Below are 127128 nucleotides of genomic sequence, written 5' to 3' on the forward strand. Positions count from 1 at the left end.
CCTCATGGAGTCTGTTTCTGACCGTTTGAGCAGACACATGCACATTTGTGGCCTGCTGGAGGTAATTTTGCAGGGCCCTGGCAGTGCTCCTCCTGCTCCTCCTTGCATAAAGGCGGAGGTAGCGGTCCTGCTGCTGGGTTGTTGCCCTCCTACAGCCTCCTCCACGTCTCCTGGTGTACTGGCCTGTCTCCTGGTAGCGCCTTCATGCTCTGGACACTACGCTGACAGACACAGCAAACCTTCTTGCCACAGATCGCATTGATGTGCCATGCTGGATGAGCTGCACTACCTGAGCCACTTGTGTGGGTTGTAGACTCCGTCTCATGCTACCACTAGAGTGAAAGCACCGCCAGCATCCAAAAGTGACCAAAACATCAGCCAGGAAGCATAGGAACTGAGAAGTGGTCTGTGGTCACCACCTGCTGAACCACTCCTTTATTGGGGGTGTCTTGCTTATTGCCTATCATTTCCACCTGTTGTCTATTCCATTTGCACAACAGCATGTGAAATTTATTGTCAATCAGTGTTGCTTCCTAAGTGGACAGTTTGATTTCACAGAAGTGTGATTGACTTGGAGTTACATTGTGTTGTTTAAGTGTTCCCTTTATTTTTTTGAGCAGTGTATATATATCATACATTGCCATAACTGTTCCTGCATACTGCTGTGTAAACTCATTTCGGTCACCAGAGCAAATGAACTTTGTCTTGAATACAAGCCATTGATAGAGCAAGATAGCGCCGACAGACATGACAACTCTACTTCTAAGCAACTTTGCAGTACTAGCCGACTAGTGATGGCACCTTAGAGGTTGCTGCCCTATGTACATAGACATGGAATCACTGGTCAGTTTAATAATGAACCACTAGTCAATAATGTTTACATACTGCTTTGCTCAGTTCACATGTATATACTGTATTCTACTGTATTTTAGTCAATGCCACTCTGACATTGCATCAATCTACACACAATACCCCATAATGACAAAGCGAAAACAGAAATTCCTTATTTAAATAAGTATTCAGACCCTTTGCTATGAGACTTGAAATTGAGCTCAGGTGCATCATGTTTCCATTGATCATCCTTAAGATGTTTCTACAACGTGATTGGAGTCCATTTGTGGTCAATTCAATTGATTGAAGATGATTTGGAAAGGCACACACCTGTCTATATAAGGTCCCAAAAGTTGACAGTGCACCTCCTCATGGAGGTGACCAAGAACCCAATGGTCACTCTGACAGAGCTTCAGAGTTCTTCTTTGGAGATGGGAGAACCTTCCAGAAGGACAACCATCTCTGCAGCACTCCACCATTCAGGCCTTTCTGGTAAAGTGGCCAGACGGAAGCCACTCCTCAGTAAAAGGCACATGATAGCCCACTTGGAGTTTGCCAAAAAGGCACCTACTCTCAGACCATGAGAAACACAATTCTCTGGTCTGATGAAACCAAGATTGAACTCTTGGCCTGAATGCCAAGCGTCATGTCTGGAGGAGACCTGGCACCATCCCTAAGGTGAAGCATGGTGGTGGCAGCATCATGCTGTGGAGATGTTTTTAAGCAGCAGGGACTGGGAGACTAGTCAGGGTCAAGGGAAAGATGAACAGAGCAAAGTACAGAGAGATCCTTGATGAAACCTGCTCCAGAGCACTCAGACTTGAACCCGATCGAACATCTCTGGAGAGACCTGAAAATAGCTGTGCAACGAGGCTCCCCATACAGCCTGACAGAGCTTGAGAGGATCTGCAGAGAAGAATGGGAGAAGCTCCGCAAATACAGATGTACCAAGCTTGTAGCGTCATACCCAAGAAGACTCGAGGTTGTAATCGCTGCCAAAGGTGCTTCAACAAAGTACTGAGTAAAGGGTCTGTATACTTATGTAAATGTAATATTTCACTTTTTTATTTAATTAATAAATGTGTAACAAATTCAGAAAATCTGTGTTTGTTTTATCATTATGGGGTATTGTGTGTTGATTGATGAGAAGGGGAAAAAAAACAATTGAATCCATTTTAGAATAAGGCTGTAGCGTAACAATGTGGAAAAAAGTCAAGGAGTCTTAATACGTTCCAAATGCACTATTTCTTAATTCCATTCTTTTAATTTTAGATGTGTGTGTATTGTTAGATATTACTGCACTGTTGGAGCTAGAAACACAAGCATTTCGCTACACCCGCAATAACATCTTCTAAATATGTGTATGTGACCAATACATTTTGATTTGTCTACTTATTTGCTACATTGACAGAGTAATGTACTGTTTTATTGAAACATGTTTACTTGCCAACAAATGAAAGTTGAAATGATACACCAACTCCCTGCATCATTTGTTTTAGCATTAAGATTGTAGGTAGTTACTTCTAAATACATTTAATGAATATCACAAATTGATCCAGAAGTTGAAGTCAACACTTTGTTGGTTTCTAATGCAGCTGGAACCATTTAGTCACTTGTTAGTACACTTGTAAAAAAAAAATATAAAACACCATTATGTACAGTTAGCAATATCTATGCCACGATGCAGTTGTCAGTATACTAGGCTTATTATATCAGTGTTTCCCAACCCTGGTCCTTGGGTACCCCCAACATTACACAGTTTCGTTGTAGCCCATGGCAAACACACCTCATGAATAGTTGAATCAGGTGTGCTTGTCCAGGGTTAAAATACAAATGTGTACTGTTGGGGGTACTCGAGGACCAGGGTTACAATACAAATGTGTACTGTTGGGGGTACTCGAGGACCAGGGTTACAATACAAGCGTGTACTGTTGGGGGTACTAGAGGACCAGGGTTACAATACAAATGTGTACTGTTGGGGGTACTCGAGGACCAGGGTTACAATACAAATGTGTACTGTTGGGGGTACTCGAGGACCAAGGTTACAATACAAATGTACTGTTGGGGGTGCTCGAGGACCAGGGTTACAATACATGTGTACTGTTGGGGGTGCTCGAGGACCAGGGTTACAATACAAGCGTGTACTGTTGTGGGTGCTTGAGGACCAGGGTTACAATACAAGCGTGTACTGTTGTGGGTGCTGGAGGACCAGTGTTGGGAAACACTGTTCCATATTACATTACATCATCAGTCTAACAATGTATGAGGTGTTGGCAAAATGTTCTTCGGCTGGTGAACCTCATCTTGTGTTGGGCAATGGCAGCTGGTCTGGCAGAACTTCATGAGTTCCATGACCTTGGACTCATAGACACTTTGTCTCGTGCCACCCCCGTGCAGTCTCTTCCCGAGTCAGCTGATGTTGATCTTGAACTTGTTCCCTGCTGAAAGTTCAATCCAATGGGTCTAAATAATCTACTACTGAAACTGGTGTCAAGGTCATCAGCAGCAGTAGTCAGTGACTAGCCAACATTTTACTACTTTGTCCCCATCAATACACACTAAAACAAGGTACTATATACATCCATCCCCCTTGTGTCAATAGAGTCATGCATACTAACCTTCACACACAATACCTACCCAACAGACACCAGTCAGTCACCCACACAATCCCATCCTTACCAATAACTCTGCTTTTCTCCAATTTAGACTTGAAGCTTTGCATAAACAATCAATTAAGCGTCAATACAGAGAGAACTACAGTAGAAGTTGTAGCCTACTTATAAACACACCATCTATGACATCAAGACATGGACCATGTTGATGCCAAGCTCCAGTATATTTATTTGCTCATCATGGAAAGACTTAGCAAAGGTGACTTACAAGTCAGCTACACTACACGCATAATAATCAGCATTGTGTCAATGTGACGTTCTACCTGCTACACCAGAAACCAACCAAAATCTATTTTTTTCCATTCACAAGATAGAATGAACGCACGCGTCAGCCATCGAGAACTGAACCTCGATTTTTGAGCTTGGACGCTGCTGTAGACAGGTTGTTTTTTTTTAGCAACAAATCCAATGCGTGTGCTATGGGGCAAAACAGACAGGGTTGTCTTATATTGTTTACATGTTGTCAACAATCTTTCGTCTCCAATGTTTATTGAAAAAAAAAATACATTTGCGCAATGAGCACTTATTGTCTCTCAAATACATTGTTACAATTGTTGGTTAGCTGGCCAGCAAATTTTTGCCATTTTAGCATAGACGTGACATCAGTCAAAACACCTGAAAACAAGACATGGTATCGAGAACAAGATAAAACTAGCTGAAACGAGCCACCTACGGATTCCCCACATGGTAGATTATTGTCTTTGTTGCTAGCTATCTGGCCATCCAGAATCACAACATTTAAGCGAGCGCATCATTTGTGTGATGTTGACAGCTAACCTATCAATTGGATGTGACGCAACGTGGGCAGTATAGCAGCTTTCATTCATTTCAAAGGAAGCGTTCCCTCAATGGCTGATGGCAATGCCGAACGTCTGGTGGCTGGAGTGTAGTTGGGCCGTAACACGAGTTCCTGGTGCTAAGGTTGCTGCTGCAGATCTTGATTGGATCGGACTGTAAATAGATCACATAGGCCAGTCACGTTAGCCTCTGCAGTAGTTAGTTAGCTAGCTAGCAAATGATTAGATATGGTCCGGTAGGCTTTAGCTAACATAGCTAACGTAATCTTGCAACGTTACAAATCACATTGCCAGAAAGCAGCTGGCTAATTACATTGATCTGCCTTGGAATGTCTAGCCAGAGTATTATGAAAGCTAGCAAGCTAGATTTTGCTTTAGATAAACAAATGTAGTTCGCTAGTTAGCTAAATTACCTCTGCTCGACACCTTTAGTGAGGTAATCAATTCAACTTTACCCCAGCAGTCTGTGCATGCTTGTAGTTTGCATATCCAAGGTACTGAGCACCAATTCATGACTAAACTTGACAGTTGTTGTCGACACAAAAATAAATAGTGCTTCGCAAGCTGATGTACTATGAACGAGTGGTTGGTTCAGTGAGTACCGTTAGCTACCTGTTGACACCCATTCTCAACTGGGTCCGCCTCGACAGGGGCGGTACTAATTGCTATAAATTCTGGATATTGTGGTTAGCTCACAACCAGGAAATGTTAATGGTGCGTTTCTACCGGGGAGATGCATGTAGTTAGGAAATACTCGTATTTGCATGTAGTTAGGAAATACTCGATTTTTATGACACATATTATAGGCCTATGTTAATAACATATTAATGGACATACACAGTGAAAGAGCAGCTGTGGTATGTCCCTTTACTGTGATAGTCTTATGTAAAGAAAGTGTTTGGAGTCGTTATTTCATGTTAAAGAACCAATGTAATATCTTGATTAACAGGTTTTTAGATTGAATTGCTTGTAACACAATTGAAGCAATTTGGATAGGTAATTCCTAAGTAAAAATCAACTTGGTACAACATGAAGAAAAAAGAGGTTGTGTGTATATATACAGTACCAGTCAAAAGTTTGGACACACCTACTCATTCAAGGGTTTTTCTTTATTTTTACTATTTTCTACATTGTAGAATAACAGGGAAGACATCAAAAAAATGAAACAACACATACAGAATCATGTAGTAACCAAAAAAGTGTTAAACAAACACATTTTCTGGAATTTTCCAAGCTGTTTAAAGGCACAGTCAACTTAGTGTATGTAAACTTCTGACCCACTGGAATTGTGATACAGTGAAATAATCTGTAAACAATTGTTGGATAAATTACTTGTATCATGCACAAAAGTAGATGTCCTAACCGACTTGCCAAAACTATAGTTTGTTAACGAGAAATGTGTGGAGTGGTTGAAAAATGAGTTTTAATGACTCCAACCTAAGTGTATGTAAACTTCGACTTCAACTGTATGTATAATGTAGCATGTTTCTATTGAAACTATAACAACAGGTAACAATCTTTTCTTGTGTTTTTCAGCGATACCGAATGAGCATCTATATTTCTAGATTGTGATTATAAAACACATGTTATTACTCTATGTGCAGACTTTGAGACACTGACACGGGAGCTGTTCAAGCTTCAGTTTGAGGAGTCAGGGGTCGGAGGTCAAGGCTCAAGGTTCGTGTCAGATGACCTCTCCAGTCTCCTAGAGTCACCCACCAACACGGTAGGAGATATTAATACTGTACACTTTAGCCTCAAGGTTTTTCTTCTGTAAAGATGTCAAAGCTAATGTATTGTAGTTGGTTAAGTGCACATCAGACTGCGAAATTTGAAATGGGTATGATGATTTGCAGATCTGTCTTATGCTAAGGTGGCGATGGGCAACTCTAGTCCTCGGGGCCTGATTGGTGATACACTTTTGCCCCAGGCCCCAGCAAACACACCTGACTCCAATAATCAACTAATCATGGTCTTTAGTTTAGAATGCAATTAGTTTAATCAGCTGTGTTTGCTATATGGCTGGGGGAAAAGTGTGACACCAATCAGGCCCCCGAGAACTGGAGTTGCCCATCCCTGTGCTAACACAGAGTGTTTCTCTATTGTTGCATTACTATAGTAAACATCCATGTGTAAAGTGTAGTAGTGGTTATGGATGTTGACCTGTTGATGCTCTGCTTGAAGGTGATTAATGTGTGTAGTAGTATGATTGTACAATATATGTTTGCAGTAAAGTCTTCAGTAACTGATATATTAGGGGTTTTCAAATCTCTCTTCTGGGACACCCATCTGTTCCATGTATTTGAACTGTTCCAGTGCTAGCACACCTGATTCAACTTGTCAACTACTGTAATTATCAAGCCCATGTTAGGTGCATCAGGTGAGCTAGTCCAGGACTACAACAAAATTGTGAAATATCTAGGGGTCACCGAGGATAGGTTTGAAAACCACTGGCCTATATGCATGTGTTCCTATGTTGTAGTGTGTGTGAGAGTGTAATACAGGCTGTAACTAAATCATGTACTAACATGTTATTTTAATGATGTTGTGTTCCTGTGTTGATGCTATACATGATGGTAATGCTTGTTTTATGTAAAACCTTTGACAAGGTGATAGTTCCATGTTCTGTTGCTGTGATTGTGTGAAGTAGAGCCTTTATCCATGTCCCTCTGTCTTCCTGTCTCTCCGTATCAGCCTTCTCTGTCTAATAATGTCCCTGTGGTCCTGTATCTGTCAGCCTTCACTGTCTGACTCTGATGACCTGGAGGAGATGGAGAGACTGAGGAAAGACCACATCGAGGCTCTGAGAGAGATCAAGAAACTACAGGTATCACAGGAGTTAGAGAAATCAAACATTAGTAGGTCAGAACACAGGAACTTTTGTGTGTAGACTTTAGAGAATATATATAGACATGTTCTTGCTGTGTCTCTACATTCTCCAGGAGCAGTTGGCAGAGTCAGAGAGACTTCACCTGCAGATGGAGGAAGAGCTGAACAGGGTCAAACAGGTGATTTTATTTATTTTTTTGAAATTTTTTTTGTATAGTTTATCTGGCCTTACACATACATCTGAAGCTCACTTACTGGAAGTTAGCTGGTTTTGTTGAGCTTTTTTGGGGGGTGTGTAGTTTGCCCATTCACCAGAGGGCGCTCTGCACAAGCATGCACACTTACATGCATGTGTTTTGTTCTGTAGGGTTCTTTGTCTTATGAAGACGCAGAGAACAAACCAAACACTTGAGGCCACAGTAGGCTGCTGAGGGGAGGACGGCTCATAATAATGGCAGAAACCGAGCAAATGGAATGTCATCAAACACCTGCAGACCATGTATTTGATACCATTCCACTGATTCCGCTCCAGTCATTACCATGAGCCCGTTCTCCCCAATTAAGGTGCCACCAACCTCCTGTGCTTGAGTCCAACTGAAGTTTTGTTAACGACCGGTCGTGAAGACGTAACATAAGACTAGCATGCAATCTTTTAAATATATCTATCTAGATTACAGTTTATATTCAGCAAGCGATGGAGTTTTCTTGGTCTTAGACTGTGGACTTCATACATTAATACAAGATTGTCCAGGTTTGTCTTGTGGATGACCATGTCTGAAATCTGCCTTGCCTACGACATAATGTGTACTGTACTAATCTTACTACATACTTTTTAGTAAAAATGCAGTAAGCACCAAATATAAACTAAGCTCATCCATACTAAGAATGCATCATGTTTTTTTTTATTTAACTAGGCAAGACCGTTAAGAACAATTCTTATTTACAATGACGGCCTATCCCGGCCAAACCCTAACCCGATGATGCTGGGCCAATTGTGTGCAACCCTATGGGACTCCGATCACGACTGGTTGTGATACAGCCTGGAATCGAACCAAGGTCTGTAGTGACGCCTCTAGCACTGAGATGCACTGTGCCACTCGGGAGCCCCTAATGTGTAATTGCGTTAATTCCTGCCATTTCTTCGTTTTTGTACAGCACGTCCCCTTATCAGCTGTTGTCAAACGCACGTGGGTAGAGAGACAATTCTCTTCCTCAACCGTGTGCGGAGAATTCTAGTAGATGAAAAGCCAAAATTAGTATGACATCCTGGCATTTACTACATTTTGACATTTCACATGCTATAACACTTTCTATTTTAGCATACCCAAAAACCCTGCTATTTATGGTAGAATGCAACAAGGGGTATTCGGACACGGCCGATAAACTGATAACCCATGAGCATCACATACTGCATACACCCAACCACATGAGCGTCACATACTGAAACAAACAAACCCCTCATTATGAACTCCTTAATTCGCTACGGGACCCTAGAGCAGTCACACACTGAAACTTCCCCTCCATGCATGTTGTCCTCATTCCTAAGCATCTTTTCTCTCTGAGTGTGTTGAGAGCATGGGGTTTAAGCACGTATTGTTGTAGCACCGCGGCAGTACTCGCTGTGTGTCGGAGGGAGAAACAGACAGCACAGTGTAGGTTTACTGTATGATGTGAGACTACAGGGAACATGGAGGTGGGTGCACCCTAAATAGATCCTCCCTGTATTGTGAGTCATTTACACAGCACACCTCTTCTTCTCTCTGGTTACATCCCAAATGGCACTCTATTCCCTATATAGTGCACTACTTTTGACCAGGCCCATAGTAGTGCACTTAGGGGATAGTGTGTCATTTGGGACTCATCCTCTGATGCATAAAGCACACAGATCAATTTCCGAATGTAATATATCCCAACAGGCACTGGGATAGTAACATATTTATTCGGTTTCTCCATATCCCTCTATCTTCCTCCTGTACATCAACTTCGTCACGACACTGATTGCATATTATGTAGTCACTACCTGGCTATCAGATTAAGTTCTATACCAGGGCTGCCCATTCCTGGTCCTGGAGGGCTGAAACATTTCAGTTTTTTGTTTGTACCTGGTAGTTAATTGCACTCAACTGGTGTCCCAGATCTGAATTAGTCCCTGATTTAAAAGGAGAGGATGGAAACCAGAAGTGTTTTGGCCCTCCGGGACCAGGTTTGGGCAGCCCTACTCTACACAGTAACACACGCGCATGCAGACAAATGCACGAACACACAGGCACACACACAAACACAGTGGGGTCATACTTGCGAACGTTAGAAACAGTTTAAATTTAAACTCAGCCAATTAACATTGTTGATTTACTTGCACGTGATAGAACACTATTGTAGCTGGTCCCATCAGATAACTTGGCACACATTAGTCCTATGCTAAAATCACCAGATGACACTGATTATTTCCTGGAACAAGTTCTGCATTAGCCAATTACAAATGTTGACGTAGATGGACGTGAACAAACACTTTTTCATAAGAGCACTCTTAACCAAGTCAACCACTCTCGTTATCATCCTACAGATTGCAGTAACAGTGTTAGTTATTTTAAAGTTTATTGTGAGTCCACACTAGAGGAAAGTTTCTTTTATATCATTTATCGTTCTACAGTACACCTGTCAATCAACTGATCAACACATTCGACTGCACACTGTAGGCCTACTAATGCTTTCTGGGCGTGTTTATTGTCAGTGACAACTGCAAATAATACTTCAATTTACGTACAATAAAAAATTATCTTAACTCGTATTTAATTGTAGCAAATCAACAGCAAATGCCGTTTAGCCTGCACATCTTTTACAGCATGTAATTGCTTGCCTCGTTGCTCAAGTGTTTTGCCTTGACTGTGTAAGGCTTGGAAATAAAGATGGGCCAAACAACTTGTCTCTTCGATTATTCATATTTAATCCTACTGCTAGCTCCATATAGACCATGACAACCTGGGAATATTTATGAACCCCAATAACCTTTACCCAGGTCAAGTATTCCATAGAGTAGCCTCGACTTCCAGGCCAGTGGGGTGAAAGCCTGGTAGAGGCTAACCATAGTGACTACGCCCTCTCCTGACGAGGAGACATTAGTATATCACTTTCTACAATTGTAACCTACATCTTGTAGTTTACCTGACATTTTATATAATGACAAAAGTAAACTGGCATGTTCTATTCACCATCCCAATCACATGCAGATGCTTTCACCGGAGAAGCTTTTCCCCAAATAGTCTATTACAAGCACAGTAATGGCCTATGCGAAACCATATTTCTGAAACAACCTTGATCACTCACTTCACAAGGCTTGGCAGAGTGGCACACTTTAGACTTAGGCTACCATTCAAATGTAGCCTCGCATATTAGGTCTACACTAATTGTGATAGTGTGTTTAATGTGGGCCTTGAATTCTAAATAAATCACAGACAGTGTCAGCAGAAAAGCACCCACACACCATAACACCTCCTCCTTCATGCTTTATGGTGGGAAATACACGTGCGGAGATCATCCGTTCACCCACACCACGTCTCACAAAGACACGGCGGTTGGAACCAAAAATCTCCAATTTAGACTCCAGACCAAAGGACAAATTTCCACCGGTCTAATGTCCATTGCTTGTGTTTCTTGGCCCAAGCAAGTCTCTTCTTATTATTGGTGTCCTTTAGTAGTGGTTTCTTTGCAGCGGTTCCATGAAGGCCTGATTCACACAATCTCTTCTGAACAGTTGATGTTGAGATGTGTCTGTTACTTGAACTTTGTGAAGCATTTATTTGGGCCGCAATTTCGGAGGCTGGTAACTCTAATGAACGTATCCTCTGCAGCAGAGGTAACTCTGGGTCTTCCATTCCTGTGGCGGTCCTCATGACAGCCAGTTTCATCATAGCGCTTGATGGTTTTTGCGACTGCACTTGAAGAAACGTTCAAAGTTCTTAAAATGTTCCTTATTGACTGACCTTCATGTCTTAAAGTAATGATGGACTGTCGTTTCTCTTTGCTTATTTGAGTTGTTCTTGCCATAATATGGACTTGGCCTTTTACCAAAGAGGGCTTTCTTCTGTATACCTCCCCTACCTTGTCACAACACAACTGATTGGCTCAAACGCATTAAGAAGGAAAGAAATTCCACAAATTAACTTTTAAGAAGGCACACCTGTTAATTGAAATGCATTCCAGGTGACTACCTCATGAAGCTGGTTGAGAGAATTCCAAGAGTGTTCAAAGCTGTCATCAAGGCAAAGTGTGGCTATTTGAACAATTTCAAATGTAAAATACATTTTGATTTGTTTAACGCTTTTGGTTACTACATGATTCATATGTGTTTTTTGATTGTTTTGATGTCTTCACTATTATTCTACAATGTAAAAATATAGAAAAACCCTTGAATGAGTTTATATAAGGAAATCTGTCAATTGAATATAATTAATTAGGCCCTAATCTATGGATTTCACATAACTGGGCAGGGATGCAACCATGGGTGGTCCTTGGAGGGCATAGGCCCACCCACTGGGGAGCCAGGCCCAGCCAATCAGAATGAAGAAGCAGGATGTGGAGGTCCTGGGCAGGTGTGGTTACACGTGATCTGCGGTTGTGAGGCTGGTTGGACGTACTGACACATTTTCTAAAACAACATTGGAGGCAGCTTATGGTAGAGAAATGAACATTCAATTCTGGACTCGGTAGAGGCAAAGGTCGAGAGCCATGCGTCCTCCGAAACACGACCCTGCCAAGCCGCACTGCTTCTTGACACACTGCTCGCTTAACCCAGAAACCAGCCGCACCAATGTGTTGGAGGAAACACCGTACAACTGCCTACGGAAGTCAGCGTGCATGCTCTCAGCATGCCACAAGGAGTCGCTAGAGCGCAATGGGACAAGGACATCCCGGCTGGCCAAACCCTCCCCTAACCCGGACGACGTTGGGCCAATTGTGCGGCACCTCATGGATCTCCTGGTCGCGACACAGCCTGGGATCAAATATTATAAATGTTTTTAAAACCTTTTTAACAATTTCGATGACCGTTGCTAAGTGCACAATATAAGAAATAGGGTGCCATTTGGGATGCTTCCTTTAAGTGCTCTGTATAGTGCTCCCTGCAGACTCAGCAGCTTCAGGCTCAGAGGGTAGCAGCATTACAGAACTAAATCCCTGCTGTCATCCCAGCCAGCACACAGAAAACATTACACAAGCGGATAAAGAAAATACATCATTTACTAGTAAAATAACTGAATTATGTATTGAATAGATCCAGGGACATGTCCTGCTGTTGCTATTTTGTGAAGGTTTACAACGCCATCTGATAAACCCATGTTTGATCAGTTTGCATGGGGTTTGGTTCGATTTTTTTATTAAGGCTCTTTTGTAGAGCTGAGGGTGAAAGGTGAGACACAGACTAACAGTATATAAAGATACAATATTGAGGGCATACTCAGTGTTTAGAGTTACAGCTTGTATGTTGCTCTGCCCTATCGTGCCCTTCCTGTGTACTGATGCTGTTGGTCATTGCTAACTCGGGCAACTCATTCACATGACTGTGAGATGTATCCCAGCTTAAGTGATCTTATCCCTCGCTCTCTAGCTCTCTCTCTCGCGCTCTCTCCTTCTGTTCTCTGAACGTCGGTTCTGAGAATATATAGAATTCCCAGTATTCCAGTCACAGGAACAGATGGTCTGTGTGTGTGTGTGTGTGTGTGTGTGTGTGTGTGGGGCAACTGAATGAGTGTGTGTGTGTGGGGCAAGTGAATGAATGTGTGTATGTGCCCATTTACTGGTGTGTGGTGTGTGTGTGTGTGCACATGTGTTCCATATAGGGAACACCAGGGGAGATCTAGGTCACAGAGAGTTAGGTGTTTATTTTTAGCCAACAGCAGGGATCAGCATTGACCACACACACACACAGAGAAATAGTTTGCGGAAGAAAACACCACATTTTTTAAATAAATCCATCTGAGACTTTTTAACTGGACGGCTATATTGAGGTTTTCCACATACCTACAGATTGATTATAGAACATTGGCTAGAGGGTTTGAACTTTGAAATAACTGACAGACTAATGCATGTTATGCCACTAGGCTTACGAAACATTGTTTTTTAAGTCTTCAGAGGCGTCGCCATCCCACGTTTTTTGTTAAAACCATAAACTGCAACTCAATATTACGCTACAGCTTGTATAGATTGGCCACAACACACGTGAGCCTTCTGTGTCAGTTATCTACCGTATTATCATAGTATCAGGTACGGCTAGGAGTTCTTTCAGGTCAAGTGGTCAGGAAAAACTACTGGGAATTTTCTATGTAGAGCATTACATAATCTTATGTAATTATGTAGGCTAGTCTGTCAGGTTGTCTCTCTCTCCAGGGTAGTCCCATCATCTATCATGTGTCACTAGCGTGTTGACTCTACTCTAGCGTGTTAACACCACTCTAGTGTGTTGACTCTGCTCTAGCATGTTGACTGCTCTAGCGTGTTGACTCTGATCTAGCGTGTTAACACCACTCTAGCATGTTGACTCTGCTCTAGCGTGTTAACACCGCTCTAGCGTGTTGACTCTGCCCAAGCGTGTTGACTGCTCTAGCGTATTGACTGCTCTAGCGTATTGACTGCTCTAGCGTGGTGACTCTGCTCTAGCGTGTTGACTCTGCTCTAGCGTGTTGACTCTACTCTAGCGTGTTGACTCTACTCTAGCGTGTTGACTCTACTCTAGCGTGTTGACTGCTCTAGCGTGTTGACTCTACTCTAGCGTGTTAACACCACTCTAGCGCGTTGACTCGGGTGCTCTACGGGCCGCCTGCGTGTGACTCTACTCTATCGTGTTGACTCTGCTCTAGCGTGTTGACTCTACTCTAGCATGTTGACTGTTCTAGCGTGTTGACTCTGCTCTAGCGTGTGATGAGTGAGGGAGACCTGCAGTGGTGTAAAGTACATAAGTAAAAATACTTTGGAGAACTACTTAAGTAGTTTTTCGGGATATCTGTCCGTTACTTTACTATTTATATTTTTCATAATTTTTACTTTTACTCCACTACATTCCTAAAGAAAATAAGGTACTTTTTACTCCATACATCAGGGATAACACCCAAAAGTGTGGGAGTGTGCCTGCCTGTCCGTTAAAAAAAAAGAAGACAATTGTGGCACCTGGTTTGCTTATTAATATAAGGATTTTGATGTATAGCGTTTACTTTTTACTTTTACTCAAGTATCAACACTTTTCCACCACTGTATTTAAGTACATTTTAAACCAGATACTTTTAGACTTTTACTCAAGTAGTATTTTATTGGGTGACATTCACTTTTACTTGAGTCATTTTCTATTAAGGTATCTTTACTTTTACTAAAGTATGACAATCAGTACTTTTTCCACCACTGGAGACCTGTTTGTGTGTGTCAGTGTCACACACCTCAGAACACTGTTATCCTCTAACAGAGAATTACAAAAGAAAGCTAAAATGCCTCTGAAATAAGCCAAAATAATTGAAGAAACAAATTAAAGCAAAGCACCGTTTCAAAAAAAAATTATAATGTAGCATCCTTTTCATTAATTCAAGCAGTAAAATGTTCCAAAACAAGTTCAAAGTGCACTGAACTTTTACCTACATCATATTCCTGTGCCTGTTTGACTCTCCTGTCCTCTCCTCGTCACTCTCCCTGGTAGGAGATAAAGTCTGGGACGGATGAGAGCCGTGCTTTGCGGAGCCGGATCCACCTGGCTGTAGCAGCCCAGAAGCAGGCCAGGGGGATGGAGATGGATTATGAGGAGGTGATTCATCTCCTGGAGGCTGAGATAGCCGAGCTCAAGGCCCAGAGGAACGAACAGCAGCAGCCCGGCCAGGCTAAGGTAACAGACTGGTTCTCAAATCATACCCTATAATCCCTATTTCACTACTTATGACCAGCCACTATTCCCCACTTTTGACCAGTGGCATAAAGTACTTAAGTATCTGTACTTTACCATTTATATTTTGCCAACTTTTACTTCACTACATTCCTAAAGAAAATGTACCTTTTACTCCCTACATTTTTCTTGACACCCAAAAGTACTTGTTACATTTTGAATGCTTAGCAGGACAGGAAAATGGTCAAATTCACACACTTATCAAGTGAATATGTGGTCATCCCTACTGCCTCTGATCTGATGGACTCACGAAACACAAATGCATAATTTGTAAATTATGTCTGAGTAAGTTTTTAAAACAAGAAATGCTTTGTTTAATATAAGGAATTTGAAATTATTTATACTTTTACTTTTGATACTTAAGTATATTTTATCAATTACATTTACTTTTGATACTTAAGTATTTTTACAACCAAATACTTTTAGACTTTACTCAAATAGTATTTTACTGGGTAACTTTTACTTGAGTAACTTTCTATCAAGGTATCTATACTTTTACTCAAGTATGACAATTGGGTACTTTTTCCACCACTGCTTTTGACCAGAGCAACTATTTCCCTATGTAGTACACTTCTTTAGACCAGAGCTACTATAGCCTACACACTTCTTAACATAACTATTTTCACCCATAGTGCACTACTTTGGACCAGAGACTACTTTTGAGAAGCAGAATTGCCATTAAACCTGTCAACCGCCATTCTCAGATTTGAGACCCCCTTCTCTCTTTCCTCTTTCTCTGTTGAGCATAAAACCCATGCCCAGACTGAGGTAACAGACTACACTACATTCCCCTGTTGGAATAAATAACAGTCTACTCCTCAAACGCATGTATTATCTTGGTGTAAGGTATCAACCACAGGGAGCTCTGCTAGATCTGAGGGGCCTTACTACCCTGTTCTCTTTATCTGTCTCTCTGTATCTGTCTCTCTGTATCTGTCTCTCTGTATCTGTCTCTCTGTATCTGTCTCTCTGTATCCGTCTCTCTGTATCCGTCTCTCTGTATCTGTATCCGTCTCTCTGTATCCGTCTCTCTGTATCCGTCTCTCTGTATCCGTCTCTAAGTCTCTGTTTCTCTCTCACACTCTCTCTTCCCCTGTCTTCAAAGGAAGTAGTTCCTTCCTCTCCCTTCCTTCCATTTATCTGTATTTCCTTCTGTCCATCCTGTCATCCAGTGTGTCGAGCCCACCCAAACCCTGCTGGACCCTGCTCCTGGTTCCTTCCTTTCCTCCCTGTGTCAGTCCGTTCCAGGTTCCTCCCTCTCCCCTGTGCTGAGAAAAGTCTGCTCCTGATTTCCCCCCTCTTCCTGTCCGAGTCTGCAGGATTTACTGCTTCACTGTGTGAGTAAAATAAGTGTATCATTCTTCATCATTCTTAACTTCTCTCCCTGCTTTCCCTCTCCCTCCTGTCACTCCTCACACTTCCATACTGCGTGAGTCCGCACCAGATCCCCAATCCTCTCGTCTGTGATCCCGTTCCAGGTTTTCTCCATCCTGTTTGGGAGATCTGTACCTGGACCACAATTATATCACCAATTACGCTTTTGGCATGTAGCCTACATAGTACTCTGAGTCAATGGGAAAAGTGTGTGATAATTTATAAATAAATGAAACGTATCACACTTTTGGCAGTCACAGAAAAGTCAATAGAAACTTCTGCTATAGTTTTAAAATAATTGAACTTTCATCAATGAATGACACTTTATTGAAAATATGTAACTTTATTGAAAATTAGGGCTGTTAATCCCAGGATTTGCTGTGAATAATCAAGATGAATCACAACTTCAGATTTAGCTCAAATTGAGCTGTAATTTAAGATTTGTTATACAAAAGCATTGCAAGAATATTGACGCCTTGATGCTGTCCAAAATAACGGTTTGAAAAATCTGGTTAATTGATAATCACACTTTCTTTAACCTCAATGTCAACTTGTTTTGACATCGCATTGTTGTTTTTAGCTGCATAGATTACGTATTTTGGACATTTTCAGTGTATTTTGAACGCTTTCAGACAATGCGATTAATCACAAAAAATATATTTTTTATTATAAATACAGCCAATCTTTCAATTTATGAATGAAAACCCATCCAGATGCAGGCCATACAGTAGAACCCATGCTGATGACCTAGTGTGATATCCTTCCTGATAGGATGAGGTGGAGGAGCTGAAGAAGAGAGTGGCCGTTCTGGAGTGTCAACTACGTAAGAACGAGGGGGCCAAAAAGGGCTTTGAGGTGTCCATGGGAAAACTGCTCAACTTCGTGGAGGTACTGTATGTGTGTGTACTGTGATTACTGAATGTCAACACTAACTCTCTCTCGAAGACCATTACTTCATATCTAGTTTACAGTGTGTGAAGGGAAACAGATTTGAGAAGGAGAAACAGATTTGAATTCATATCATTCACGTCCTCAGAAAGAAAATACAGAAATATAAAGACAAACTGAAATTAGCATTTACATCTCTGAATAATGACAAGTTTATAAATAGCAGACCTGGGTTCAAATACGTGCTTTGTATTTGTATTTTAAAATACTTATTTTCTGGTGTATTTGAGTATTTTAAAATATTGTAGCTGAATCAACTGCTTCTATTTGAAGTATTTTTTTCAAATTATTTCCTATAAATAAAAATTTCAAATACTTATTTTCAAAAACATAGCAAATACCATTTGAACCAAACTGACCTGGCTTTAAATGCATGGGAGTATTTTAATATTTGTATTTGAAAACACTTGTCTGTCGAATGGAGTATTTTCAAATACATGCCAATACTTTCCAATTGTATTTCAAAATATTAAAATCCAAATATTTACTTTGAAAAGTACGTGAAAGTAATTGAAATACCTTAATAGTATTTGAACCCATGTCTGATAAAGTGTTGTAGTGTTCAGAAAAGTGGTCTCATCAAATGGTGCCCTATTCTCTACAAATAAGAATTTGTTCTTAACTGACTTGCCTAGTTAAATAAAGGTAAAATAAAAAATATAGTGCACCCCTTTTTACCAGAGCCCTATGTATATGTCCTGGTCAAAAGTAGTGTACCATAGGAAATGGAGTGGCATTTGAGACGCATATATCAACTCAAATAATACGTATATTTACATTCCTTCCCATTTAGAATGTCCAAGACTTCCTCATTGAAAACCAAGGTCCCATGAAGAGCTGTAGGTAAGAATGTGTATTGTGCACGTTTCTAATGAATAGAGAGTGAATCATGTCTGCTTCTTCTGCTTCTTTCTTCAAAAGTGGGCTATCTTTCAGATAATCTTATTCATTCACAGTGTATACACCCTTACGAAAAAAACACATGATTTCACATGTGGAAAATCACATGATTTCACATGACATTTCCACATGTTTTGTTCATGTGAAATCATTTGAAACCATATGTTTTTTGGAACACTTCACATGTGATGATGTGGATTTTCACTTGTGAAACAATGTTTTTTTGCATTCGGCGGGGGAGAGTGAACTATTGATGGTTAATTCACCTTTGATGGAGCTGTGTCGTAGTGTGGCAGATCACCTGGGGGTGGATTGGCCATCTTCTCCCCCACAGCGGCGTTCCGGCAGGTTTGGGGGAAGGTATTTACCTCCTGTCCTTGCAGTGGTAAAGCATCACTTACCCGTTTAAAGATTTTGCCGATGAGCTAAAGGCGACCTGGGATTCCCCTCATTCAGCCAGACTGGTGCTATCAGGTTATGGTGAGTTCATGAATGTAGAGGGTATGGAGGAGGCGGGCTCGTTTGCACAATGCCAATAGATGGACAGCTAGCGAGTTACTTAGCTCCAGAGGCTAACAAGGGGGCTAATCCTAGCACTGTGCTTCCAAATAAACAGTGCCGGTTCTCGGCGGATCAGCTGGACAAAGTGTACCAGGCAGAGGGTGTGACGGCCCGGTCATTGAACGTGGTCACAATGCTGCAGATGTATCATATCGTTTTGCTACAGGAGCTGAATAAGACCATGGAGGCGGGGAAGCCGGCTCCAGAGCTTCTCGATGAAAGCCATGCTACGGCTTATTTTGTGCTGTGTCTGTCCCGCTGTTCTATCCTGGCTGTGTGGGAAGGTATGGAGGCTCAAACTGGATAAAAGACACCAAACCAACCAAATCACCTCCATAGTTACTAAGCCACTGACAGATTTCTGGATTGGGCTGCGCTCAGAGTATCCTGCCTTGGAAAATCGTGCTGTTAAGACACTGATGCACTTTGCAGCCACATACCTATGTGAGAGTGGATTCTCAGCCCTCACTAGCATGAAAACTAAATACAGGCACAGACTGTGTGTGGAAAATTATTTAAGACAGACTCTCTCCAATACAACCCAACATTGCAGAGTTATGTGCATCCTTTCAAGTACACTCTTCTCATTAACCTGTGGTGAGGTATTCACAATTTGTGATGAACAAATTAGGTTTTATATGTAAGATGGTTAAAAAATGAAAAAAATGTGATTATTATTTGTGCCCTGGTCCTATAAGAGCTCTTTGTCACTTCCCACGAGCCGGGGTGTGACGACAACTCACACTCATTCTTATGTTTAATAAATGTATCGTATAATGTGTGTGTGGCAGGCTTACAATGATGGCAAAAAACAACATTTGAGAGTGCGCTGACCCTGGTGCTAGAGGGGGTACACATGTGGAGGTTGAATGTTTGAAGGGGTAGGGGACTATAAAAAGTTTGGAAACCACTGGATTAGATGATACTATTTACAACCTGCAGCCAAGATCATAAACGAACGAGTGAACCTGGGAGAACGCAACAAACATACCGATCCTGTGGATATTGACATGGGTGTTAACTAGCTAGCAATAGCTAGCTATAGCTAGCTGCTTATCAAAGGTAGATAAGTGGTTTATTTGACCCAAGAAATCGACCAAACTATTTCTCAATATTACTGTAGCTGGCTAATTCATTTGATCATGCTTTGTAAAACACCTGGTTTTATGCTGTTGTAGTCGACACATGTCGCCATGTCACTTATAGTAGAACCTGATAAACAACATTTTAGTCGTTTAGCAGACACTCTTATCCAGAGTGCATACATTTTCCTACTTTTTGGTACTGGTCCCCCGTGGGAATCCAACCCACAACCCTGGTGTTGTAAGCGCCATGCTCTACCAACTGAGCCACACAGGACCCTAACAGTGGGAAACATTATTTATTTTTTTATCCCTACCATATCCACTATGAAAAGGTTCTAGCTACTGTATCGCTCTGTCCTTCGACGCAACATGCTGAGGAGTATTTCTCTATAATAAAGAGACTGATTGGGAGGAGGAGACTAGAGCAGACCCAGAAGTTCTGACTGAACGGACGCACATTTGATCGCCTCAGGACGGCCATTTACTTTGTACTGTTATAATTCATGCTATGAATTCCTGTGATTTCATTTGGACTATTTACCCTCATAGCAAACAGCTGGCAACACAATCCAAGCAATGTTCACACGGCCTGTTCACCCACGGAGGCAGAGCTGCCGCTGCTGACAGTCACTTAGGGGCAGAGTAGTAAGTAACAGCTTGTTTTGAACAATATATTTTTACCACACTTTTATGAGCATTTCAAACATAAACCATTAATTATATAGTTTTTGTTGACCAATCACAAGTGAGGTGCCGCCCTTAACGCTGTAATGGCCATGTTTAATATACTTAAACGCTAATATAACCCTATTAAAGTTGACATTAAATGTTTTAAAATGTTCTCCAATTTAGATTATTTTAAATATACTAAAGTATATATATTATGGACATAATTCTATATACTTAAATATATTCAAGTATGATATAAGTATATTTAAATATATTTACTTTCCACTTGGGTATTGAGCTGCAGTCTGTGCAGTTTTTAGCAAACAACGTGGGGTGATGATTAGTTCTGGCCCTCTGAAGACCTAGACAACGTCCTGTTTTGTAAGTCTGACTACGTAACATAGTCTGCGTCAGTGAGTAACATGCATTAGTCTGTCAGTTTGAAACCCTTTTTACAAAGACCCCCTGTGCTACCCCCTACCCAGTGTTCTATTGTCAATCTGTAGGTCACTGGAAAACCTCAATATAGCTGTCCAGTCAGTCTCACATGGATTTGTGACATAACAATGCTGTCTCATACCCATTTGCATGATATTATATATATATTTTTTTTATGTCCCTCCATTTTGTATGATACGTTACAAATGGTCCAGTGGTTGTACGGTATCATACATATTAGCAGTCGTAGAGTATCATACATCTTTTTGTGTTATCATTTGTAGTAAACATTTGCTTAGCAATTGTGGCTAACTTTAGGTAGGCTAGGGGTAAAGGATTCGAAGACGTTCCTTGACCAACCGTTCCCTGACCAACCTCCCAACTTTCGTTTTTATCTTAAAGATCCAGTGCAGTCAAAAATGAGATTTTCCTGTTTTATATATATATATATTTCCACACTGAGGTTGGAATTATACTGTGAAAATGAGGATAAAATAAATTTCTGCCTGTTTTGGTGGGAAGGAGTAAATTAGTTAATAGACCAATAAGAAAGATAATTCCAAACCTCTCTGCCAACAACAGCCAGTTTACCCCTCCCTACTCAGACTATTTTAGTCATTTAACAGACTCTCTTATCTTACAGGAGCAGTTAGAGTTAAATGCCTTGCCCAATAGATTTTTCACCTAGTCAGCTCGGTGATTCAAAAATGGCTGCATTGGACTTTTAAGTAACCTTCTGTCTTAGGTAACCTTAAGTAACCTTCTGTCTTAGGTAACCTTAAGTAACCTTCTGTCTTTGTTAGTTAAACAACACTTTTGACAATACGTTTTCTTCCTAGAACTGCAGGTGTTCCTGGCCGTTTGTAGGGCAGTAGTTGTAACAGATGAAATGTAGGTTGACATGTTGTTGTTTACACCTCGGTAATGGTAGACAAAGATAATTATATCCATTTCTCATTGTCATAATATAGTTACTTCATCAGTCACTGTCAGACAATAATTACTTTCTCTTTCTCTAATATTGATATCCCCCATTAACTGTGGCAATAACCATTTTTACAGCAACATAATTTCCATCAATTTAGGTGGCAAGGTCGGCAATATTGCGATATTTTCTAGAAACACTATTTGAATTGAATTCAGACTATGGTATTTTTTTGGGGGGGGTATTTTATTAGGATCCCCATTAGCTGTTGCAAAAGCAGCAGCTTCTCTTCCACACAAAACATGAAACATGACATAATACAGAACATTAATAGACAAGAACAGCTCAAGAACAGAACTACATCAATTTAAAAAAGGCACACCTAGCCTACACATCAATACATACACATAAAATATCTAGGTCAAATAAGGAGAGTAGATGCACCCACAATACAACTATGCTAGTTTTGTTTGGTCTCCACAACGCTCACAGTTGTAACCAACTGCTTAACTTGAGACAAGGCTATACTCTCAGTTATGAAGTATTAGCTATGACGTGTCATGACCTGCCATCATGCCACCATATTCCCAACCAACTGTAGTACAGCCCATGTCATCTACTCTTTACAATAACATCCGTAAGAAAGAGTACAGTATTTTTCTGCATCACTTCTGACTTCATCCTATCTAGCCTATCCATATCCTTATATCCTTAAAAAGATTATCATTATTTTGTCAGACATAAATAGACAATTCCAGGTGAAAGCCAATATCCATAGAGTTTTCTCTTGCTCGATTAATGAATACAGCCATGGTAAAAACAGTGTAAAAGTGCTGTAAGCTTGAAAGGTTAACTCTATACCTGTCTGTTTCTCTGCAGCTCTGGTGACATGAAGCCCGGCGCTTCCTCTCAACTCCTGGGAGCCCGCGTGGGGAAGAAGTCCCAGTGGACGACAGCTACGCTAGCTGCAGAGGCTAAAGAACTCACACGGACTGTTAGAGCCATCCTCGAGGTGGGCTGTAAGTGATCTATCATCTTGACTCGTCGTGTTACGAGTCGACTTGCTGCATGCCTGCATATCGTCTCTATCCCTGGCCTAGCATGCAAATCCAATCAGCTCAACCGACACTGAATCACCACCGTAGTTTTGATACCAACCTAAACTAACTGGATAAAAGACACCAAACCAACCAAATCACCTCCATAGTTGCTATGCCAACCAAAACCAACTGCATAACTGACATCAAACCACCTAGTTGCTAAGCCAAGTAAAACCAACCAGATAACCAAAACCAATCAGCTCATCATACACCAAGCCAACCTCCATAGTTACCAAGCCAACCAAAGCCAACTGGAAAACAGACACCAAACCAACTCTGTAGTTACTATACACATAATCTCAATAGTTGTTTTTTTAGTGGAGCAGCCTGTAAGAAAATGAAGGACATCCTTGAACTGGAGTATCAGACAGCAGAATAAAAGACAATACAGCAGCTAAGCAACCTCGAGATGTTCCAGCCTCTGTGTCCAGTGGAGTTGAAGAACCAGGGACTGAGTGTTAAGCAACCTCGAGATGTTCTAGCCTCTGTGTCCAGTGGAGATGAATGAACCAGGGACTGAGTGTTAAGCAACCTCGAGATGTTCTAGCCTCTGTGTCCAGTGGAGATGAATGAACCAGGGACTGAGTGTTAAGCAACCTCGAGATGTTCTAGCCTCTGTGTCCAGTGGAGATGAATGAACCAGGGACTGAGTGTTAAGCAACCTCGAGATGTTCCAGCCTCTGTGTCCAGTGGAGATGTTTTCCGTCCATATTTACTCAAGTTTTCTCTGTAGTCATCGTCTAGTGGACGGACAGACTGATCTTTCATGCAACATGAAATGCAATGCAATGTTCTACTTCCTATAGATATGTTTTGAATGATTTTTTTCCCCCCAGAATTGTACAAGTGTATCTAGAAATGTACTATAAGACCTTAGTCAATACAAAACATCATCATACGTACACCTGTGATCAAGTCAGTAGCTAACCATCAGTGTTGGGGAGTAAATCAAATAAAGGTTTATTGGTCACGTACACAGTTTAGCAGGTGTAATAGCTGTGCAGCGAAATGCTTATGTTGCTAGCTCCTAGCAATGCAGTCAAATGTCAAGCAATTACAATGTCAAGAAAAATACAAAAAAGAATGGCGGGACGAATCCAATTAACAACCCAAATAGCAATGTAGCAGTATCAAAATGTAATCTATACATACACCGGGGGAATTTACACCAGATCAACTAAGAATGTACAGCAGTAGACACAATAATGAACTATGTCAAGAATCCAGTATATAAATAAATATGTGATGCGCATAATCAGTGTAACTAAAATACAATGTGCAGTTGTAGAAATATTAGAATAAGCTATGTTGAGGATACAGTATTTAAATACACAGTGTGAAACGGGAAGTGACCAGTGGTTGGTTCAATGTCTCTATAACATGATACAGCAGCGTTGGCTGTGCGTGTGTGTGTCGATGGGATTGAGGTCCTTGATGATCTTCTTAGACTTCCTTTGACACCGGGTGTGGTAAATGTCCTGGAGTTCAGGCAGCGTGGCCCCTGTGATGCGTTGGGCTGTCCGCACCGCCCTCTGGAGAGCTATGCGGTTGAGGGCGGAGCAGTTGCCATACCAGGCAGTGATGCAGCCCGACAGAATGCTCTCAATGGTGCAGTTTGTGAGGGTCTTAGGTGCTCAGTGATGTGCACCACGAGGAACTTGAAGCTTTTGACCTTTTCCATTGCGGTTTTGACCCGATCCATTGCGGCCCCGTCAATGAGGATGGCGGCATCCTCCCTCTTCTGTCTACTGTAGTCCAAGATAAGCTTATTTGTTTTGTTGACATTGAGAGAGAGGTTATTTTCCTGGCACCACTCCACCAGGGCTCTCACCTCCTCCCTGTAGGATGTCTCGTTGTTGTTGGTAATCAGGCCTACCACTGTTGTGTCATCCGTAAACTTGATGATTGAGTTGGAGTTGTGTGTGAACAGGGAGTACAGGAGGGGGCTGAGCACACATCCATGGGGGGCCCCCGTGTTGAGGATCAGTGTGGCGGAGGTGTTGTTGCCTACCCTCACCACCTGGGGTCGGCCCGTCAGGAATTCTAGGAACCAGTTGCACAGGGAGGAGTTCAGACCCAAGGGCCTGAGCTTAGCGCACTATGGTATTAAAAGCTGAGCTGTAGTCGATGAATAGTATTCTCACATAGATGTTCCTCTTGGGTGTCAGGTATGGTGGAGGTAATGGCCCTTGACTAGCCTTTCAAAGCACTTCATAATGACAGGAGTGATTGCTATGGGGCGATAGTCATTTAGTGCAGTGGTTTATTTATTATTAAAAACATTTTTTTTTTAAAACATCAGCTTTAATATTGCAGATAGATTGTGGCTTCTGTCAATGTAATTGTCTGCAATCCCCCATATCTATATATTTTTATGTTATTATTTTCCCCTAACTCTAGCACCCCTCTCGTAATTGGAGTAAACTAATGGAAAATAATACTTACACATATTACATACATTTCACTGACAGTATATTTTACATTAGTTATCTTTTGTTGGTTTTTAGTCCCAGCCTTGAGCTACTCTCAACCACTCCCATCTATCTCTGAAGACCATCCAGTTTAGATTTCTAGCTGCCATATATTTTTCTACTGTGCTGAACCTAAAATTATCTTTTATTTTACCTCTTTTTCGTGATATCCAATTGGTAGTTACAGTCTTGTCCCATCGCTTCAACAGACTCGGGAAAGGCCAAGGTCGAGAGCCATGCGTCCTACGAAACACGACCCTGCCAAGCCGCACTGCTTCTTGACAAACTGGCCGCTTAACCCAGAAGCCAGCCGCAGCAATGTATCGGAGGGAACAGCGTACAACTGGTGACCGAAGTCACTGTGCATGCACCCGGCCCGCCACAGGAGTCTAGTGTGCGATGGGACTAGGACATCATGGCCGGCCAAACCCTCCCCTAACCCAGACGACGCTAGGCCAATTGTGCGCCACCTCATTGGTCTCCCGGTTGCAGCCGGCTGCGACACAGCCTGGGATCGAGCCCGGGTCTGTAGTGATGCCTTAGACCGCTGCGCCACTCGGGAGGTGCTGAACCTTTCTATTCTCATAGTTTCTACAGATTGTAAATGAAAGATAAACACCTTTGCTGAGTATTATTATATTATTGATCGAATGACTATGACTTCAAATCACCCAGCAGTGCTATTTGCAGAGTTAGCTCCTAGTAAATGTTTCAGTTTTTCAGCCATTCCTGGACCTGCAACCAAAAACAAGATACATATGGGTAGTACCAAAACAAGTGATCTAATGATTGTCTCTTCACAGCAAAATCTGTAGCTCTGGGATGGTTGTATACATACAGTTGAAGTCGGAAGTTTACATACACTTAGGTTGGAGTCATTAAAACTCATTTTTCAACCACTCCACAAATTTCTTGTTAACAAACTATAGTTTGTCGGTTAGGACATCTACTTTGTGCATGACACAAGTAATTTTTCCAACAATTGTTTACAGACAGAATATTTCACTTATAATTCACTGTATCACAATTCCAGTGGGTCAGAAGTTTACATACACTAAGTTGACTGTGCCTTTAAACAGCTTGTAAAATTCCAGAAAATGATATCATGGCTTTAGAAGCTTCTGATAGGCTAATTGGCATCATTTGGGTCAATTAGAGGTATGCCTGTGGATGTAATTCAAGGCTTACTTTCAAACTCAGTGCCTCTTTTCTCATCATGGGAAAATCAAAATAAATCAGCCAAGACCACAGAAAGAAATTAGAGACCTCCACAAGTCTTGTTCATCCTTGGGAGCAATTTCCAAATGCCTGAAGGTACCACGTTCATCTGTACAAACAATAGTATGCAAGTATAAACACCATGGGACCACACAGCCGTCATACCGCTCAGGAAGGAGACGCGTTCTGTCTCCTAGAGATGAATGTACTTTGGTGCGAAACGTGCAAATCAATCCCAAAACAACAGCAAAGGACCTTGTGAAGATGCTGGAGGAAACGGGTACAAAAGTATCTATATCCACAGTAAAACAAGTCCTATATTGACATAACCTGAAAGGCCGCTCAGCAAGGAAGAAGCCACTGCTCCAAAACCGCCATAAAAAAGCCAAACTACGGTTTGCAACTGCACATGGGGACAAAGATCGTACTTTTTGGAGAAATGTCCTCTGGTCTGATGAAACAAAAATAGAACTGTTTGGCCATAATGACCATCGTTATGTTTGGAGGAAACAGGGGGATGCTTGCAAGCCGAAGAACACCATACCAACCGTGAAGCACGGGGGTGGCAGCGTCATGTTGTATGGGTGCTTTACAGCAGGAGGGACTGGTGCACTTCACAAAATAGATGGCATCATGAGGGAGGAAAATTATGTGGATAACATCTCAAGACATCAGTCAGGAAGTTAAAGCTTGGTCGCAAATGGGTCTTCCAAATGGACAATGATCCCAAGCATACTTCCAAAATTGTGGGAAAATGGCTTAAGGACAACAAAGACAAGGTATTGGAGTCGCCATCACAAAGCCCTGACCTCAATCCTATAGAAAATTTGTTGGTAGACCTGAAAAGCGTGTGCGAGCAAGGAGGCCTACAAACCTGACTCCGTTACACCAGCTCTGTCAGGAGGAATGGGCCACAATTCACCCAACTTATTGTGGGAATCTTTTGACCCAAGTTAAACAATTTAATAGGCGTTGCTACCAAATACTAATTGAGTGTATGTATTCTTCTGACCCACTGGGAATGTGATGAAAGAAATAAAAGCTGAAATAAATCATTCTCTCTACTAATATTCTGACATTTCACATTCTTAAAATAAAGTGGTGATCCTAACTGAACTAATACACAGAATTTTTACTAGGATTAAATGTCAGGATTTGTGAAAAACTGAGTTTAAATGTATTTGGCTAAGGTGTATGTAAACTTCGACTTCAACTGTACTTAAATCAATCGCTCTCTATCTGAGTCTGTTTCCCCACATTTTTCAAGATGGCCACCATTGTTCCTGTTCCCAAGAAAACTAAGCTAACTGAACTAAATGACTCTTGCCACGTAGCACTCACTTCTGTCATCATGAGGTGCTTTGAGAGACTAGTCAAGGATCATATCACCTCCACCCTACCTGTCACCCTAGGCCCACTTCAATTTGCTTACCGCCCCATTAGGTCCACAGACGATGCAATCGCCTGCACAATGTACTATCCCATCTGGACAATAGGTATGAATACCTATGTAAGAATGCTGTTCATTGACTACAGCTCAGCATTCAACACCATAGTACCCTCCAAACTTATCATTAAACTTGTGACCCTGGGTCTCGACCCTGCCCTGTGCAACTGGTTCCTGCACTACCTGACGGGCCGCCCCCAGGTGGTGAAGGTAGGAACAACACCTCCACTTCGCTGATCCTCAACACAGAGGCCCCACAAGGGTGCTTGCTCAACCCCTTCCTGTACTCCCTGTTCACCAATGACTTCGTGGCCACGCACGCTTCCAACTCAATCATCAAGTTTGCAGATGGCACAACAGTAGTAAGCCTGATTACCATCAAATGACGAGACAGCCTACAGGGAGGAGGTGAGGGCCCTGGGAGAGTGGTGGCAGGAAAATAACCTCTCACTCAATGTCAACAAAATAGCAAATAGCAAATGGAACACGCCCCTAACCACATCGAGGTCGACGGGAAGCTCAGTGGAGGAAGTGGAAATCTTCAAGTTCCTCGGCGTGTACATCAAGGACATCAACCACCCGAGCCACGGCCTGTTCACTCCGCTATCATCCAGAAGGCGAGGTAAGTTCAGGTGCATCAAAGCTGGGGCCGAGAGACTGAAAAACAGCTTCTATCCCGAGGCCATCAGACTGTTAAATAGCCATCACTAGCCGGCTTCCATCCGGTTATGCAACCCTGCCCTATATACATAGACTTGGAATCACTGGCCACTTTTATAATGGAACACTAGTCCCTTTAATAAGGTTTAAATAATGTTTACCTACTGCTTTACTCATCTCATATGTATATACTGTATTATATTCCAATGTATTTTAGTCAATACCACTCTGACATTGCTCAATCTAATATTTATACATTTCTTAATTCCATTATTTTACTTTTAGATTTGTGTGTATTGTTGTGAATTGTTTTTAAATACTACTGCACTGTTGGAGCTAGGAATGCAAGCATTTCACTACACCCGCAATAACATCTGCTAAATATGTGAATGTGATCAATAAAATGTGATTTGTATTGGGACATCAAAACCACAGGGAAGGAAGAACTATGCCAACAAGATGATTGAGATGAAAACGGATTAGATATTGACATCATCACTAAGAAGATTATTTAGGAAGTACAATATACAGTAACTGCATCAGGAACCATATAGGAGTCAACTGTTTCCATTTGTTTCATTCAGTTCTATTCCAGCGCCATGTGTTGTTGTCAGGTTATGAGCAGGGAGAAGCAGAGCCATGCAGTATATTAAAACCTGTTGGGGCTCGGGGGCAGTATTGAGACATTTTGAAAAAAATATGTGCCCATTTTTAACTGCCTCCTACACCAACTCAGAAGCTAGGATATGCATATTATTAACACATTCGGATAGAAAACACTCTGAATTTTCTAAAACAGTTTGAATGGTGTCTGTAAGTATAACAAAACTCATATTGCAGGCAAAAACCTGTGAAAAATAGATTTTAAAAAAAAGGTACTATTTAGTGTCATTGTTTTATAGATACCATAGTGAGAAAGGATTCATTTCGCAACACCTACGGCTTCCACTAGATGTCAACGATCTTTATAAAGTTGTTTGAAGCGTCTATGATAAACAGAGCAAATTAGAATCCAAGGAAGTTGACATGTCATCACTTCATTTTTTTGCGCCTGCGCATAAATCTGAGAAGCGCGAGTTTGTCTTCATTGTTTATCTAGACATAGGATAGGTTGTGTGAAAATATTACTGATGTTTAACGTTAAAAATGGACCAAAAGATTAATGCTAAACAACATTTGACATGTTTGAACGGACGTAAATAGATTATTTACTAGGTTTTTTTTAGCTTTTCGGCGTGATTTTACACTCCCCCCACCACGTTTTGTGGGAGCATAATGAACGCTAAGTACTTGGTGTTATTTGGACATAAATTATGAACTTTGTCAAAAGAAACCACATTTGTTCCGGACCTGGGATGCCTTCCGGACCTGGGATGCCTGCCTTCTGATGGAGATAATCAAAGGTAAGGGGATATTTACAATGTTATTATCGATTTTAGATGATGCTAACTGTATAGCATAGCCTGTTGTTCTTAGCATAGCACCCCGTTTATTGCAAAATGTGATTTCCCAGTAAAGTTATTTTGAGATCTGGCCATTCGGTAGCAATTACGAGATGATAATATATTATTCTTTGAATGACAATATTATAATTTACCAATGTTTTCGAATAGTAATTTTGTTATGTTCACCGGAAGCATTTCAGAGAAGAAAAAAATCGGAATTTCACGCTACTGTAAAATGCTGTTTTTGGATATAAATATGAACTTGATGGAACAAAAAATGCATGTATTGTATAACATAATGTCCTAGGAGTGTCATCTGATGGAGATTGACAAAAGTTAGTGCATAATTCTAGCTGGTTTCTGCTTTTGGTGACGCCTGACCTTGAATTGAAAATGGATGTTTGTACTTTTGTGGCTATGTACTGTCCTAACATAATCTAACTTTATGCTTTTGCCGTAAAGCCTCTTTGAAAATCGAACAATGGGGTTAGATTAAGGAGATGTTTATCATTTAAATTGTGTAAAATAGTTGATTGTTTGAGAAAGTGAAATTATTAGATTTTTGATGTTTTGAATTTCCAGCCTTGTTAGCAATCCCGACTCGGGGTTCATTGCTAACCTGTAGCCACAACAGGTTAAGAGATTTTGGCCAGGTTTTAGAATGGACGTCATGTTAGCACCTTTATTCTCAAAATGTTGGCAATGTAACTATATGAGACCGCCTCTGACCAATGCTAACTAGCGTTAGCTCAATGACTGGAAGTCTATGGGTATCTGCTAGCATGCTTTTCTATGCTTGCAGATACCAATAGACTTCCAGTGTCAATACAGGCATCCTGTTTGCAACAAGGCACTTGACCCCTCTTGAACTTTCCCAGTCAGAGGTGAAGCAGCCAATCAGTTAGGTGATCTAACTCTCACCCATAGAGATAGAGGACTCTAGTGCCCCAAAGCTTGTTTAAGCATGGGCAGCACCATTGAGGACGTTCACCATTTTGAAGTAGTCAACTGAGTGGGACTTCCTATGGGTTAAGGAAGGATCACGTACTTCCATCCAGGTCATCAGGAGGGATCAGCCAATGAATTATACTCGTGTGCAGACAATCCATAATTTCAGGTGGCGGTAAATTGCCACCTTGGCTTTTTACCTGTTCAAACAACACACTGCACCCTTTTCAGGTTGTTTACCAACTCATAGAAGTAGTAGAATAAGAAAATGGAGATGGGGTCATGCTTTCACAGACGCCATAATGAGACAGATATAATATTGTTCCTTTAACAATCTCTATGCTCTCACCTGAGGCTAATGAGTCAAGGTGAATCTGGGGTGTGTAAACTCAGACTGTCATCTGAACAAAACACAGCATGCTACCCAAGCCGGTGTTTCATCACTTTAGCTTTGGATGTGTCTCTCTAGTGAGTCCCAAATGGCACCCTAATCCCTATATAGTGCACGACATAATGAATAGGGTGCCCATTGGGACGTAGTCTTTCTCTTTCAGTTTTCATTTCTGGTAATCACAGGTGAATTTCAGATTAAACAATTACAAATGTACTGTTCTTGATTTAAATGAGTCAGTGAACTAGAAAATGTATGGTAGGAATAGAGGCTGCCAGACTGTTACGTTACACTTCTACCATTTTTAATTCCTTTTATCATCTCAGTCTGCCTTCTGAGGGTGTTAGTTAATAATATTAAGTGATTATGTGAAAGGAAATATAGTCCTGTGAAAGTTATGTGAAAGGAAGTTCTTTCTGGTGTTTGATCATTTTTAAGAGGACATTGGCATAATCGGAAAATCTATTGTGTTCATTTTGTGTTATGTAAGCATGTGTGTGTGTTGTATAGGGGTAGGTAAGTAGGTCAATAACTAGGTCAATCTAATATTGGGTGACCCAAAGTGTTAGTTAGGGTTCAAAAAAATGTATGAGAGATTTTAATAACCACATTGTGGACCACTCAAATAGAGTTTTATGACACTAAAAGCAGTCATAGACAAACATGGTACAGTACTTGATTTGGAGTCATCTATAATGCATTACAACATCTATTATTTATTGGTATCAGTTATTATACATTATGTCATCTAGAGGTGTAGGGTCTTCATTAGATCACCCTGTTGAAGGAGAGGGGGGGGGGGGGTGCAAATAGCCTGGGTAGCCTTTTGATTAGCTGTTCAGGAGTCTTACAGCTTGGGGGTAGAAGCTGTTTAGAAGCCTCTTGGACCTAGACTTGGCGCTCCGGTACCGGTTGCCGTACCTATGACTAGGGTGGTTGGAGTCTTTGATGATTTTTAGGGCCTTCCTCTGACACCGCCTTGTATAGAGGACCTGGATGGCAGGAAGCTTGGCCCCGGTGATGTACTGGGTCGTATGCACTACCCTCTGTAGTGCCTTGCGGTCGGAGGCCAAGCAGTTGGCATACCAGGCAGTGATGCAACCCGTCAGGATGCTCTCGATGGTTCAGCTGAAAAATCTTTTGAGGATCTCCTGAGGGGGAATAGGTTTTGTTGTGCTCTCTTCATGACTGTCTTGTTGTGCTTGACCATGTTAGTTTGTTGTTGATGTGGACACCAAGGAATTTGAAGCTCTCAACCTGCTCCACTACAGCCCCGTCGATGAGAATGGGGGCGTGCTCAGTCCTCTTTTTCCTGTAGTCCACAATCAACTCCTTTGTCTTGATCACGTTCAGGGAGAGGTTTGTTGTCCTGGCACCACACGGTCAGGTCTCTGACCTCCTCCCTATAGGCTGTCTCATCGTTCTCGGTGATCTGGCCTACCACTGTTGTCATCAGCAAACTTAATGATGGTGTTGGAGTTGTGCCTGGCCGTGCAGTCATGAGTGAACAGGAAGTACAGGAGGGGACTGAGCACGCACCCCTGAGGGGCCCCTGTGCTGAGGATCAGCATGGTGGATGTGTTGTTACCTACCCTTACCACCTTGGGATGGCCCGTCAGGAAGTCCAGGATCCAGTTGCAGAGGGAGTTGTTTAGTCCCAGGGTCCTTAGCTTAGTGATGAGCTTTGAGGTCATATTAAAAAAATATATTTAAAAGAAATCCTCATCTATCTACAGACAATACCCCATAATGACAAAGCGAAAATAGGTTTTTACACATTTTTGCAAATGTATTATCTTATTTGCATAATGATTTCATTGGAGTCCACCTGAGGAAAATTCAATTGATTGGAATTGATTTGGAAAGGCTCACACCTGTCTATATAAGGTCCCACAGTTGACAGTGCATGTCAGAGCAAAAACCAAGCCATGCGGTCGAAGGAATTGTCTGTAGAGCTCCGAGACAGGATTGTGTCAAGGCACAGATCTGTGGAAGGGTACCAAAAAGGGCCTTAGTCAGGCCTTTATGGTAGAGTGGCCAGACGGAAGCTACTCCTCAGTAAAAGGCACATGACAGCCCGCTTGGAGTTGCCAAAAGGCATGAGAAACAAGATTCTCTGGTCTGATGAAACCAAGATTGAACTCTTTGGCCTGAATGTCAAGCGTCACATCTGGAGGAAACCTGGCATCAACCCTAAGGTGAAGCATGATGGTGGCAGCAGCATCATGTTGTGGGGATGTTTTTCAGCGGCAGGGACTGGGAGACTAGTCAGGATTGAGGGAAAGATGAACGGCGCAAAGTACAAAGAGATCCTTGATGAAAACCTGCTCAGAGCACTCAGGACCTCAGACTGGGGCAAAGGTTCACCTTCCAACAGGACAATGACCCTTAGCACACAGCCAAGACAACAAAGCAGTGGCTTCGGGACAAGTCTCTGAATGTCCTTGAGTGGCCCAGCCAGAGCCCCAACTTGAACCCGATCGAACATCTCTGGAGAGACCTGAAAATTGCTGTGCAGAGACGGTCCCCATCCAACCTGACAGAGCTTCAGTGGATCTGCAGAGAAGAATGGGAGAAATACAGGTGTGCCAAGCTTGTAGCATCATACCCAAAAAGACTTAAGTCTGTAATCACTGCCAAAGGTGCTTCAACAAAGTACTAAGTAAAGGGTCTGAATACTTATGTAAATGTGATATTTCAGTTTTTTAACACATTTCTAAAAACCTGTGTTTGCTTTGTCATTATGGTGTATTTTGTGTAGATTGAGGGAAACAAACAATTTAATGCATTTTAGAATAAGGCTGTAATGTAACAAAATGTGGAAAAAGTCAATGGGTCTGAATACTTTCTGAATGCACTGTATACTGAAACATCTCCATTGAAGGATAAGGTGGCAGGCTTTCATATAATGTTTACCTGATAAAATGTTGCCCAATTTATTATTTCCATCTAGAACGTGAAATGTTTTACTTTGGCTGAACAGTTGATGAAAATGAACATCCCTGTTGTGGTTGTGTAAGCCATGGTAAAGCAAGACATGACCTTCTGTTTCAATGGATCTATCGTTACAAAAACAACAGACGTTTATCTAAGGGTGTGTGTGTGTGTGTTTGCACCTTTGGACAATCTCCTCCTTTCCCCAGATCCAAATCTTAGTAATTTTCCCTGGGGTCAGTGTTGCTGGTTACAGTATGTACTGCTGAGAGAAAACCATCTTACCTTAGGTTTCAACCAGATGGTCTTTCTGAGACACACACACACACACACACACACACACTCTTTGGGTCGCCTGATATTGGATTGACCTACTTACCTAGCCCTTCTCAACACATGCACACACACTCAACCTAATCACACAGTGTTGTTTGCGCAAAGGTTGTAATTTAATGGAGTTGACCTGAGCCCCTTACTACGAAGCAGGTTTGAGGAGTTAGCAAGCTAACTTTGGTGAACTCTGAGTTCAACTCGGGATAGCTGGTCATACGAAAGTGGCTCACATTTTAGCCAGGTAAATTTCTATGGCAACGAATCCTTCAGAACTTACCTGCTCTGGGGCAATCTAACTGACGGCTAACTCCACTTACCCTGATTGATAGTACTGAGCCGCGAGTTGAGGACCAATGGAATCAGATTGCCCTCCCTCTCGCAAACATTTTATTAATCAAATGTATTTGTTATTTGGCTAAAAGTAGTAATATTAAAATACCTATCACATTACCCACTTAGTAATGACAGGATGCATTTGAAAGTTCACGCACAGTAAAACTTTTGTTTGACTTTATCAAATTATTTTATCGATAGGTTTGAAGGAAAAAAGTGCTTGTACATTAATAAACACACCAAAGCAAGAAAATAAAGAGTGCATTTCTTAAAGTCTATTTCACACAATAACCTACTGAATTTGCAAGAGAACTTTTATTTTATTTAGATTTTGGCACAAATTAAAATGTGGTACAGACTTGCTTGCCCATGGATTGATTTTTTTCAGCATTTTCCTAATGAAGAGTTCTGCGTTGGAATAGCCACATGCTCTCGCTGTTCCAAGCCTGCTGGAGTTAGCTGCAGGTGGATGAGCAATATCCACCGTCGTAGTACGGATGAAGCCTTTCAAAACTATCAAAATTAACAAAAATCCTCCCGATTAAAAAGTTAATTTGCATTATTCTGATCATGACTGATTATATACATCCTGGCAATCACAAATCTCAAATCACATGAAACAAGCCTTTCTGATCACTCCACAGGCTAAAGCATTTATCAAGATATTGACCAATTTCATTTCACATTGGACTTTTTGAAGATTACAATATATTTCATACAATACCTTTTGGTATTAAAACATGTTTATGTGCTAAAATGATTTGAATGACTGAAGTTGCTAATGTAGGTACTGTATATTTGCCTTGTACTGTATGCTATATTGATGAAAGGTTAGGCTGTACAGTATGTTGAAAGTATATCACAAAGTTGTACATGATGCAAATAAACTACAATAACTAATCCCTCTAAATGGGTTGTCGATCCTGTCAGTCCTTGACTTCTACCATCTGTTATTAATGATATAATGTGATAGATTTCAGATGCAAGAAGTACCTAGGGCTAGGGTTAGATTTGGAATGGAGGATACTCCTTTACATGGTCATGTAGCATCCCAGACGATACAGGTTAGTTCTGTCCAATCCTGTGCTGGTTACTTAGTAGCGTAGTAGTCATGAGTTTTGGCACGCCAGCCACTGTCAAATTTGTTATTCAAGTAACTTTGTTGACTAATCATGTATACGTTTATTGGATATCACCAGCCAATAATAAGTCTACTGTGCGCTGCAGTGTTACCCCAATCTCTTGTGTGATCCTGATGAGTCTTTGCATGCCAACCACAACCATTTCCTGTCTCCCTGTAGCCAAACACATATGTATGTACATGGGTCCATGCCAAAAAAAAGGCTCCTCCATCTATCAGTCTTATGCAAATGTTTACACACGAGGCTTACCCCTAATACTAACCCCACAGGGCTCTACGCTGACCTTTTTTTACAAGGAGCACGTGTGCACCTATGTAGAACAAATTTAGGAGCACAATAAAAAGTATTTGAGATAAAAAGCAGTTTTATTTGTAGTAATGGTGCAAGCATGACAGTCATGAATCTGCACTCAGTGTATTCTCCATGGCACTCAGGGACTAAGGAACAGTGAAGTAATCATTGCAACAATTATCATCTAAGCTGTGGGTGAGTTGTCACTTGGCAGCTTTTGCTCTTTTGTCCCAGAGTGATGTTGATGGATGGGGCACCACTCCTCCAAACACAGAGGTAAAATGCAAGGGCAGGGACCCGAACTCCACAGGAGCTTTAACACACAGAGGAGCTGTCGTCTAGAGGTAGTCATCTATCTTCTCTGTCTTTTGCTCTGTCCCTCTGTGTTTGTATATATTTCTGTGTATTTCCCTCTCCATCTCTTCCTGTCTCTATCCCTAGGTCTTTTTCTTTCAGTTCTCTGCCTCTTTTTCTCTCTCAAGTGCTCAGGTGTTGTCCTTCTATTTGAATAACTTTGTGTCCATCCTAACACCGACATCTTTATCATTAAACACTTGAAGATTAACTTTACACACTCCCATGTTAGATCCTGCTGCACCCCTTTAATATGGTCCATGCCGCGCCTCCTTAATAGAGTCAGAATTAAATATTGACACTAATAACAACAAAACACAAGGCTGGCTTTATGTGTTACACCTACTGTGTCACTTCTACTCCCCCCTCCCTCAGCTGAAATATTGTAATCACCTTTTGGCATTGTTTTTCTTGGCAACCCAACAAGAAAGTAGAGAGAGAGAGAGAGAGTGTGTGTGTGTGTACAAGAAGCATGCTGACTATGTGTCAGGCAGCATGCTGTGTGTGTGTCTGTGTGTGTATACAAGTGTATTAGCAACATGCTGACTGAAAAGTGTCCTGCAGCCTGGGCAGAGCGTGACCGAGGAGGGGAGCGGATGCTCACATTTTCATCAGACTCATTCTGTGATGCCAAGTGTGTGTATGTGTGTTCTAACTTTGTAAGTATGGCAGCTGTTCATATTCTTCTGGAGCAGCACATTAGTCAGGACCATTATGGGCCATGCCACCTGTGGAGGCCACAGTGACACCAGGGTGACTGAGGAGAGGAGCTATCCAGGGCTGGAGCAGAGTGAGAGGGAAGGCAATTAGGCCTAGCTGATTCCCCTCACAGGAGAGGCAGTTGGAAGGGGAAGGAGTGATGAGGAGCAGAGGGACTGGGGATTGGTAAGGGCCTGGGGGAGCCAGCAGGGTTATTAGCTGTAATATTCGATAAAGCATTCAATGAGTGACGTACTGACGGCCACTACACACAAACATGCGCTCACACACACACACACACACACACACACACACACACACACACACACACACACACACACACACATACACTTCACAATGATCTCCTTAACCTGAACCTAGCACAATGATCCTCTATTGATCAGTTCACATCCCCCCTCTTTCTCCTCTCCCTCTCTCCCTTATTTTCTCGATGAATCTCTCTGACATTCTGAGGGGTTTGTTGTAAGCAGCTTTAATGCTTTATTTGATGCTTTATTTCTCAGAAACAGTCAAATTAATTCAGTCCACTGCCCCAGGATGTTAGGGGCAAAGGCCCCTGACAAAGCTAGTATTCAGCACTCCCTGCTTCATGTGGCCAGACTCCTCTCACTACTCTTTCCGAGGCCAGAGCTTGTGCTCTGTCTCTGGGCACGAGGGACTCACTCACTCTCCTGGTTCTCTATGTTAGCACCAGCTGCAGATACAGAAATAAAAGCCAGAAAGCCAAGTTCAATCAGTTCAAATCAAATCAAATTTTATTAGTCACGTACACATGGTTAGCAGATGTTATTGCGAGTGTAGCAAAATGCATATGCTTCTAGAACCGACAGTGCAGCAGTATCTAACAGGTAATATCTAACAAATTCCACAACAAAATCTACGTAATACACACAATCTAGTAAAGGAATGGGATAAGAATATATAAATATAAAATATATGGATGAGCAGTGACAGAGCGGCTAAGATGCAATAAATAGTAAAGAATAGATAGTGAAGGATACAGTATACATTATATACAGTTGAAGTCGGAAGTTTACATACACCTTAGCCAAATACATCTAGTCCTTCCTGCAGCAAAGCACCCCCACAACATGATGCTGCCATCCCAACCGTGAAGCACGGTGTGGTGTTCTTCGGCTTGCGAGCGTCCCCTTTTTCCTCCAAACATAACGATGGTCATTATGGCCAAACAGTTCTATTTTTGTTTCATCAGACCAGAGGACATTTCTCCAAAAAGTACGATCTTTGTCCCCATGTGCAGTTGCAAACCGTAGTCTGCCTTTTTTATGACGGTTTTGGAGCAGTGGCTTCTTCCTTGCTGAGCGGCCTTTCAGGTTATGTCGATATGCGGGTTGTGTGCGGTGCAGTTGCCGTACCAGGCAATGATACAGCCTGACAGGATGCTCTCAATTGTGCACCTGTAAAAGTTAGTGAGGGTTTTCGGTGACAAGCCACATTTGTTCAGCCTCCTGAGGTTGAAGAGGTGCTGTTGCGCCTTCTTCACCACACTGTCTGTGTGCGTGGACCATTTGAGTTTGTCAGTGATTGTACACAGAGGAACTTAAAACTTTCCACCTTCTCCACAGCTGTCCCGTCGATGTGGATAGGGGTGCGCTGTTTCCTGAAGTCCACGATCATCTCTTTTTTTTTTGCTGACATTGAGTGAGAGTGTGACGATCATCGTCGAAAGGAGTAGACCAAAGCGCAGCGTGGTAAGTGCTCATGATATTTCTTTATTTAACTCAGAACACTAAAACGAAACAACAAACAACGGAAACGTCACGTTCTGCAGGCTAACTGTGCTGTACAAAAACAAGATCCCACACTGAAGGAGGGAAAAAGTGCTGCCTAAATATGATTCCCAATCAGAGACAACGATAGACAGCTGCCTCTGATTAGGAACCATACTTCGCCAATCAAAGAAAAAGACAACATAGAAATATAACACACAGACTGCCCACCCCACACCCTGACCTAACAAAATAGAGAAATAAAACGTCTCTCTCAGGTCAGGGCGTGACAGAGAGGTTATTTTCCTGACACCACACTCCGAGGTCCCTCACCTCCTCCCTGTAGGCTGTCTCGTCGTTGTTGGTAATCAAGCCTACCACTGTTGTGTCGTCTGCAAACGTGATGATTGTGTTGGAGGCGTGCATGGCCATGCAGTCGTGGGTGAACAAGGAGTACAGGAGGGGGCTGAGAACGCACCGTTGTGGGGCCCCGGTGTTGAGGATCAGCTGAGTGGAGATGTTTTTTCCTACCTTCACCACCTGGGGGCAGCCCGTCAAGAAGTCCAGGACCCAGTTGCACAGGGCAGGGTCGAGGCCCAGGGTCTCAAGCTTAATGATGAGTTTGGAGGGTACTATGGCGTTGAACGCTGAGCTGTAGTCAAGGAACAGCATTCTTACTCAGGTATTGCTCTTGTCCAGATGGGATAGGGCAGTATACAGTGTGATGGCGATTGCATTGTCTTTGGACCTATTGGGGGGGGTAAGCAAATGGATGTGTTTCTACGGTGACAGGTAGGGTGGAGGTGATATGATCCTTGACTAGTCTCTCAAAGCACTTCATGATGACAGAAGTGAGTGCTACGGGGCAATAGTAATTTAGTTCAGTTACCTTAGCTTTCATGGGAACAGGAACAATGGTGGCCATCTTGAAGCATGTGGGGACAGCAGACTGGGATAGGGATTGAATATGTCCCTAAACACACCAGACAGCTGGTCTGCGCATGCTCTGAGGACGCGGCTAGGGATGCTGTCTGGGCCGGCAGCCTTGCGAGGGTTAACACGTTTAAATGTTTTACTCACATCAGAGAATGAGAGCCCACAGTCTTTGGTAGCGGGCTGCGTCGGTGGCACTGTATTGTTCTCAAAGTGTGCAAAGAAGTTGTTTAATTTGTCTGGGAGCAAGACGTCGATGTCCGCAACGGGGCTTGTTTTCTTTTTGTAATCCGTGATAGTCTGTAGACCCTGCCACATATGTCTTGTGTTTGAGCTGTTGAATTGCGACTCCACTTTGTCTCTACACTGACACTTTGCTTGTTTGATTGCCTTACGGAGGGAATAACTACACTGTTTGTATTTGGTCATATTTTAGTCGCCGTTCCCATGATTAAATGCGGTGGGACGTGCATTCAGCTTTGCGCAAATGCTGCCATCAATCCACGGTTTCTGGTTAGCGACGGTTTTAATAGTCATAGTGGGTACCACATCTCCTATACACTTCCTTATAAACTCGCTCACCGTGTCAGCGTATACGTCAATGTTATTATCTGAGGCTACCCAGAACATATCCCAGTCCATGTGATCGAATCAATCTTTAAGCGTGGAATCCGATTGGTTGGATAGACCTAAGCACGGGCGCATCCTGTTTTTACTTTCTGCCTATAGGAGGGGAGCAACAAGATTGAATCATGGTCGGATTTGCCAAAAGGAGGGCTGGGGAGGGCCTTGTATGCATCGTGGAAGTTAGAGTAGCGATGATTGAGCGTGTTACTCGCTCGTGTACAGCAATCGATATGCTAATAGAATTTAGGTAGCCTTGTTCTCAAATTAGCTTTGTTAAAATCCCCAGCTACAATAAATGCAGCCTCAGGATATATGGTTTCCAGTTTGCATAAAGTACAGTGAAGTTCCTTGATGGCCGCCTTGGTATCCTCTTACGGGAGGATATACACGGCTGTGATGATAACCGAGGAGAGTTCTCTTGGGAGACAATTACGGTCGGCATTTGATTTTAAGGAATTCTTGGTCAGGTGAACAAAAGGACTTGAGTTCCTGTATGTTGTTACAATTACACCATGAGTCATTAATCATGAAACATACACCCACGTCCTTCTTCTTACCGAAGAGATGTGTATTCCTGTTGGTGCAATGCACTGAAAATCCCGTTGCCTCTATGGACTCCGACAGCATGTCCCCAGCTAGCCATGTTTCCGTGAAACAGAGTATGTTACAATCCCGGTTATCTCTTTGGAAAGCAACTCTTGCCTAGATTTCGTCGACTTTGTTAACTAGGGACTGGACATTAGCAAGAAATATACTCGGGAGCGGTGGGTGGTGTGCGCGCATCCGAAGCCTCATTAGAAGACCGCTCCGGACACCCTCTCCTCCGGCAGCGTTGCTTTAAAACTGTGAAGGACCTCGGCGTTACTCTGGAGCCTGATCTCTCTTTTGACGAACATATCAAGACTGTTTCAAGGACAGCTTTTTTCCATCTACGTAACATTGCAAAAATCTGAAACTTTCTGACCAAAAATGATGCAGAAAAATTAATCCATGCCTTTGTCACTTCTAGGTTAAACTTCAGTTAGTGCCAAACACGGCTTCTAGAATCTTGATTAGAACCAAAAATGTGATCATATTACTCCAGTGCTAGCCTCTCTACACTGGCTTCCTGTTAAAGCAAGGGCTGATTTCAAGGTTTTACTGCTAACCTACAAAGCATTACATGGGCTTGCTCCTACCTATCTTTCCGATTTGGTCCTGCCGTACATACCTACATGTACACTATGGTCACAAGACGCAGGCCTCCTAACTGTCCCTAGAATTTCTAAGCAAACAGCTGGAGGCAGGGCTTTCTCCTATAGAGCTCAATTTTTATGGAATGGTCTGCCTACCCATGTGAGAGACGCAGACTCGGGCTCAACCTTTAAGTCTTTACTGAAGACTCATCTCTTCAGTAGGTCCTATGATTGAGTGTAGTCTGGCCCAGGAGTGTGAAGGTGAACGGAAAGGCACTGGAGCAACGAACCGCCCTTGCTGTCTCTGCCTGGCCAGTTCCCCTCTCTCCACTGGGATTCTCTCCCTCTAACCCTATTACAGGGGCTGAGTCACTGGCTTACTGGTGCTCTTCCATGCCGTCCCTAGGAGGGGTGTGTCACTTGAGTGGGTTGAGTCACTGATGTGATCTTCCTGTCTGGGTTGGCGCCCCCCCTTGGGTTGTGCCGTGGCGGAGATCTTTGCGGGCTATACTCTGCCTTGTCTCAGGATGTGGGGGCTGTGCTTTGGCTAAGTGGGTGGGGTTATATCCTGCCTGTTTGCCCCTGTCTGGGGTATCATCGGATGGGGCCACAGTGTCTCCCGACCCCTTCTGTCTCAGCCTCCAGTATTTATGCTGCAGTAGTTTATGTGTTGGGGGGCTAGGGTCAGTCTGTTATATCTGGAGTATTTCTCCTGTCTTATCTGGTGTCCTGTGTGAATTTAAGTATGCTCTCTCTAATTCTGTCTTTCTTTCTCTCGGAGGAGGACATGAGCCCTAGGACCATGCCTCAGGACTACCTGGCCTAAATACTCCTTGCAGTCCCCAGTCCACCTGGCCGTGCTGCTGCTCCAGTTTCAACTGTTCTGCCTGCGGCTATGGAACCCTGACTTGTTCACCAGACGTGCTACCTGTCCCAGACCTGCTGTTTTCAATTCTCTAGAGACAGCAGGAGCAAAGCGGAGCGGAGAAACTCCAAATCCAACTGACATTTACTCCTGAGGTGCTGACCTGTTGCACCCTCAACAACCACTGTGATTATTATTATTTGATCCTGCTGGTCATCTATGAACATTTGAATATCTTGGCCATGTTCTTTATAATCTCCACCCGGCACAGCCAGAAGAGGACTGGCCACCCCTCATAGCCTAGTTCCTCTCTAGGTTTCTTCCTAGGTTCTGGCCTTTCTAGGGAGTTTTTCCTAGCCATCGTGCTGTTACATTGCTTGCTGTTTGGGGTTTTAGGCTGGGTTTCTGTACAGCACTTTGAGATATCAGCTGATGTAAGAAGGGCTTTATAAATGAATTTGATTTGATTTTGGGTCAGCCTTTGGAATAAGTTCAAATGCCATGGGAGGTGCAGACAAAGGATCCGCTTTGGAAACGTCGTATTCCTGGTCGTAGTGCTGGTTGTGCTGGTAAATCAATTGTGTCTATTCCACGTTGATTTAACGTATATAAACGCAACATGTAAAGTGTTGGTCCCATGTTTCATGAGCTGAAATAAAAGATCCCAGAAATGTTCCATCTGCACAAAAAAAAGTATTTCTCTGAGATTTTGTGCACAAATTTGTTTACATCCCTGTTAGTGAGCATTTATCCTTTGCCAAGATAATCCATCCACCTGACAGGTGTGATATAATAAGAAGCTGACTAAACAGCATGATCATCACACAGGTGCACCTTGTGCTGGGGACAATAAAGGCCACTCTAAAGGCCACTCTAAAAAGTTCAGTTTGTCACACAACACAATGCCACAGATGTCTCAAGTTTTGAGGGAGAGTGCAATTGGCATGCTGACTGCAGGAATGTCCACCAGAGCTGTTGCCAAAGAATTTAATGTTCATTTCTCTACCATAAGCCGCCTTTAACGTTTTAGAGAATTTGGCAGTACGTCCAACCGGCCTCACAACTGCAGACCACGTGTATGGCGTCATGTGGGCAAACAGTTTGCTGAGTGCCTCATGATTGCAGTGGAGTTATGGTACGTGCAGGTATAAGCTACGGACAACGAACACAATTGCATTTTATCGATGGCAATTTGAATGCACAAAAATACCGCAACGAGATCCTGAGGCCCATTGTGAGGCCCATTTTTTTTAAGGTATCTGTGACCAACAGATGCATATCTGTATTCCCAGTCATGTGAAATCCATAGATTAGGGCCTAATGAATTTATTTCAATTGACTGATTTCCTTATATAAACTGTAACTCAGTAAAATCAATGAAATTGTTGCACGTTGCGTTTATATTTTTGTTCAGTATAAATGACGTGGAAGCAACGTTGATTCAACCAGTGTGCGCCCAGTGGGATGTTTCTTTGTTACGAGGGTGCGTCGTTGCCGTGTACAGTATGTGCATTGTGTGATTGTGATGCGTATACTACAGTGACACTTCCTGTTTACAGCAAAAGTTACAGGATTATATTCGGTGAGAGGCGACTGTAACCATAGAATCAAAACCAATATATTTGGACACGGCTCCAAAGATGAATTGGATTTCTCACAATCCAGTCATAATTTCAGGTGTTGAACGTTGAGTGAGACACTGAATTCCAAGTGAGAATGTCAGAACCATCAATTGATTAAACATTGCAAATGGTACATCCAACATGGCCACCAGTGTCCCCACAAAAAAAAAAATGCGTAGTTAAAATCAACCCAATTTGGGTTATTTGGTAACCCAGTACTGGGTAAATATGAGTTATTTTGACCAAACCAGTTGGGTTGTGTGAATAACCTAACTTGGTCGGGATTACCGAAACATGGGTTAATTAAACCTTCAGTTGGTTGTTTTTTACTTTTCAGGAGGCGTGGCTTATTGGAGGTGTGGCTTTCAGATAGATCTTATTGGCCACCCATGAAAGTAAATGTCATTCCTGTTCATCATCTTAAAGGGGTACTCTGATATTGTGTAATACCCTTTTTGTGGACCAAGTATTCCTGAAATGTCAGCCTGTTCAGGTGGGATGGAACTTTTGGCCCACATCATGATGTGATCTGATTATCATTGACCAGTGACTGTTCATCTGGGCAAGGGGGTGGGCTGTAGACCATATCTTCAAATTTATTTCGCAACACCCACACAATCAAACTGAGCATTTCAGTCTGGCTCACGGAAATAGATTATGAAAAATATATTTTAGGGTTATTTTCATTAGACGTCCCAAACAGTAATTTTGATTCCCATGTAAATTAGCCTTTTGAATGAATAAAATATCACTCATAATGTTTTTGCATGATTGAAATGCTCACATTTTTTTCATAAGAATTTTTCTCTCATGTCTAACTACCAGGAAGTTTGAAAAGGCAGGCTGAGTGGGAGGGGAGATTATATTAATGAGTTTGCCTTGACTGACAGCTCTTTGAAACACCTATGTCAAGAAACTTGGATGCAGTGGGCAGTGTTGCAATAACATAATCGCAAGCAAATTTGGTGATACACAAAGCAACTCAAATAATATCGAAGTCAAGGTTTTTTGTCTCCCATTTGACATGTCTCTTCTGATGTAGTTCACAGCAACACTGATGGATGTGTTGACATGACAACTGTGTCAGAGTTTTGAGCGACCCCCCCCCTTTTGTTCCATGCTGGCTGAAGACCTACCTAGCCAGTAACTAGCAGAAACCAGACACAGATTAAAGGGGAGACATACACTGAGTGTACAAAACATTAGGATCACCTGCTCTTTCCATGACAAATCAAGGATAGGATTTGCATAGGCTTTTAACCTCTTAAATCTAAAGACCCCATATTTGATTTTATTTTATTCAATTCCATCTGGTATTAGAACGGTAGCCCCTATCTGCAAAAGCAGGGTGTCTGTGGAAAGCTGTATCTTGGCTATTGATTGGTGCCTTCAACTCTTTCGTGTGACTTACTACCTTATATGGTCATACGAATGTATAAGGGCAGGCCGAGCCGATGACCTCATTTCAAGATGGCTGCTACCAACATTCCGGTTAGCGTTTTGAAGCATAAACAAAATAAACACGGAATACGTTGATATACACCGAAAGCCGGGACTCCCTGGATCATAAGGATATCTTATTTGTCTGCCTGTGACATACCGTTATTGATCACCAGCCCCGAGAGTCAAAATGTTTATTTTACACGTTTTCACCAAGCAGAACATCTTACAAGGTAAGCTTTGATTTATTTTGTGTTTGAGCTATAGCTACATGGAGGATATCAAATTAATCCTTAAGTAGGAACAAATCTAGCCTATTGACAATGTTGATGACAATCTGATGATGTATGACTTAATAACAACATCGAATGTCCACCGAGTGACTATATCTTTGCGCATCAAATATGATGTTGCCTGTTTACACGCTGTAGGCATCCATTACACAGGGGATTGGCTACTATGGCACCTTGACAGTCTTGTAACAAATGAGATAAGCTTTCCAGGGATATGCAGTTGACCTGGGTGGGACAATGCAAGGCCTAGAAACGTTTATGCGTAATGCGAACTATTGCAACCTGGCTCAGAGACTTGGAAACATCCTGTGACCACACCTGACACCACTTACTAAAACATCTGCCCATTTCTAGTTGTTAGGTCTATCAATCACATTCTTTTCTGATATTGTTCACATGTTGTGAAAGCCATCTGATTTTTTTCCAGCTCTCGTCATCAATAATTCCCTTATAGCTTGTCAATGAAAGATGACTTTCAAAATAAAAATAAAAAAAATAGTTATATTGTGTGTTCTTGTGAATTCTGAACTATGTAACTCCTATCTATCTTCTGATCATTTCCTCACAATCTCCCAGATGTCTTCTTTCCAAATATAGCAATGTTTTGCATGTCAGAATCATGTAATTACACATGAATAGCAGTTACTTTTGGGCATGTCTATTTAGGTGGAAATCTAAATTTTTCCATTACATTTAAGGGGTTAAGGTACTCATACACATCTGTAAACCTAGTTGAAGCTACAAAAAAAAAAAAAATGTTAAAAGTTAACATGAGATTACTATACAACAGAACAGATTAACAAAAATGACATTTACTCTCATGGGTGCTAGAGATTATTCCCAGCGGGTCAGATCAGAAGACTGGCGACGTAGTTTAGTAGGGGCATGGCATTCAGATAGATATTTTTAGCCGCCTATGAGAGTAAATGTCATTCCTGTTAATGTATTCTTTAGTTATCACATGGTATGTTTGAACATAGACATTTTGTAGTTTAAATGGAGCTTAGGCTTTTAGGGAACTCATACACTTCTCTATGTAAATCCCATTGTTGGGATACAAAAAGGTGATATACCTTATTATATGTAATAAATTATCTTAATATCATCAAATAATATTAAAAATATATATATATTTGCAGTATGTAAAATTAACATGATGAACAGAAATAACATTTACTCTCATGGGTGGCCAATAAGATCTAGCTGAAAGTCACGCCTGTAATAAGTCACCTAATTATTACTTTCAAAAATACCCAGCTGCTATGTCAACCCGGCATGAGATTAAAAAATGCCCAACAAATGTTCAAATTAACCCGTGTTTGGGGAATCACAACAACCCAACATGTTGGGTGATTCACACAATCCAACTGGCTGGGTCAAAATAACGCTACATTGTTCTGTCCACTATTTAACCAGTGCTGGGTTACCAAATGACCCAAATTGGACTGCAGTATCACAGGGAATAATATTACCCATTCTAGGAAAATGGTTTTCCTAGAAATGTACATCTAGTTACAGACTGTTACAGATGCACTGGAACAGAAACCACACCTGCACAGCAAGTTTCACTAAACTCTGACGAAGTTTGATGAACTGAAACTTTGCAAGTTAGCGGTGTGAAGGATTTTCATCTTCTGAAAAAAACAACAAGCTTAGAAATCCCCCAAAAGACCTTGATCACCATCATTGACTAGCTTTGACAAAGAACATACTGTATTTATAATAGGGGCGCAACTTTGGTTTTAGAAGTGGGGGGATTATTATTTATTTATTTATTTTTATCCAGTCGGACAAACACTCCAAACAGCCTACCCGACCGCTCGGAGGCGTCCGCATGGTCCTAAAGCACCCTGTAGCCTTCTTTTGTATCACATTCCAATGATAAATGCAATTTCAGAATGTCCCCAGTAAAGTTGCGCCCCTGATTTATAAACGTTCTCTCTCTCTCTCTCTCTCTTTCTAGGTATACTGTATGGATGGGAAAAGGCTTACACAGCAGGAGTCAAATACTTCATCAAGTAAGTCAATACAACTACAGGGATCATTTTCTAAACGCTCTAGGCTCATGTTCCTATTAACCCTCAAGCTACCGACGGGTCATTTTGACCCCAGAGGCATATTTCTGATCGTAGCCCAAAGATACTTTATTCAGTTTTTCCCATTTTTCATGATTTTGTCAATCAACTTGTTCTTAACAAATCTAAATAATTGTTTAGTGTTTCTGTATCAATATGTTATATAATATATCATATTTTAAAAAATTCAAGACCTTTGGGGTCATTTTGACCAAAAAAAAAAAACTCTGCCTATAGTACTTTGATAAATAAGACCTTTATTTGAATCTAGGTTTCTCTGGAGACATAATTACAAGTTATCCATACCACAATAGGGTGCAGGGGGACCTGTCTCAGTTATTTTGACCAAATAGGCAGATTATCTGCAGAGATATAGCTCCCCATGTGCTTGCCTAAGATTTTACATTCAATACCACGTATTGTATGACTGTGTTCGAAATTACTTTCGCTCAGATAGGCTCTGAATCTATAAAGAGGGCTGTATTGGTGTGTATTCTCAAAAAAGTAGTTATTCTAGGGCAAATCTAAAAAACTCTTAGTTTGAAAACAGGTTTCTCTGGAGTCACAATATCAAGTTGTACAGTACATATCATCAGACGGTGGCGGGGGACCTGTATTAATGATTTTGACCAGATAGACAGATCATCTGCAGAGATGGAGCACCTTATGTATTCACCTATGGTTATAACTGGGTCCAGAGAATAAAGGTGATTCTGATGATCATGTACAAAATGCAAAATAACCTTGCATTCTATTTCTTCATATTTTTGTTTGAAAGAATATGCAAATTAATGGTAATTTTGATAAAATAACAGTGTTTTGGTAATTTTTTTATTTACTTAAAATGAATCATGTTTAAGGATGTTTTGATAAGACATATATATTTTGCTATGATTGTTGCTTTTTCCAATAGTTCCTTATTGGGTCAAAATGACCCCAGTTGGTAATCAATGTATGTCAATTATGTTGGTAGCTTGAGGGTTAACAACAAAGAAACATACATCATCAAAGAATCCATTGAACCCCAGCTACAGAATCAATCAATGCCTATCAATGTTGTGACAAGGTTTCACAAAGTCACACCCCTTTTGTATTCCATTAATGGGAACTTCTATTATTACAGACAGAAGCATTCAACTGCTGCCGTAGAGCGGCAACTCCAGTAAACCATATAATATACTCACCCAAACATAGATCTGCTTTAATCTCAGTCTTACGCACACTCTTAGCCCTGCTGGCTGTGCATGAAAACATGCAGGGAATTGCGGTATGTGTCGTAATGTGCTTGATGACTAAATGAAAGACTAGGGAGTAATGTGGGTATCACAGGTAGTGACATGCCCTGGAGATTGGGTCGTTTCCTTAGTACACTATTGAACAGGGAAGTAGGGGTGCTGAGGGTACTGCAGCACCCCTTGAAAAATCAGAAGAAAAAAAACGATCCTTTTTTGGGGGTGGTTAAAAAATTTATTATTCACAAAAGTAGTCCTGTATTATATCTGTCTGCAGCGCCAGCGCGGGCAACACGATTACTTTACGCCGTTATGGGTAACACTGGATGCCAGTCTGTTTCCGCTTTAGTCTACTTGTTGTTGTCTTGCCTAACAGGGATATACAGTTGCTTTGTTGATTACAGGAACTGTCAGGTGCCCAGGCTTGTGAGCACCATTATTATGTCTAACCAACATTATTAATTAACATTGTCCAATGACACCTGTGTATTTTTACCATTGTTCAAGGACACCTGTGTATTTTTACCATTGTTCAATGACACCTATGCATTCTGTAATTCTGAATGTGTCCTTCTGTCTGTCCATGTCAAACAACCCGTACCTACAGTATCTAACCCACAACATTACACAGCCCACATGAGCAGTGCACACTGACACCCACTAAACTGATGTTATTTAGGGTTAGAAGGTTGTAGACGTTAAGCAGGTTGATCCCTTCAATAGAACAGGGCTCAGGGGTGATGACCTGAGAGTGATGTGTTGCTTAGTGCACTATTTTTGCCTTGTGCCAGTTATGTGGCGCAGACAACATCGTGGACCCATCCAATGACCTGCAGCCTGGCTATGAGGATGCCTGAGAGAAAAGGGGGGGGGGGGGGGCAGCCAAGGGACAGACAGCACAGCCACCCCCAACCCCAACCCCAACCCCAGCAAGATCAAGACTTAGATCTGGGACAGATTCAATATGGTATAACATTACAGAATCTTTATATAGACGTGTATTGCAATGCATAGACTAGATATCATGTGTGTCTTGGAGTTGGAGAATAGACAGGCCTGGCAGGCATCCCTGTACATTATATTTACATCTCAACGTTCTGTAGTTGCTCCTCCCCATGAGAAGAAAAGAACACACCTGAAGGGAATCCTACGAAGCAAGCTATATCTACTCCGGGTTGTTAACCAGCTTCAGTTAGCTTCACGTTACAGCTCAGGCTTCATCCGTACTACCACGGTGGATACAAGCATTTCGCTACACCCGCAATAACATCTGCTAAATATGTGTATGTGACCAATAAAATGTGATTTGATATTGCTCGTCCGCCTGCCGCTAGCTCTAGCAGGCTTGTAACTGCACATGCATGTCACACATGGCTAGTTGAATGCAGAACTCTTCATTGAGACAATGCTGAAACATCAATCCATGAACGAGTCAGTGCCACATTTGAATTTCTGCCGAAATCAAAATGAAAGAAAAGTTAGTGTGAAAATTCCGCAGGCTATGTTGGGAAATAGGCTTTTAAAAGTGCTGTCTTTATTTTATTATTTATCTTTAATGCCGACTCGGGTGTGCTTTTCAATGCACAACCACAAGCCCCTTTTCCCCTCTCCTATCAATAAAATCATTTTATTAGCTAAGTCATACAAAACTGTTACTGCGTGTGAAGTTTAAAATGCATTATGCCATTACTAAAAGTGTAATGTGATATATTTGAACATTACAATTTTTTTACACACATAAATATTTGATTAATAAAATATGTAATCAGTCATCTTCCTCAAATGAAGGGGATGATGTTGCAATCTTTGCAAGAGGGAGGGAATCTGATTTCATTGGTTCTCAACTCGCGGCTCAGTCATTTCATGCAGGGTAAGTGGAGTTAGCTGTGAGTTCTGAAGGATTCCTTGCCTTAGAAATTTACCTGGCTAAAAGGTGAACCACTTTTGTATGAACGGTTATCGCGAGTCGAACTCAGAGTTGACCAAAGTTACCTCGCTAACTCCTCAAATCTGTTTCGTAGTATACCCCTCAGGCAGCTGTGAAACACCTGTCATTCAGCCTGTCCTCCTGTACAAATGGAGACTCTGAAGAACCATAGAGGTGGATACAGAGACAACTAGCTGGAACCCTTTAGGTGCCCCAACAAACACCTTGTGTCCTTAAAATCATATAACTAGCTATTCATAGTGTTTCATTAAATGGCATTACATTAGCTGTTCTGGTGAATATGCGGTTGGAAACGTAATTTTTTTTACAGCGAAACTAGCCGTAAGTGAATTATGTTCAAATGAATTGCACAAGGCTAGCTTCCCGGTTCAATGGATTTGAATGATGACTTTTTATTATCTCACTCTGTGTTTTTTTATGGGGTTACTGGAATTGCCTCTCCTCCTTCCTCTCTATTATTTATGTTCTTCTTTCCTATTAACTCTTTTAGGAACAATGACTCTCTCTTCATCTCTTCATCTCTCCACCTCCACCATCCATCTTTTCAAAGAACTCAACAATGTCACAACCCTTTTTCATCCTTTGAAACCAGGTTCAGAATTAGTATTTTTGTTTTCCAAAGCAGAAAATGTTGGTCGGTGAAGTGACTTTATCTTTGCTGTCGTCTGGATATTTTCTTTTTCTTTCTGTTTGCTCCTTGAGCTGCACCTTTAAATGCCATTCCGAGAGGTCCACATTCCGAACTCAGAATTGTCTTCTGAGTCACAATAGACCAGAGTTTACTGTTGAAAGCTCAGCCTAACTCATGTTTTAATAAGAATTAAGGAACGAAAGCATATAATAGCAAGGGTAGTTATCAAACATCATCATATTTGCTGTTGTTAGTTAACCTGTTCTTTAACCAGTACTCACTAATTGAGCCCAGCATTGCTATCTTTATCCAGTTGCTCAAAATACTGCAATACCATGTCCATTCAGAGTCCTGTATTGCTTCCAACTCATTATGCAATCAATAAAACAGTATTTTAAAGATCTTTAAGGCTGTGTTTACACTGGCAGCCTAATTCTGATCTTTTGCCACTAATTGGTCTTTTGACCAATCAGATCAGATCTTTTGCCAATAATTAGGCAAAATATCATCATTGGGCTGCCTGTGTAAATGCAGCCTAATTTTTAGTTTTTATTTAACTTCGGCAAGTCAGTTAAGAACAAATTCTTATTTACATTGACGGCCTACCCCAGCCAAACCTTAACGATGCTGGGCCAATTGTGCGCCGCCCTATGGGACTCCCAATCACGGCTGGTTGTGATACAGCCTGGAATCAAACCAGGTTCTGTAGTGACGCCTCTAGCACTGAGATGCTGTGCCTTAAACCGCTGCGCCACTTGGGAGCCCCAAGTGTGTTGTGTTCATGTCTAACCAATCATTTCCAGTGTTCTGCATATCATTACTTGTCATTCTATGTGCTACCTGTGGCCTAAACATCTCTAACTTCATAGTAGATACAGATCTTTCCAATGATCATCCACATTTAACTGGGACTAAGGCAATTGTTGTTTGTTTGTTTTCTAGGTGAGTTTTGTAATTGAAGTTAATAAAATAAAACGAAGAATTACTCCTCGTCGCGGCTCTATGCAACACAGAACTTTGAATGAGTGAGAAAGAGAGAGAACGTGTGTGTGGGTGTGTGTGTGTGTGTGTGTGTGTGTGTGTGTGTGTGTGTGTGTGTGTGTGTGTGTGTGTGTGTGTGTGTGTGTGTGTGGTCTTGTTCTTTTATCCTTGTGGGGACCTAAAATCCCCCAAAGTCCCCACAAGGATAGTAAAAGAAGGGAAATTATCCCTTTCCCACGAGGACAAAGGCTATTTTAAACTTAGGGTTAGGGTTAGAATTAGGGTTAGGGCTAGAATTAGGGTAGGTGGTTAAGGTTTAGGGTTACGGGTTAAGATTATGTTTAGGGAAAATAGGAAATAAATGTTAGGTTCCCACGAGGATAGAAAAAACAAGTGTGTGTGTGTATAAGTGTGTGCTACTTGTGATCAGTCTTCCGACAGCGTCATAATTCTACAGTGAGAGTGTTCGGGCTACTGACTGACGACTGACTGACTGACGACTGACTGCTTTAGTTGGGAGGAGACACATCTGGTCTTGCTTTACTAGAGATTCCACTAAAACCCAGAGTCAGAGTTGCCTACCAAATGTCAACCTACGGGGCCTGGTCAGAATGTCACCTTACGGGGCCTGGTCAGAATGTCACCTTACCGGGCCTGGTCAGAATGTCACCTTACCGGGCCTGGTCAGAATGTCACCCTACGGGGCCTGGTCAGAATGTCACCCTACGGGGCCTGGTCAGAATGTCACCCTACGGGGCCTGGTCAGAATGTCACCTTACGGGGCCTGGTCAGAATGTCACCTTACGAGGCCTGGTCAGAATGTCACCCTACGGGGCCTGGTCAGAATGTCACCCTCCAGGGCCTGGTCAGAATGTCACCCTACGGGGCCTGGGCAGAAGTAGTGGACTATAAAGGAACCTGAGTGCCATTTGGGACACATTTCAAGCCAGAGTGCTGCTGTTTAAGCCTTTTGTTATATTACTGGCACAACATTTTCATTCTCTTGACAAAGTTGCTGTTATTAAAAAATGAAACATAAATAGCAGTGAATGAAGGCAGAGATCAATTCATTTCCTCAGAGACAGAGAAGGTAGGTAAAAATAACTTTAAAACTAAATTAATCTCGGCATCTCAGAACCAAATGTAGTTTGAGAGCTGGCCTTAAGCCAGCTATGTTTTATTGTCAAATAAAGAAGCCAAATCTGTGTCGAACCACAATCGGTGTTTTCAGTTAATTTCATTGCACAACAAAGGGTTATCAGATAGCCTAGAGCAGGGCTATTGAACTCTGACAAGGTCCGGAGACTGATGGTTTTCTGTTCTACCTGGTAATTAATTGCACCCATCTGGTGTCCCAGATCTAAATCAGTCCCTGATTAGCGGGGAACAATGACAAAATGCAGTGGGACTGGCGTCGATTCCAGAGATGAGTTTGAGGGGCCTAAAGTGTGTGTGTGCTGGGCAAAGCAGGATCAAGATCTTGGAGTACATAACAAACTGGCTGATTTAGGTCATTCTGTTTTATCATGCTAATCTTATTTTCAATCTGTTATTGGTACAGGCACAATATAGTGAAAACAAGACCGTTTTGACCTTAAGGATATATAGGACATTCCTAATAGATTGCACTTCTTGATTGATTAAAACAAAGTCATGTGAAAGGGCTCTCTCTCTGTCTGAAATTATTTCTAGTCTGCTTAAAAATTACATCTGACCAACTCTCTGAATTTGAGTGAGTGAGTGAGTGAGTGTGCTCAGGGGAATATTGTACTTGCAGTGAATCGCCCACTCACTGTTTCAAGTGTTCAGGGCAATGCAAAGATCTTTGTGAGGGGAAGGTGCTACAAAATGACCCCCCCACCCACACAATTTTTAAAAATTCAATTCCTTATAATATTTCAACTGCATCTGTAGTGAATACTTTTTTGGAACAGGCGATAGGCCTATAACGAACACTTGTCACACATTTTAAGCAAGAGTAGTGACAATGACTCGTTACAGAGAAATTTGATTGACATCACTGGCAAGATCTCAAGCACTGGTTGAACCCTATCTTTGCATGTGCCTGCAAGTGTTCCATTAGAGGACCATAGCTTGCACAATAAGAAAATGTGTAGTTGCTATGAACTGAAAATAAATACAGTATATATCAGGATTTGAAAAATATCTGCAGGTCAATTTGTTTTACTTTTAGCCTTATTTTAACTCTGTGTATATACTGTACAGTACCAGTCAAACATTTGGACACACCTACTCATTCAAGGGTTTTTCTTTATTTTTACTATTTTCTACATTATAGAATAATAGTGAAGACATTAAAACTATGAAATAACACACATGGAATCATGTAGTAACCAAAATAGATTTTAGATTCTTCAAAGTAGCCACCCTTTGCCTTGATGACAGCTTTTCACACACTTGGCATTCTCTCAACCAGCTTCATGAGGAATGTTTTTCCAACAGTCTTGAAGGAGTTCCCACATATACTGAGCACTTGTTGGCTGCTTTTCCTTCACTCTGCGGTCCAACTCATCCCAAACCATCTCAATTGGGTTGAGATCAGGTGATTGTGGAGGCCAGGTCATTTGATGCTGCACTTCATCACTCTCCTTCTTGGTCAAATAGCCCTTACACAGCCTGGAGGTGTGCTGGGTCACTGTCCTTTTGTAAAACAAATTATATTGCCACTAAGTGCAAACTGAAACACCGCCCCTCTGTCTTACTATATATACACTGAGTGTGCAAAACTCTTTCCATGACATAGACTGACCAGAAGAGAATCCAGGTGAAAGCTATGATCCCTTATTAATGTCACCTGTTAAATCCACTTCAATCAGTGTAGATGAAGGGGAGGAGACAGGTTAAAGAAGGATTTTTAAGGCTTGAGACAATTGAGACATGGATTGTGTATGTGTGCCATTCAGAGGGTGAATGTGCAAGATAAAAGATTTAAGTGCCTTTGAACGGGGTATGATTGTAGGTGCCAGGCGCACCGGCTTGAGTGTGTCAATAACTGCAAAGCTGCTGGGTTTTTCACGCTCAACAGTTTCCCGTGTGTATGAAGAATGGTCCACCACCCAAAGGACATCCAGCCAACTTGACACAACTGTGGGAAGCATTGGAATCAGCATGGGCCAGTATCTCTGTGGAACGCTTTCGACATCTTGTAGAGTCCATACCCCGACGAATTGAGGCTGTTCTGAGGGCAAAAGGGGTGCAACTCAATATTAGGAAGGTGTTCCTAATGTTTTGTACCCTCAGTGTACAGTATGTAGCCTATGTATCTGAAGCTGCCTGGCCAAAAGAAGTATGACATGCCATCATCTTTTTGGCCAGATAGCATGAGATACATGGGCTACACATACATGTCCTCTGCCTCAGCAACTATGGTATTATCAGTAGCACCTGTCTTTTTACAAAATAAATGTGTATTGTATTACCAGATTCATACATGGAAAAACAGATAGTCCAACATTTTATGAAAAGGAAGTATGTTTGGAAGTGTCTGTCCAATATCTAAGAGATATAAGAAAGCTCAGGAATTATTTATATTTTTTAATTATCGTGGAATTGCCTGTATACCTTTTTTTACCTGGAAATTCTCTATTCACTAACATTCATTTTCCGGGTTACCTTCAGAAGAGTCCCGTGACACGGAGAACACCATCGTGTTCTTGAGAGTCTCATATTTCCATTAAGGGGTCTTCATGAGAAGACCGATTTTTCAGGATGTCTCCTGGTCTGACAAATAACAAGGCCGACATTGGCAGCTGCGGTGGATTTAGAGTCATGCAAAAAATGTAGATCCATGCAAACAAACTGACATCTCTAGCTTAAAAGGGCAATCAGCAGTTGCTACATAAATTGTTGTTAATGATATGTACCCATTGATTCTTGAAGAATATAACTTATAAATGCCTTATGAGCTTAGTTCTCTCGTACCCCACAGTACCCAAAATATAAGCTTGTTTTACTCCAATGTTTGAAAACAAAGTCAATGTAAACAAACACTATATAGCCTCAACATGGTTAAAACTATAATGTTGATATCATGGATGGTTAGTCCTTGCATCCATAGCTTTGTCTATGAATTTCAGTGGTTATGTTTCTTCAGCCCCATCCCTCAGCTTTTTACTGAGCCAGGAGCGGGAAGCCCGCTTTGTTATTGTTTCTACTGCTGATTGCTGCTTTAAACGGACAGATTTTGATGGGGATCTTTGTAGTTATTTATTTATTATGCTTCGAGCGGAGCATGGGCCTCATGCAGAATTTTTTTATTTATTATTTGCATTATGTTCAGGACTGAGACAATTGCCTCTTCTGCCTAAGTGTAATTCCACCAGGAATAAGGATTGCTGTGATGCAGTAGGGTGTATTCATGGCTGGCAAGGGAAGCAAGATTTCCCACAAAAATGGGCCAATAAAAAGTAATTTATCTATCGTCTCTCCGTGTTTTATAATGTTCCTTCAATTCACAAGAGTCTGAATGTATTTCACTTGAGAAAGCATCCAAGCAAGCAAAACAGTGCCCGTAGCATTGATTGCAAGCGAAGCTTGCCAGCATTTGGCCTCCCTTGATAAAAAAGTATAAAATAATAGCCAATCAGACTTGAGCTGAACTTAGTGAGCTCAACTGTGAATGGTCCTGGCGCACCAAAAAAAAAGTATCATGGGAAGCCAGTTTGGATTTGGCTTCACTCCAATCATATCACATCATATCAAGAGCAATACGGATTTGACAGAAACAACTTGAATTGTTGCATCTCCTCTGGTGGATAGCTAGCTAGCTAAAATTGGCTCTTTCCTAAATTCCCATGGATGGAGATAGGGATTCAGAATTGTTGTTTTACTTCATTCTCCGTACTGGCCAATGATTATAACGCTGATTCTGATCTAACCATACATTCATACATTGTGCCCCTGGCCTGAGAGGATGGAAGTTCAATATGTAGCTAGATGTAGAAGGCTAATGTTAACTAGCCAACATTGCCCATGAAAGGAAGTTAGGCTAGCGAGCAAGATTTTTAGCCAGGTAGCCTAGGACAACAAAACATAAAAGCATGTAGTGTACAACAGATTCATAGATCGTTTTGTCAACATGGAAGAGAGGCGGATGTCATTTCTCTACAAGTAGGGTGTCAACATTTTTTTCTACTTGCACGAACACACACACAGACAGAAAAATCAGTACCATGAACAGCCACATCATATTTAGCTTACGTTGATTGGACTACATTGTTTTTTAAAATATATTTTAGTTGTCACTGTATTAGACTAGGCATAGGTGATTTGATGATGTTGAAATGGTGCTGGAATAATGGAAGCAGCTCCTGTTTTCTTTGCAATATCTGGTAACTCTCCGTGGTTCTAAATCAATAGGTGTTTAGTAGTCTGAAAATGTAGGAAACATTAACTTGCTTGACCATGATGTAGGTCATGTAACTGTTTGTTACATGCAATATGTTTTGTGGACTTCATGGGACAGTTGCTCTCCCCTTTTGTTTTGAAACAAAGGTGTGGTTGAATTCATTCTGACACTGTGTCTTCTAATTTTCTCAGCAATCCTTATTCAGTACTAGGCATATGAATTACCAGGTTATAGAGCAAACAAGCAATTATCACAAAACAGTTTGTAATATGGCTTTTTTCTGGCTTGGTTTCCTCAGTAATTTTACCCATGCACCACTACTGCTGTGATGTGATCAGTTGATCTGGTGTGGTTGAGGATTCTGGCAGCGGAAGGCAGCACTCAGGTTGAGGATCCTGCAGTTGTTCATTTGTAGGCCTAAACGACTTATTTCAAGGAGTACGGGCCCTTTTTTCTTCCCCAGTACAGAGTGAGATTGAGTTGTTTTTCTCCCCGGGCAAAGGCACATGAGGGGTTCAATGTGAGAACTGGCTAGGGAGGGGGTGAGCAGCGAGCGCAGGATATCTCGCTCTGCTATTGGACAAAAGTAGGTCAACCGCGCCCACGCACGTGACCAGTCATTCCACCCTGTTCTAGGGTGAACAGGGTTTGTTCCGTGCGTTCAAAGCGTGACCGACGAAAAAAGCGCTCTATAAAAAAAATTGCGCTCTCACAGTTCCTTGTTTGAAACATGAAAAAAGCGCTTTTAAATAGTCTCAATATGCATTTGTTATTGTATGTATGTGGGAACAAATGATAGCCTAATTTAAAGTGAATCTGTCATGTGTTTCACATATGAGGATGCGTTTCTCATAGAGAACAAGGGATTCAAAACTGATGGCACCTTGCACCTATTATGAAACAAGGGCCAATTTATGTCTACATAATGTTATAACAGTTTTTTTTTTTTGATTTTCTACACACAAACTCGGATATTATGCCAATAGGCCTATTACTCTCTGTGCGCATTCAGGTGATGAATAGCCCTGCGATGTCTGCTTCTTTGAACCCTGTTAAACATTGAGATAAATGATAGGCCATAGGGCATACGACTAGGTCTATTATAATATACTGTAGTAGCCTACATAGGTAACTTTCACGACAGACCGAATAAAGACCGGAATGAACTTCTGAGTGGCGTTTAATCACTTTTAGATACTGGCCTCATTCATTGTAATGATGAATTGGTCGGGAAACACACACACACACACACACACACACACGCGAGAAAAGAGGGGCGGTATCTCTCAGGGTTTGACGTCACACACCTCGGTTCTCACATATGGTATGAATGGAATGGGTGAACGCTATCTGTCTTCTGCTGCAGACGACAGCCGATATTGGAATAGCCGGTGGCACTGGAACCAGCTTTGCACGCAATCTGCCCACTGAGTTAATTTTTCTCTCCGGTTAGGCTAATTGAACAGGTTAAGTCGACCTATTCTTGTGATTTAGATTGATTTGTTTTGTTTAATATTTTGTATTAGCCTATCTGCATAATAATACCCCAGGAACAGGTTTAGTGCATTTTTTTTTACAGCTAAAGGAAGAAGTGATGGATAAAATAATGTCCAGACACCTCACGGTGAATCCAAGTTTTCTACCTGCGTCGAATCACTGCGTACTGAAGTCTCTGTTGGAGAACCCCATGAAACTACCCTTCCTCAAACATGAACACCAAAATGAAGGTAAGAAATAAGTATTTTTTATTATTATATTATTTTCCAAGTCTATAGAACAACTTATCTTAAATTGAAATTATTCTAATTTGTATAGAAATATACTTTTCTTTTAAATTCCATTGTTTATTTATGTATTATTGTGTTGTTTATTTATAGGATAAGCTACTTGTATCTACACTGTAACAGAACACTGTAAATTATACGGTAATTTGGGGTATTATCAACAGTAAAATGCTCAAACTTTTTACTGCAGCATACTGTAAATGATGGTTCATTGTGAGAACATTTTGTGGCCTGGGCAAAGAATTGCTGTATTTCGAATGGTACTGTAATTCCACCACACAGAATACAGAACAGTATTTTTGGAGTGCCAAAAACCTGTTAACTACTATTGGGTGTATGGTGTTGTTGTTTCTTGCTCATTAACATATTTTGAGGCATGCCTTGTAAGAGGCCATATCTGTTGCACCTGTGTGTGAGAATGCTGTACAATTTTAACTCCTATTTAAAAAAAAAACGAAAAAAAATATTCACCTTCATTTAACCAGGTAGGGTAGTTGAGAACAAGTTCTCATTTACAACTGCGACCTGGCCAAGATAAAGCAAAGCAGTGCGACACAAACAACAACACAGAGTTACACATTGGAATAAACAAACATACAATCAATAAAACATTTTTTTAAAGTCTATATACAGTGTGTGCAAATGAGGTAGGATAAGAGAGGTAAGGCAATAAATAGGCCATAGTGGTGAAATAATTACAATATAGCAATTAAACACTGAAGTGATAGATGTGCAGAAGATGAGTGTGCAATGTGGTTATAGTGCCCTGTACATTTGTCTAGGAGACAGATTGGAGTGGCATATAGTTTTAACCCTAAAATGGTTGAGCATTTTGCTATGTCCTTTTGGTCTGTTTTGCCCTTTAGTCACTGCCAGTTTGGAAGCCTTTAAGGTCTCTAGAAGTACAAATGATATAAACACCAAATATTCATTAATATACCTACTGTAATGTGTAAATACTTTACCTAGCAGTCAACCTGCTTGCACCTATCCCATGTAATTGCAATAAAATACTGTGAAATACAAACAATCCCTCCCCTCAATGAATGTAATTCATTCATCCATTTATGAATTCCGATTACGGTAGCATTGACCTTTTTATAGTATAATACAGCCTATTTTACAGTATTGTACTGTATGTCATTACACAGTACTTGCTTTGATACCGCATTTCTAGAATTTCGCTACACATCTGTTAAACATGTATGTGACGAATACAATCTGATTTATTTATATTACAGTAGGTGTACTGTAATATGAAATACATAATTTTACTTGCTACGAGCTGCCTGTAAGCTACTGGCAAATTCACACAGTAACCCCTTTACAGTGTTTGACCTGTTTTGGCTCCAGGTAAATAGCCCAAAGAATGCATTTAAAATATACTTTAAAGGTCCTTCAAACTCAACTCTGGACCTCAAAGCCAGTTCCACTGCCTTTTTTCATTGTTCCCCTCTAATCAGGGACTGATGAATGATCAGGTAGAACAGAAAAGCAGCAGGCTCCGGACCTCATAGGGTAAGAGTTGAATACCCTGGCCTAGGCTATACATTGATTTTAGAAATGTTTGATCAAATTGATAATGATTTACTTCATTGTCCTTACCTGGTCAAATAAAGGCGTATGGATGAGTTCATAAAACGTCAGTATATACTTGGAATCATTTTCTGAGGAATTCCAAGGTGTTTGCGTATGTGTGTGCATATCTGTATTTGGCCAAACCATCCCCACCAGTACAGTAGCTATGTTTTCAGATATTAGTCAGCAGACAAACACTTGACAAGTTCATTAGCTAGCAATTAACTATCCCTTCACTTTATTACTCCTAAATGAATGTATTTATTCATATCGCTAACACAGTGGCTGTCAGTGATGTATGTTGGTACAATGGATTCATTGATTGCAAGCATGATACTTTGGGTGATAGATATTGTTATGAAGTAACATTATTAAAGCAGGTACAGGGATTCACTTCCAGATACTAGCTTTTTTGCTCCTCAAAAACAGTTATCCAAACCAGCTAACCCTGAAAATGAGCTGGTGGATACCATAGAGCCCTCAAAAACTCAACTCTGGACTCCAAAGCCAGTTCCACTGCCTTTCAGCTTTTTTTTCATTGTTCCCCTCTAATCAGGGACTGATTTAGACCTGGGACACCAGGTGTGTGCAATTAATTATCAGGTAGAACAGAAAACCAGAAGGTTCCAGACCTCATAAGGTAAGAAGAGTTGAATACCCCTGCCATAGAGGATACTTTATTCTCCCAAATTACAGATACAATAAACTGAAATAAATATGCTGCATATTCAATATCATAATACAAGCCTTGTGATAGAGCAGCATTGTTAAATATATATATATATATATATATATATATATAATGTCATGGTACTAACAGTGGACCCCCCAATGTTCTCTCTAGGGTTTGAGAAGGAGCGAGAGAAGGAGAAGAATTTGGATGAGGAGAGGAGTGCCCCACAGTCAGCCTTCCTTGGCCCCACGCTGTGGAACAAGACTCTCCCCTACGATGATGACAACTTCCAGCTGGAGTACATGGATCTGGACGAGTTCCTGTCGGAAAATGGCATTCCGTCTGATCTCGCCACCGCCGTCCACCGCGACCAGCACCAATCACAGTCCCAGCACCAGACGTCAAGTAGGTCACAAGCCCCGCCCACACCGTCGCCCTCGGTGATTGACCTTAGCAACCATGCCAGTGCATCGACGTTGGTACACACAAGCATGGGCGCACAGAACTGTCTCCGTAGTCTCACCAGAACAGGTGTGTAAAACACACACACGCACACCTCTCATACATACCAAAACACACAGGGAAACAAGGAGGAGCGGGGGCAAGAATGTGCACACCTACAGTACACCATCAAATTCATCCTTTCCCTGCCTTTTGTCACTAGGGAAAATATTCCCCCTAGGCACTGCTCTCAGATCCTACTAATCTCAATCATATGAAGTGAAAATACAATACACCTGCTAGTCACCATGTTTATTAGTAAGGTTTTAGATGTACACTATTTTTACATTTTAGTAGATGCTCTTATCCAGAGCAACTTAGTAGTGAGTGGATACATTTTCATGTTCACACTGGGAATCGAACCCGCAACCCTGGTGTTGAAAGTACTGTGCTCTACCAGCTGAGTCACAGAGGGCCACTTTTATGAGAGTTGCGATTGCAATTAATAAGGTTTAGAACTGTCATCTCGAGGGGTCCAGCAGCATATTTTATTGTCACCTCGTAATCGATGAGTAAATCAATAGATGCAGTGTAGAGCTGTCTGTTCATTTCACACTTGGCCTTGGGTTGGGATGAGCCAACCAAGGCATTCTGAGGGTGTCAGAATACAGTACAAATTATGTCAACATAAAAATAGACGAGAAGGAAAAAGATGAATCATGTATCCGTCACAGTCCTTAGTGTCTGTGCCCCCATTAAAATGCAGGCCCAGTAAGAATAGAGTGTAGGACTGCTTTATTAGGTTTCTTAGAAGAGGCCACAAACCCAGAATGGAAAAGGTGTGAAATTCAACAGATGGTGTGACCCGTAAGTGTGTTGCACACAGAATGCAGACACACAGCTTCAGGCTGCCTGTACTTGGGCTTGTCTCTGCGTAATATCAGTGTTTTAGGTATATACTGTGCTGCACTTACCTGGACTGGGACATGATCAGAAGTAGGATCAGGGGTACCTCACGTGAACCCAGCTAACACACATTGTAGAATCTAATGCAGTGGTTCCCTACTCCAGTCCTCCAGTTCCCCCAACAGCATACATTTCGGTTGTAGCCCCAGACAAACAAACCTGATTCAACTCATTGAGGGCCTGATGATCAGTTGACAAGTTCAATCAGGTGTGCTTGTCTGGGGCTACAATACAAATGTGTACTGTTGGGGGTACTCGAGGACCAGGGCTACAATACAAATGTGTACTGTTGGGGGTACTCGAGGACCAGGGCTACAATACAAATGTGTACTGTTGGGGGTACTCGAGGACCAGAGTTACAATACAAATGCGTACTGTTGGGGGTACTCGAGGACCAGAGTTACAATACAAATGTGTACTGTTGGGGGTACTCGAGGACCAGAGTTACAATACAAATGTGTACTGTTGGGGGTACTCGAGGACCAGAGTTACAATACAAATGTGTACTGTTGGGGGTACTCGAGGACCAGAGTTACAATACAAATGTGTACTGTTGGGGGTACTCGAGGACCAGAGTTACAATACAAATGTGTACTGTTGGGGGTACTCGAGGACCAGAGTTACAATACAAATGTGTACTGTTGGGGGTACTCGAGGACCAGAGTTACAATACAAATGTGTACTGTTGGGGGTACTCGAGGACCAGGGCTACAATACAAATGTGTACTGTTGGGGGTACTCTAGGACCAGGGTTACAATACAAATGTGTACTGTTGGGGGTACTCGAGGACCAGGGCTACAATACAAATGTGTACTGTTGGGGGTACTCGAGGACCAGGGCTACAATACAAATGTGTACTGTTGGGGGTACTCGAGGACCAGGGCTACAATACAAATGTGTACTGTTGGGGGTACTCGAGGACCAGAGTTACAATACAAATGTGTACTGTTGGGGGTACTCGAGGACCAGAGTTACAATACAAATGTGTACTGTTGGGGGTACTCGAGGACCAGAGTTACAATACAAATGTGTACTGTTGGGGGTACTCGAGGACCAGAGTTACAATACAAATGTGTACTGTTGGGGGTACTCGAGGACCAGAGTTACAATACAAATGTGTACTGTTGGGGGTACTCGAGGACCAGAGTTACAATACAAATGTGTACTGTTGGGGGTACTCGAGGACCAGGGCTACAATACAAATGTGTACTGTTGGGGGTACTCGAGGACCAGAGTTACAATACAAATGTGTACTGTTGGGGGTACTCGAGGACCGGAGTTTAGAACCACTGATTTAACCTATACGACATATGGACCAACAATAACCAACCACACCCAAAACACACAATGTAAACAGCATGTAGGCCAGTCAGACTACTCTCTTCCAACCCCTACCACTACAGCGGGAAGATGTTTGGGGGTGGGGGTTTGAAATCAGATACAATTCTGATTCCCGGCCATGCGACTTGTGTCTGAGCGGTCAAATCTGATTTATTTGACTTCGAATGGTTTTTAGATTGTTATTTAGCATATCTTGTTGCTTGCTAGCTACTCTGACAGTTTGACAAGAACATGTGGTAGCTAACTAGTGTGTTAATTGTTTACAAACAAATGAGTGAATGTGCTAGAAAGCTCAACAGCCACCTAGATAGATAGTTGACTGCTGTGGCTAGCCAAAAATTACTTGTTTTAAAAGTTGGATTATCTTATCCTTCAAGGCTTTAAAAGTGTTCTTACACTATGATTTTGAACATTCAAAGCAGACATTGTTGTCACCTTCAGCAGCACCACCAATCAGCCTACACCACTACGCACACACCCGACATTACTATGACAACAAGTGTAGCCATGTCAGCAAATGCCTGCTGTCTGAACACACACAGATCCGATTTGGTCACTTGTAACTGACTGTTTGGACAGTCAGTATTCCAACACAGATTTGAAAAACAAAACTGATTTCAGCATTAAGGCCTGCAGTTTGAACAAGGCTTAATTAACTTGATTAATTAGTGCAATGTTCTGTTTGTAAGTCACTCATTTGAAGTACTTTTCTTCTGAAGGGCAGGTGTTATACCACATCTATATGGCTGCGTTTACACAGGCAGCCCACTTTTGATATTTTGCCCAATTATTGGGTAAAGACCTGACCTGATCTGACCAATTAGTGAAAAAAGATCAGAATCGTCCTGATTTCAGTATGATCCTCAGGTAAGATATTTTTACTCTGAAGTGTTTGTTTTGCACATTACCTTCCATTGCCATGACAACCACCCTAGAATTTTAAAGGACAATGACAGGAAATGAGCATTGCATCTGTATGCTACTTCAGAGGCTACATCAGTGTGAATGCACAAATCTGATATTGGTCACATGTAACACTGAGTGTTGACAGTCAGAAAAAAATATTTGATATGAAGAAAAACCTCAATTGGGTTCTTAGGGTAGCTGTGTAAACAATTTCTTAAAATGTTGGGGTATTTGTCATGGTCACAGCAGGTCATGTGCACATTTTTTTTACTTCAGAGCAAAGAAATTTGATCTGAGCGTCTAGAGAGAGGTCACATGGAGGATCAGGTTTGTATGAGTATTCAGATCCACATATGGAGGTGGTATAAATCATAAGTAATAAGATCTGATTCCATGTTTTTTTTGTTTTTTTATATCAGGTATGCAAATAAAAGATCTGAATTGGGCTACGTGTGTAAACACAGCTTAAGACACTTTTCTGAGAAACAGATTGCCTTCTCTTGATTGAGGTGAAATCTTCACCTGGAGGTCAAATCTCTCTCAGTGCATCCCTTTAGCTAATTAGTGTAATGTTCTGTTCCTTAGTCACTCGTTTCAGGCACTTCTGATTAGCAGGTGCTTTACTCACTTCTAAGAAGCATATGTTGTCTTCTCTTGATTGAAGTACATCCCTGTGTAGCTGTGCTGAGCTAGGTATAGATCTATCTATACTGTAAATCTCAGACCGAATCAGTGTGATTAATCTCATCCACCAGCCGACTCTCTCTGGTAGCAGTTGAGCCTGAGGTAGAGGTTATACATGCATAATGTTTGTGTAAGAGACAAGTGGATAGAGATTTATAATATGAGCCCTGTCCACATACCCATTTTATAACCGATGTCCAGTAGTTGGTTCAGAGTTTATTTTGGATGGGAATTGGAGGGGGAAGAGGGGAACTGTAGGTACTCACACTTGTATGTTTCACACAATGGCACATTTTGGTGTAGGTTGTGTTAGCTTTGTGTCTTGTGCCCCATGGTGGCCACTGTTTGTCACTACTACTTGATACATTATAATAACTGTACAATTGTTTGTGGTGCTGGGAATAAAAACGCATTACTTTCAATTTGTCACTTTTATCATGAATGTCTTGAAAATAGTGCACCGACACACCAAACCAAAAAGTATGCAGAGGTAATTTCTATAATTCTATCAAATACATTTCTCTAGCCTATTTCCATGTCTCTAACATCCTGTTGTTGTCTTCCTCCCCCTCTCCAGCCCTGCCATCCAGAAACACTCCCAGCCCCATCGACCCAGAGTCCATCCAGGTGCCGATGAGTTATGAGCCCGACCCTGCTGACCTGGCTCTGTCCAGTGTACCGGGACAGGAGATGTTCGACCCCCGCAAATGCAAGTTTGCCCCCGAGGAGCTCAAACCACAGCCCATGTTCAAGAAGGCCCGCAAGGTGTTATTCCCTGATGACATGAAGGTGTGTGTGTCATCTAATCTATCAGATGACTTAGCGCTGTGTTATCCCTATTATGTAGCAGGTAGATTTGGTCATAACGCTGACTCATCTATTATTTATAGATAATAATCACAGTGAATGAATGGCATGTAGACAGAGAGCCATTAACACTGATTATAGTCTGGTTTCACCACAACACTAAAGCCATATAAAAACAAGGTGTGTGAGTGTGAGAGACTTAGGGGATTTGCCTTTTTAAGTTTGTTCACATAAAGGTGGATCCATGCATGGTTTTAGTACATTAATGAATTGACTGAAAGTTGATTGTGCAGCCATACAAAGGTTATGGGAAAACTCCACTAGCTGCCAGAGAGAGAGAGGAGGGGTCATTTTCTAATGGGAGAGGTCTGTCTCTGACAGTTAGCAAATGGATGTGTTTAATTTCACAGAGTGAACGTACTGTATCTTTGGAGCGCCAAAGACCTTTTGACCAATAGTGGGTGCATGGTATTGTTGTTTCTGGCTCATTAACATATTTTGAGGTGTGCCTTGTAAGAGGCTATAATTGTTGCACCCGTGAGTGAGAATGCTGTACCAATTTAGCACACATGTTGTTATAATGCTCCCTCTATTGAAAATGTATAGATGACAGATTAGAGTGGCAGTAAGTATTAAACCTTAAATTGTTCAGCATTTTGCTGAACAGCATTTTGCTGCCAGTTTGGAAGCCTTTGTTAAGGCCCCTAGAAGGTCAAGTGATATAACACAAAATATTCAGTAATATTCTGTAATGTGTAAACACTTTATCAAGCAGCCAGCCTGCTTGCACCAATCCCTTGTAATTATAGTAAAATATTGTAAAATACAAACCCCTCCCCTCAATGAATTTAATTCATTCATCCATTCATAATTTATTCTGATTACAGTGGCATTTTTCTTTTTTTACAGTATAATACAGCCAACTTTATGGTATTGTACTGTGATACTATATTTATATTACAGTAGGTGTACTATAATATGAAATACATCATTTTACTTGCTACGAGCTGCCTGTAAGCTACTGCGAAATGTAAACCCTTTACAGTGTTTGACCTGTTTTGGCTCCAGGTAAATAGCCCAAAGAATGCATTTAAAATATACTTTAAAGGCCCCTCAAACTCAACTCTGGACCTCAAAGCCAGTTCCACTGCATTTTTTCATTGTTACATTTTACGGTATTGTACTGTGTGTCATTGCCCAGTACTTGCTTTGATATCATATTTTTATTAGAGCATTTTACTCACCAGGAACTGCCTGTAAGATAATGCCAAATTCATGGCAACCCCTTTACAGTGTTGCTTAGGCAACTGTTTTGGTACACAGCAACAAGCCAATGAAAAGTTGGCTAAAGCTACCAATCCAGTTAACCCGCTTATATGAAATATGTGAGTTTTTTTAAATTATAATATTGGTCGTCTGGGGCCTTGTGTATAACCGTTGCGTACATTTCACACTAAATATCTGCCTGTGCCATTTCTAAAAAGACTGCACACGTACACAAATATTGAGATTTATAAACTTAGCACATACCGTACATACACGTTACCCATTAAAAATCAGACCGGTGCTGAAACTATGCACGCGTGAATGAGCATTAAAACTCCATCTTTTATGGTGACAGTAATGCCCTTATTTACTGTATCCTTTGGAATTATTGGAATTAGGCCAAGTTAGTTTCTAAAGGAAATAGCAATGGTAAACTTGATCAAATGTCTCTGGAGGTGTTGGTAGAATGTTTTAAACTTTTACAGTAACATTTGCTGTATCTGACAGTTTCTGAAAGAGAAAAACAATTGGAAATTGCTGTGGAACTGTAAACAGATCATTTGAAATCAGTAATGTTTTGCGTTAACTTTTTCCCAAACCTAAATATACTGCGCTGGCTGCAAATTTTTATAACTTTTCTAGTATGTCACCTCGAAAAGAAAAAAAAAACCTACTGTGGTAGCCTACACACTTCAAAGCAAAATATCAACAGTCTGTTAAATTCTACTGTATATTATCAACTGCGCTCCCTTTTGGATGCATAGAGCAAAATACTTGAAATTATAGTGTAATAGGTCAAATGAAATGAGAGATGCCATGGTCATTTGTTGTAGGTTAAAGCTTCTTCAAGAATATGAACCCATCATGGCCAGAAAATGTGGTGAGGAATTTATTCTATTTACTATGTTTAAGTGGGTCCAATTAAATGAGAGATGGGACGTTCTAGGCCTATAAGCTACTTGGCAAGTATGAAACCATCATAGTCAGAAAAGGTGAGGAATTTATTCTGCAATGATCATAGAAAGGAAATACAGTGCATTGGGAAAGTATTCAGACCCCTTGACATTTCCCACATTTTGTTACGTTACAGCCTTATTATAAAATGGATTCAATAGTTATTTTTCCCTCATCAATCTACACACAATGCAAATGTATAAAAAAATGAAGATCCTTCTTGGTCACCTCCCTGACCAAGGCCCTTCTTCCCCGATTGCACAGTTTGGCCGAGCGGCCAGCTCAAGAAGTGTTGGTGCTTACAAACTTCTTCCATTTAAGAATGATGGAGGCCACTGTGTTCTTGGGGACCTTCAATGCTGCAGAAATGCTTTGGTACCCTTCCCCAGATCTTTGCCTCGACACAATCCTGTCTCGGAGCTGTACGGACAATTCCTTCGATCTCATGGCTTAGTCTTTGCTCTGACATGAACTGCCAACTGTGGGACCTTATATAGCCAGGTTCTGTGCCTTTCCAAATCATGTCCAATCAATTGAATTTACCACAGATGTACACCAATCAAGTTGTAGAAACATCTCAAGGATGATCAATGGCAACTGGATGCACCTGAGCAAAATGGCGAGTCTCATAGCAGTCTGAATACTTATGTAAATAACGTATTTCTGTTTTTTATTTTTAATACATTTGCAAAATGTATTAAAAATGCTTTGTCATTATGGGGTATTGTGTGTAGATTAATGGGAAACCTTTTTTTTAATCAATTTTATAATTAGGCTGTAATGTAACAAAATGTTGAAAAAGTGAAGGGGTCTGAATACTTTCCAAATGTACTATAGATGCCTGTTTCTAACTATTTTAGAATGCAAAGATGCAAAAAATGTATCTTCACTGTTCTCACTAGCAGTAAATTATTGAATCTTGTTATTATATTTTAGTTATAAATAAGCGTGTCATCATATCCCACATTTGCACAAAATACCAGGCTTCTTGCCTGCTTGAAATGCAATACTTTAACCACTAAAAACTGTGCATATTCTAAAGTTTGCGGGAAGCTAAGCACATTCTCACTTCAAGTTCAGTTTGTATAAATGCCAACTTTTGTGTGAAAACTGGTACACTAATGTTTTGGGGTATATTTTGTACATACGCAACATTTATAAATGAGGTCTCAGGAGTTTATAATGAACTGTGCCACCTAGCACGGAAGTCCGTTCGATATCTAGTTTTGATTTACATTTGGTTGAGTTGTCAACAAATTCCCATTAAACGTAAAATCAACAAAACTATTCACCGTCATTGGATTTAGGTTAAAAGTTGGGTGAAAAAAGACGAAATGCCCTTAAGTTGATGACTTTTTGCAAATCCAATTAGTTTTCCATATTGATTCAACTTCATCACATAGACTTTTTGGGTTGAAATTACATGGAAACAACATTGATTCAATCAGTTTTTGCCCAGTGGGACATTTCCCCTCTTTTTTAACTCCCCGCTCTCTTGCCTTGCACCTCTCGAGCAGGTTGACAGGTATTGGGTGAGGCGTAAGAAGAACAACGTGGCTGCCAAGAGGTCACGGGACGCCCGTCGGCTCAAAGAGAACCAGATCGCCATCCGAGCGGGTTTCCTGGAGAAAGAGAATTCAGCGCTGAGGATGGAGGTGGGCGACCTGAGGAGAGAGCTGGGGCGCACCAAAAACATAGTGGTCAAGTACCAGGCCACACACGGACCTCTGTAATGGGACTGAGACAGAATACACTCACACACAGATGGCGACTACACACACACACACACACACACACACACACACACACACACACACACACACACACACACCACACACACACACACACACACACACACACACACACACACACACACACACACACACACAAAGAAAAACACAAACACACACACACAAATATGAGGCTGAGCTTACAGCTGTCTGAGACAACCACCCAATCAATCCCCCCATTTATCTCACCCATGTCTGTCTCTGATTGGCACTTTAGAGTGAAAGGGGATAACGTTGTGTAAAATATGAGTATGAAACGGAATGTGTTTCCTTTATTTCTGGGCTATGTGTGTTTTCATTTTATTATTTTCTTTCTTATATATCTATCCACACATAGCTAATGTATTTTATGTGTTATTTTCCTTACACGGTGGTTTGTACATATTGTCCACGGCGTTTACTGTGGCATTTCATTTTTTAATGAATATGTATGTTGAATGTTATGTTACCTACCCTCCTCCAACTCCCTCTTGATCCATAACATCTGTTATCGTCTGTTGATGATCTTGTGTCTGTGGTTGCCATGGTTTTCTATGGTTTCCATACTGTAAATGTAGGTTATGTCAGCTGAGATGTCTCCGTTGACGTTACCTGTCCTAATTCATCCAGCTTTCTTTTTAATCCACACCCCCCCCCCCTTTCTTATGCTGTCAGAGATAAGCTGTTTGTGGTGTAGAATCTTGATGTGAAGAATCACTGCACTGCTCACACTTTGAAACCTCTCTAATGCCTACATACAGCAAGCCTGGGTACCCAACTGTTTCTGCAGTAAGTAACGCTACATCGTTGCCTGAGTGAGGCAACAGCATGTTAGCTAACGCAGAGACAGACTGGCATCCAGGCTAGCATTCTATGATGTCAGCTTTGTCATTTGTTAATTTAATTTGTATGGCAGTGTTATGACCAGGCAGGTTACCGGTGATACAAGTCAGTATTCGACGTCTATCCATGTCTGAGGACGTCGAGAGATGATGTGGAAAACAGCCACAAGGGGCAACAGTGAGCACTGTTACTTTCGAGTAGGTTTTGGTTTTGCCAAGATGTTGCGGATGGGTGTAAGCATCTGCCTCTGATTCCAAAGGTTGCATGTTTGAATCCAGTGATAGAAAGATGTTTTCTATTTTTGTTTTAAGCCTATCCCTAACCTTAACCATTCAGAGTTAATGCTTAACCTTAAGAATTCAGAGTTAATGCCTAAACTTAACCTTAAACACTTTGAAATTTGACGTTTGGAACAACTTAGAGATATGACGATTGAGAAACATGGATGAACGTCTTATTGTGACGTAAGACTGTGACAGCTTGTAGGTTATGACAGTGTTATTTATAACTTTGTTAACACAGGTTGTTTCAAGTTACCTGTCACCAGATCATTGTTTTACCGTGTTGTACAGAAGAACTGTCAGAAGCTAAAGCAATAAGCCCATAAAGCAGTAGGGTCTTGTTCTCCTATCTACCAAGCTTACTGTCACAGACACGCATGAAACTACCCTCTTTATTTAATTACTTGTATTATTTACATATAATCTGGCATGTTTTTATTTCCTCTTCAAGCATTCAAATTTGAACATTATCAGCATCCATGCAATAGACAATAGACTTTATCATTTTCTTTTACTCTTCCCGAGCATGACTTTTCTCTGTCAGTGTCCGTATTAAGACAGCCTCTCAGTCCTGCTCAGATTGAAAGAGGTCCTGTTGAGACTGAGATTGTCCTAGAATGGACACTGTACAGATGCTCTCTGACCCAACGAGATGAATGTAACAGATGTACTACTGTATATAACAAACACAGGAGGTTGGTGGCACCTTAATTGGGGAGAACAGGCTCATGGTAATGACTGGAGCGGAATCAGTGGAATGTTATCAAACACATTTATTCCAGGTGTTTGATGCCATTCCATTTGCTCCGTTCCGGCCATTATTATGAGCCGTTCTCCTCTCAGCAGCCTCCTCTGATAACAATCACACAGTACGTTGGGCGAATGAATGGCGTTGCCTATACAGTACGTTGGAATATACCCTAATCACTTTATATCTTTACTATAGACCAAAACATTTCAGTATACAAAGGATATATTGATATATTAAAGGTTTTATTGTTTATACAAAGATATTCATGTTTTTGTACAGTATTTTTCCCAACATATATATTTCTTGTGTATTTTAAAAATGAACTTTGTATATTAAGAACTTGTTCACTTTTAACAAAAGCTGTTTTTTAGATACTTTGCCTGGACATTACTAAAGACCACATTACAAATGAAACCGACAGGCCATTTTGTCTTGTATGTTTTGTTGGATTGTTCATTTGCTTTGCAGAAGCAGATGCTGTAGTCTAAGAAAAATATTGATATCTGGATCTCTTTAAATTCTTACTTGTATGTAGTTTTGATATGGAATAATGTAATGTCCCAAAGACAAACACTTACAGTACCAGTCAAAAGTTTGGACACACCTACTCATTCCAGAGTTTTTTTTTTTTTTTACTATTTTCTACATTGTCGCAAAAACCAACAAGCGCTATGATGAAACTGGGGCTCTTGGGTGGCGCAGCGGTCTAAGGCACTGCATCTCAGTGCTAGAGGCGTCACTACAGACCCTGGTTTGATCCCGGGCTGTAGCACAACCGGCCATGATCGTGAGTCCCATAGGGCGGCACACAATTGACCCAGCGTCGTTGCCGGGTTAGGGTTTGGCTGGGGTAGGCTGTCATTGTAACATAAGAATTTGTTCTTAACTGACTTGCCTAGTTAAATAATAACTGGATCTCATGAGGACCGCCACAGGAAAGGAAGACCCAGAGTTACCTCTGCTGCATAGGATAAGTTAATTAGAGTTAACTGCACCTCAGAAATTGCAGCCCAAATAAATGCTTCACAGAGTTCAAGTAACAGACATCTCAACATCAACTGTTCAGAGGAGACTGTGTGAATCAGGCCTTCATGGTTGAATTGCTGAAAAGAAACCACTACTAAAGGACACCAATAAGAAGAAGAGACTTACTTGGGCCAAGAACACGGGCATTAGACAAGTGGAAATCTGTCCTTTGGTCTGATGAGATTTTTGGTTCCAACCGCTGTGTCTTTGTGAGATGCAGTGTAGGTGAATGAATGATCTCTGCCATGTGTGGTTTCCACCGTGAAGCATGGAGGAAGAGGTGTGATGGTGTGGGGGTGCTTTGCTGGTGACACTGTCAGTGATTTATTTAGAATTCAAGGCACACTTAACCAGCATGGCTACCACAGCATTCTGCAGCAATACATCATCCAATCTGGTATGAGCTTAGTGGGACAATCATTTGTTTTTCAACAGGACAATGACTCAGAACACACCTCCAGGCTGTGTAAGGGCTATTTTACCAAGAAGGAGAGTGATGGAGTGCTGCATCAGCTGACCTGGCCTCCACAACTCCCAGACCTCAACCCAATTGAGATGGTTTGGGATGAGTTGGACCACAGAGTGAAGGAAAAGCAGCCAACAAGTGCTCAACTTATGTGGGAACTCCTTCAAGACTGTTGGAAAAGCATTCAAGGTGAAGCTGGTTGAGAGAATGCCAAGAGTGTGCAAAGCTGTCATCAAGGCAAAGGGTGGCTACTTTACTTTGAAGAATTTGTTTAACACTTTTTTGGTTACTGCATGATTCCATGTGTGTTATTTCATAGTTTTGATGTCTTTACTATTATTCTACAATGTAGAAAATAGTAAAAATAAGAAAAACCCTTTAATGAGTAGGTGTGACTAAACTTTTGACTTGTACTGCATGTTAAATCTCATGTTCATTTGTTCCTTTTGTGTGATTTTTTTTTTTTTTTTGTGTGCATTTTTTCCCCAGATGATGGGTTCCCCAGGGCACTTACATGCTGTCTTTTGATTATGTTTCTCATGATCACAATAAAACAGTTGATATCATCTGATAGTTGTGTTCCTTTGGGTGATGAAAAAAGGGGAGTCCGATTTGGAACCAATCTACGACCTCTTGGTTCAATTTGGTGGTTTCACATTATGGCATCCGGTGAGAAAAAACATAGAAAGAAATGTCTCTAAAGTTGATCCTGTTTTTTTTTTAAGTATCAGATGACATACTGTTTCCAAAAGTAACCACTGGAGGGCGCTTTCCATCCATGGCTGAACTTCAACAGCCTGGTTCCACTCCCGTGTGTGTGTTATATGTACTGTATCATGCTGATTTGGTATCGTCATTTTGAAATTCCGAAGCAGTAGAATGTCTCACTTTTTCTGTCTGTTATGTGTACATGTAGCCTACACACAAACACAGGAGCTAGTTTAGTTCTTCGCTTTTTTATACAATATTATTTAGAGGGTCTTGGATGAGTCATACTATTGTGAAACTTTTATTTAATGTGCTATATATTCATGCACTATAGTAATAATGTACCACAAAAATTACATTTGATAAATTATATTCTGTATTTTGAGAGCAACAGTTAGTAATTTACATGATATATATAACGCCTTCCCAAAACCTGGGTTTTATTCATTAGTGTACATGTAGCAAATACCGTTTCTTATTGAAAAAGTCCAGGTAGTCCCTCCCTGTTTGCTTCCATTTCATACCAAATGAATACAACCCAGGCTACCAAGTTCACTTGAACATCGGCTCAAGTCAAATTTGATTTTAAATCCTCCCTCTTGTGTGCCACACATATCTCCCGTACAAGACTAAGTCACTTAACTGATGTCCACTCCTTATTAGTACCACTACCACTGATGTCAAGCCCAGAATATGACCAAAACAAATTGGTCTGTTTAGAAGAGTAAATGTTTGTAACCCTGCAGAGAGGACCAAAGCAGGGCAGATATCAGAAGGAATACATAACCCTCGCTTTATAATACTCTGTGGAGTTGAGTCTGAGTAATTCCTCAAACCTGTGGGAAATATAATTTGCTGCAATTCACATTGCAAATGGGGTGCTGTGATTGGTCAAATCATTGGTTGGTCTCGATGGGAACTGAGCTGAGCAGGCCATAGTATTTAAAAAAAATGTTTTACATAAGAGGCTTCATCATGTCGAGTCCCTCGGTGACAGGACTCTCTGCCTGTTGGTTCGTTTCAAAGTCGTGGCAGAGTGGATGACTTGACGTGACTGAGTTTTGATGTGTCTGAGCGGAGGACAGTCACAGGACATCCTGCTCCAATCAATGTCAGTCTCTATATCCCTCTCCACCAGTTTTAATGAAGTAGCTGATCTAACCGGAAACTCATGTACCATTGTGGCTCGAAGACTCCCCCAGATTCCATAAAGTAGCTGGACTACATGGAAGCTGTTGCGACTCCAAGTCGTGGCAATCTCATAGCGATAGAGAACTCATCATGGATATAGCATGTTTTAGCATGGACATTGCCATTGATGGCTTCCACAATTTTAAAGTAGTCAACTGGGTGGGAGCGATCAGCCATTGATCAGAGCATTGTCTTCTTCAAATTGGGTGCTATGGTTTGTAAATGCCTTTAAGCTATATTGCCGCCATCTAGCGGCCACAATAAATGAATGACACAAGATTTGGTTTAGGACTTGAGCACTGCAGGTGGTGGTAAATCACCAATATTAGCTTTACACTTATTTCAAACACAAAATAAAAAGAAAATTCACTACTTCAAAATGGAGATAGCCTGAATAGCGTTGCCAGTACAGTCACAGGTGCCATAATGGGACAGATACAAATATGAGGTCTCTAACTATCTCCATGGGAAATTTCTACCCCTCTCCTCCAGTTTCTATGAAGTAGCTGCAATACAATGAATCTGTTGTAACATTGTGGCTCAAAGTCGTGGCAGAGCAAATGACTTGACATGACTGAGGCTTGTTGTGGCCCAGCAGAGGAGGATAGTCATGTAGTGACAATGGCCAGAGAGGAAGAGGCGAAGCTGTCTACGAAAAATAAGGCCACGAATTTAGGAATCTTTGTATGGAGGTCAATGAGAGAGTGTCGAATTTAATTGTTAATTTTCTACCTAGGCTTATTTGATCTAATAGAAGTTTCGTAACGGTTCAATTGTTACAAATACACTGATATAAGTGGACGCAACTGGCATTTCGACAACTTTGAAAAAAACAACTTTATTTCGGAGTTGTACCTGTTGTGATAGAGATAGATGGAGGGCTCATGATGGTTATAACCTGTTTTAAAATGCATATTGCCATTGAGGGCTTCCACCATTTTAAAGTTGTCAACTATGTGGGGATTCCTATGAGTTGGGAGCAATCAGCCGATGAAGAAGAAAATAAACTACCTTGAAATGGACATAGTTTCAATGGTGCTGCCCATGCTGTCACAGACGCTATAATGCCACAGATACAAATATGATTCCTCTATCTAGCTCTATGGCCTGTTGTTCACACGCATATCTGCCCTTTCATTGGCCAGAATGGTCCCACCTTATCTAGCTTCCTCCCGCCTGCCTTTCATCTTTGAGGAAATGCATTTCTATTGTTAGAGCGGTCAATCGACTATCATGTGAATATAATAGAAAATCTTTGCAAAACCATAATGTATCCTGGATAAATTGTAATTGTCCGACTGATCTACAAATTATAATGAGTATTTATTTGTGATGCAAGGTGGTTTGTAGATCAATCAGTCGGCAGTCACCTGCACTGTCAGCTGCAATGTTGAACGAGCCCATTGAATGGTTCTGATGTTTGGTTAGTTAGTTTAGTTAGTAGTTAGTTAGTTGGTCAGTTGATTGGTTGGTTGGTTAGTCAGTTGATTGTTTCGTTAGTTAGTTCGTTGGTTGATTGGTTTGAGTTGACGGTTTGATTCCAACAGTGGACCACATATTCTGAATATGTGTTAACTGTAATCTGTTTTGGATTAAAGTGTCAGCTAAATTTCCATTTAGTACAGTAGCTAGCTGCCAAGGGGCCTGACAAGGTTTCAACAGACCAGAATGAGATGAGCATTTACAACAACAGACAGTCATTGGGGACATTCATTGAAAGAGTTGTACACCTAGTCCAAAACAATCACTGTCATTCAAGTGCAGCATATCAATTTCAATGTAGACACTGTTTCGTCCAAGAAGCTAGACACTATCATTTTTTTTCAAGAATTACAGCAGAAAAGGTGCATGGAATATGTAGTTTTCCAGTGGACGAAGATAACGGTATTGTAGGTATTGCAGTTCTCCGTGAGTTCATAGTTCCTTCATTATACGTGTACTGTAGATTCTGATCTCAAGGTGGTTCCTTCTTAGTGAGGTGTGGCAGGGCGTCGTTGTCTGGCCCTTTGGCATATTCATGCCCAACAGTGTAGCGATGGGGTGAACAGGAGAGAAAAGAGTGATTCCATAATGTCAGAGGTCTCGTGGTTTCTGAGTGGTGATGACTGCCCATTGGTCTGCTGCCCTGGGGAAAGACAGCGAGAGGAGACATTACCTTCAACTGATGTATAGCTTCAGTTGATTCATTAGCAGAGATGATATAGCAAGCTATTACAGCATCGAGCTAACCCAAACACTACCCCTAAACCTAGCACAAACCCTAACCCTTGCTCAACCCTAGCCCTAACCCTGACCCTAACCCCAACACTATCCCTAATTTTACTTTATGCATGTTAGCTACTGTAACTACAGGTGTAGGATCTTCACTTGAGCAATTTCTCACAGCAGGAAAATAATCCCGCAGCAACAGGAAATGTGTATTATTGGGTGGATTATAAGTAAAGGAGATTTTTCAGATTCAGGAAACATTAATGACCTCAAAGAGGCAATAACATTTTGCAGCAGTCATAAAACATTCAGACAAGATCACTTATTAAAAAACAACATAGCAAAGGGTATTTACAAGCATGTAGGCTGGGTAAATGCAATTTCATAATATAAATTTCAAAACAGGCTACAATGCAAGTGCTATAGTGTAATTAGTCCAACATTTTGTTAAGCTGCAGAATTGCATTTTTGTAGTGGGTTTTTGTAGGAATTGATAGATATTTAGTTAGGGCAAATCAAGTCTGACATTTTTAAGTGGACATTACAAACTTAGAAGCCTTTTAAAATCTTGAATACACTACAAGTTTACATTTCCTGCTTAACAGGGTGATCAAATTAAGATCCTACACCTGTAGCAGTTAAGGCAAATATGATGGCTATTGGCTAAGTTGAGCTCTGACAAGCTGCAGGGTTCAAGCGAATTCTCCAGCTGGCTGCCACCCTACAAGGGATCAGTGATGTGGAATATGGACAAGGCAGGGCAAGCAACTACGGGAGATCAGATGTAACACTGGACACTACAAGAAAAGTCCAATGTTAGGCTTTTAAACGGACACTAGATGGTGTAGTAGTTTAAATTGAAATGTTTTTATTAATGTGTCTCTCTTCTAGTCATGTTCATGCTCTTTATTTTATGTAATCCACACTGCATCTTTATTTTAAACTGCCATAGGGCTCCATTGTGGCACATGCATTTGTGTAAGTAAAACTATCTATATGCTAAAAGTGTCCACATCTGTCCCAGCGGGCACCAGACTTTACTGCTGATGTCTTAGGGACATAACATGGAGGAAACATAAAATTCAACATGACACAATTGTAACAGAACTGAGGCTTTCAAAGTGCTCCTCTGTGAAATAGGTTCACTTCTTTGATCACTAAAACAGATGCTTTAAATTTGCAAGGTTGCCTTTTTGGAAAGCCCCTCATAAAAATATTTACCTTAACTGCGTATGTGTCTCAATGCACCATATTCCATATATAGTGCACTACTTTTGATCAGAGCTGTACCCTATTCCATATATAGTGCACTACTTTTAACCAGAGCTCTGGTCAAAGGTAGTGCACTATGTAGGGAATAGGGTGCCATTTGGGACACATCCTGTGTGTCTGTTTTTTAGCCTCCTTATATGAATGCACTTATCATGAGTCACTCTGGATGAAAGTGTGCGTCTGGCTTTAACTCTTTTACAATAGCCAATGTTTCACAGTGCTTTTACGCTCATATGTTAAAACCAAATATACGTCAATCATTGACAGAGTGAAGCCAGACATGCATTCATTCATTGACTCGGAGGCTTTGTGCTCTCAGGCCTCATTCATTTTGCTGATGGGGTTTGTGCCTGCGGGATAAAGCAGGATTTGGAGGGCCAAGGATAGACAGGTTTCAACAGAAGCAGAGGGCTTAGAGACTGAGACTTGTTATAGTAGTGGGGGTTGGGGATGATAGTAGGGTCTGGTGGTCGCTGAATGTTCTTGTCATAGGGGAGTGGTCCCCCAGTGTCTCACCGTCTGCCTGTCCTTGGATTGCTTTAATGCATTCATCATGTGTCTATCCGATCATTCATCATTTCGAAAATGTTGCATGCCAAATTGTGTGTGTGTGTGAGTTTGTTTGTCTGTTTATCTGTCTCCGTGTCTGCGAGCATACATGTGGGTGGGGGATTCCCTTACTGCAGCTTCCCTACATGCCAGGTCACACCTGCATGCAAGACTTAAGGTTAAAAGCACTTTACTGTCTCGTATCACTATTCTATTTGCATGTTCTTCCAAACATCCCACAAAAGGAATTGGGCTAATGTTTCCATGCAAGTTTCCTTCCATTAAACAAATGTGTTCAATTAACCAATCACATTGATGACTCACACACTGTGGTAACAGCCTGGATATATTGATTGATTTGACCGGGGAACCCAGTGTAAAACATCTGCATTAGGGATTGACTTCTTTTTGGGGGTTACTTGCATTCACCAATGTCAAGTTTGAACGACACTGAGTGTAAAAAACATTAGGAACAACACCTGCGCTTTCCATGACATAGACTGACCAGGTGAGTCCAGGTGAAAGCTATGATCCCTTACTGATGCCAGTTCAATCACTGTAGATGAAGGGGAGGAGACAGGTTTAAGAAGGATTTTTAAGCCTTGAGACAATTGAGACATGGATTGTGTATGTGTGCCATTCAGAGGGTGAATGGGCAAGACAAAAGATTTAAGTGCCTTTGAACAGGGTATGGTAGCAGGTGCCAGGCGCACTGGTTAGAGTGTGTCAAAAACTGCAACACTGCTGGGATTTTCATTCTCAACAGTTTCCCGTGTGTATCAAGAATGGTCCACCACTCAAAGGACATCCAGTCAACTTGACACAACTATGGAAAGCATTGGAGTCAACATGGGCCAGCATCCCTGTGGAACGCTTTTAACACCTTGTAGTCCATGCCCGACAAATTGAGGTTGTTCTGAGGGCAAACACACCAACAACAACTGCCTGCTTACCTTCGTAGCTTTCCCCTCAGCGATATCAAAAAGAAAGTACAAAACAGCAGCAATTAATGACATCCAGTCCAGTGCAGTCCTTGGCTATACAACAAATTCTTTCCTCTCCTCCCTCTCTCCTCCTCATTGTCTAATTCCAGTACTTAGTATCTATCTTCTCTTCAGTCATGGACCCACCACCTCATTCCCCTCTCCTTGTCAGACCAGGGTGCTTCTCTTCTCCCTCCCCAGGTCGGGGGTGGGCGTCAGCGCTGGTGGCTCGTAGTGGTTCCTACTGGGTTCTGGAGGAGCCGGGTTGTTCTGGGTCTGACTCTGGCTGCTCTGCCGCTCACAGCGAGACGAGGTAGGAGAGTTCTGCATGATCACCAGGCGTATGGGCGACTGGCTGGGTGGCGCAGGGGGCACAGGGGGCGTGGGGGCATACTCCTTGGTGGGGTCCTTCCCCTGGCAGTCGTACAGGATGCAGGAGATGAGGAAAACGAGAAGGAGGATGACGTAGCTGGCCACCAGGATGATTAGGTTCAGGGTCACGGGGTCAATCTCAAGGTAGAATTCCATGAAACCCATGGTAATGCTTCATATCCTGCTGCCGCACAAGGAAGAAACGACAGGGCACCGTCCAGAGGAGCCAGAGCCTTGGGGGGTGGGGGGGGGGCAAATGATAGAGAGTGAGGGATCAGATCAGAGTGGATATGAAGGCTTTGTGCATCGTGTTAATCCACGCCTCTCCGACAACCTTGAATTCCTGACAATTATTAAAATAGCTCAGTTTAATAACTTAAGCCACCATTTTAATTTTGTCAACTGCACAGTCGCCTTGCTGGAAGCCAAATTATACACAAGTTAAATGGAGGACATAATTATTGTTGGACTGTCAACATAACACACACACTCAAATGGAGTTTTATAAACTATTATGTTTACATGAATTCAGATTATTTCCAGGGATACACAACATCCTGAAATAAATATCTCTTTGTTATAAAGAATACTATATTCCACATAATGTAGTGATGCTGAATGTAAAAAATGGCTCAACATACCCCACTCACTGTAATAGTTTGGTAAAGTGCTTTGTGTATGAGAACATAGTATCTTGCGTAGGAAGGACAAAGTTTAAGGGCATTCATTTTAGGGACTGTGTGCATGGTGGACTGGACCACCAGGCTAAAACATTCTGTGGTTTTGACCGGTGACCACAAGGGATTATAGAACAGAAATCATGTCTGCAAGGACATGACGAGATCAACGGAAGGATGCCTGTTGGGGACAGAAAGTACCAAAAGCTGTTTTTTATAAGTGTCACTTTGATGGAAGTCACTGCTGGATCATAAAGTCACAGTGGTAGGGTTACTAGAACAAAATGTGTCACCACCTAATGGACAGCAAATTAAGTGCAACAATTGAGATGATAAACATTAGCAGGTTTGGGTAGGTTACTTTCTTAAATATAATTTGTTGCACACTGTAAACTCCAAGGCATTTTTAACTCAAATACTTCTAGTAAGTTGTAATTAAAGTCAATGAAAGGTCATTATTAATTAAATATGGTACGGACTCAAAACTGAAAAACTAAGTTTAAATATATTTGGCTAAGGTGTATGTATGCAAACTTCTGACTTCAACTGTATGTGGGTTGTGGGTGAATTCAAATTTCAACTGTTGGTAACACTGGCTAGATTCCAATTAGATTTAGGGTGGCAAAATTCTGGTAAATTTCCCAGAACTCCTGGTTGGAAGATCACTGGAAAGTTTGTGAAATTTTGCAACACTTCTTGCAGGCCTGATGTGACCTTCATACTATGAGTTTCAGGCCACTGCATAAGGCCTTATAATATATGAAATGGTTCAATGATAATGTTCACCTAGGAACTCACTCACTGCACTGATAATAAATGAATTCAACAACCATGTCTCTGTCACCAGGAAATACAGTCATGGTTAGTAACTCTACAATTCATTTGAAGAGCCAAGGCACACTGGGAAATGATTGGAGGCGTGGCTTACTGGGGGTGTTAAATGTAAGTATACTGTACTCAAACAAACTGCACTTGTATTACTCATATGAAGGTAGTACTGCTCACTTCAGCTATTTTAGTTTCTTAACTGAATGTTTTTGAGGTAATCGGTTTCATCAAAATGTTTGAGCAGCCAGAACTTCTGGTTTTACAGTGCAGATACTAGTTACCTGCAGAGCCGGCCCTAGCCATTAGCGACATAGGCGACCAGTCGAGGGTCTCAACTTACTGTTGAAGGTTAGAATAGTACGGTCTTGTTCCATCAGCAGGATTCATTTTCACAGAGAAGGCAGGCTGAATCACATGGTGAGCTATCAACACGGGATGTTGGCTGGAAGAACGGGCTTGTTTGAAATGGAAAAGTGTTGCGGTAGCTCTTAATAAAGAAATAACATCAAGACAAAGCAGCGCATTACAAGTGGAAGGCACTGTTGAGCGTTACATCCCGAGGGGTTCGTGCTGATTGGACGGAGATTGTGACAGCTGGTTAAATGGCGTCCCTTGAGAAGACAAGAACAAGATGTATGACAGGAAAAGTGCAGTATTATCCTAAGGAGACATATACTTGGAATACGGAGGAGGAATGGAGGGAAAAAGAGAGGCAGAGGAGGTCTAAGGGAGAGGGAGGAAGACGGTGAGCTTGAGTACGTTAAAAATAGCAGACAAAAAGGGAGCTGGTTTGTTAAAGATGAATGGAAGAAAGTGTAAGCATCGCGAGCTGAAGACATAGTGAGCTGAAGACATAGTGAGCTGAAGACATAGTGAGCTGAAGACATAGTGAGCTGAAGTGAATGAGGGCGAAGTATCGGAGGTGGTAGGTGTAGTGTTCATGGAGCACGAGGCTTGCACTGAGGGATAAAGATGAGTCTGTGACAGTAGGAGTGAAGTTTTTGGAAAAAGTGGACCCTTGCCTTTTGGCTGATCCATTTGTGGTTTCAGGGTGGGTGAAAACAGAGTTGGGTACTGTGGAATCAGTTGTTACAGGTGTCAAGCTTATGCGCATTTGGTAACAGTGTGTAGGAGTGAGGTTCCTAGGTGTGAGAAGTGTTCAGAAGGGCATAAGAGAAAGGAATACAAGGAATACCTGGGATAGGATAAAGTAATCCTTCTAACCCCCCCCTTAAAAGATTTAGATGCACTATTGTAAAGTGGTTGTTCCACTGGATATTATAAGGTGAATGCACCAATTTGTAAGTCGCTCTGGATAAGAGCGTCTGCTAAATGACTTAAATGTAAATGTAAATTGGGGAAAGTAGTGGTATGTGTTAATTGTAGGGCTGCCATTGGGGCTGGGGATCAGTAATGTCCAGTGCGAAAGAGGCAGGTTGAGGTTTCCAGGGTTAGAGTGGTGCAGAAGTTGTCATATGCTGAGGCAGTGAACAAGTAGAGGAAGATGGGGCAAGGGGGCAAGGGCAGGGATCCTGAAAGGAGTGGTGTGAGTAGTAGATCTGTACCAGTACAGAGGGATAGGCCAACAAGTGATACAGTGAGGGGAAAAAAAATATTTGACCCCCTCTCAATCAGAAAGATTTCTGGCTCCCAGGTGTCTTTTATACAGGTAAAAGTACAAATCTTTTTTTGTTTTTTTTAACCTTTATTTAACTAGGCAAGTCAGGTAAGAACAAATTCTTATTTACAATGCAAAAGGCCTCATGTTGGGATGGGGCCTGGGATAAAAATAATATATATATATATGGGACAAAACACACATCATGACAAGAGAGACAACACAACACTACATAAAGAGAGACCTAAGACAACAAAATACCATGACAATACAGCATGGTAGCAACACAACATGATAACAACATGGTAGCAGCACAACATGGTAGAAGCACAAAACATGGTACAAACATTACTGGGCAGAGACAACAGCACAAAGGGCAAGAAGGTAGAATGTTTCTCTCTGCTGTCAAGAGGGGGGTCACTTAAAAGTTTTGCCTGCAAAATCCCACATCAGCCTGCTTAGGGCTCCCTAAAGGCTAGGGCCGGCCCTGGTTGTTATCAGTAACATAACTGAGCAATCGGGGGAGAAGGGCCTTGGTCAGGGAGGTGACCAAGAACCAGATGGTCACTCTGATAGAGCTCTAGAGTTCCTCTGTGGAGATGGGAGAACCTTCCAGAAGGACAATCATGTCTGCAGCACTCTACCAATAAGGCCTTTATGGTAGAGTGGCTAGACAGAAGCCACTCCTCAGTAAAAGGCACATGACAGCCCGCTTGGAGTTTGCCAAAAGGCACCTAAAGACTCTCAGACCATGAGAAACAACATTCTGTGGTCTGATGAAACCAAGATTGAACTCTTTGGCCTGAATACCAAGCGTCACGTCTGGAGGAAACCTGGCACCATAGTGGTGGCAGCATCATGCTGTGGGGATACATTTCAGAGGCAGGGACTGGGAGACTAGTCAGGATCAAGGCAAAGATGAACGGAGCAAAGTACAGAGAGATCCTTGATGAAAACCTGCTCCAGAGCGTATCAGGACCTAAGACTAGGGCGAAGGTTCCCCTTCCAACAGGACAACGACCCTAAGCACACAGCCAAGACAAAGCAGGAGTGGCTTCGGACAAGTCTCTGAATGTCCTTGAGTGGCCCAGCCAGAGACCGGACTTGAACCCAACCGAACATCTCTGGAGATACCTGAAAATAGCTGTGCAGCGACAATCCCGATCCAACCTGACAGAGCTTGAGAGGATCTGCAGAGAAGACTGGGAGAAACTCCCCAAATACAGGTGTGCCAAGCTTGTAGCGTCATACCCAAGAAGACTCTACGCTGTAATCGCTGCCAAATGTACTTCAACAAAGTACTGAGTAAAGGGTCTGAATACTTATGTAAATGTAATATTTCATTTTTTAACATTTAACATTTAAAAACACCTGTTTTTGCTTTGTCATTATGGGGTATTGTGTGTAGATTGATGAGGGGAAAAAAACTATTTAATACATTTTAGAATAATGCTGTAACGTAACAAAATGTGGAAAAAGTCAAGGGGTTTGAATACTTTCCGAATGCACTGTACACACATCAGGACATGTACTGTACATAGTGAACTCATACACATTATAAATATGAAAATAGAATGCAATATTTCAGAAAGTGACCTACTGCTTGCATGTCAATATCAGACTGGGACGAATTGACATTTGCGATCTCCACCTATTGGCAAGCGTAAACAATGGTTTAACACAGTGGAGGCTGCTGAGGGGGGACGGCTAATAATAATGGCTGGAACGGAGCAAATGGAATGGCATCAAACTATGTGTTTGATGAATTTGATACTATTCTACTTACGCTGCTCCAGCCATTACCACGAGCCCATCCTCCCCAATTAAGGTGCCACCAACCTACAGTTTCAGTTCACACAGGTAAACCCAACCCTGAACATTAGTATACTAGTAATGCATGAAATTGCTGCCCTGTAAACCTTGAATTTACAAAGTGCTAGCATGACTGCCATGGCCTGTTTCTTCATTTAATGTAATGTCCACCTTTAGGGGCAACAGATGGGAAGAAGCTCTACTGTTTAAATACTTATGTTGTGCAATACTTTATATATGGTCCATGATAAATATACAAATGAATAAAACTGTTGTGTTCTTTGGCTAGACATCAACATAGAAGTTGGCTGAAGCAGAGGAGGTAGACTGGAGTTGGTTGTTGATCATTGCTAAACAGTCATTTTCAAGTCTTGCCATAGATTATCAAGCCAATTTAAGTCAAAACTGCAACTTGGCTACTCAGGAACATTTAAAGTTGTCTTGTTAAACAACTCAAGTGTATATTTGGCCCTGTGTTTTAGGTTATTGTCCTGCTGAAAGGTGAATTTGTCTCCCAGTGTCTGTTGGAAAGCAGACTGAACCAAGGTTTCCTCTAGGATGTTGCCTGTGCGTAGCTCTAGTCCGTTTCTATTCCTAATGTTTTGTACACTCAGTGTATATGATAGTAACAACTTTGTTACATTTCTGATACAATGTAACAAGCAGCCGATCCAAAAGAGTGGGCTTATTTCAGGCGAAGTGAGGGCTGTCATTGAGGCCACCTGCCTTGGGGCCGATGTGGAACCGAACCGATGAGCAAAGGCTATGTGAATCGCTGGAACTGGACATACTTTAAATACCCCCTGTGAAGGCTCTACTGTAGTAAAAGGCTAGGAAGCTAAGCATCTGGGCCCGTATTCACAAAGAGTGTCAGAGTAGGAGGGGATTTTAGATAATAATGTATAACATTATATTAACAGAGGGGATCTGATCCTGGATCAGCACTCCTACTTTGAAATCTTTATGAATACTGTCTCTGGTCCCTAAAGAATCATGCCAATAAGAATGTAGTGAACTTTCTATTTCCTTGTACTGTTTGTATGTCAGACTGTTTAGTTGTTCTGAAAAAGATAAGCATTGTGGAAATAGTCTGCACATTATGTTTTAATCAAAAGATGGACCTTTCGGTTTGAACCCTGGCTGTCCCAAACATTAACGAGCGATCTTCTTTCAAGACTGTTCATAACTGAGACGGACTCGTCTGGCTAAATAAAGGTTAAATAAATCAAATACAAATTTGATGCTAGAGGTCACAGCTGAACTCACAAACTTGGTCTACATCACAAATGGCCCCCTAATCCCTATATAGTGCACTAATTTTGACCAAAGCCTTATGGGGAAAAGGGTGCCATTTGTGACGCAACCACAGACCTCCTCTCACAGTCCTCCTCCCTCTTGGAGATCCAGCAACGCCTACATCCCTCCCAACTCGGCCCCAAATAAAAGGCTTTTGAAATGAAACCCACCAACAAGGTTGCAGATCAAGTGCAGATGTGGGGAAATCTCAAAAGTTAAAAGGAGTTTTTGGGACAGCCGTTAAAAGTACTCTCATGCTTTCAAGTACCCATAATGTGGGTAGAGTGTATTGACGTCAAAAGTACTAATGCATTTTAGGAACAGAAGTCCTAAGTTAACTTAATTTTTCTATTCCAAATCACCACTAAATGAATCATGTGATCGTGGCGTAATGTAAGGGGTCTCTATTGCCATGCTGACTGAGGTCTGAAAACAGGAACAGGAAGTTAATGAGAATGACTTTTGACTTCTCAGGATGCCCCCCCCCCCCCCCCCCCCACACACACACTGATTCCCTGTGATAGGATGGATTACCATCAGCAGCCATTACATTGAGCCACTGTCTCACACACACCAACGCACGCATACACACACACATACACACACAGTTAATTGGCCAGACACTTTGTTCCTTTTGTTATAGCAACATGGTTGCCTTGACCCGGGCAGAGGAGAGGAGCAGGTAGGAAATTAGCCCCATTACACCAATAAAGGGACTGACTGTCATTGGCTAGCAATGTTCCTACTTCATAGCAACTACACCTGCCGGAGACAAGCAATGTGAAAACTTGGAACCACAGAATCAGGTTTTCAGTGTAATATTGCAAACATGTAACTAACAGAAAACGTTATAAAACACTATAACTGCATCATCTCACAAACTCCTGTTGACTCTAGATTCTAGACATTTGTCAAATTGCATTGCAGCAAACATCAAATTGCGAATAGCACTGTACCATGGTCCTCATCGCACCTTTACTGATATAACTACAGTATCCTTATATAACCAATGCTGACTGAGAACAGGGTTATTTTAAAGCCCATTGCAGAGGTGTGAAGCGATTTATTAAGGATCATATTCACTTAAATAAACAGAGCGCGGTGCCCAGCGATGACAATTGGCACATATTCACTTAAATAAACAGAGCGCAGTGCCCAGCGATGACAATTGGCATCTGGGGGCCTTGGGGCGGAGTGGAGGGGCATTGTTCAAAGTTTTAGTAAAGGGTGTGTAGTCTCACAGTCTCACTAACCTACTTCCTGTTCTCTCTCTGATCCCTTAGCCCTTTTAATAGTTAGTCCCTTATCCATTTCCCTGTGGTAGTGTGCCAGGCCCTTTCCCAGGGAACAAGGTGTGTGTGTGTGTGTGTGTGCGTGCGTGCGAGATAGGGGTGGGGGACACTGCTGCCACACCTCTGGTTCCTGAATCCGACACCAACAATGTTCTCAGGAAGGGAGGGACTGAGTGGAACAGGGACCCCCCACCCCACCCCACCCACACACACACACACACACACTCCAGGCTCTCCAACACAGTCAAAAAGACAATCAAAATTCACAGCTCAAGTCAAGTCAGACAGTAAATCTGCCACTCATATCGAGGAACTTCACACCATTCGTCTGGGAGTTGGGCCAGGAGTTTTTCCTGACCATGTGCTCTGACAAACTGGATGGATTGAAATCCCTTTGCTTTTGACATGCGTACTTCTGAAGAGCGGGTCAAGTTGTGTGTGTCTTGGCTGTCCTTTCATTGTCCTTATCTTCTCTAGGAAATCAGCAGGGTTTTAGCCCAGATCTGTCTGTGCTCTTGTGTACTCCATTGCTGTCATTGGGAGTTGGGATGATAGAACAAACAGGCTGGCACTCAGGCTAACAGGATTATATAGGGTTCTATCTAACTATTGCACTATTGGGGTTAGTGTGCGTCCGAAATGCCCCCCCCCCCCCGACACCGGAGCTGTAGATCCAACAGTCATCACTTTGAGAGTTCTCAATAAATACACAAGGGAGTATTATCTTACAATCCACATAAACACACATACAGAGTCCCAGTACTTGACGTAACTGTGGAGGATAAAATAGACGTAGGCGATGAAATGTGCAATGATACAGTAGTAGAACATTAAGTCATGATGTCCATAGGCACCAGGACTTAATATAAACATATAAAAGTAGTGCTCTATATTAAGTCATGATGCAACACTCTCTCTCTTCCTCCCCCTCTCTCTCTCTCTCTTCCTTGCTCACTCTGCCCCCCGCTCTCTGTCCCCCTCTCTTCCCATAGCATTCCCTGCATGCTCCATTCCAGTGGAGATAAAGTTAGAGCCTTGGAAGCGACAACGTGTTGTAGCCGGTAGCCCCACAGTGACGCAACCCAATGATTTGATTATCTCCATGGGCGTTGGAAGGATGCTAAGCAACGTAAACACACACTATAAATACAACTACCCCCCACGACCCACCCCACCACCACTGTCCAGCCCCCTCAAACTCCCCAAACTTGATTTAGAAATACAATATGCAGAGAGCAAAGTGAAATGGCTTAGTCTTAGTTACTGATACTGATGTTTTTGTTAATAGGGAAATATACGAATAACATGTAATTTGATTGGTTGATTGATTTATTGGTTGATTGACAGATTTATTGGCACATGGATTTAACATCTTAAGTTTAGTGGCACAAATATTCCAAATATATATCAATAGATATGTCATAAATATCATGAAAATACAACTTTACCAGAGTACAATGATACATATGAAACCACAACTTGCTTTGCCACATCTATGGTCTTGTACTATACTAACAATGAAAAACTGTACATTTGGCACAAACTGTATCAAGTTAATCAATATTGTGCATAATAGGCAGTTACAAAAGTACATTGGAAGCATAAAAAAATCATGCATATCGAACTTGAGAGATACATTGACTTCATTTAGGCAATCACTTCACGCAGTAATTAAGGGTGATTTGACCCTGTAAAGTCAGCTACTGTCTACATATCTAAAACATAACATTAAGTACCTATGAAATGTTCACTTGAAACATCAATTGAGCAGCCATAGAGTCACAGATGCATCACATGACATGCATGAGTATAGTAGAATGGAGAATCATGGTCCACCGTGCAACTATCCTTTCTGCTCCGGGGTGAAATTTTCCCTTAAGTACAGATCTTCCTCTACCTCAATCCTAACCTTAACTATTAGTGAGGAAAATGCAAACATGCCTGAAGATCAGAATCTAGGGGAAAATTCACCCTACTCCATCCTTCCTCTCCAATAATTTGTTTTTTCCATATTCATGATCAGTCCTGATCTTCCCAAATGACCAGGGAGAACAAATCAGACTTTACATTTTTTTGTAATTTAGCAGACACTCTTATCCAGAGTAATTAGGGTTGTACTTGTTTTGCTAAAGGGTACTGCAACAGATTTTTCATCTAGTCAGCTCAGGGATTCAAACCCGCAACCTTTTGTTTACTGGCTCAACACTCTTAACTGCTAGGCTACCTGCCAGTCTTTGTAGGCCACTCTAGTCCTTGCAGATATGATCTTACCTACAGTACAGATTGTCTTTCTAGGCCATTCTAGTCCTTCAGCTAAGCATCTGTTTTGGACAATGTGTGCGTCCTTCATACCCAACCACCTCTGACATCCCTCATCTCTCTCTAGTAGTCTCTGTTCATTACCTCTTAATTCAAACTTCAAATTGTTCAGACATCTATTTAACAGTCCCTACCTCCCTCAGGGCTCAGACCACACAGAGTCCATGGTTGGACATGAGGGCCGTTTGACTCTCCCTCCTCCGGTCCTTCTTCTGCCCCAGCCGGACCCTCCAACAGACAGCACTGAACCCCAGCAGAGCCAGCCCGGCCGACAGCAGAACCAGCCCCAGCACTGAGATGGTGGAGCCGTGTGAATTGAACATGTACGCCACAGCAGTTACCACAATACCGGCAATGAGGACCACCACGCCGAACGGCACTGTGCACCGGTAGCACGACATCTCTGCCCCACCTGTGGCCGCTGTCAGCTGCATCTCGTTGATTAACGGGACAGTCGTCACGACGACGCTACGGTCCTTCTTGTTGTTGGATTTCTCTGTAGGGACTTTCTCGGAGGTTGATGTTGGCATTTTCATGGCGCTTTTGGGGACTTTTGGTGAGTTTCTGCTGATGGGGTCGTCTGGCATAGAGATTCTGTTAGCTAGGAAAAGGTGGGCCATCTTAACTTTCAGTGGTCAACTTGTTGAGTCTGTCAATCAGTGTGGTGTACAGAGAGAGAAAAATACATTTTAGTTATATTGAAAACAAAGAGAAAACCCTGACTACACCTTAAGGATTAGCACAAAAATAAAGGATGTCAGCAGTTCACAATTTACTGAATTACAGTGAGGTGAGGTATGTCTCTAAATTGAAGCCTGTTCCCATTGAAATGAAAGATCTCTGTGCCAATGTCTATGCCCTGGCAGTAATATTTCCACCGGATGCATTGTAGCCAGTTGGACGTGAGGTGTCGACAGTGCACAACATAACTGTCAAATTTCCCAGAGAAAGGCAGCTAACATTACGACACCTCCGTGAAACTGGAGCCAGCCAATTTGATAAACAGTCTGCTCTAATGATGAAATAAATAATGTAGCCTAAAGCTATAAAAAAAACGCTATGATGTATCATCCCAGCTAGCACATTTAGTTCCTTGGAAGTTGTGGGAACGTATGGTTTTGGTTTCACATTGGTTGTGGGAATGAAGCCAAACGTTTCCTGACTGGTAAAACTGAACATTTCGCTTGCTCTGTGAAAATGTATTTGGAGGTTGCAAGGAGGTTCTGAGAACGTTTTACTCTGGAAGGTTCTAAGAAAGTTTTACTGGGAGGTTTTATTAATGCTCTGACAATGCAAATTATAGGTTATTTGAAGGTAATTTAATAACATTTTGAGAACATTTTCTAAATATTGTTAAAGCTTTGTATTGGTTATTATTGAAAGTTTTCTTAACACTCTAAGAACGAAATGTAAAGGTTATTTCGAGGTTTTTGAATAACTTTCTAAAAACCTTCACTGAATGTTCCAATAATACTTATTTTGGGTAAGACATTAATTTGTTTAGGCATTAAACATGTAAACAGTTTTTTTTATTCTGATACAGCATCATTGAGATTTGAACCTGTGCGCTCCTGTTCTCTATTACTGGAATTTGTCCACTGCACCACCAGGATAGAGTTAGGATGCTGTGTTTTTTTACGCATACAAAGCTGTTCATTTTAGTCTATTCAAACAGAACCCATTTCAAAGGAAACAATCACTCCATAAGATCAGGTGTGGCCAAATAGTAAGCGCAGCCAACACACCTTAACACATTTAACCAAGATAGAGGCTAGAGAGATTTTTGTTGATGCTGAGGACAGAATATATATGTTTTTAAATAACAATCTTAGAACGTTTTCTGAACATTGCTAAAGTTTTCTTGTGTTTTTTTTTAGGGAAAGTTTTCTTTATTTTCTGAGAATGGAATTTAGAGACAATTGATGTGGATGTTTTTTAACATTCCGTTATTGCAAAGAACTGGCATAAAAGAGTTTGCTGTACATTCTCAGAAAGTTCTGAAAACATTGCTTAAATATAACTTTTTTTCATTAGTCCACTGTTGATACAGTCCCAAAATGCTTTGCATGTCAGCAGTCAAGTTTATCAGATATTGGACTTTCAAGAAGCAAAGACTCATCATATGCTGCAAAACGCAATAGTTATTGTGTGGATTTAGAACGTTCCCAGAATGTAGTAAAAATATGGCATTAAATACAGTGGCTTGCAAAAGTATTCACCCCCTTGGCATTTTTCCTATTTTGTTGTCTTACAACCTGGAATTAAAATATATATATATTTGTTGTTGGTATTTTTTTTTGGGGGGGGGTTGGGTTGTATCATTTGATTTACACAACATGCCTACCACTTTGAAGATGCAAAATAATTTTTATTGTGAAACAAACAAGAAATAAGACAAAAAACTGAAAACTTGAGCGTACATAACTATTCATCCCCCAAAGTCAATTCTTTGTTAGAGCCACCTTTTGCAGCAATTACAGCTGCAAGTCTCTTGGGGTATGTCTCTATAAGCTTGGTACATCTAGCCACTGGGATTTTTGCCCATTCTTCAAGGCAAAACTGCTCCAGCTCCTTCAAGTTGGATGGGTTCCACTGGTGTACAGCAATCTTTAAGTCATTCCACCGATTCTCAATTGGATTGAGATCTTGGCTTTGACTAGGCCATTCCAAGACATTTAAATGTTTCCCCTTAAACCACTCAAGTGTTGTTTTAGCAGTATGCTTAGGGTCATTGTCCTGCTGGAAGGTGAACCTCCGTCCCAGTCTCAAATCTCTGGAAGACTAAAACAGGTTTCCCTCAAGATTTTCCCTGTATTTAGCGCCATCGATCATTCCTTCAATTCTGACCAGTTTACCAGTCTCTGCTGATGAAAACCATCCCCACAGCATGATGCTGCCACCACCATGCTTCACTGTGGGGATGGCGTTCTCGGGGTGGTGAGAGGTGTTGGGTTTGCGCCAGACATAGTGTTTTCCTTGATGGCAAAAAAGCTCAATTTGTCTCATCTGACCAGAGTACCTAATTCCATATGTTTGGGGAGTCTCCCACATGCCTTTTGGCTTTTTTTCTGGCCACTCTACCGTAAAGCCCAGCTCTATGGAGTGTATGGCTTAAAGTAGTCCTATGGACAGACACTCCAATCTCCGATGTGGGGCTTTGCAGCTCCTTCAGGGTTATCTTTGGTCTCTTTGTTGCCTCTCTGATTAATGCCCTCCTTGCCTGGTCCGTAAGTTTTGGTGGGCGGCCCTCACTTGGCAGGTTTGTTGTAGTGCTATATTCTTTCCATTTTAATAGTGGATTTAATGGTGCTCCGTGGGATGTTCAAAGTTTTGGATATTTTTTATAACCCAACCCTGATCTGTACTTCTCCACAAATGTGTCTGTGACCTGTTTTTAGAGCTCCTTTGTCTTCATAGTGGTGCTTGCTTGGTGGTGCCCCTTACTTAGTGGTGTTGCAGACTCTGGGGCCTTTCAGAACAGGTGTATATATACTGAGATCATGTGACAGATCATCCACCTGTGTGCAATCTAAGTATGTGACTTCTGAAGGTAATTGGTTGCACCAGATCTTATTTAGGGCCTTCATAGCAAAGGGGGTGAATGCATGTACCACCTTTCAGTTTTTTTTAATAAAAAAAATAATAATAATAATAAATTTTGTTTTCATTTCACTTCACCAATTTGGACTATTTTGTGTATGTTCATTACATGCAATCCAAATAAAAATACATTTAAATTACAGGTTGTAATGCAACAAAATAGCAAAAACGCCAAGGGGAAAGAATACCTTTGCAAGGCACTGTAGAACTTGTTCTGTGGAAGTACTGAAATTCCCACAGAAGAACGTTGTTTCTTAAAGTTCTCTGAACAATTTGAGAATGGGACTTTAAGGCCAGGCACATGGGTGGGCAACTCCAGTCCTCGAGGGCCTGATTGGTGGCACACTTTTTCTCCATCTCTAACAAACACAGCTGATTAATCAAATTGCATTCTAAACTGAAGATCATGATTAGGTGATTATTGGAGTCAGGTGTATTAGCTGGGGCTGGGGCAAAACTGTGACACCAATCAGGCCCTGGAGGACTGGAATTGCCCACTCCTACGGCCGGACAACACCCTAAAATAAATGTAAAAATCTGAATCATATCACAATCAACTTTTACAAGTTGAATGTAGACATCAATAAAATACTTTTTTGTATTACAATTTTTCTGAAATATTTAATTAAAACATGAAAATTAGGCGATATCGAATTATATATGCACATATTTACATACCACACAAATATATACTTCTGGATACTAGATGAAGTCAGCATAAATATGTTGGTTTAATGTTGTTAAGACACTCCAGGATCAGACTTTTCCAGAGCAGATTGTGGGTAAATACTTTGTTTATCTTTATATTTGTAAAATACTAAAGACATGTACAGTACTAGTCAAAAGTTTGGACACACCTACTCATTCAAGGATTTTCTTATTTGTACTATTTTCTGCATTGTAGAATAATAGTGAAGACATCAAAACTATGAAATAACACATATGGAATCATGTTGTAACCAATTTTTTTTAAACAAATCAAAATATATTTTATATTTGAGATTCTTCAAACTAGCTACCCTTTGTCGAGGGCTCCCGAGTGACGCAGCGGTCTAAGACACTGCATCTCAGTACTAGAGGCGTCACTACAGACCCTCGTTCGATTCCAGGCTGTATCACACCCGTGATTGGGAGTCCCAAAGAGCGGGGCACAATTGGCCCTGCATTGTTATGGTTTGGCCAGGGTAGGCTGTCATTGTAAATAAGACTTTGTTCTTAACTGAATTGCCTAGTTAAATAAAGGTTAAACAAATAAAATAAATTGCCTTGATGACAGCTTTGCACACTCTTGGCATTCACTCTTGGCATTCTCTCAACCAGCTTCACCTGGAATGCTTTTCCAACAGTCTTGAAGGAGTTCCCACATATGCTGAGCACTTGTTGGCTGCTTTTCCTTCACTCTGTGGTCCAACTCATCCCAAACCATCTCAATTGGGTTGAGGTCGGTGATTGTGTAGGCCAGGTCATCTGCTGCAGCACTCCATCACTCTCCTTCTTGGTCAAATAGCCATTACACAGCCTGGAGGTGTGTTGGGTCATTGTCCTGTTGAAAAACAAATGATAGTCCCACTAAGCGCAAACCAGATTGGATGGCGTATTGCTGCAGAATGCTGTGGTAGCCATGCTGGTTAAGTGTGCCTTGAATTCTAAATACATCACCATCAGTGTCATGAGCAAAGTGCCCCCACACCATCACACCTCCTCCTCCATGCTTCACGGTGGGAACAACACATGCAGAGATCATCCGTTCACCTACTCTGGGTCTCACAAAGACACAGCGGTTGAAACCAAAAATCTCAAATTTGGGCTCATCAGACGAAAGGACAGATTTCCACCGGTCTAATGTCTGTTGCTCGTGTTTCTTGGCCCAAGCAAGTCTCTTCTTCTTATTGGTGTACTTTAGTAGTGGTTTCCTTGCAGAAATTTGACCACGAAGGCCGGATTCACGCAGTCTCCTCTGAACAGTTGATGTTGAGATGTGTTTATTTGGGCTGCAATTTCTGAGGCTGATAACTCTCATGAACTTATTCTCTGCAGCAGAGTTAACTCTGGGTTTTCCTTTCCTGTGGTGGTCCTCATGAGAGCCAGTTTCATCATAGCGTTTGATGGGTTTTGCGACTGCACTTGAAGAAACCTTAAAAGTTCTTGAAATTTTCCACATTGACTGACCTTCCTGCCTTAAAGTAATGATTGACTGTCATTTCTCTTTGCTTATTTGAGCTGTTCTTACCATAATATGTGATTGACCGGCTCAAATCGGTCTCATGTAGTAAAATTTGAAATTGTGTTTTTTACATTGGATAAAAGTAGAGACTCAGAGCTACAAAATTGTATATCATACACTCCAGTTGAGGAACAATGCAAAAGTAATTTTGCTTTGAAAGTTGATGGTCTTTGAATGTTTTGGTACTACTACTGGAGAGCCCTTCTTTGTCTATACCCATTCAGCATCGTTCACACCCTCTTAAGCTTTAGCCCCACCCATCTCTCTAAGGGTTGATCCTAGCATTCTGTACTAACAACAGCAGTCAAGCACCCAAGCTAACTTGCTAGCTACTTCCAGACACAAATGAGAGAACAGCTCACTGAACATTATTCGCCCTAGCAGAGCTGGTTAGGCTGTTGTTAGGCTGTTGGTGACTGCAACTGTGCTGTCAGATGGTCCATTCGTAAATTCAGAGCGTTTTGTTCTCGGAGCGTTCAGAGCGCACACTGGATGCTCTGACCAATGAGTAGGGTTGATCCTAATGTTCTGTCCTCACAAAGGCAGTCAAGCACCCAAGCTAACTGGCTAACATTGGCTAGTTTGCTAGTTACTTCCAGACACGTAATGAGAGAACACCCCACTCTGACCATTTTTCTCACCTTAGCAGAGCTGGTTATGCTGTTTTCATGTTATCCAGAGCGTTGGTGACTATAACAGTGCTGCTGGCAACAATTTAATTACGCTTTTTTTGCCGACGTTTACTGACACGGCCATATTCAAGTATTGAGCGTTCGTAAATTCATCAGTTATTCTGCACTCTGGCACACTCAGACGAGAGTATTTTGAGAAGACATGTAGCTAGCTAGCTAGCTAAACAATGGGCCTTAATCACAACTCATGACGTTACTACCCTGCATTAATCTGCAGGTAGCTAACCAACCAGGTTCAATGTTAGCTAGTTAACCTCTATGGGCAAGGCGGGACGAATTCGTCCCACCTACGTAACAGCCACCTGAATTCAGTGGCGCGATTTTTGAATCGTTTCAAATACTATTACTTCAATTTCTCAAACATATGACTATTTTACAGCTATTTAAAGACAAGACTCTCCTTAATCTAACCACACTGTCCGATTTCAAAAAGGCTTTACAACGAAAGCAAAACATTAGATTATGTCAGGAGAGTGCCCAGCCAGAAATAATCAGACACCCATTTTTCAAGCTAGCATATAATGTCACAAAAACCCAAACCACAGCAAAATGCAGCACTAACCTTTTATGATCTTCATCAGATGACACACCTAGGACATTATGTTATACAATACATGCATGTCTGTTCAATCAAGTTCATATTTATATCAAAAAACAGCTTTTTACATTAGCATGTGACGTTCAGAAAAAGCATACCCCCCGCAAACTTCCGGGGAATTTACTAACAGTTTGCTAAATTACTCACGATAAACGTTCACAAAAAGCATAACAATTATTTTAAGAATTATAGATACATTACTCCTCTATGCACTCGATATGTCCGATTTTAAAATAGCTTTTCGGATGAAGCACATTTTGCAATATTCTAAGTACATAGCCCAGCCATCACGGCTAGCTATTTAGACACCCGGCAAGATTAGCCTTCACCAAAATCCTATTTCCTATAAGAAAAATGTTCTTACCTTTCCTGTTCTTCGTCAGAATGCACTCCCAGGACTTCTACTTCAATAACAAATGTAGGTTTGGTCCCAAATAATCCATCGTTATATCCAAATATCCTCTGTTTTGTTCGTGCGTTCTAGACACTATACGAATGGTAAATAACGGTCGTGCGCATGGCGCATGGCGTGACAAAAAATGTCTAAATATTCCATTACCGTACTTCGAAGCATGTCAACCGCTGTTTAAAACCAATTTTTATGCCATTTATCTCATAGAAAAGCGATAATATTCCGACCGGGAATCTGCAATAAGCTAAACAGCCGAATGAAATTTCTCCACGGGGGCAAATCGTGCACGCGCCTCATTCAATGGTCCTCTGATCGGCCACTTGGATAAGGCGATAATCTGTTTCAGCCAGAGGCTGCCTCGTCATCGTTCAGGTTTTTCCCGGGTTCTGAGAGCCTATTGGAGCCCTGGGAATTGTCACGTTACAGCTAAGATCCTTACTCTTCAATAAACAGATGCAAGACGCACGACTCCTTGTCAGACAGGCCACTTCCTGCATCAAACCTTGTCAGGTTTTTGCCTGCCATAGGAGTTCTGTTATACTCACAGACACCATTCAAACAGTTTTAGAAACTTTAGGGTGTTTTCTATCCAAACCTGAACAATAATATGCATATTCTAGCTTCTGAGTTGGTGTAGGAGGCAGTTAAAAATGGGCACATATTTTTTCCAAAATTCTCAATACTGCCCCCTAGCCCAAACAGGTTAACATTAGGCTATAACTCGTGTCTCTGAGATACGAATAATACGATGATACACGTAACGTTAGCTAGCGAGCCAGCCAGCTAATGTTAGCTAGCTAGCTAACAGTACACTTTAACTTGAAATGAAAATACTTTGTCAAAATCAGAAATGTGTAATATCTGAAAATGTAGCAAGCTAGACTATCTTACCCGTATACATCATGGATGGACACGTCTACTGTCGGATGCCATGGTTGCCCTTAGTTTGAAGATGTAATCCGGAGACAGGTGTTTTCTCCATCTCCTTAGCTATTATACTTGAATTCCACTGATTTCAAAACTCGGTCCTCCAGAAAGTGGAGAGCATACATGTAACGTTAGCTAGCGAGCCAGCCAGCTAACGTTAGCTAGCTAACAGTACACTTTAACTTGACATTCGGCTACTATGCAATACATTTAAGATGGCGCCGGAGAAGGCAGACTTTTTACGTGCCCCCAGCTGACTGTGTTTTTTTGTTTGTTTATTTGCGTTGTTTGTAACTTATTTTTTAAACTTATTTTGTACATAATGTTGCTACTATCGTCTCTTATGACCGAAAATAACTTCTAGACATCAGGACTGCGATTACTCACCACAGACTAGCAGAATCCTTTTTTTCCTTTCACGACTCTGATGAGCCAGACGCGAAGGATATACTGCTTCCTTGGGAACAGGCCCCGATCCCTGTGATCTGCGTGAAGAGGAGGCGGTGAAAGAGGGGCCGAAGGGCGGGCTGCCTTCTGAGAATTTGTAGGGGATCGAATAAACCCCCACTTCTCTGCATTCTGCTAGCAAACGTGCAATCCTTGGAGAATAAAATCGACGAGTTACACGGAAGATTAAACTACCAGCAAGACATTAAAAACTGTAACATTTTATGTTTCACGGAGTCGCGGCTGAAGAACGAAAATATCAACATACAGCTGGCTGGTTATACGATGTACCGGCAGCATAGAACAGCGGCGGTAAGACAAGGGGCGGAGGACTATGTATTTTTGTACATAACAGCTGGTGCACAATATCTAAGGAAGTCTAGCCTAAGGTAGAGTATCTCATGATAAGCTGTAGACCACACTATCTACCGAGGGAGTTTTCATCTGTATTCTTTGTAGCTGTTTACATACCCCCGCAGTCAGAGGCTGGCATTAAGACAGCATTGAATGAGCTGTATTCTGCCATAAGCAAACAAGAAAACGCTCACCCAGAGGCGGCTCTCCTAGTAGCCGGGAACTTTATTGCAGGGAAACTTAAATCCATTTGACCAAATTTCTATCATCATGTTAAATGTGCAACCAGAGGAAAAATAACTCTGGACCACCTATACTCCACACAGAGACGCATACAAAGCTCTCCCTCGCCCTCCATTTGGCAAATCTGACCATAATTCTATCCTCCTGAATACTGCTTACAAGCAAAAAATTGAAGCAGCAAGCACCAGTGACTAGATCAATAAAAAAGTGGTCAGATGAAGCAGATGCTAAGCTACAGGATTGTTTTTCTAGCATAGACTGGAATATGTTCCGGGATTCCTCTGATGTCATTGAGGAGTACACCACCTCAGTCATTGTCTTCATCAATAAGTGCATCAATGACGTCGTCCCCACAGTGACCGTACGTACATACCCCAACCAGAAGCCATGGATTACAGGCAACATCCGCCACTAAGCTAAAGGCTAGAGCTGCCGCTTTCAAGGAGTGGGACTATAACCCGGAAGCTTCTAAGAAATTCCGCTATGCCCTCCGATGAACTATCAAACAGGAAAAGCGTCAATACAGGACTAAGCTTGAATCGTACTACATTGGCTCTGACGCTCGTCGGATGTGGCAGGGCTTGCAAACCATTACAGACAACAAAGGGAAGCACAGCCGAGAGCTGCCCAGTGACACGAGCCTACCAGACGAGCTAAACTACTTCTATGCTCGCTTCGAGGCATATAACATTAAAACATGCATGAGAGCACCAGCTGTTCCGGAAGACTGTGTGATCACACTCTCCGCAGCCGATGTGAGTAAGACCTTTAAACAGGTCAACATTCACAAGGCCGCGGAGCCAGACGGATTACTAGGACGTGTACTGCGAGCATGCGCTGACCAGCTGGCAAGTGTCTTCACTGACATTTTCAACCTCTCCCTGTCCGAGTCTGTAATACCAACATGCTTTAAGCAGACCACCATAGTGCCCGTGCCTAAGAACACTAAGGTAATCTGCCTAAATGACTACCGACCCATAGCACTCACGTCTGTAGCCATGAATTGCTTTGAAAGACTGGTCATGGCTCACATCAACACCATCATCCCAGAAACCCTAGACCCACTCTAATTTGCATACCGCCCAAACAGATCCACAGATGATGCAATCTCTATTGCACTCCCCACTGCCCTTTCCCACCTGGACAAAAGGAACACCTATGTGATAATGCTATACATTGACTACAGCTCAGCATTCAACACCATAGTGCCCTCAAAGCTCATCAATAAGCTAAGGACCCTGGGACTAAACACCTCCCTCTGCAACTGGATCCTGGACTTCCTGACGGGCCGCAAACAGGTGGTAAGGGTAGGTAACAACACATCCGCCACGCTGATCCTCAACACAGGGGCCCCTCCTGTACTCCCTGTTCACTCATGACTGCATGGCCAGGCACAACTCCAACACCATCACTAAATTTGCAGATGACACAACAGTGGTAGGCCTGATAACCGACAACCACGAGACAGCCTATAGGGAGGAGGTCTGAGACCTGGCCGTGTGGTGCCAGGACAACAACCTCTCCCTCTACGTGATCAAGACAAAGGAGATGATTGTGGACTACAGGAAAAAGAGGATCGAGCACGCCCCCATTTTCATCAACGGGGCTGCAGGTTGAGAGCTTTAAGTTCCTTGGTGTCCACATCACCAACAAACTAACATGGTCCAAGCACACCAAGACAGTCGTGAAGAGGGCATGACAAAACCTATTCCCCCTTCAGGAGACTGAAAAGAGCATCCTGACAGGTTGCATCACTGCCTGGTATGCCAACTGCTCGGCCTCCGACCACAAGGCACTACAGGTTCCTGCAATCCAGGACCTCTATACCATGCGATGTCAGAGGAAGGCCCTAAAAATTGTCAAAGACTCCAGCCACCCTAGTCATAGACGGTTCTCTCTGCTACCGCACGGAAAGCGGTACCGGAGCGCCAAGTTTTGGTCCAAGAGGCTTCTAAATAGCTTCTACCCCCAAGCCATAAGACTCCTGAACATCTAGTCATATGGCTACCCAGACTATTTGCATTGCCCCCCCCTCCCCCCTTTACACCACTGCTACTCTCTGTTGTCCTTTATGCATAGTCACTTTAATAACGCTACCTACATGTACAGTACATACTACCTCAACTGTGCCCCCGCACATTGACTCTGTATCGGTACCCCATGTATATAGTCTCGCTATTGTTATTTTACTGCTGCTCTTTAATTTCTTGTTACTTTCATCTGTTATTCTTATCCATATATATTTTTTTTAAACTGCATTGTTGGTTAGGGGCTCGTAAGTAAACATTTCACTGTTGTATTCGGCCCATGTGACTAATACAATTTGATTTGATTCGATTTTTTAAAAAGCCACGTCAGACAGGATTACCTAGACATACTGACCAGTTCAAATAGACAGAAGCGTGCTATATGGTAGACCAATCCAAACTCATCTTTCGTCCTCCTAACGTAGTCCTCCTAACGTAGTCAACACTGCTAGCTGCTAGCTAGCTAGCTAGTCATCACTGCTAGCTAGCCAACTTCTACCGACTAGCAGCACTGTAGAAACGATTACATTACAACGTAACGACTTGATTAGTGTGGTGTTAGTGTTAGTTAGCCAGCTACATAGTTGTCTTTGCTGTCTCTGTATCTAAGATAATTGTGTAGTTTGAGTAATTATCGAGGTGAGCTAGCCAGGCGCGACGCGGCGCCAGACTTAGTCAACACACCTAGTCATCATTAACCCACTGCTAGCTAGCCAACCGTTACCGACTAGCAGCGCTGTAGATACTAATACTTTACAACGGAACGATTTGACTAGTGCAGTGTTAGCTAGCTAGCTACTTAGTTGTCTTTGTCATAGCTTGATAATTGTGTAGTTTAGTAATTACCGAGGTCAGCTAGCCAGCCATCGAGGTTAGCTAGCCAGCTATTTCCGTCCCCCGCGACACCATTTTTCCTAACCCAGCCAACTATTACCGACGAGCAGCATTGTAGAAACTAAATACATTACAAGGAACGTCTTGATTAGTGTTATGTTAGCTAGCTAGCTACAAAGTTGCTTTGTTTCATGACAAGGTGTAGTACTGAAACTATCGAGGTTACCTTGCCAGCTACACATTCAAAGTCAACAACGCAGCCACTGCTAGCTAGCCTACTCCACCAGCCAGCAGTACTGTATCATTTTTCGTCATTTTAGTCAATAAGATTTTTGCAACGTAAGCTTAACTTTCTGAACATTCGAGACGTGTAGTCCACTTGTCATTCCAATCTCCTTTGCATTAGCGTAGCCTCTTCTGTAGCTTGTCTACTATGTGTCTGTCTATCCCTGTTCTCTCCCCTCTGCACAGGCCATACAAACGCTCCACACCGCGTGGCCGCTGCCACTCTAACCTGGTGGTCCCAGCGTGCACGACCCACGTGGAGTTCCAGGTCTCCGGCAGCCTATGGAACTGCCGGTCTGCGGCCAACAAGGCTGAGTTCATCTCAGCCTATGCTACCCTCCAGTCCCTAGACTTCCTGGCGCTGACGGAAACATGGATTACCACAGATAACACTGCTACTCCTACTGCTCTCTCCTCGTCTGCATACGTGTTCTCGCATACCCCTAGAGCATCGAGCCAGCGGGGTGGTGGCACTGGAATCCTCATCTCTCCCAAGTGGACATTCTCTCTTTCTCCCCTGACCCATCTGTCTATCTCCTCATTTGAATTCCATGCTGTCACAGTTACCAGCCCTTTCAAGCTTAACATCCTTATCAGTTATCGCCCTCCAGGTTCGCTTGGAAAGTTCATCAATGAGCTTGACGCCTTGATAAGTTCCTTTCCTGAGGATGGCTCACCTCTCACAGTTCTGGGTGACTTTAACCTCCCCACGTCTACCTTTGACTCATTCCTCTCTGCCTCCTTTCCACTCCTCTCCTCTTTTGACCTCACGCTCTCACCTTCCCCCCCTACTCACAAGGCAGGCAATACGCTTGACCTCATCTTTACTAGATGCTGTTCTTCCACTAATCTCATTGCAACTCCCCTCCAAGTCTCCGACCACTACCTTGTATCCTTTTCCCTCTCGCTCTCATCCAACACTTCTCACTCTGCCCCTACTCGGATGGTATTGCGCCGTCCCAACCTTCGCTCTCTCTCTCCCGCTACTCTCTCCTCTTCCATCCTATCATCTCTTCCCTCTGCTCAAACCTTCTCCAACCTATCTCCTGATTCTGCCTCCTCAACCCTCCTCTCCTCCCTCTCTGCATCCTTTGATTTCCTCTGTCCCCTATCCTCCAGGCCGGCTCGGTCCTCCCCTCCTGCTCCGTGGCTCGACGACTCACTGCGAGCTCACAGAACAGGGCTCCGGGCAGCCGAGCGGAAATGGAGGAAAACTCGCCTCCCTGCGGACCTGGCATCCTTTCACTCCCTCCTCTCTACATTTTCCTCTTCTGTCTCTGCTGCTAAAGCCACTTTCTACCACTCTAAACTCCAAGCATCTGCCTCTAACCCTAGGAAGCTCTTTGCTACCTTCTCCTCCCTCCTGAATCCTCCTCCCCCTCCCCCCCCCCTCCTTCCTCTCTGCGGATGACTTCGTCAACCATTTTGAAAAGAAGGTTGACGACATCCGATCCTCGTTTGCTAAGTGAAACGACACCGCTGGTCCTGCTCACACTGCCCTACCCTGTGCTTTGACCTCTTTCTCCCCTCTCTCTCCAGATGAAATCTCGCGTCTTGTGACGGCCGGCCGCCCAACAACCTGCCCACTTGACCCTATCCCCTCCTCTCTTCTCCAGACCATTTCCGGAGACCTTCTCCCCTACCTCACCTCGCTCATCAACTCATCCTTGACCGCTGGCTACGTCCCTTCCGTCTTCAAGAGAGCGAGAGTTGCACCCCTTCTGAAAAAACCTACACTCGATCCCTCCGATGTCAACAACTACAGATCAGTATCCCTTCTTTCCTTTCTCTCCAAAACTCTTGAACGTGCCGTCCTTGGCCAGCTCTCTTGCTATCTCTCTCAGAATGACCTTCTTGATCCCTAATCAGTCAGGTTTCAAGACTGGGCATTCAACTGAGACTGCTCTTCTCTGTGTCACGGAGGCTCTCCGCACTGCTAAAGCTAACTCGCTCTCCTCTGCTCTCATCCTTCTAGACCTATCTGCTGCCTTTGATACTGTGAACCATCAGATCCTCCTCTCCACCCTCTCCGAGCTGGGCATCTCCGGCGCGGCCCACGCTTGGATTGCGTCCTACCTGACAGGTCGCTCCTACCAGGTGGCGTGGCGAGAATCTGTCTCTGCACCACGTGCTCTCACCACTGGTGTCCCCCAGGGCTCTGTTCTAGGCCCTCTCCTATTCTCGCTATACACCAAGTCACTTGGCTCTGTCATATCCTCACATGGTCTCTCATATCATTGCTATGCAGATGACACACAATTAATCTTCTCCTTTCCCCCTTCTGACAACCAGGTGGCGAATCACATCTCTGCATGTCTGGCAGACATATCAGTGTGGATGACGGATCACCACCTCAAGCTGAACCTCGGCAAGACGGAGCTGCTCTTCCTCCCGGGGAAGGACTGCCCGTTCCATGATCTCGCCATCACGGTTGACAACTCCCTTGTGTCCTCCTCCCAGAGTGTTAAGAGCCTCGGCGTGACCCTGGACAACACCCTGTCGTTCTCCACTAACATCAAGGCGGTGACCCGATCCTGTAGGTTCATGCTCTACAACATTCGCAGAGTACGACCCTGCCTCACACAGGAAGCGGCGCAGGTCCTAATCCAGGCACTTGTCATCTCCCGTCTGGATTACTGCAACTCGTTGTTGGCTGGGCTCCCTGCCTGTGCCATTAAACCCCTACAACTCATCCAGAACGCCGCAGCCCGTCTGGTGTTCAACCTTCCCAAGTTCTCTCACGTCACCCCGCTCCTCCGCTCTCTCCACTAGCTTCCAGTCGAAGCTCGCATCCGCTACAAGACCATGGTGCTTGCCTATGGAGCTGTGAGGGGAACGGCACCTCCGTACCTTCAGGCTCTGATCAGGCCCTACACCCAAACAAGGGCACTGCGTTCATCCACCTCTGGCCTGCTCGCCTCCCTACCTCTGAGGAAGCACAGTTCCCGCTCAGCCCAGTCAAAACTGTTCGCTGCTCTGGCACCCCAATGGTGGAACAAGCTCCCTCACGACGCCAGGACAGCGGAGTCAATCACCACCTTCCGGAGTCACCTGAAACCCCACCTCTTTAAGGAATACCTGGGATAGGATAAAGTAATCCTTCTAACCCCCCCTTAAAGATTTTGATGCACTATTGTAAAGTGGTTGTTCCACTGGATATTATAAGGTGAATGCACCAATTTGTAAGTCGCTCTGGATAAGAGCGTCTGCTAAATGACTTAAATGTAAATGTCCAGCCCACTCATTATCTCTGCCAATCATGACTAGTAGGAAAGTTGCTGGCTTTTTCTGTGGCTAAACCAACTATGGTCGTAATTTAACAATTTTATTTGTATTTACAGATGGTAAACAAGTTTGTTATTAAAGCACATGAAAGTTCACATGTTCGAGAAGGCATTTCTGAAAAAAAACGCATTTTGATTTTTTTTAAGTTTACGTTCAAACGGCTCTCTGAAGTAGTGACCTTCGACATATGCCTAGTTTCCTGAAATGGGTCACATATCAACTTTTACCATATAAGGCTATCTTCTGCATACCACCCCTACCTTGTCACAACACAACTGATTGGCTCAAACGCAATAAGAAGGAAAGAAATTCCACAAATTAAGTTCAGGGCAGAGTACTGGGTGGAGGCCGGGTAGTGACGACTATTTAACAGTCGGATGGCCTTGAGATAGAAGCTGTTTTTCAGTCTCTTGGTCCCAGCTTTGATGCACCTGTACTGACCTCGCCTTCTGGATAATACCGGGGTGAACAGGCCGTGGTTCGGGTGGTTGATGTCCTTGATGATCTTTTTGGCATTCCTGTGACATTGGGTGCTGTAGGAGTCCTGCAGGGCAGGCAATGTGTCCCCGGTGATGCGTTGGGCAGACCGCACAATCCTCTGGAGAGCCCTGCGGTTGCGGGCGCTGCAGTTGCAATACCAGGTGGTGATACAGCCCAACAGGATGCTCTCAATGGTGCATCTGTAAAAGTTTGTGAGGGTCTTAGGGGCTAAAACACATTTTTTCATCCTCCTGAAGTTGAAGAGACGCTGTTGCGACTTCTTCACCACATTGTCTGTGTGGGTGAACTATTTCTGATTGTCAGTTATGTGTACTCCGAGGAACTTGAAGCTTTTCACCTTCTCCACTGCGGTCCCGTCGATGTGGATGGGGGCGTGCTCCCTCTGCTGTCTCCTGAAGTCCACGATCAGCTCCTTCGTTTTGTTGACATTGCGGGAAAGGTTATTTTCTTGGCACCACTCACCTAGGGCCCTCACGTCTTGTCATTGTTGATAATCAGGCTTAGTCCTGTTGTGTCGCCTGTAAACTTGATGATTGAGTTGGAGGCGTTGGAGGCATGCAAAAATGTCAAAAGATTTTACAGAGTTACATTTCATATGAGGAAATCAGTCAATTGAAATACATTCATTAGGCTCTAATCTATAGATTGCACATGACTAGTAATACAGATATGCATCTGCCTCACAATGGGCCTCGGGGTCTCGTTGTGGTATTTTTGTGCATTCAAATTGTCAATCAATAAAATGCAATTGTCTTCTTTGTATGTAACTTATGCTTGCCCATACCATAACCCCACTGCCTCCATGGGGCACTCTGTTAACAATGTTGACATCAGCAAACCGCTCGCCCACACAATGCCGTACACATGGTCTGCGGTTGTGAGGCCGGTTGGACGTAGTGCCAAATTCTGTAAAACAACATTGGAGGCAGCTTATGCTAGAGAAATTAACATTAAATTCTCTGCCAACAGCTCTGGTGGACATTCCTGCAATCAGCATGCCGATTGCATGCTCCCTCAAAACTTGAGACATCTGTGGTATTGTATTGTGTGTCAAAATTGCATTATTTAGAGTGGCCTTTTATTGTCCCCAGCACAAGTTGCACCTGTGTAATGATCACACTGTTTAATCAGTTTCTTGATATGCCACACCTGTCAGGTGGATGGATTACCTTTGCAAACTATAAATGCTCACTAACAGCGATGTAAACAAATGTATGCACAAAATTTGACAGGAATAAGCTTTTTGTGCATATGGAATATTTCTGGGATCTTTTATTTCAGCTCATGAAACACAATATTTTACATGTTGCGTTTATAATTTTGATCAGTGTAAAATAAAATGTTTACAGCATATCAACAATTCCCTCTGGCCACGTCTGGAGAATATATCTAAGGTTAACCACACAAAATGTGGTAAATGCAGATGCTTCTGAAGCTGAGAATAATGAGTTGGGAAGAGTCTGACTTTTGGGAAATGGCAGTTAAAGACAAGTACACTGAATGAAGAGTACCAAATGACAAAAGCCTATTTAAACACAATAACCATGTCTTCAAAGTAAGTTACTAAATGTAGTACAGTTTGTAACATAGTCCTCTTTTTCTTTTGCTGTGATGGGTCAGTTTTATGCAATAATATTGCGATTATTTGACTGTTTTATGTGGAAATAGTGTGGTGATTGGTCAAATTTGCACACCCTCGCATAATATGCAGGGCATTGCTGATTTTGCTAAACATTTTGTAATTGCAGAATCTCAGAATCCTGGAGGAACTGAACTATAAAGAAATTAAATACCAAGAAAATTGTTTTTTTTTTGTGCTGAGAATGTTCCAAAGCCAAGCAACTATCCTGCACCATTCCCAGAAAGGTTGTATGTAATATAACCATAGGACAACCACGCTCTCACCAATCTCTAAGAAACCTATGGTTCTCAGAACGTTATGTGCTAGCTGGGATCTGTCATCAACCCTTCTCTGTCGATGTCAACTGGTATGCGATGCGATATTCGTTGGCCTAGGCGCGCGTGATGGAGATTATTTTGAATGAAAAAAACTATCTAATTACTCACCTTAAAATGCTGACTGATTCCATATTTTACACCGAACCGCTGAATATATTGTAGTTTCAGGAATATAGTATTCAGTGCAAATAATAACTGTGAATTTCACAATTAAGGTAAAATACATCAGTTGAATTTACTGTATTCTGGAGCTCTTCTCAGTCTTCTGAAACAGTGCGTCTTTGTGGTAAGGGAATGCAACCGTCAGCCTGTTCAATCTCAAGCTTGAAGTTGTATGTCATCCATTCGTTTTTTTGTCCATTATCAGTTCGTGTTTTTTGTCCAAATACAGATTGAATATACGACTATCCTGTTTAACTTTAGCACCAACATATGAAAATGTATTATATGCGCAGAGGTTTCCCCAGAATGAGATATATAGCCTACCACCGTTCATTCCACTCACTTCTATCGTCTCTATACACTGTCCATGTATCGTGCAGGCATGTCTAGAAAGCTGTGGCTCTTTGCAATGATCTGGTCTACATCGTCTTGGAGAATCACGCAGGGGAAATCAATAGCTAAAGAGGGGAGTGTCTGTGAGACACGACTTTCCTCTCCCCCTCACCTATTGAGCAAGGAAACTTTTAACCCTTTCCACCCTTAACCCTTATTTTAAAGTATACAGCAAACACAATTGCATTGTCTTTATGACCATAGCGTCACATCTGATTCTGTATTCAAACAAAAATTAAATTCGTTGTTTATTATTTTACCGGTAGTGTATATAATAACATAATTGCAAAATTCACTTGTCTACTGTTATGACATAATACTTTGTCTTATCCATGTTGTTCAGTTCTACTAGTGTTTAAAGGTGCCAACGAGTACCTATGTCACTGATGAGGAATGGCCTTTAGAGTAACTAACTGTCCAGTGTTTCCAGATGTCTATTAAATATGAATGACCTATAATTAAAGGGATACTTCGGGATTTTGGAAATGAGGCCCTTTATCTACCTCCTCAGTCAGATGTCTCTTTCTCTAGTATGAAATAAGTTAGAGGTAGTTTTGCGAGCCAATGCTAACTAGCATTAGCACAATGACTGGAAGTCTATGGTATCTACTAGCAGTTTTCCTTCCAAGAAATTGTAATTAAGCATGTTAGAAAGCAGCTTTTCTGTGTTGGAATGGTTAGGGCATACCCCAACAACAGAATGGCTTATACAGGTCATAAAAAATATTCATACAGTAGACGCTGATTGGCCAGCTCATCCTCAGGAGGATTACATCATCCTTTATGAGGAAAAAGCAAGCATTTTTTAATTGGTCTGTTAGAGATACAAGTTTGAGGTCAAATCAAATGTTAATTGTCACATGCTTTGTAAACAACAGGTGCAGACTAAGAGAGAAATGCTTACGTACTTCCCAACACTGCAGAATATAATAAAACAATTATAATAATAACAATATTTAAACAATTGTAACACGAGAAACACAAGGAACAAATACTCAATGACCAATGATAGCTTGGCGATATACATGGGGTACCAGTACCGAGTCGATGTGTAGGGGTACGAGGAAATTGACATACTGTAGATACAGTGCATTCAGAAAGTATTCAGACCCCTTGACTTTTTCCACATTTTGTTACTTTACAGCCTTATTTAAAAATGGATTACATAATTTGTTCCCCTCATCAATATACACACAATACCCCATAACGATGAAGCGAAAACAAGTTTTTAGATATTTTTGCATATGTATTAAAAATAAAAATAAAAAGAAATATGACTGGTTTGGACACACCTACTCATTCCAGTTTATTATTATTATTATTTTTACTATTTTCTATTTTGTAGAATAATAGTGAAGCCATTAAAAACTATGAAATAACACACATGGAATCATGTAGTAACCAAAAAAGTGTTGATCAAATCAAAATATATTTAAGTAGCCACCCTTTGTCTTGATGACAGCTTTGCACAATCTTGGCATTCTCTCAATCATCTTCATGAGTTAGTCACCTGGAATGCATTTCAATTAACAGGTGTGCATTGTTAAAAGTTAATTTGTGGCATTTCTTTCCTTCTTAATGCGTTTGAGCCAATCAGTTGTGTTCTGACAAGGTAGGGGTGGTATACAGAAGGTAACCCTATTTGGTAAAAGACCAAGTCCATTTCATGGCAAGAACAGCTCAAATAAGCAAAGAGAAACGACGGTCCATCATTACTTTAAGACATGAAGGTCAGTCAATGCGGAACAAAGACCTTTGAAAGTTTCTTTATGTGCAGTCGCAAAAACCATCAAGCACTATGATGAAACTGGCTCTCATGAGGACCGCCACAGGAAAGGAAGACCCAGAGTTACCTCTGCTGCAGAGGATACGTTCATTAGAGTTTACTGCACCTCAGATTGCAGCCCAAATAAATGCTTCACAGAGTTCAAGTAACAGACACATCTCAACATCAACTGTTCAGAGGAGACTGTGTGAATCAGGCCTTCATGGTGGAATTGCTGCAAAGAAACCACTACTAAAGAACACCAATAATAATAAGAGACTTGCGTGGGCCAAGAAACACAAGCAATGGACATTAGACTGGTGGAAATGTGTCCTTTCGTCTGATGAGTCCAAATCTGAGATTTCTGGTTCCAAATGCCTTGTCTTTTGAAACGAAGAGTAGTTGAACGGATGATCTCTGCATGTGTGGTTCCCACCGTGAAGCATGGAGGAGGAGGTGTTTTGGTGTGTGGGTGCTTTGCTGGTGACACTGTCTGTGATTTATTTAGAATTCAAGGCACACTTAACCAGCATGGCTACCACAGCATTCAGCAGCGATACGCCATCCCATCTGGTTTGCGCTTAGTGGGACTATCATTTGTATTTCAACAGGACAATGACCCAAAACACACCTCCAGGCTGTGTAAGGGCTATTTGACCAAGGAGAGTGATGGAGTGCTGCATCAGATGACCTGGCCTCCACAATCCCCCAACCTCGACCCAATTGAGATGGTTTGGGATGAGTTGGACAGCAGAGTGAAGGAATAGCAGCCAACAAGTGCTCAGCATACGTGGGAACTCCTTCAGGACTGTTGGAAAAGCATTCCTCAGGAAGCTGGTTGAGAGAATGCCAAGAGTGTGCAAAGCTGTCATCAAGGCAAAGGGTGGCTATTTGAAGAATCTCAAATATAACATATATTTTATTTATTTAACACTTTTTTGGTTACTACATGATTCCATATGTGTTATTTCATAGTTTTGATGTCTTCCCTATTATTTTACAATGTGGAAAATAGTAAAAATAAAGAAAATCCTTGAATGAATAGGTGTGTCCAAACTTTTGACTGGTATTGTAAGTATTCAGATTCTTTACTCAGTACTTTGTTGAAGCACCTTTGGCAGTGATTACAGCCTCAAGTCTTCTTGGGTATGACGCTACAAGCTTGGCACACCTGTATTTGGGGAGTTTCTCCCATTCTTCTCTGCAGATCCTCTCAAGCTCTGTCAGGTTGGATGGGGAGCGTCGCTGCACAGCTATTTTCAGGTCTTTCCAGAGATGTTCGATTGGGTTCAAGTCCAGTGTCTGGCTGGGCCACTCAAGGACATTCAGAGACTTGTCCCAAAGCCACTCCCACCTTGTCCTGGCTGTGTCCTTAGGGTCGTTGTCCTGATGGAAGGTGAACCTTCGCCCCAGTCTGAGGTCCTGAGCGCTCTGGAGCAGGTTTTCATCAAGAAACTCTCTGTACTTTGCTCCATTCATATTTCACTTGATCCTGAATAGTCTCCCAGTCCCTGCCGCTGAAAAACATCCCCACAGCATGATGCTGCCAGTGTCCCGCTCCTTGAAAGCGGTAGCTCTAGCCTTTAGCTCAGTGCAGATGTTGCCTGTAATCCATAGCTTCTGGTTGGGATATGCATGTACTGTCACTGTGGGGATGATGTTGTCAAGGCACTTATTAATGAAGATGGTAACTGATGTGGTAAACTCCTCAATGTCATCGGATAAATTCTGGAACATATTCCGGTCTGTGCTAGCGAAACTGTCCTGTAGTTTAGCATCCGCTTCATCAGACCACTTCCGTATTGAGGCATCACTGGTATTTCATGTTTGAGTTTTTGAAATGTAAGCAGGAATCAGGAGGATAGAGTTATAGTCAGATTTGCCAAATGGAGGGCGAGGAAGAGCTTTGTATGCATCTTTGTGTGTGGAGTAAAGGTGATCTTTTTTTCTCTAGTTGCATGCTGGTAGAAATTAGGTAAAACAGATTTCAGTTTTCCTGCATTAAAATCACTAGCCACGGGATGGTCATTTTTTTGTTTGCTTATGGCCCTGTACAGCTCGTTGAGTGCGGTCTTAGTGCCAACATTGGTTTGTGGTGGTAAACAGACAGCTACGAAAAATATAGATAAACTCTCTTGGTAAGTATGGTCTACAGCTTATCATGAGGTATTCCAACTCAGGCGAGCAGAACCTTGAAGACTTCCTTAATATTAGAGATTGCGCACCAGTCTTTGTTGACAAAGAGACACACCACATCCTCACAGATCTTACCGGAAGCCGCTGTTCTGCCCTGCAGATGCATGGAAAACCCAGCTAACTGTATATTGTCCATGTCCTTGTTCAGCCATTACTCCGAAAAGCATTGTACAGTATATTACAGTTCTTAATGTCCCGTTGATAGGATAGACTCGAACAAAGCGTGTCCAGTTTGTTTTCTAGCGATTGCACATTCGCCAATGGCCTCTGGTCCGAGCTGAGCAGTATGTCCTGTATTGAAGACTCATTGAAGTAGAAGTCTTCGTCCAGATCGAGGTTTATGATTTCTGTTCTGATGTTCAGTAACTTTTCTAGGTCATAGGAAATGTACTAATTATCCAATGGATTATGTACATTTTCCTGTAAAAAAGTAGACGTGCAAAAACATAAGCATCCCAGCACTATTGATAGGATAGACTCGAAACGAAGCGTGTCCAGTTTGTTTTCCAGCGATTGCACATTCGCCAATGGTCCCTGGTCCGAGGTGAGCAGTATGTTCTGTGCCGAAGACTCATTGAAGTAGAAGTCTTCGCGCAGATCGAGGTGAGTGATTGCTGTTCTGATGTCCAGAATAAAAAAAAATGTATTTACAAAATATTTAATGGATTATGTACATTTTCCTGTAAACAAGTGGAGGTGCAAAAACATAAGCATCCCCGCGCCATCTTACAATCTAGGTAGGGTTTTTGAAAGCTTTAGCCACAAATACGAATATAGTATGCGTCAACAACATTACTTGGGTATGAGTTAACAGAATATGAACTTTTAACAGTGAGATTTTGACTGGACAGTTACTTTAAACAATGTTTGTATAGGGGCCGGTAACCCTAGCACGTAATGGCTCGGTGTGTGTGTGTTATTATTTGTTTATTATTTTTACATTTTTGTATACATGGCATTTACATCTGACTTGCATGTACAAAAACACATAAAAAACAACAACAAATAACCCCCAAAACAATAACATTGTAACACAGTATGGAAGTTACCCAACTAGCACATTAGGTTACTTGGAAGTTGTGTGAACGTATGTTTTTGGTTTCACATTGGTTGTGGGAACAAAGTGTCCCGACCGGTAAAACATTTTTTAAACATTCTGAGAAATTTAGCCTGTTGTGGGGTTAATTTTACATTGCAGGGAGGTTCTGAGAACATTTACTCTGGTTCCCTGAAAGTTTTTCTCTGAGGTTTTATTAACGCTCTAAGAACGAAATGTAACGGTTATTTGGAGGTTTCTTATCCTTCTCTGTCACGGATGCCATGGCTGCCCGTAGTTTGAAGATGTTTTATACAGCAGCCTTCTGTGTCCTCTTTTCGACTCCCTCCGCATTTGCAATCATACGCCTACATTTTCGGCATCTCCTTAGCTATCATACTCTGCTTCCACCGGCATTCCACTGCTTTCAAAGCTCGGTCCTCCAGAAAGTGGAGGGCTATCTTTAAAAAAAATTCTGCGTCAGAAAGGATTACCTACACATACTTAGCAGCTCATTATAGACAGAAGCGTGCTACATGGCAGACCAATCCAAACTCATCTCTCGGCATGTCCAGCCCATCCATTATCTCAGCCAATCATGGCTAGCAGGAAGGTTCCTGTCTTTTTCCGTGGCTAAACCAACTAGGCTCGCAATTTAACAATTTATTCGTACTTTATTCGTATGCCTAGTTTCCTGAAACGAGTCACAAATGTTCTTGTGGTTTTTATGGAAAGTTTTGCTCATGTTCTGAGGACGGAATTTAAAGAGGGCAATGACACCCTTATTTTGACGAAATTCCTGTCCTAGAGCAGAAATGTTTGTTTAGGTTCCACCTCCGAAGAATGATGCAGGCTACTTATACATATTCAGGAATTTGGGGTGGGAAAGAAAGTTGTAATGATTTCCATGTGGAGAGATCAAAAAACATCAACAAATAAGGAACTGACAGCTGTCAGTGTAACTAGATAGCATGCTAACCTTAGCTAGCTATCTTACTAACCTTATCTAGCTAGCTAATGTTAGCACAGCAAAATAGATAAACAAGTTCCTTGATTTTTTTTTGCAGGTACCTGTTCATTATAGGATACACCCTTGTGGTTTAGCTGCACCAATCAAAGCAGTGAAGCGTGTAGTAAAGCAAGACTTTAGTGGTCAAAACCATTAATCTTGGTTCGACAGGGGAGCAGGGTTGCAAAATGTAATCATATTACTCAATTATACCATTCCTAAAATGGTCATACATATATTCTTAAAAAACATTTTTGAAAATGGATGAATTATGCAATGGATTATGATAATTTCCTGGTATAAAAAGTGGAGGTGCAAAAACATAAATTTGCACCACCTAACATTTTGTAATTGCAGAATCACGGAATCCTGGAGGAACTGAACTGTAAAGTAATTAAATACCAAGAAAATAATGTTTTTTTTTTGTGCTGAGAATGTTCCAAAGCCCAGCAACTATCCTGCAGCATTCCCAGAAAGGTTGCATGTAAAATAACCATAGGACAACCACGCTCTCACCAAGCTCTAAGAAACATATGGTTCTCAGAACGTTATGTTCTAGCTGGGTATGGACTGGAAGGATGAATGATGAATTGAAGCAGTTATGATGGCATTGAGAGCAGAGGAACGTCAAGCATGGATGGTCATGTAGGAGGGAGCCAGTCAGAGTCAGTGAGACAATAATGTCTGCAGCCTTAGCAGCGCACTGTCCTGTCCCCAATGCCCATGCGCTGAGCTTTGTTGCTTGATGGTTAGCTAACTGTAGCTATCTACTCCTCTCACTAACTCTGTGTAGCACCCACTTGGGTGATGCTAAGGTTACTGCTGCCACAGGGCACTGAAAGCTCACCACACATAATTAACGGTCAATAGTGGGTTCACTAGCTAGCACAAGCCATCTCCTTATGCACTTCTCCACTTCAGGCTTCTCATCAAGATGGTGTTGGGGCATTCAAATCCAAACAGTCCATATCTAGACATCTGTTAGCTAGCTAAGCCAAACAAGACAACATTAGTCTTGAATGTTGGTCAAGATTACCAATTACAACAGATTCAAAATAGCTATCAAAAAACAAATAGCTGATCGAAAAATGTTGATACAAAAAACACTTAAAAACAAACAACATTTACGCGAGCTATCAGCCATTGCTACCTGTACGGCGCAATGAAAAAATAAGTGTGTGTGTTTGTGTGCATGCATGTGTGTGTGTCTGTGAGTGTGTTTAAGTAATGGCTCTGTATTATTTTAACCCCTTGTTTCGGGGACTGATTTTGGCAACATGGTCAGTGGACCCTCAATATGGGGAGTAGATCTGACCCCTTTCCTTCCTGGATTCACTGCTTTCTTAACTGAAACTCAATATTTCCACACAGGGATGCAAGGAACTATTACCCTCGATTGTTGCACAATGTCATTGCTCCATTGATCCAATGACATAATGTATAATGTAAAGTAATGGCTGCAACAGGGATTTTCCTGCAGTTGCAGTAATTTGTAAGAGACTAATGTAATTTACATTTACATTTACATTTAAGTCATTTAGCAGACGCTCTTATCCAGAGCGACTTACAAATTGGCGCATTCACCTTATGATATCCAGTGGAACAACCACTTTACAATAGTGCATCTAAATATTTTAAGGGGGGGGGGGGGGGGTTAGAAGGATGACTTTATCCTATCCTAGGTATTCCTTAAAGAGGTGGGGTTTCAGGTGTCTCCGGAAGGTGGTGATTGACTCCGCTGTCCAATCTGTCAATGTGTAATTTCTGACTGACTTTCCATACTTTTTCTACAATTACACACACTATTGATAAAGATTATAAACATATTTGGACATTTCCCCAGAGCCAGAGTAAGCCTATTCCTGGACTTTCAAATGAATACTCTCCAATGAGGGCACTTTTTAGGCCAGGAGTAGGCATAGGCTGGCTTCTCATTTTTCCCACCATTGTCACCATTGTCACTCTAGACTAGACTACTCTTCGTGAGTGAGAGGACATACCAGATTGCTTCACCCTTTGTCCACAAACCTAACCTTCTGTGCTGTACCTAAAATCTGTGTCCTCATAGGAATCCCCTGTTTTCAATGGTGGTACTTCTCTGATCTGCAGAGCACGAGAAGAATGGTCGAGCTTGACTTTGACATGTGCTGAGAGTTATTCAGGTCCAACAGTGTGTTGGTGTGGGGTTTATTGTCTTTACCCTGCTGTCTGTCTACACTCTTAGAAAAAAAGGTGCTATCTAGAACCTTTAAGGGTTCTTCGGCTGTACCCATAGGAGCATCCTTTGAAAAGCCTTATTTGGTTCCAGGGAGAACCCTTTTGGTTCCATGTAGAACCCTTTGGAACCCTTTTTTCTAAGACTCTATAGTCCATTTGGAGTGGGAATCTACAGTCTAAGGGCTTATTCTCAATGAACAGAGTTATCGGGACAAAATTACAATTGACATAATACTGTATTTACCTACACTTTTCATTTTTATCAATAGCATGCAAATCATTAGGCTACATGTGTTAAAAGAAAATTGTGACTGAAAACGTGATAAGGGAATAATATGTTCAAAGGTAAATGATTAAAGAATCCAACCCTGTCACATAACCAATTAGTAATTAGTAGTTATGTAGCATGTATAATGAATAATTAAAGTACTAATCGAAAGGCCCATAAGGTCTAGTAGAGGCCCGGTACAAAAATGAAATGTGTGTGTGTGTGTGTGTATTAGTGTGCCTAAGAAAATAGTAGACTGTGTTTGACCCGACCTAGTGAGGAACTTTGAGTAACTTAGAGAAGAAAGGGAGTGACCCTCAAGGTCTCTCTAATCTCGGGGGAAAGGCAGACAGCACTGGGTAGTGATTAACAGTGGTGAGAACTCCAGGGAGGGATGCAACTCACCTACTGTTTGTGTGGAGGTATGTGCGTAGGTGGAGAGTTAGCATAAAATGAATGTCTTTGTGTAATGGACTTCAGAACGTTCTCTGAATAAACTGTACAGACCTTTTGCAGAAAGCTGAGTCCTTGCCTAATTATTCTTAACCCAGTGTCTTACAAACCTTGGGGATTAGTCAAGGTTTATTGATTGTTAATTATTATCATTGGGATAGAAAATTCCACTGACAAAATGTTTGTATAATTCACCAGGCAGTTGAGATGTTTAGTTGTTTTATATGGAAGCCCATTCCCACATTCCAAAAATAAAATACATATAGATCATACAAATAGGTTATGTTTTTTCATTGTGTGGCGATTTCCATCTATCCACGTTGCAGAGATCAGCACAGCAGGGCCGCCGGCAAATATGTGGAGAGCTGGCATTTGCACCAGCACTTTGTATTTCAACATTTGCATCCTCCCTAAGACCAGAGTTTTTCCAGGAGTTTATTTTTAACCATATGACCTGATAAAAAAAAGATCTTGTCCCATCATAGCCCACATAAAATCGTTTTTTTTACAGATGATTTATTACTATGTCATACACAGAGTTTTACCTGGTAAGGTTAGTCTACCAGATCTGGAAAAACTCTGGGCCCCAGGAAAACAATTCCCTACACCACTCTGGGTCCTGTGGTGCCAACTCTGAAATCACATACAGTGCCTTGCAAAAGTATTCATCCCCCTTGGTGTTTTTCCTATTTTGTGGCATAACAACCTGTAATTTAAATTAATTTGGATTTGGATTTCATGTAATGGACATTCACAAAATAGTCCAAATTGGTGAAGTGAAATGAAATAAATGACTTGTTCCAAACAATTCTAAAAAACTGAAAAGTTTTGCGTGCATATCTATTCAGCCCCTTTGCTATGAAGCCCCTAAATAAGATCTGCAACCAATTACCTTCAGAAGTCACATAATTAGTTAAATAAAGTCCACCTGTGTGCAATCTAAGTGTCACATGATCTCAGTATATATACACCTGTTCTGAAAGGCCCCAGAGTCTGCAACACCACTAAGCAAGGGGCACCACCAAGCAAGCGGCACCATGAAGACCAAGGAGCTCTCCAAACAGGTCAGGGACAAAGTTGTGGAGAAGTACAGATCAGGGTTGAGTTCTAAAAAAATATCAGAAACTTTGAACATCCCACAAAGCAACATTAAATCCATTATAAAAAAATTGAAAGACTATGGCACCACAACAAACCTGCCAAGAGAGGGCCGCCCACCAAAACTCACAGACCAGGCAAGGAGGGCATTATTCAGAGAGGCAACAAAGAGACCAAAGATAACCCTGAAGGAGCTGCAAAGTTCCACAGCAGAGATTGAAGTATCTGTCCATAGGACCACTTTAAGCCATACACTCCACAGAGCTGGGCTTTACGGAAGAGTGGCCAGAAAAAAAGCCATTGCTTAAAGAAGAAAATAAGCAAACATGTTTGGTGTTCGCCAAAAGGCATGTGGGAGACTGCACAAACATATGGAAGAAGGTACTCTGGTCAGATGAGACTAAAATGTAGCTTTTGGCCATTAAGGAAAACGCTATGTCTGGCGCAAACCCAACACTTCCCATCACCTCGAGAATACCATCCCCAAAGTGAAGCATGGTGGTGGCAGCATCATGCTGTGGGGATGTTTTTCATCGGCAGGGCCTGGGAAACTGGTCAGAATTGAAGGAATGAAGGATGGCGCAAAATACAGGGAAATTCTTGAGGGAAACCTGTTTTAGTCTTCCAGAGATTTGAGACTGGGACGGAGGTTCACCTTTCAACAGGACAATGACCCTAAGCATACTGCTAAAGCAACACTTGAGTGGTTTAAAAGGAAACATTTACATGTTTTGGAATGGCCTAGTCAAAGCCCAGACCTCAATCCAATTGAGAATCTGTGGTATGACTTAAAGATTGCTGTACACCAGTGGAACCCATCCAACTTGAAGGAGCTGGAGCAGTTTTGCCTTGAAGAATGGGCAAAAATCCCAGTGGCTAGATGTACCAAGCTTATAGAGACATACCCCAAGAGACTTGCAGCTGTAATTGCTGCAAAAGGTGGCTCTACAAAGTATTGACTTTGGGGGGTGAATAGTTATGCACGCTCAAGTTTTCTGTTTTTTTTTGTCTTATTTCTTGTTTGTTTCACAATAAAAATTATTTTGCATCTTCAAAGTGGTAGGCATGTTGTGTAAATCAAATGATACAACCCCCCCAAAAATCTATTTTAATTCCAGATTGTAAGGCAACAAATTAGTATTCTATATTCATGATCTACTATCTAAAAATGTGTACTTAGGCCTACGAAGTTTTAATTGTGTATCTCAAAATGACTTGACTTACATATCTCAACATTTTTAGCCAGTAGGCCTATCAACATTTTTTTTATGGTGGCGGGAATGGGCTTCCATAGTTTTGCATGGCTCATTGCAGCCGGCAGGTGGCAGTTATTGTGGCAATTTCAATAAAACAACTCTCAAATATCAGGAAAATGTCTATACATTCCAGCTGTTTCAAAAACATTGCTCTGCTATTACCATTTATACTGTAGGTATGTTGAGGTCAAAGAGAAAATTGCTCGGAGGGAGGCAACTGTTGGGCGAGTGTCCTATGTGACCTCCGGACATAGCGCTCAAGATATGATAATTTCGCAAGTTTACACAACAGTAGGTCTGTTGTTTCTCGAGAACCTCTGAACTTTTGAAAACGGTTTAAGGATACATCCCAAATGATGCCCTATTCCTTACATAGTGCAATACTTTAGACCAAAGCCCTATGGGCCCTGGTCAAAAGTTGTGCACTATATTGGGAATAGGGTGCCATTTTGGAGAGAACCTAAATCAAATCAAACATGCCTTGAAGCATTGCGTTGCAGAGGCAGTTGCAGTGCGTTCTGTGTGGTGCATATCTTGGATTTATCGAACCTATGCATCAAACTGTATGCGTAGACGGCTTGGCAGAAGGTGAATGGTGAACTTTTGTTGCACACATCCAGATGATGCTCCATACTATTTTGCAATGACGCTATCAGTATGATCAAGGCGTTATCCAATGAAAATGCACTAAATCACAGACTTTGCACATCATTGCGCACGTTAGGCTACACATCATTTAATATACTGAGACAAATTACAGTCAATTTATTGAACATGAAATGTATTTCAATGTGATTGAAATAGGCCTATAGCCTACTGCATTTATATTTTAATGCAGTCATTGGTTGTTTGTATTAATTGCAAAGACATTGGCAACTTTGTATTTGTAGTCAAATTTGTTCTGAAGTTATCATGGTCACAGAGAGACAGATAAACCATGTGATCCTATGTTTAGCGGAGGTCTTCTGTGTATATATACAGTGATGTGGGAGGGGAAAAAAGCATCTAACGACACACTTAGCTCTTCTGCCGTTAGATTACGAGGCCTCTACTTTCATATTACATCAAAATAATTTCACAACTGCAAAATATACATTTATAGTACACCGTTTAAATCGGGTTTAACACAGTTGCAGCCAACAATATTTTTCAGTGACAATATAAAAAGAAACGTCCCTTTTTCAGGATTTGTCTTTCAAAGATAATTAGTAAAAATCCAAATAACTTCACAGATCTTCATTGTAAAGGGTTTAAACACTGTTTCCCATGCTTGTTCAATGAACCATAAACAATTATTGAACATGCACCAGTGGAACGGTCGTTAAGACACTAACAGCTTACAGACGGTAGGCAATTAAGGTCACAGTTATGAAAACTTAGGACACTAAAGAGGCCTTTCTACTGACTCTGAAAAACACCAAAAGAAAGATGCCCAGGGTCCCTGCTCATCTACGTGAACGTGCCTTAGGCATGCTGCAAGGAGGCAAGAGGACTGCAGATGTGGCCAGGGCAATAAATTGCAATGTCCGTACTGTGAGACACCTAAGACAACGCTACAGGGAGACAGGACGGACAGCTGATTGCCCTCGCAGTGGCAGACCATGTGTAACAACACCTGCACAGGATTGGTACATCCGAACATCACACCTGTGGGACAGGTACAGGATGGCAACAACAACTGCCCGAGTTACACCACGAACGCACAATTCCTCCATCAGTGCTCAGACTGTCCGCATTTCATCTATCAGTCCACATTTTTTTGTGTGCACGAACAGACAGAAAAAAACCTGCCTAAGATATTAAAACAAACAAAAACATCAGAAAATGTCATCCTAATATATGTGGGAACTGTTTCGACTGGGAAGCCTACGGTAAGCTTAAAACATCTTCATTTATCAACCATATTAGGTAGTAGCTCCATCTTGCCCTCTGAATGGCTAGGTGGAAGTTTAACCATATCCCTTAAGCCTGTTGCATGCTTCCCAGTCAAAACAGTTTGTGCATATATTATGATGAAATTTGGGGGCAGTTTTGTTCGATTTTTTGTTCGGCAGGTTTGTTTTGGGCTGTTCGTGCACACTCATTTTTTTTCTTGCGAAAATGTATGCACTTACATGCTAAATGGCTAAAATCTTAAAATGAAAGAAAAGTTGGTAGCCGAAGTCTACGCCCCTTCATCAGGGATTGGTCAACAGTACTATTCCTAGCAGGAGTGGGAATATTATGGATGGGATTCTTCAATGAAGTGTTTGTTGTCATTCATCAAGAGACAAATAGTTTTCATGCGCATTTTTTCACATGAGATACTGCGCCAAACATATTTGTTAGATGTAAAATTGGGTGACTAAGACCTCCTCGGCAAAAATGTCAAAATTAATTACAGATTTATTGGTTTATGTTTGGGAAGAAGAAGAAGAAGAAGAAGAAGAAGAAGAAGAAGAAGAAGAAAAGGACTGCAGACTAGTCACAGAAGAGGATATGGAGAGCTTTTCCAAAGATGATTTCATGTGGATCTCAGAAGAGAAACGGAGGAAAGTACATTGTGGCTTAGGGCCATGACTCCGAAAAAGCATCGTTGGTCCCGTTCTGGCTCTTGTAGTAAGAAAGAATGAATGCAGGAAGAGAAGAAGATGGAGGCCGTAAAGCATAAAAAAGGCATTAAGCACAGATCTTTGTCTCCCAAAGCGTGGTCCGATAGGGTAGATAGTAAAGTTGATGATGTTGAGGGGGAATTACCTGAGGTGACAGATGTGGTGAAGATCCCAGTCTCATCCCGAGGATTATGATGAAGATGATTCTGGCCCAGTGTGAGTGAGATTTTTTGGAGAAAGTGGATCCTTACCTTTTTAGCTGATCCATATGTGGTATCAGGTTGGGTGGAAAGGACATTGGGTACTGTTAAATTGGTGAAGGTAAGCTGAAGAAGTGGACTTTTTTCCCCCATGCATGTGGGTCACGATCTGTTTATTGCTTGCTCTTAGGAACAGGGCACCATTTAAAGGAGTGATTTCTGGGATAGCGTTGAGTGTGGAGGTGGAGCAATTGAAGTTGAATATTCCTGGTGTTTGTAACGCCCACCCTTTGGTGTGACGCAGACCCGGTGGCGAGCGTAGTGAAACAGGAGATAGTCAGTCCTTTTGAGTTTTGAATCTGAGTTTTGAATTTGCTAGGTAAAGCCCCGCCTTATCTCAGCTCACTGGTCACCATAGCAGCACCCACCCGTAGCACATGCTCCAGCAGGTATATTTCACTGGTCACCCCCAAAGCCAATTCCTCCTTTGGCTGCCTTTCCTTCTAGTTCTCTGCTGCCAATGTCTGGAACGAATTGCAAAAATCACTGAAGCTGGAGACTCATATCTCCCTCACTAACTTTAAGCACCAGCTGTCAGAGCAGCTCACAGATCATTGCACCTGTACATAGCCCATCTGTAAATAGCCCATGCAACTACCTCATCCCCATACTGTTATTTATTTTCTTTTTTTGCTCCTTTCCACCCCAGTATCTCTACTTGCACACACATCTTCTGCACATCTATCACTCCAGTGTTTAATTGCTAAATTGTAATTATTTTGCCACTATGGCCTATTTATTGCCTTACCTCCCTTATCTTACCTCGTTTGCACACACTGTATATAGATTTTTTCTAGTTCTATCTTTTTCAACCTTTTCTATTCTATTGTGTTATTGACTGTATGATTGTTTATTCCATGGGTAACTCTGCGTTGTTGTTTGTGTCGCACTGCTTTGCTTTATCTTGGCCAGGTCGCAGTTGTAAATGAGAACTTGTTCTCAACTAGCCTACCTGGTTAAATAAAGGTGAAATAAAATTACAAAAATAAGATTGTAATCTCTGCCCAGTCAATCCATGTTGCTAGCCTGTTGTGCCTGTTTTCCCTTGCTTGATGCTGTTTTCCTCTCCGCTACAGTTCTTCCCGCTCTGACTCTGGTCCCTGTCTCCAGTCCGACTTCTTGTCAGTCCTGCTACTCTGTCCTGGATTCCCCACTCTACGCTCCCTTGGTTTCCCCTCCGGACCTGCTTACCCTGTCCCCACACCACTCGCTCCAGCCTCAGCCTCTGCACTTGGTTTCCAGCAACCCGCCCGAGCTTCCCCTGGCCTGCACTCAATCTTCCTCTCGTGTTTCAATAAATACCTTGGTTACCTCATCGCAGTCTCCTTGTCTGAGTCTGCTCTTGGGTTCAGCTGTTCAGCTCCGTGTGACATTTTCCCTATATAGTGCACAACGTTTGACCTGGGTCTAAAGGGCACTGGTCAAAAGTAGTGCACTATAGGGAATAGGGTGCCGTTTGGGGATACACCCAATGTGTGGTCTGGTCTGGCTAGGAGTCTACCTCTGTTCACTGGCTTCTCTTTGGCACAGTAACCTTTGACCCTGAACTCCTTCCTGTCTGTTCTCCGAGGCTGCAGGCTATGGTATATTTACATTACAGAGGCAGGAAATGAGGTAATCCCTGGTTGCTGTGGTTGAATCCCCATGGAAACTGGGAATTATAGGGACATTTCCTCTGCTGTCTTCACTTCAGAGTTCTGAGGGCACTGCTAACCAGTGAAAC

General features: G+C 41.9%; 3 protein-coding genes and 1 long non-coding RNA gene across 6 annotated transcripts in view; 2 read left to right on the forward strand and 2 right to left on the reverse strand.

Moving 5' to 3' along the window:
- stxbp4 (syntaxin binding protein 4) overlaps positions 1-24018 on the forward strand; it is a 63998-nt gene extending 39980 nt beyond the window's left edge. Inside the window, exons 14-20 of one of the 2 annotated variants that reach the window (XM_014213068.3) lie at positions 5905-6026; positions 7038-7127; positions 7243-7308; positions 14805-14987; positions 17190-17306; positions 18160-18209; positions 22824-24018. In XM_014213068.3, coding sequence (XP_014068543.1) covers positions 5905-6026; positions 7038-7127; positions 7243-7308; positions 14805-14987; positions 17190-17306; positions 18160-18209; positions 22824-22971 — 776 coding nt within the window. In that variant the 3' untranslated portion in view covers positions 22972-24018. Of the gene's footprint in view, positions 1-5904; positions 6027-7037; positions 7128-7242; positions 7309-14804; positions 16382-17189; positions 17307-18159; positions 18210-22823 lie in introns of those variants that run through there. The other variant, XR_014392875.1, reaches the window with a different exon arrangement.
- On the reverse strand, positions 3649-5106 carry LOC106612175 (uncharacterized). The gene is made up of 2 exons (XR_001330250.3): positions 4714-5106; positions 3649-4454 (listed from the first exon to the last, which is right to left on the reverse strand). It is a non-coding gene; the product is annotated as an uncharacterized LOC106612175 (long non-coding RNA).
- Positions 24019-46124: 22106 nt separating the features above from the next.
- LOC106612128 (HLF transcription factor, PAR bZIP family member) lies at positions 46125-71882 on the forward strand. 2 transcript variants are annotated; one of them, XM_014213032.3, is made up of 6 exons: positions 46125-46356; positions 48380-48434; positions 60231-60378; positions 62858-63091; positions 67603-67814; positions 71570-71882. In XM_014213032.3, the coding sequence occupies exons 2-6, from the start codon at positions 48393-48395 to the stop codon at positions 71783-71785; spliced, it is 852 nt and encodes a 283-aa protein (XP_014068507.3). In that variant the 5' UTR covers positions 46125-46356; positions 48380-48392; the 3' UTR covers positions 71786-71882. The 2 variants fall into 2 exon arrangements, with proteins under 2 accessions (XP_014068507.3, XP_014068496.3); XM_014213021.3 differs by having other exon boundaries at positions 46126-46356; positions 62858-63217.
- A 19423-nt stretch (positions 71883-91305) lies between these two features.
- LOC106612121 (transmembrane protein 100) lies at positions 91306-111350 on the reverse strand. The gene is made up of 2 exons (XM_014213013.3): positions 110810-111350; positions 91306-92962 (listed from the first exon to the last, which is right to left on the reverse strand). The coding sequence occupies exon 2, from the start codon at positions 92931-92933 to the stop codon at positions 92460-92462; it is 474 nt and encodes a 157-aa protein (XP_014068488.1). The 5' UTR covers positions 92934-92962; positions 110810-111350; the 3' UTR covers positions 91306-92459.
- Positions 111351-127128: the final 15778 nt, after the last annotated feature.

Source organism: Salmo salar, chromosome 01 (genome assembly GCF_965601325.2).
Source record: "Salmo salar chromosome 01, fSalSal1, whole genome shotgun sequence".
In the NCBI taxonomy this organism is placed as follows: Eukaryota; Metazoa; Chordata; class Actinopteri; order Salmoniformes; family Salmonidae; genus Salmo; species Salmo salar.

What these genes read in the sequence shown, in the direction of transcription:
- LOC106612121 (XM_014213013.3), bottom strand. Translation starts at nt 92,933, where the DNA reads ATGGCCCACCTTTTCCTAGCTAACAGAATCTCTATGCCAGACGACCCC.
- LOC106612128 (XM_014213021.3), top strand. Translation starts at nt 48,393, where the DNA reads ATGGGAAAAGGCTTACACAGCAGGAGTCAAATACTTCATCAA. An exon ending in GGAGTCAAATACTTCATCAA is followed by an intron (nt 48,435 to 60,230) that starts GTAAGTCAATAC and finishes TTTTTTTTACAG; the next exon opens with CTAAAGGAAGAAGTGATGGA. An exon ending in ACATGAACACCAAAATGAAG is followed by an intron (nt 60,379 to 62,857) that starts GTAAGAAATAAG and finishes TGTTCTCTCTAG; the next exon opens with GGTTTGAGAAGGAGCGAGAG.